Source organism: Barbatula barbatula, assembly GCF_947034865.1.
Source record: "Barbatula barbatula genome assembly, chromosome: 7".
Taxonomy (NCBI): Eukaryota; Metazoa; Chordata; class Actinopteri; order Cypriniformes; family Nemacheilidae; genus Barbatula; species Barbatula barbatula.
This window is the reverse complement of record NC_136770.1, coordinates 14,715,588-14,829,920: the sequence shown is the minus strand read 5'-3', so window position 1 is coordinate 14,829,920 and position 114,333 is coordinate 14,715,588. Positions and strand designations below refer to the sequence as shown.

At 39.2% G+C, this 114,333-nt stretch overlaps 8 protein-coding genes and 1 long non-coding RNA gene across 18 annotated transcripts; 4 read left to right on the top strand and 5 right to left on the bottom strand.

Moving 5' to 3' along the window:
• The first annotated feature begins 7,589 nt into the window (after window positions 1-7,589).
• ube3a (ubiquitin protein ligase E3A) lies at window positions 7,590-18,234 on the top strand. Of its 4 annotated transcripts, XR_013786867.1 has the most exons (12): window positions 7,590-7,747; window positions 8,644-8,726; window positions 9,649-9,962; window positions 10,596-11,842; window positions 11,923-12,067; window positions 13,041-13,246; window positions 13,824-13,988; window positions 14,072-14,227; window positions 14,305-14,378; window positions 14,492-14,635; window positions 16,875-17,067; window positions 17,940-18,234. XR_013786867.1 is itself a non-coding variant. In XM_079459751.1 (11 exons), coding segments are annotated over exons 2-11 (2,574 nt in total). In that variant the 5' UTR covers window positions 7,594-7,747; window positions 8,624-8,724; the 3' UTR covers window positions 16,996-18,234. The 4 variants fall into 4 exon arrangements, 3 of the variants coding, with proteins under 3 accessions (XP_079315877.1, XP_079315875.1, XP_079315876.1); XM_079459751.1 differs by having other exon boundaries at window positions 7,594-7,747; window positions 8,624-8,726; window positions 16,875-18,234; XM_079459749.1 differs by having other exon boundaries at window positions 7,597-7,747; window positions 16,875-18,234.
• A 629-nt stretch (window positions 18,235-18,863) lies between these two features.
• cnga3a (cyclic nucleotide gated channel subunit alpha 3a) lies at window positions 18,864-25,627 on the bottom strand. 3 transcript variants are annotated; one of them, XM_079460997.1, is made up of 9 exons: window positions 25,060-25,376; window positions 23,553-23,701; window positions 23,153-23,269; window positions 22,717-22,893; window positions 22,246-22,305; window positions 21,783-21,944; window positions 21,501-21,602; window positions 21,314-21,420; window positions 18,870-21,231 (listed from the first exon to the last, which is right to left on the bottom strand). In XM_079460997.1, exons 2-9 carry the CDS (start codon window positions 23,651-23,653, stop codon window positions 19,826-19,828), a joined length of 2,232 nt encoding a protein of 743 aa, XP_079317123.1. In that variant the 5' UTR covers window positions 23,654-23,701; window positions 25,060-25,376; the 3' UTR covers window positions 18,870-19,825. The 3 variants fall into 3 exon arrangements, with proteins under 3 accessions (XP_079317124.1, XP_079317123.1, XP_079317125.1); XM_079460998.1 differs by lacking the exon at window positions 22,717-22,893 and having other exon boundaries at window positions 18,864-21,231; window positions 25,060-25,627; XM_079460999.1 differs by lacking the exons at window positions 21,783-21,944; window positions 22,246-22,305 and having other exon boundaries at window positions 25,060-25,370.
• A 6,126-nt stretch (window positions 25,628-31,753) lies between these two features.
• stk35l (serine/threonine kinase 35, like) lies at window positions 31,754-39,583 on the top strand. The gene is made up of 3 exons (XM_079460827.1): window positions 31,754-32,475; window positions 34,369-35,116; window positions 37,073-39,583. Exons 1-2 carry the CDS (start codon window positions 32,013-32,015, stop codon window positions 35,091-35,093), a joined length of 1,188 nt encoding a protein of 395 aa, XP_079316953.1. The 5' UTR covers window positions 31,754-32,012; the 3' UTR covers window positions 35,094-35,116; window positions 37,073-39,583.
• Window positions 39,584-41,528: 1,945 nt separating this feature from the next.
• Window positions 41,529-54,806, top strand: bin2b (bridging integrator 2b). The gene is made up of 12 exons (XM_079460826.1): window positions 41,529-42,048; window positions 42,512-42,592; window positions 43,497-43,551; window positions 44,367-44,461; window positions 44,546-44,641; window positions 44,945-45,052; window positions 48,628-48,713; window positions 51,781-51,856; window positions 52,050-52,132; window positions 53,035-53,662; window positions 53,736-53,831; window positions 54,009-54,806. The coding sequence occupies exons 1-12, from the start codon at window positions 41,944-41,946 to the stop codon at window positions 54,123-54,125; spliced, it is 1,626 nt and encodes a 541-aa protein (XP_079316952.1). The 5' UTR covers window positions 41,529-41,943; the 3' UTR covers window positions 54,126-54,806.
• Window positions 54,807-55,444: 638 nt separating this feature from the next.
• Window positions 55,445-58,847, top strand: slc48a1b (solute carrier family 48 member 1b). Of its 2 annotated transcripts, XM_079460508.1 has the most exons (5): window positions 55,448-55,472; window positions 55,587-55,659; window positions 55,764-55,913; window positions 56,814-56,981; window positions 57,151-58,847. In XM_079460508.1, the coding sequence occupies exons 3-5, from the start codon at window positions 55,784-55,786 to the stop codon at window positions 57,285-57,287; spliced, it is 435 nt and encodes a 144-aa protein (XP_079316634.1). In that variant the 5' UTR covers window positions 55,448-55,472; window positions 55,587-55,659; window positions 55,764-55,783; the 3' UTR covers window positions 57,288-58,847. The 2 variants fall into 2 exon arrangements, with proteins under 2 accessions (XP_079316633.1, XP_079316634.1); XM_079460507.1 differs by having other exon boundaries at window positions 55,445-55,659.
• Window positions 58,837-74,608, bottom strand: hdac7b (histone deacetylase 7b). Of its 4 annotated transcripts, none has more exons than XM_079460492.1 (22): window positions 74,432-74,608; window positions 73,619-73,658; window positions 72,443-72,518; window positions 69,313-69,415; window positions 68,869-68,960; window positions 68,597-68,707; window positions 68,283-68,371; window positions 66,073-66,258; window positions 64,442-64,700; window positions 63,591-63,724; window positions 63,177-63,270; window positions 63,042-63,076; window positions 62,808-62,915; window positions 62,676-62,731; window positions 62,409-62,496; window positions 62,192-62,311; window positions 61,972-62,069; window positions 61,714-61,832; window positions 60,910-61,043; window positions 60,523-60,607; window positions 60,281-60,419; window positions 58,837-60,103 (listed from the first exon to the last, which is right to left on the bottom strand). In XM_079460492.1, the coding sequence occupies exons 3-22, from the start codon at window positions 72,516-72,518 to the stop codon at window positions 60,058-60,060; spliced, it is 2,172 nt and encodes a 723-aa protein (XP_079316618.1). In that variant the 5' UTR covers window positions 73,619-73,658; window positions 74,432-74,608; the 3' UTR covers window positions 58,837-60,057. The 4 variants fall into 4 exon arrangements, 3 of the variants coding, with proteins under 3 accessions (XP_079316618.1, XP_079316619.1, XP_079316620.1); XM_079460493.1 differs by lacking the exon at window positions 74,432-74,608 and adding an exon at window positions 73,943-74,007; XM_079460494.1 differs by lacking the exon at window positions 72,443-72,518 and having other exon boundaries at window positions 74,432-74,562.
• Window positions 74,609-81,879: 7,271 nt separating this feature from the next.
• Window positions 81,880-85,981, bottom strand: LOC306896011 (trypsin-like). The gene is made up of 8 exons (XM_079459653.1): window positions 85,795-85,981; window positions 85,071-85,091; window positions 84,784-84,952; window positions 84,065-84,333; window positions 83,823-83,968; window positions 83,401-83,614; window positions 83,197-83,310; window positions 81,880-82,825 (listed from the first exon to the last, which is right to left on the bottom strand). The coding sequence occupies exons 1-8, from the start codon at window positions 85,841-85,843 to the stop codon at window positions 82,821-82,823; spliced, it is 987 nt and encodes a 328-aa protein (XP_079315779.1). The 5' UTR covers window positions 85,844-85,981; the 3' UTR covers window positions 81,880-82,820.
• A 15,743-nt stretch (window positions 85,982-101,724) lies between these two features.
• LOC306896137 lies at window positions 101,725-103,827 on the bottom strand. The gene is made up of 2 exons (XR_013786875.1): window positions 103,175-103,827; window positions 101,725-103,097 (listed from the first exon to the last, which is right to left on the bottom strand). It is a non-coding gene; the product is annotated as an uncharacterized lncRNA (long non-coding RNA).
• Window positions 103,828-107,553: 3,726 nt separating this feature from the next.
• Window positions 107,554-110,497, bottom strand: LOC306896973 (uncharacterized protein; the record flags this gene model as incomplete). The annotated part of the gene is made up of 2 exons (XM_079461386.1): window positions 110,380-110,497; window positions 107,554-110,302 (listed from the first exon to the last, which is right to left on the bottom strand). Exon 2 carries the CDS (start codon window positions 108,634-108,636, stop codon window positions 107,554-107,556), a length of 1,083 nt encoding a protein of 360 aa, XP_079317512.1. The 5' UTR covers window positions 108,637-110,302; window positions 110,380-110,497.
• Window positions 110,498-114,333: the final 3,836 nt, after the last annotated feature.

The window sequence follows — 114,333 nt, the reverse complement described above, 5'->3', positions numbered from 1 at the left end:
GACACGACAACAGAGAAACATATACACGCGCAGTGGCCGTTATGGCAAAATATATGTATCAAGTTTTCTAGTTGTGTGAAAATGCAGTTATAAAATATCATCTCCCACTTCCTAAACATCCATCCTGGTAAATTCAGAGGAAAAATATCTAAAGAAAACAGAAAATGTGGTTCTTTTCTCCTAGAGGTGATAGTAAGGTTATTCTGTTGCTGTGAAATGTGAGGTTTAAATGCAGTTCCATTCATTATCCGTGTCTCTTACAGGTGTACATATTCAGTTCCTTATGCAGCCACGTGAAACAGGTTTCCCCATCAGTGTGACTTCCTCACACTTTCCCTTCAGGCTGCCTTTAGGAATTGCCCTCTTGGGAGCTCATGTAGGACTCAACCCGATTTCACAGTAAGAAATGACTGCCCTCACCTAAATTCATGCAGTTTGTTGAAGGGAAGTGTGCTATTACTTTGGATTGGATGTACCAGAATGGCAAAGACCTGTGGGTGCTATGGACCGGTACAGGCACGAACACACACATTCTTTTCTTTCACAAATATGATGATGACACAACGAAAATGTTCCATTCTTAATTTTTAAGGAATATTGCAGTTTTTATAATTCGATTTATCTGTGCACGTCTATGTTTCATACGTGTGCCCTCATAATCTTTCAGTCAATTGAAACTTTCACATATGAAAGTACTTTTTTTTCTTCAAGAATGGGAAATTTCTTGGATTCTGGTGAGTATTATTAAAATCAAAAGCGGAAAGTTAATCCGAAAGTTTAGTCCATTCCTAAGAACTCACAGTGAGTCTGTTTTTAAGCTAAGCGTGAGAGTGCAATGAGACAGGATACCCGCGGAGTGACAGCTTGCCACAGGAATATAAAAGGAAGGCCACGACACACACTGATGCTCACTTAATTGCCGCCTCTGTCCCTCACCACTCACACAAAAAGAGACGTTATTATTTTCCAAGCCTGTTTCCGCAACCTTCATTAATACTCCTGTACCGCATCCCACCCCTGGGGGGCGGAGCATGATGAACAGTCAAATGAATATTCATTAGAACCACGCAGGGATATTTGGCTCTTTGATGCATTAGAATGTTTCATGTGCACCTGAGCCTGGAAGGTTGATGCATCAGGTCGTGCGATAGCTGTTGGACATTCTCAGTAAATAAAACATGAAAGTAGCACTCTGGCGGGTGGGGGTTGTGCTATCTGTTACTGTAATTTGAAATCTGCCCTTGCACACTGACAATCAGACTGCCAGCTATCTGAAGATCAAACTTGACATTTGTTGTGTATCATTTATCGCAATGTGTCTCAACCGTGTTCCTGGAGGCACAGCAGCGCATTATATTCGATATGTTTCGCCAATCAAACACAACTCATCAGCTTGAAGACCTGATGCGGGTCGGATAAAAGTGATGATAGCATCACTGACAAAAAGTCCATTGCATAGTTTGGTATAAATATTGTTGGTTGCTAAAACCTATAAATATCGTTTTTTTATTTCATTTATTCTGGTTCTGGGGGGGCTATAGCTTACAAACAAATCTTCAAGTTTTCAGCACATGCTGAATAGGACTCACAGATGAGGAACATTACAAGCAGTTTCGAGTTTCAAGAAAATTATCTTCAATTTCTGTACTTTTCCCCATCTGTTTGGACCTTGATGGCTTTTGTTACCAAACATTCCTTATTTTGTAATACCACACATTCTGTACACTTGGCAATAAGTGCCACCCGCATTCTTCCCATGTTGGCGGAATCAATGTTTTGAAGGACAGACTATGTACTAACAGCATAAAATACCATCATATTTTGCCAAAAGTGTAACTTCAGGTTAACAACTGCTTCCACTTGCAAGTCCCATGTTTTTCTTTGCAAACGAAGCATGTATTTATTCACATATTAGGTTGATCATAATAAATAAACAACTTGTAATACCATCTGTTAATGACTTCTATAAAAAACATAGGTAGTTTAGTTCAATTTAAAGGGATAGCTCATTTAAATAATTTCCTCTCCAAATGTAAAAGTAAGAAGTTATTCCCATTGCAAGTTTAATAAAGAGAGATTTTAAAAAGCAAGAACAGCAATAAATTCTGATATTAAGCATTCTCTGAGTAAATGAAAGGAAGCATTAAAATGCATGAGTGAAATTACAGAGACTCCTTGTGTTCATGTGAGCAATAACAGAAACATCAACACCGAAGTTTGATCAAATATGCAAACGTATGACTTCTCTCTTTAATCTCATTGTGTTTCAGCTGTGTTCCATTCCATATTTGTCTGTCTATATACATCTATTTACACTCTAAAATCAGCCGTGTTGCATGTAATGTATACAGTATTTAATCTATTACGTATATTAATCTTTAATAATATGGGATTTATATCATGTTTTATTTATAAAAACTCAAATTCACATCATGTTTTATCCGTCTCTTGCGACTCAAAAATAATAATTATGTGTTTGATTTAGAAACCTGAGCATTTCAGCCACAAATACAAATGACAGCTGCCTTAGCTGAATGTCACAGAGAATGAACGACTTCATTTTCGATCCAATACAATTACAGAAAAGTAACGCACTCAGGTCTGTATGAGAACTGCGTACATCAGCAGATGAAAACATGCATTATTTACAAAAATCTATTTCAGAGTCAGACTCGAGCCAGTATGTTCCGCTCAATGTGCTTTCAGAGATGATAAACATAATTCAGGCTACAGAACCTTGGATGGATATGAATAATCTATGGCAGTGTACCGGTGGAGAGTTTGGATTCACAAATATATTCTTGAAAGGACCTCAATCATGCAGCATGTGACACGACATGCATTATCTTTGTGAAATGGCTAACCTACCCAAGTGCTTTAAACATAAATGCTCACCTGTTTGCAGTTGGCATACAACCATCGCATCGTAAATAAGGTTGTATATAATAACATCAATGTGTTCTGAAAATTTGAGTTAAAATATTTTAAACCTTATGAATATGGTTTTCTGATTTTCTAATTTATGCCGGACCACTATAGATGCTACTAAATTGGACCATTTAAACTGGACCATTAAGAATGGTTCTCGGACATTGCTTACTGCACCTTTACCTTTTTTCTGGTCTCAATGTGAATAATATACAGTAAATTACAAAATTTTTCATGTGATCTCAGAATTTTACACATAGCATACAGCATATGACCTTGAAAGAAATGTGGTTCTCGATCATCTTGCTCCGATGACAGCTGTACACTTCTACCTGTGAAAAGGACGATCTTAGCATGGTCGTTTGCCCATTAGGCCTCTAAGAAAGTGTCTTTGATGGCTTCCGTCCAAGATTAAAATGAATTGTTAAGACAGAAAGGCTCAGGGGCTGGCTGATTGATGAGCGCTTCTTCATCAGTGCCAGTTAAACAGATTCTAAAACTGATGAGAAGGAAAGCATTGAGCGATGAGCTGTCATGTGTACGGAAAACTTTGTCTGTAGGTTGGAGTCACTTCTCTGCTGAAGGTAAGTCACCAACTCGGATCATGAATTTACATCTGATTCTGATGATTCAAACTCGGCAGTGTGTATACAGAACTGCTGCGTTTACATTCACAAGATTATATATATGAACTAGAATTTGGTCATTTGTATACAGGTTTATGTAGTGGTAGTCAATAGGGACCAGTGTTGCTCGGTCTAAATATGTTCTTTTGTGTTCTGCCAAAGAAAGTCATACAGGTTTGTATTGACAAGAGGGTGAGTATTGATGAAAGAAGTTTCATTTTTGAGTGAACTATCAGCCTCAACCAGAACAGAGAATGAGACAATAAAGGTAGACATCAATTATACGTTCGAGCTTTGGGGTTTAGACTCCAAGAGGCGGGAATAGATGTTGCTTTAGAAGTAATGCACAATTTCTCATGTTCAGGCATCCAATGTCAATTAAGCCGTCCTTTCGACCGAGGATACTGTAAAGCACCTTTAAGTACCTCACAAAATGAATTACAAGGATGTCTACAAGCATATTCATTCTGAGGCTGGACAAATCGTCTTTACTTGAAATCACTGTGATCACTCAAGCAATTGCCTTGTACCATTTTAGTAGCAACATTTACAACCAAAACAAGAGGGTTTATTTATGGATTTCCTCTGGAGACAGAACCCATTTAGGTAATAAGAAAGGAACTGGGTGATTTGTAGTCAAAACACAGTAAACTTGCAGCAATGCCTTTTTTTCTTACAAAAGAGACGAACAGGATTTTTGTATGCTGTATACTGGCGTGAATGCCAATAAAACTTCTCCACTATATTTGAAAAAGACAAGCAGATCCTTCATCGTTGAATTTTGATTTGTTCGTTTTTTGCAAGATCAGACAGCGTTGTTGGTAAAGAAGAGTGTAAATGATCTGTGTCAATTTACAACGAACGTACAAGTGATAACATTTACACGCACTAAATGAAGGTTTGGGTGTCACACTGTGAAGATCATACAGCTTTTATTTGACCTCTCTTAATCATTTTTTAATGATTCCACGGCCACCAGTAATTCAAATTCTGCAGTTTATCATGCTATTAAACAGCCTGTTGAAAAGGTCATTGGGATAGGGGTGCTGAGGGGACGGCTATATTACAAATATAACCGGACCTTCTACTACTCAAAAGGTCAATGGCAACATCCTCTTGCATTTCAACATGGAAAGATTGGATTGAGTCCTAGAGGCATTTTCTAGAATGGTCAATGGGAGTGGGCTGTTTTGTCCTTGAAATTCATTACTCATTATTACAATCATTATTATTAACAGAAAATAGCAAACTTTTTTATATAAAAAAGGTGTTTTATACGGTATATGGTTTGACTTGCATTAAAAAAAAAGATGTCATCATTTTCTTACCCTTCAATTGTTCTGATGTACATAGAGAAAGATATTTGGAAGAATGCTTGTAACCAAACAGTTGTTGGCCACCATTGACTACCATAGTAGGAATACATTTGAATGCTAGTCAATGGTGACCAAGAGCTGTTTGGTTAAAAGCATTCTTCCAAATATATTTCACTGTGTTCATCAGAACAAAGAAAGATACAGATTTGGCACAACTCAAAGGTGAGTAAATGATGACAGAATTTTCATTTTTGGGTGTACTTTTATGCAACAGAATAAATAATGCAACTAAATATCAATTTCTAACAACTTTCAAATATAAATAGACGTGAACATGAATTAACAATCAAATGTTTATTTATAAATTAACATTAAATCATTTAAATACATTGTGTAAAAAATGTATCAGTTCACGATACCAAATGCACAGCATAATAAATACAATTCTCAAAGATTTATCCTTTGACATATACAGTATAGCAATATCCACCGTTACCACTTTATTTCATTTTTCTTCAGCCATCACTTGCTACAAATAAACTTTGGTCTCCGTATTGTTTATGAGTAGCTCAAGGGTAACGCCTGGAAAATTGATGGTGTCATTCTGTGTTTACACATAAAGAGATATAGGAAAGTACCCCTCGGATATAAAAATTCACTTACTGTTTGCCTTTTGGTTTGTGGGATCTTTAATGTTTTTCAAGGTATCTAGCCATTGTATGATGGCCGTAAGTCTACTGTACGTGCAATTCGCCATGAAATCCACTTTCTAAAAATTCAATTCTGCATTTCAGAATTTTTTCAGATATTTGAAAAGGCTGCAGGAATGAAAATCAATGGGTGAAGAACAGTGTTACATTAATAATGGATAGTTTCCCTTCAGTCTGATGCCTTCAGTCAGTCTGTTGATTTAAAAGCAAATGTACTTAAGTATTGGGGAAAATCTCCCATATTGTGACCTTCAGATCATAGTATAATTATTTTAATTTAAATATATCACATTTTTTATTGCTGTTTACTGTGTTTCAGTTTTGTCATTCTTATTATTCCTATACATCACTTCTACCCTAAGTCCGATCCATTTATCTAAGAAAAAAACACAGAATGACACAGCTGACATGTAAGTAAGCTCTGTAGTAAGGCAACATTTTAAAGATCCGAGTCCCAGCGTAGAACTGTGTGCTCACTTTCTGATGAATTAGACCCTTTGATAGACTTCGAGAGCATGTGAAGGTTATTTGTGTGTTACATGTCTCTTTTACTGGTTGGTTACAGTATGCTCTGCAGCGAGTGTCCCCAGACTCCTTATTTCTTTAGCAGTTTATAATCTCAAGAAGAGCCTGAGGTGTTCTGGGTTTGCCACTGTCTCCCACAGGCTTTAATTTTCCTGACAGCAGACTTGTGGTGGAAAAGCCTCGACAAAGCCTTATCCAGTTTATTTCCCAACCAATGGCCAAACAGGTCACATAAGCAATCTACCACTCAGAAAATGTTTGTAACCACATAGTAACATTCTATGTATAGCAACCAGGCAGCTTGGTAGACACACAGAAACATGCTAAAAATCTTTTTTTCGCCTTTTGTTTTTCAAAGAAATGCTGGCAACACAAAAGCATTTAAAGGCTGCAAAGCAGCTGCGCTCTTTGTGTTACTTACGTCTTTCCATCTAATAACGCTGCAGCAAATTTGTATGAGTGGGGTGGAATCTCAAACCCTGTTGACTCCGGGCTAAACAGCTGTCTATATTCATGAGCTCCTAATTCTCCGCAGCTGCATCATCGTAGGCACAGTCACCTTTTCCATCATTCAGCCCTACGAGAGCTTCCTCAATATTAACAAAATGTCTTTTTGTCTCTCACAGAATTTTTTTTCTTTTGCAAGTGTAAAGTAAGCAGAACAGACAAGTGGGGGTGTTATCTAACAGTGGGCTTTTATTGTGGGCTTTATTGACAATAATCAATTATAAACTTTTTTCCCCACATGTTTATTGTTCTTCCACAGTATCGGGATGGTTTCATATCATGGCAAACCCTTTACTGTACTGTATATAGGCTTCCATTACTGTATTGTACTGCATGAGGCAATCTCTGCAGTACGTTTGTAAGGATAATATGATAGTCTCTATATATATGATCATGTTATTGTGATTTCTATTCTTATTGTGTATACTTGCCACATTTCCACACTTGAAGTTGATGTATTACGGGACTGAAATGTTTTAAAATGTCAAGACCAAAAAAATCTGATAAACCAGTTTTTAGGTCAATGCTGTTCTCCCATGGTGTCTTGCAGTTGTGAAAGGATGGTGAATGGGATCTGTTGACATGAAACCAAAACATGGTTAGATATTCAGTTTGTGTTTTCATTATTTAAGAGTTATTTGGGGTTTCTTGCGTTGATTTTATTTCTCCATGTTTTCCTTTAGCATTGTGCCATCTGCCGACGAACCCCTAACATTGCAGTGGTTTCGATTTTACACAAGGATGCGCTTTTAGGGTCGCTCAGTGAAATTACTTGATGGCTTCCTGCCATATCATTTGAAAACACATTCGATTACTGCTGAATCATAAAATAATATGCAAACCACTTTTTGCAGCCTGCAAATGACGTCTCGGTTCTTATTTAAAACGTTTCTATATATTTCAGACACACGAGATAAACTGACAGCAGACTGCCAAAGCGCTGTGGTCGTTCTTTTATCCTCATGCTCGTCCTCGTTTCGCTTTGCATTGTGGGATCGCTCTCCATGTTTGCCTCAGTTGATCAAGATGGCCGCGAATATTTTGTGGAGGGGCTTTAGCTGAATTCGCGCCACACTCGGAGCGATTGTGATGTTGAGAGTCCAGATTTGTACGCCCGCGTCAAACACCTGCCGAAGTAAGCTGTCAAAACATTAAACTCGCTTCCCCCGGCCACATCGCTCGCTACCGCTGCCGAAACGAGGGCTACTAGGCCAGTTAGCCGCGCGGCTAACGCGGTCCGCGGAGGGACTGAGGGCTTTCTGGTAAACGAGTGAAATGTGTATAATGCCTATTGCGAGAGTACGTTACCGCGCTTCAGTCGTGCTCGGGTTTGCAACTAGACTGCTTAAATAAAACCATTTGGTGTCTTTGAAATGTCAGACGGCGATGGGTTACAGCTAGGCTAAGTAAACTAGTTAGTCAGCTTTTTCCTACCATTATTCTCCATGACAGTTACTGCTTTCAGTTTTCAATAGACGCACTGTTTACGGTTCACCTAGTTTATGCCTGACTGTTTCTTATGTGTATGTGTATTTTCTGTCGAGATTGACAGTGTGTGCACGGCTAAAGGCGTTTGTGCAGTGTCATACCCCCTGCCTGCCCCTCTGCGGCCTCTCCTTATACTCTTCGGTGTTAACGACTGTTTACCGGTGCAGCGGATGTTGCCATTGCCAAACCGTGACATGTGTTTTTAGTTCTGAGCCGTGTTTACGTTTATACTACTGTTGTAATTGCAGACACGTGGGTCTGAGATTCAAATCCATTGAGGCTGAGCTGTCTATCTAGACACCATTATTGGACGTCACTTGTGGCGGAACCCATCAATCGAAATGCTGTCTAGATAGGCAGCTCGCGAGGTTTTACGACGCAGTATGTTGACACGTTGCGCTTCTTACGCCCGTCAAGCACGTTGGGTTCGTGTTTACCAACAGTAGAGTCTTTCTCAATCGATCAGTTTTCATCTTGGTATTGTACAGCTGTTAAAAGTATTGATGTGTCACTGACAGCGAAGTGTTCTCTGTTCATTTGAAGGATTGCTACGTGACCATCTTTTGGTCTTCTTGAGTCCAGAGCTGTAGAAGAGTGTGATATTGGCCACCTCAAGCAAGTCTAATGTAAGTTATCTACCGGCCTGTGTTATTCAAGCAATACAATATTGAAGTCTTAATCATTTCGCCGGTATACAGCAAGGAAATAAATGTGCATTGAACGTTATCTTGTACTGCATGAGCATTTGTTGTTCATGTCCTAAGGCATTTTGCATGAGTCCACTGCATTATGGATCTACCTTTTAAAACACTTCTTTTATTAAATGTTTAGCTCGTTTTTTCTGATAATTCAACTGAGTTTGGTCCAATGCTCACGTTTAGACAGTGTTACTTTTGTTATAACACTTGTTAAAGGGATAGTTCACCCAAAAATGAAAATTATGAATTATTCACTCTCTAGTTGTTCCTAACCTGTATACATTTCTTTGGTTGGTTGAAAACACGAAAAGATATTTGGACGAATGCTTGTAACCAAACAGTCATTGACTTCCATAGTAGGAAAAAAACATTGTAGTCAAAAGTGCTCCAGAATTGTTTGTTGTGCTACATTCTTCAAAATATCTTCTTTTGTGTTCAACAGAACACAAAATTATTAAGTCATTTCCCTACTATGGTAGTCAACGGGGTCCAATAACTGTTTGGTTATAAGCATTCTTCCAAATATCTTTCTCTGCGTTCATCAGAACAAAGACATGTATACAGATTTGGAACAACTCGAAGGCGAGTAAATGATGAAATGATACATACTTTTGGGCGAACTGTCCCTTTAAATGATAATGCTTGATCCTTTATTAAGGTTTTATAACATAGAGTAGGTAACTATATTTTGTGTGCACATGCAACGGTCATGTTTTAATGAACTGAATTGGACAATGCTCGGTTTTACCATTGTTGTAATAAGTAGCTTTATTTGCTCTGTTGCTCTGAAGTCATTTTGTGATTCAACCATACTAATCCACCTGCCGTCCCGTCTGAATGTCCGATACAGGAAGCGAGCGGCTGCAAAGCATTTAATCGAGCGCTACTACCACCAGTTAACAGAGGGCTGTGGAAATGAGGCCTGCACGAATGAGGCTTGTGGCTCTTCACCGGGTTTCCAGCGCATGGATAACAATGCAGCGGCCATCAAGGCCCTGGAGTTGTATAAGAATAATGCCAAACTCTGTGATCCTCATCCCTCTAAGAAAGGAGCCAGTTCAGCCTTTCCAGAGAACAGTGCCAAAGGAGCGCACAACTTCTCTGCGTGCAGTAACGGGAAGATGAACCACAAGGACCTGCAACCCACACGGGAGGACTTTAGAGGTGAGCTTTACGAAATTTTAGTGCATTAGACGCTAGCCTGCTGCAAATGTTTATCCATCTATTTGCCTTCCTGTGATATTTAGTTTTTTTGACAGCTTAAAGGGATAGTTCACCCAAAAATCTAAATTCTGTCATCCTTCATTCACCAAACTATAAACAGTTTGTATTCTACTAAATACAAAGAGATCTCACCCTCCATTTACTGCCATAGTAGGGAAAATAAATACTATGAGAGGCAATGGAGGCTAAGATCTGTTTAATTCTGTCTTTATAAATGCATACATGTTTATTACTTTTTGAAAATATAAAAATGAATAAATGTTAAAAAGTTAAATAGAAACATTTAAATATGCACCTATTTATTAATTGCTAAATATGCAAATTTTCTAAATATTTACATGTGTGTGTGTGTACATGCACAGTGTACAGACATTATCACGTTAACACAAAATTGTATTTTGGATGTGATTATTCGCGATTAATTGTTGAAAAGCCATACACTAGAGTTTGGAATGACATGTTGGTTAATAAATGATGATGGAATTTCAGGGAAACACTTTCTTCTGTCTTTCAAACCATTCCTGAAAAGAAACTCATACATGTTTGTATCTGCTTTACCATGTTCTTTGGCAGATCTGAATTACTTGACGGAGGAGAAGGTGTATGAAATTCTGAGCCTGTGTAGTGAGAGTGGGGACTATTCTCCGTTAATCCGTGTCATCGGTAGGGTTTTCTCCAGTGCGGAGAGCCTGGTCAAGAGTTTCCGCAAGGCGAAGCAGCACACCAAGGAGGAACTCAAGTCCCTCCAGGCCAAAGATGAAGACAAGGATGAAGATGAAAAAGAGGCGGCTTCCGGTTCATCCGCTGCCATGGAGGTGGAAGCCGAGGCCTCAGCGTCAGCCGGGGACGGGTCGTCTCACGGGGAGAACAACGTGCAAAAGTTTGGCCCTGTAGAAGTTTCTGTGGACATCGAAGCGGTAAGAAGAGTGTATGACAGGCTGTTATCGAACGAAAAGATCGAAGCAGCATTCCTCAACGCATTAGTCTACTTGTCACCCAACGTAGAATGTGACCTCACCTATCACAATGTGTACGCAACCGACCCCAATTACCTGAACGTCTTCATCATCATCATGGAAAACGGTAACCTCCACAGTCCAGAGTATCTGGAGATCGCCCTGCCGCAGTTTTGCAAGGCCATGAGCAAGCTACCTCTTCCCGCTCTGGCCAAGCTGGCGCGGTTGTGGTCGCAGTATGGCGTCGACCAGATCCGACGACTGGTGGAGACCTTCCAGCAGCTAATAACATACACGGTCATCAGCAACGAGTTTAGCAGCGACAACCTGGTCAACGAGGACGATGGTGTGGTGGCGGCTAACAAGTGCTTGAAAATCGTCTACTATGCAAACGTTCTGGGCGGCGACCTGGACATGGATCACAATGAGGAGGAGGACGATGAACCCATCCCGGAGTCCAGCGAGCTGACTCTGCAAGAGCTGCTGGGGGAGGAAAGACGCAATAAGAAAGGCCCACGCGTGGACCCGCTGGAGACGGAACTGGGCATCCGTGCCACGGACTGTCGAAAACCCGTTATCCCCTATGAGGAGTTCATCAATGAACCACTTAATGATGTGTTGGAAATGGACAAAGATTACACCTTCTTCAAGGTGGAGACGGAAAGCAAATTCTCCTTTATGACCTGCCCGTTCATTCTTAACGCTGTGACAAAGAATCTAGGGCTGTACTATGACAACCGAATCCGCATGTACAGTGAGCGCAGGATTACTGCCCTCTACAGTTTGGTGCAGGGACAGCAACTCAACCCCTATCTGCGACTCAAAGTGCGCAGAGACCACATCATAGATGATGCTCTTGTTAGGGTAGGAGCTCAGAAAGATGGATATTGTGTTAAATGCTGTTTATTGTTTGTATTAATGACTTTTTGTGCATTGATTTTTAGCTGGAGATGATTGCCATGGAAAACCCAGCGGACTTGAAGAAGCAGCTGTATGTGGAGTTTGAAGGAGAGCAGGGAGTTGATGAAGGAGGAGTATCTAAAGAGTTCTTTCAACTGGTTGTAGAGGAGATCTTTAATCCAGATATAGGTAATTGACAATTGCTTCCTGTTTAAAGGGATAGTTTGCTCATAATTGAAAATTCTGTCATCATTTACTTAGGCTGTTGTCATTTCAAACCTGTATGACTTTCTTTCGTTTGCAGATTTTTTGAAGAAGGTTGGTAACCGAACAACGGCGGCAACCGTAGCGTTGCATTGGTTTTGTGTCCATACTATAGAAGTGAATGGGTACTGTCAATGTTCGGTTACCGATTTGAAAAAAAATCTTCTTTTGTGTTAGGTGGAAAAAAGAAATGTCTTACAGGTTTGAAATGACAAAAGGTTAATAAGTAAATGATGATCGATTTTTCATTATCCGGTTATCCCTTTAACTTATGCATTGTTCCTTTTGTATGCTGCAAGTTTAGTCTCTTCAATAAGGTCACTGATATTTTGCTTGTATGTGATTTTTTTTTATTGGTTTAGAACCATTGGCACATCAGCTATAGCATCAGTACGGCTGATATAACAAACCGATGGTTTAACTTTAACTAGGTAGTATAACTAAGTTAGAGTTCACCCAATAATAGTTTTGTCATTTATTCACCCTCATGTCATTCAAAACCTGTAAGACTGGCTTTCTTCTACTGAACACAAAAGCAGATATTTCGAGATATGTCTCAATGGTTTTGTATTCATACAGTGGAAGTCAACGGGCTTGTTTGGTTACCAACTTTCTTCAAAATATCTTCTTTTGTGTTCTGCAGAAGTCATACAGGTTTGGAATGACATGAGGGTGAGTAAATAATGACAGAGTTTTTATATTTGGGTGAACTATCCCTTTAATGCATGTGTTTTTGAACTTTGTTTTGATCAGGATTTCAGTGAACTGGTCTATTTTCATGACGAACGTTTAAATAAGTGACAATATCGTTATAATCGTTATTTGTTCATACCAGCTTCATTCAGTCATAGTGAGATGGTTCGAAATCATGCAATCTTATGCTTTCTGTTTCCTACAGGCATGTTTAACTATGATGAAAGCACAAAACATTTCTGGTTCAACCATTCATCTTTTGAAAATGAAGGCCAGTTCACCTTGATTGGCATTGTCTTGGGCCTAGCTATCTACAATAACTGCATTCTTGATGTGCACTTCCCTATGGTGGTTTACAGAAAACTGATGGGAAAGAAAGGAACGTTTCGAGACCTTGCAGACTCTCATCCGGTAAAACTTTATATTTTTTATAATCAATTTTTTCCACGCATCTTTCCAAAACTAGCTGTTTAGCAAATTCATTAAAACAACATATGCTGGCGCAAGAATTTGGAGCTAGTTGGTGCTTGCCCATTTCCACACAGCGATTATGATGGGTAGACCTAGCTAATTTCAACTGGTTTTGTGCCCTTCCAGCGGGAAAAAAAAACATTTCTCAGGTTAAAAAGATCATAAAAGTGAGTGGTGATGAGTGGTATCACTGCATATTTAGCGTAGACAATTACATGTAGCCATGAAATTTCTTTTCAGATGAACAAAAACTTTTAAAACAATTTTTGTTTGTGGATAAAAAGAACACAGGGATATTCTACTAAATGTCTCCTGTTGTGTTTTTCACAGAGAAAAAAATCTTATTTACATTTAGCAGACAGTTTTATCCAAAGCAACTAACAGAGAGATCAGGGAGCAATACAGCGATATGTCATACAGAGAACACAGGTCAAATAATGATTGAAATTTTATTGAACTATTTATTTAAAAAGCCCTTTTGTGATTGTACTAAATGATGTGAGGTCTGTTTCTGCAGGTTCTTTTTCACAGTCTGAAGGATCTCCAGGAGTATGAAGGTAATGTGGAGGAAGATATGATGATTACCTTCCAGATCTCACAGACAGACCTGTTTGGAAACCCACTAATGTATGATTTAAAGGAAGGTGGGGACAAAATCCCAGTTACCAATGAAAGCAGAAAGGTCCGTCCACTTTTAAAGTAACTATCATTACTTTTAAACTAGTTTCTTTTTGTGCCAATATAACATGTGCCGGCTATTTGCAGGAGTTTGTGGCCCTCTATGCAGATTACATGCTGAACAAAAGTGTAGAGAAGCAGTTCAAGGCCTTCAGAAGAGGATTCCACATGGTCACTAATGAATCCCCATTGAAGTATCTGTTTCGACCAGAAGAAATTGAGCTTCTTATATGTGGCAGCAGGGTGAGTCAAACGCCAATCCCGGGATATTATCACACGTGTGACGCGCACGTAACTGACATTTTGTACTTCCCATGCAGAATCTTGACTTTCAAGCACTTGAAGAGAGTTCAGAGTATGATGGTGGATACAACAAAGACTCCCACATTATCAAGTATGTGCATCCTTGCGTGCCTGTTCTTTTATTACTAACATAAGTTATTACAAACCTCATAGAAATAAATAATAGACTGATGCAAGGAGGCGTTATTTTTTGTCTGTTCTCAGAGATTTTTGGGAGACTGTGCACTCGTTTGGACAGGAACAGAAGAGGCTGTTTCTACAGTTCACCACTGGCACAGATAGAGCTCCAGTTGGAGGTTTGGGCAAACTCAAGATGATTATTGCCAAAAATGGCCCTGACTCAGACAGGTAAACATAAGAACTGCCTCTGTACGATTTCAATATGTCCCATCACTTGTTTGTAGCTCTGCAGAAACTCCTAGTGATTAGGGATGGGCGATATGGCCTAAAAAATGTATCCCGATAATTTCAGGTATTTATTGCGATAACTATAACAATGGCGATAATATATATATATTATTATAATAAATTATTTTCTTCTGTAAAATTGCAGATTATGTTATGTTTAAGTGTGTTCAGTGAATGTGCTAAAAAACATCAAACACAAAAAACTACACAATAATAATTCAAATCAATTACAAGTTTAAAATGTAAATAAAGTTTGTGTATTTCTTTATACTCTCATGGTGCAACAGCGGCAAAAATAGTGCAAACAGCAAAAGTAACAATCACCAACCATGTCTTGTGATTCAAATTTACAAGTACAACTAAAAAAAAAAACTGATAAAGTAACAAACATTTTAAAGTAACCTGATGAAGTAAATAAGTTTAGTGAGAACGACACACTCTTTGAATGTAAATCTTATACGTATGTGGAACATGCTACCACCAATTAGGTAGTTATTTGTAACACTCTAGTCCCATGGAACAAATTTTAAAACAAACAGTTATCAAAAAGAAACGATGTCTTCAGATAGTTTACAAAATAGTGCAAAACACAAGATGACAAATAAAAAAATCAAATCAATAAAATAAATTTGATGATGAAGTGAGGTAGGAGGGACGAGAGCCGGGATGCGAGGCCTCGTATCATGGATGAGATTGTGGACCAGGCCTTAGTTGCAGAGAGGACCAGGCCTGGCTTTTATTATGGTTTGTGTGTGTGTCTCGGCAGGCCGTCTATTAACGTTGCTTTTATTAATTAAAAGTCATTTTATGTTCGGCGGGTCCCGTCTCCTTCCTTCCTTTTATAGATTGAATTCATTCCATCGTTTACTTGGCTCATCATAAGATGATATTACGGTAGTTTGCTCCGCATCTGATTTTCTATAACCAGACCAGTTCCAAATTGTAGAGGAAGCTCTTCGCTTAACAACAAGCTCCTCCTCAACCTCACGTCTGCCTCCGCTATGCTTGTTTTCACTCCACACCTGAACAGTGAGTCAGTCACGCACGAAACTACGTCGTCAACTATACTTATTGTTATTATCACGATGAGACCAATTTTTCCCGCGATGAGACCAATTTTTCTACGGTATATCGCAAACAATAATTTATCGCCCATCCATACTAGTGATAGAATTAGAGAAAGCTGTCATGCCAAGTTACAGTTTAAATGAATATTCTGTGTTAAATTAAAGTTAAGCTCCATTAGAGCTTCTACACATAGGCAACTGCATTTGAAAAGACATTGCTTAAATGGTCTCAGTTATGTGAAGAGAAAACGCAGAATAAACTTGATTCCTTATGGCAAGAAAATATCTTTCTATGGAAATTTCTCAACAGGGGCTCTTGTGCAATCAATCGTTCAGTCAACCATTTTTCGACACCAATGTTGTCGGATCGAGATTAAAGGAATAGTTCACTGAAAAATGACAATTCTCATCATTTGCCGACCGGATGTAGAGTATAATACTTTCCTTTCGTCAGTCGAACAGAAATATAATTTTTTAGATATCAGATGTTCATGTCTCAACTTGTTGAAGCTCTAAAAAGCATATGCTTCCATCATGAAAGTAATGCATATGACTCCAGGGGGTTAATAAATACCTTCTGAAGCAAAACTTCAACTGATAAAAACAGATAAAAGTACAAATTTTAAGTAGCACGACGTGTAGATTAAAATCTCATTGGTTTTATGAGAAAACGCGGCTTTAGAAAACAAAGAGTCCACTTCATATTTGACCTCTTTTCTTGTATGGTGGTTATTCTGTACCAGTAAAGAGGTCTAATATCTCTTTGTTTTACAAAACTGTGTTTTGTCTTCAGACCAGTGTCTGTTGAATTTCAACATAAGCTAATCTCTTGAGTCACCCAACAGTGATGTGAAAGACAGCATGCCAAGTCAAAATGTGATAGAAATTTGGCATGTTCCATCAAATATTATTTTTAACTCTCCTTGCATACATGTAAAAACATTGCCTGAAGAAAGGAAGGCTGTGGGATGTCTGGCATAAGAGTAAATTGTGAGAGAATTTCTGGTGATTTCCAATGGGCATTTAACTTGCGTTTACATTTATACTCGCATGCTTTTAATCCACCATGACATAATTCATGCGTAACACTGCTTTTCTCTTCATCCGACCAGGTTACCCACCTCTCACACTTGCTTCAACGTGCTGCTCCTTCCTGAATACTCCACCAAGGAGAAACTTAGAGAGAGACTCCTTAAAGCCATCACTTACGCCAAAGGTTTCGGCATGCTCTGAGACACCAAGATCCGCGAAAGAACTCGCTCGTTTGTTCGTCAAAGGAGAAATCTTCTACATCAACAACTTAAAGTAAATATCAAGTTTAAACGTAAGGCAACGTGAAATGGGTTAAAATGAGAGCGTTCTGGTGACCGTGCGCCTGTGCCTAAAATAGTAGATAAAACAACACTGGACTCTTGGCTCTCTCCCTCTTATGTAAGTGTTATTGCTCTCTTTTTGTATGCACTGAGATATAGCATTATTTATTTTAAGGGATAAAATCCTTACGTCATGTCTGCCAGCAAATCTACTCATTTTTTGTTCATTAAGAGGTTAGAAGTTTTCCGTTCATTATGAGGTTGTTAGTTTTTCAACACCTGCAGGACTGATCACCATGTAAACTTAATAGAACAATGCGATCAAAGGGAGAAAGCGTAAGTTTATTGGTGTGTAATGGTTGAACTGTGAAAGTGCACTTAACTCAATATTCAGAATGTCTTGTAGGTTTTTTTTTTAGTTATTCTGCCCTTTTCTTTAATTATGGCTCATGTCTTCACAGTTTATTCATACTTACGGTAATGCTTTCAAAGGTACAGAGAAGCTCCAGTCTCAGTTTTGTCCAGGAACCTGTATTTATTGAAGGACTGCATTTGTAATGCTGCTTGGCGAATTGTGCTGCTTTTTTACGGCCAGTGTTCCACATTTCACTTCGGGGGCTAACTTTCTTACATTGTCTCTCCCAATTGATATCAATCTCACAGTGCACTCCTCACAACAAGTAGTGTTACAAGAGAAATCTAATCTTCCCATCTTTTGCGAAGCCTTTCTAAAACAGTTTTGTTTTTTTGTTTTCGGTCTTGTTTTAATTCAAGATGGTGGACTTTTTAGTATACTAATTGACACTGCCCCATTGAAGAAACTGTGTTTATATTTTAGTTGCTTTGTTTTTTTGCTCTGCACAGTGTCTGGCCCGATTTGCTATACTGTTGGATGAAAATGAGGGGAAAATGGCACAAAACTTACCACTGTCTCGTTGTGCCAAACATTTATGCTGAGAGGCGCCGCTCCGGTTTGTCCAGGCATAGCTGGAAACCCACTTTAGCAAATGTCCTTTTTTGTTTACCCTCTTGCATATTAAATGTGACTGTGGTTTGCTCCACTGCTGATGGCACTAACATAAAAGGGGGAAATAGAACTTGATATTGAGAATGAAAACATTTGATTGTTTCAGATTATTCTTAAATAAATTCAAAACTGAAAAACAAACGACTGTGTGGAAATGTGATGCAGACGTTGGATGTCTTTTGGTGTTATGAAATCCATGTATTTACAAAGGTGTCAAAATAATTACTGTCAAATGATGAAAAGTTTCGTTTCTCCAGATTCTCAAGCTATATTGAGCGTCCTCAGAACTACTATTATTTTTAAAACCACCTAAATCTTCAGTGTTGCATTTAGTAGAATAAAACACTTTATAAAGCACCAAAATTCCAATTATGAATTCCATATATTCGATATTAACACGTTTTCACATAGAAGAATTTCCTGTTTTCATAAATACATGCTGCAAGTTTCATATGATAAAATATCCTGCTCATCAATGAGACATTTTTTTATGTAGTCATTCTCTTGAACAATCCTAATGCACAATCTCTGGATATGTGACATCACATCATTTTCATATGACCTACCTACAGCAAAAGTAACAACGCTTACATCAACACTACTTTTACATCATTGGCTCAGCCCACTGGCGTTCAGTCTGAGCAGCAAGTGGATCGGAAGGAAGACTTCTTTACAAGCTTGTAATACGAGTAAGATTGCAATGTCACACAAACGTTGTGGTCTTCCTGACTGGAAAACAAGAATCCAAAGGATCCCCATGTCACAGAGAAATGGATTGTTTATTTTTAATCGACTTGCATGTTAATTGTTATGGGACAAGCTAGAATCCTGCAAACTGTAACGCATTTCATTTAAATTCTATTGGTAACTTTATTACAAAGTTTTTATTACATTGCAAAAAAAACAGCATCTGGTCAAAGACACTGGTTACACACACATTTGGTCCAAGTAATCCATTTAAGATACATATATTTTTATTACGGTTTCTAATAAATTAACTTTATATGTTGGCACAATTATATATTGTCTGCAAAAGTAATTTTAAACATTAAAACACAAAAGATTAAGATTTAATCATGAATCTCAGTAACAGAAATCATTGTAAAGTGACCTTAGTGTAAAAATGAATTTAGTTTTTGGGGGGGAAAATAATAATTATTGTTATTAAAAAAAATTAATGTCATGACCCCTTTAGATCTAAATTTGGATCCCTTGGGAAACACACCCCACAAAGCCCCAACAATTATTTTTAAATTCTACATTGTTTAAATTGTGTCATTCAAAAGCATTTTCATATACATCAGAACTATTTAACAAACATGGCACATTTGTTGGAATGTTTATTACAGAAGCATAAAATGTGGATGGCATGTGAACAAGAATTATCAAATTGTGTTCACTCTTTTTCAACCTTCCATCTAAAGTTTAGACTTAGTCATGTGTCAATAAAGAACACATTCTTCCTTCATGCACTGAATGATACTTTCTTTTTATGATAAAGAAGCATGAAAGATCCTGCATTGTATGTTAATAATTATCATCTGGGCTCTTCAACCTATCATATTGAATAATATACGGCATTCAAATTATGTTTTAACACATGTGGATATTAGTACGAAGTCATATGTAAAATGGATAAGTAAAAACTTTTTCAAAGTTGTGTGTTAAAAGAAATATGTACATGGACCCTAAAACCCCATTTACCCCAATGTCTGTTCTTGAACTATTTTGCCTTCTTGTCATCATCTTTCTTGTCCTCAACCACCTCAGACAGATCCTCAACTCGTAGTGTTTTAACTTTACTCTCCATGTTGGTGATCCTCTGCTTGATCTTGCTCTGGTAAGACGTGTACTCTGCCATCAGCTTGGCAAATTTGGAGGCCATGATATCAAGGCTTCCCTCTAGACGGTGAATCTTCTCTTCCAGATCTTTGGGATCAGCACCTGCGCTTGCCACAGCCTCATCGAGAAGGTTGTCCTTCCTCAGGATGGCCTTTCCTTTCTCCTCCAGGGCTTTTTTGGCATCAGGGTACTCGGTCAGCGCTTCCATCAGGTCGTCTTTCGAAAGGGCGAAAAGATCTGAATAGCCAACACTACGAATGTTTGCCGTTCTCCTGTTTCCGGCCTTACTGCCCTTAATTCCAAGAATGCTGATTTCTCCAAAGTACGCACCGTCGCTGAGCACCACAAATTGCGTGACGCCGTCATCAGCCACTACGGCAAGCTTCCCTTCCTTGATGATGTACATTTCTCGTCCGATGTCGCCCTTTTTACATATGTAATCTCCAGGACTGAAAACCTGTGGCTGCAATTTAAGCACCAACTCAATGAGCAGTCCGGCTTCGCAATCCTGGAAGATCCGAACTTTCTTCAACGTGTCCAGATGGACGTTGATGGCAATCTCCGCTTTGAGCTTATCCGGAAGGTTCTTCAAGACTTCCTTCTCATCGCACGTTTTCTTCTCCGTCCAGAGGTAGTCAAACCATTTAATGACCCGAGCCTCCAGATCTTTGCTGACTTTACGGAACTGCATGTATTGCTTGATGGAATCGATCTTGGCCTGGAACTCAGCACGAGAAGCGTTCATGTTGGAGATCATTGCACCTACGTTACCGACGATGGTAGCAAAAATCAACACTCCGATGAGAAAGTCGGCAACTACGAACAAATATTCAAAGTCTTTAACTGGTGGAGGAGTTTCTCCAATGGTGGTAAGAGTGAGAGTGGACCAATACAGACAGTAGATGTATTTTCTGGCTAAGCGTCCATATTCAGGGTGGCTTATGTTTGGATATACCCATGTGTCTGTCCCGAAGCCGATAGTTTTGGAAATGGCAAAGAAAATGCAAGCGTTCCAGTGAATAATGATGAGGATGTAGAGCACGAGGTTGCTGATACGGAAAATGTTCGGATAGTTTGTTCTGGTTTCCGTGCGGTCGAAGAACTCAAATAGACGTGCCATTTTGAAGAGACGGTTGAAGCGAAGTTCAGGATTGTTGAATCCCACTTTCAACATTATTAAATCCGTGGGGATCATTGAAATCATGTCGTATTTGAACTGTGGGATTGTTTTGTAATTGTCTCGCAGCTTCTTGCCATCTTTAACAAGAAGGCCCTGCTCCAAGAAACCTAAAACGAAAGTAGTTGTATTAGCATGACAGAAGGTTACCATTACTGTCACATTCATTTCAAGTGGTAAAAATGACCATACCTGTTCTTGATCTGACAAACGTGTCCATGTAGTAGATCACATCTGAGCTGTAGTCCAGGATGATCCAAAGAATCGTATAGGAGTTCTGAAGCTCATTGAAACAAGCCCTACAGAAATATAAACAATGCAGCTTTTTACCATATCTATGCACACAAACCTATTGATTGCAGAAGCTATGTAAACAAACCTTGTAACAAGCATAATGAGGTTGTAAAAAACTGGCGCGGCTATGATTGAGAGCCATCTGTAATATTTGTCTGAGGATGGATCCATGATCCAAACTTCTTTCCTAAAAAACACATACAATTATTTTCTCGCCTCTTTCAAAAAGAAACACATATATTAAATGACTGCATTTGTCTTCACATATTGTCTTCTAGATCATTCAGAAATAATAAAAGTTTTGATCTGATAAGTGTTACTAAAATTACAATTGCTACTGTTAAAACGTCATTTGTTTTATACTCACGGTGGGGGAGGAGCATCTTTCTTTTTATCATCTTTCTTTTCGTCTTTTTTCTCCTCCTTTTTCTCCTCTTTTTTCTCATCTTTATTCTCCTCTTTTTTCTCTTCCTTTTTCTCCTCCTTGTCTCCATCTTTTTTTATTTCCTCCTTTTTCTCTTCCTTTTTACTAAAGGTAATGTTCTTGATTGTTTTATATTTTTAAATGTATGTTTTAATACATTTTTAACAGCTAGTCTGGTTTCTATCAGGGTACTACTACTGGTCACTACTTTAAAACTCATCGTGCAGTAACATGTTTACCTGCAGATGGCAGCATTAACCTTATTGATAATGTCAAACAAACATCGTCTGATATTATAATCTTATAATATCTTTAAAAAAATTTGCTTAGGTTGGCTCTAAAACGTTCTGTTTTAGGGGTTTAGGGGTTACTATCTGTTGGGAAGATAACACTTGATTTTACTTACTCATCAGTATTGTTGCAGTTGTTCATGTTGTAAGCTGCCAAAGGCCAGTGTTTGGCTTTTCTTAAGAAGCAAATAACATTCACTTTAATGTTACTATTATATAATGCAGATGATTCTAGGACTATTGATGTACAATAGTTCTAGGACTATTGGACTATTGATTGATACTGTCACTACTGTTCTTTTATTTGATCTGTTGATATGGACTCTTTCTATATTAAAATCTATCTATTTATCTATAGGGAACATATATTTGTATTGGTTTCTACACTACACTACTAGGGGTTGCTATGTTGCCTAACCTAAAGGAGGACTACAGGTTTACCTACATACTGTACTGTTTTCCGATTTAATGTTCTGGCCGAACCTACTGCTTTGTATGAATCTTTTGTTGTTTGATATTGCAGGGCCTTTGCACTATGGCAGAACGCCTGCTGAAGGATTTGTGCTGAAATCTTTTTCTTTACTTACTTCCTCTTATGAGGCCTGTCAGGAAGACCTAGAGAGGAATGGGCATAACTTCCTCGGTTAGATAATTCTTTGAGGTCTGGTCCCCGGAAACGCTCCAAGAAGGAGTCAGGACGCTCAACCTCTCGGTGAAGTCTGTGAGATGCCCAGTTCCGCAGCATAACCAGGAAATGAGTGAGTCTGGAAAATCGTTGGGTATCAAGTAATACGCATACAAGCTCTTTGTGCAGTATGTAGCTTTGTGATCCAACCAAATCAAACGCATACTTAATATATTCATCCTTAAGTTCTTCCATAAAGCTTGTTTGAAACATCATGTTAATGTGTGATACATGTCTGCACTGGTCCGAACTGGACTGCTAAGCATGCATTTGGTTTAGGTTAGTTAAAGTAGGGGTCCATGGGCTCAACAATACACAAGGGATCACTAAAATGTTACCTTGCCATAGCCCCTGCACCTGTGAAAGAACTTCTCCTGGATTCCTGAAGCTGGCTTGTACCAGTAGAAACAATTCCCTGCATGTCAGAGGAGGTGTCCTCACAGAGGGAATGTGCCCTAACAAACATCAGGATTTTATTGGTTAATTTATAGTCACAATCTATTGACATGTTCAAGACTTTCGATGCAGATTAGATAAGTGAGAGTGATGTTTAATGTGGTTAAAAGGTCATATCATTGTCCTTTATCTTTCATTATTAAACATAGATCACTGATAGTCTTGAGTACTTTATAAGGCATTGACGTAAGTCATAATGTGCTCCCATTGGATAGAATCCAACCAAAGAAAATTGATATGATATGACCTCGATGTTGGTGTTTATAGTCTTGTTGCTCTAACCTGCTTGCTCCATTTTCAGTCAAGTTCAGTTCATCATCAGAAGCTCGAACCGAGAGCCGGTGCCGGGTTGGGTAGGAGTGCTCTGTACAAATCTTTGCCATTCTCTCTTGTCTTTAAGCCTATTCATCCAGTGCTTGATAGAGCAACAACTGTGACAAAATACAGGAATATTCTCTATGAATCGTTTCCTCAATGCAGTGTTTAATAGGTTACCATAAATGAAAATATTGCAGATAGCATTGTGTCTGATCCTTACAAAATACACTACTCCTTGCTCTTGCCTATTTACAAAGAGATTAATTTAGAAGAGCACTGAACAGTTTGAATGATTTTATCATCCCGACTGGTCTAATGTAAAGTGTGATGGTGTATGTTGTATTTAAACCTGAATATGTTGCATTTATCCTGTTGACTTGTTTGAACCAATTTCACATCAACATCATTGCCATTAAACACTGCGCCTAAAAATAAATCATACCCATGGGAAGATCACTACATATGTACTTGTAAGTCAAGCTGTATAGAAATCTTGGCGAGTAGTAACTGCTGATAGAATAAATTAATAATTATTATTTTTGATACTGTAAATCAGGGGTCTCCAACCTTTTTGTAAGCGAGGGCTACCAAAATATGTATAATCCTCTAGAGGGCTACTTGTTGATAACATACTTTCAAACTTTAAACATGTGATGCCTTATTTTTACGCTCACAGAACGAAATTCAGTTTTCTTTCAGATATTTTTGCACTTGAATATATTAAAGCTTATAACACTTGCTAATAATACACTTTCATGACGATGTAGCACTTCGCTGATCGGTATAGTCACAGATTTGTCAACTGCATTAATAGTGAGCCCTGTGTTTAGAGGGCAATCCCTTGAAAATCTGTCACTTCAAAGGGGCAAACAAATTGCTTTGACCATGTTTGGGATATGTTTGGTCATACTTAACACTACAACTCTTAGGAAAAATGAACCTTGTTTTTATTATAGTAAAAGTAGTTACCATGGTTTGGTTTTGTTTACCATTGTGTAACCACAGTTTTACTAGATGGTTAAACTATAATTTATGTGATGAGACCATAGAAAATCTGTGTTTTTTCTTCAAATATATATTTCCAGAAATACATAATAAACAAATGAATTTACTAAATCTGATGTTGAGGACACTTTTTTTTGTTACTGCAATAATGAAAGATGGGCATCTGTTTTCAGTGAATCCTTGGCCAATCGCTCTCTAAAGTGAAAATATAAGCTGGTTTATTATGTCACTAAACGGTTTAGTTGGAAAGCTAAGCACTGCTGCACTTGCACCAGAAACGCTCGATCGAGAGACTGAATCCTGTGAAATCATTTGCATGCAGTAATTTACAAGGTGTAATTTTCATTTTGTAAAAAATATATATTGAATTGACTAGAAATACAAGTGCAAACGGAAACCAAAAATGGCTTTATATAACACTTTTATACAAATTTTAACAAAATGAAATTATTTTTGTGAAACTTACCTTTGGAGCAACAAAAATGAGAAGTTGAACTGATTTAATGCAGCAGATTGTTATTTCAGCCAAATATCCCGTTCATTCAAGTTGCTATTTGATCGACGCAGTTGGTGATTCTACTCAATGTTATGTCGCAAATTCCCATCTTTAAGGAAAAAACTCGAGTTTTCATTTTTGGTCCTTAATTTCTTCCCACTTTTTAATGTGTTTTTATCTCCATTTGATTGACCATAGAAGTATAAATGTCCTGATTTAATGTATTTCCAAGGATGCGTAGAGGAGTCTTCAGCACCTCCGATGACGGACAGCTCCGTGCTAGAACTGTAGAGGTGGGCGGGGCTTAATGCTCGTCTTCTCATTAATATTCATTAAAGATGCTCAGTTCTTTGCCTTGTGCTTTTGACAGTTTGAAACATCGTATACGAGAAAATATTTGTATTTTGCATTTAATTACATATTTTTGCTGTGTGGAATAGTTCAGGCAGTGTTTTTGTCTTGAGAAACCAGCACTACAATACAAACCAGATTGAAGGAAAGCTGATGGCACCATACAGATATCACCAGCTCTGACATCAACACGGCATCCTAAAGAGACCTGAGAAATCCCTAAGGCAATCTGCGGAGTAGCACCGTTAATCCCAGATTAGGCCTGAGCACCTATCTGAGCCACCTAATACTCTTTCTTGGCCTCAGCCCTTAAAATACTGTGGGTGTACCAGTTAAACTAGGCTGACCTCACGTAGCAGATGCTCAGATCAAGGCTGTGCATATTTTTTAATCTGGGCTGTTACCAAATAAAACCGTGCACAAAATCAGCATTACATTTCAGTTCTGATCTTAAATGGAGCTCTGTGTCTGTAGTACCTTATGTGCAACAGGAAGCTTCTGTGGGTGTCAAACATTCTTTATAGAACCATAAAGCCTGACAAAGAACCCTTTACATTTAGTTTTTTGGGAGAGCGAGACTTTGTCTGTACACACACTTTAATAAACCATCTATTAGCCATTTGTTCTACATACAACAAAACAATCAAAGATACATGAAAAGGGGTAGAAGAGAAAGAAAATACAGAACCATTTACACACAATTTGAATTCATAGAGAGAGAGAGAGAGAGAGAGAGAGAGAGAGAGAGAGAGAGAGAGAGAGATTTACCATGCCCTCTGTTAAGGGGTGCATTTGATGGGCAGGAGCAGATCAACTTTTCACAGTTTCCACAATTAGCCGGCCATCTTTTCTGGTGATGCTTAAAGTAGACTCATCAGACCAGTGTACTGTTTGGGTGTAACTTTTCTGCTACCGCAGCCAAATATCGTAATAAGCTTTCCGTTTTCACTCACATTAAAACAATAATTTTATAAACCTATATCCAATTGATTTTTATTTTAATTTTAGATTAATTTAAAACAACTGTGGACCATGCATAACCACATATTTATACGGTCATTATCCTAAACAGAGACCATTTCAGCGGTAACAACATGAACAAATATTGCGTGGCCCAAACTTAACTTTTGGTAGAATATGTAATTGTGAAGCAGTTTTAAAGGAATGTATTACAATTAATATACATAGATAATATATAATATACATAAAATAAATAGAATATAATAAATAGAAAATAAAAAGTAATATAATATAACCAAATACAGATCGGAAGTTAACACCCTGGGCTGGCACGTGTCCGATGAAACCATCTATAGGACATAGGACACCAATTGAAGATGATGCGGACACTCTCACACAATCTAACACTGTTTGTTTGGAATCATGTCCAGAAACATTTGGATCAATTAAAAGCCTCTTAGCACAGGCAGCCAGAAGGTAAAGGTAGTCAGTATACAGTATCTAAACACTTAGCTCCCGCCTTCCAGCTCATTCTAGTGTCAAGAATGAAAACTTCACAAGTGTTTTGATCCTTGCTTTTCACTATTTCACAATTTTTGAAAACTGTTATTTAGAGTCTGCAATTTTTGATCTGAAACTACAACTGAACCTTAAATTTACATTAAGAATATTGCATCTGCCTTTTAAATGCACATCGTAGACCCTGTTCATCACCTACCTCAATGCTGCTGCTCCTTTGAAGAGCACAACTTTGACCCAAATCATTAAATGTTATAACATCATTTTGCTCTACATCGTTACATGTCATCTATCAGCCTGCTCTCAAATTCTTCTCAACCAGCCTCCAAGAAAGACTACAACCCAATCTAGGCCAATTTTCCATCATTTTCCATAATTTATGTACTTCTTGTTCATATTTGAAATTGAATATTGGCTTAACCAGGCAAATATGTTTATGTGATACACAAATAGACATGGTATGGAATTTGTTTTCTATGACACATGAAAAATGTATTAATTAATTTATTATTAATTATATAAAAACGTGTTAATTATATGAAAATGTAACTTATGTTGGTGATTTTATATGTTATGTCTTTCTTTAAATTTACATATTTTGTTTTCGAATTATGTAATAGTTTACATTGCAGAGCTATGTCTGATACAAATTGTAAATGTGTTTCACATGTTAACATGTAAAGGCTCCCCCCTTCAATAATCAGAACAGCATTATCAGGGTGAAGAGGTTGTCATGACAACTATAAGGATGTACACTCACCTGCCTTAGCCTTCACAGCAACAAAACTGAACCCATCACATTCATTTCAGCAGAATGGAAGAATACAGTCAAGGCTATGAAGACGTTGGGTTTCACAATATTGAGAATGAATGTTTAGATTATAATGAGAAAGCAGAAGATAGATCTGAGCATCAATAAACTGCAACATCTAAGGTGAACATTTTTTTCCATGAGAATCTTTATCTATTTATTTGCGTCCTGTTGAGAAAAAAGTTTGAAGAAAGTTTTGCTCTTTTTGTTTTCACTCAGTACATACACTAACACAATAATATATTATAAGACAGAGGATTAACAAATGATAAAGAGGTCATATAAACTTGAGTAGATCTCCACATTCTGACTTTGAACCTTCATGATTAGAAACCATCATGTGATAATTCCTCACAAAGAAGGTTCTTTAAAAGGGCTTCTAGAGACACAACTTTCCTTTTTGGACACCCATTAAAATGCCTTGTTTACACTTTTTGACACCACTCTGCGTCCCCTACACCTTCTGTAATAGTTTAAATAAAAAATGATGGAGAGATTTCTGTAATGACACAAATCACTTGGTGTTTCAAATTCAAGAAGATAGTCATTGCGGTAAAGTGATGTAGGTGTGGGTGTATAACCGTAATTTTGGCAATCACCGTTGGGAGATTGTCTCTTCTTGTGTCCTGATTACCCCTGGAGTGATTGGGTTTTTTGAAGAATCTCTCAGAGGACGACTGAAGTGGTACACAGAGGAGTCGGTCAGATCCTACACAGCCCCCTCATTCCCTTATGACTGTGAGTTTTTTACATCCTGAACCTTAAAAACAAATGCTGAAATGAGTGGGACAGAATGAAATATATTATTAAGATGTTAACTATACAATCGAGAAAACAGTCAACTAAACATAAGTGAAAAAAAGAAGCCCTTTGTAAATCAGTGTAGTATGTCCCATCTGTTAGAGTGGGCATCTCCTGATAACTACACCATCTGTACCCCATGTACTGTATCCACTGAGTCCAAACAATAGGTAAGTAGATAAGGGTAAGTACGGCCTTTCGACAACAACAATCATCCAAATTAAATCGAATGAGGTATTCCTGCAGCAGGACTTGGCCATAGATATATATTTAGAAAACACTTATGTTTGTTGTTTTATTAGATTTTACTCAAAAGATTAGTGTTCAAAAAAGATATACAGCTGGCCTTTATAATTGTGAGGTTGCCATGGCAGCCACACAAAAGCATAGAGCGCTGTGTCCCACTGCCTACTTCAGAGCGCATACACCAGCCTATTGTACCACACACTCATTTTCTATGCTACTTGTTCTTTGCGATCTCTGTCTTCACGCCGGCACTACAGATAATAGATGTTTCTACTGGCCCTGCATAATAACGACTCATACATTAATGTGTTACAAAATACCCCATAAATATGCTAACCAACTAGTTGTGGTCTGTTTTTTCTTAGTCGAACACTTTGCAAAAATTACATTTATATTAAAGGACAACCTTCTAAGAGGTTCAGCCACGGTACGGAAAAGTCTGCAACTTTATTCTACCAACATTTAAGTCTGCTCTGGTCTCCTCCTCTGTGTAGTTCTGCATCACCAAACAGCAATCTTTGATTCGGTGAAGATCAGTCCAGCAGGCTCCAACCAAAGGTTACAGGCGAAGTAGCATAACATGGTTAATTTGAGATTTAAGGTGTAGGTGAAGGGATGGGCTTTGTATGGTTGTGTGGCTCTGCAGATGGACATTATCTTTTAAATGGCATTTCTAAATAAACAACTATAAGCTGCCCCCTATAGGATACTCCACAAAATAAAAAATTGTAAAGATATTTTCGTGTGAAATGTAAAACCTTACTACAATATTATGATACATTTACATTTTTTATTATAGTTAACGTATTAAATTGTATCATATAATTATATAAAATATGTATTGTGGTTATTTTAAAAATGTATACACTAAAATATAATAGTAAACATGACAGCTGTAGTCCACGCAATTTGAATATCAAATGTATAATTTAGTGGAAATATAAATGTTAGATGCGAATAAAATATTTTAATAAAGAGCAAATGTCAATTGCTTAAAATTGTTCATCACTGTTTGCCACTACTAAAGTATTAAAGCCATACCGTTAGGTGGAGCAAGAGATTGGTAATATGACTGTGCTTCACTCAAAAATGAAAATTCTGTCATCATTTATTCACCTTCGAGTTGTTCCAAATGTGTATACATTTCTTTGTTCTGAAGTCAATGGGGTTTGAGATCTGTTATAAGAGATAGTTATAAGCATTATTCCAAATATATTTCTCTATGTTCCTCCGATCACAGAGATGTATACACATTTGGAACAACTCGAAGGTGAATAAATGATGACAACAGTTTATTTTTTGATTGAAGTATCCTTTTAACGGGACTGACGAGGAAACTCTTCAACCAGTCTTCGAAACTGTATATTTCAAGCAAGCTAGAAGAACCACCATACTAATGCAACTTTTAAGATGTTAACTTTTTTAATTCAAGCCAGCCGCCACTTCGAAAACGACAGTCAAACTCGCCCACACGCTGTCTTTTATTCGCGCATATACTGCGCTGTACGGTAAACGCGTCTTTTTGGATTTCAGAACAAAAGCGACAAGCGCTCTGGGCATACTGTTTAACAGTCAGTAAATATTATATATGGTTTAAATTTATTAACTAACATCTTTGGATGACTGTACTTTAATAATACCACATTGAAAAGTCTTGACACTCTATAAGTGACACAGTGAGGTGATGTAGCCTACTGTCATTTAAAAGTGGAATGAGTCTATGCCAACAGATAGATTTCTCTTAATAGTCATCTGAATTATAGAAATAATAATACTTATAGGCATCTTTGGATGACTGTACTTTAATGATTTCACATTGAAAAGTCTTGATACTGTACAGGTGACACACAGAGGTGATATACTGTCATTCAAAAGTGGAATGAGTCTGTGCAAACAGATAGTTTTCTCTTAATAGTCATCTGAAATTAAAGAATTCGTAGTCCTTGTTTAATCCCTTTTTCTGTGATCTTTCATTAGGGAAATATGCCCTAGCAACCATCTGGAAAACCTCAGTTTCTGCCTTTAAAACAACAAGAAAGTTAATCAATTTAAACCATATATAATATTTACTGACTGTTAAACAGTATGCCCAGAGCGCTTGTCGATTTTGTTCTGAAATCCAAAAAGACGCGTTTACCGTAAAGCGCAGTATATGCGCGAATAAAAGACAGCGTGTGGGGGCGAGTTTGACTGTCGTTTTCGAAGTGGCGGCTGGCTTGACCGCAGTAAGCTACTGCTAACGTTGGCTGCGATTTTAGACATTCGTGTGCCTGAATGCGAATGATGACATTTTATTTCCACCTTTAATCTTGTTTTTTAGCGTTACAATGAAATAGTACATATAGCAAACGGCGGATAAATTATTTAAGTAAAATATAAAAACACGTGAAAATATTTATAACTTAATTAATGTATGATGCGCACACTGGCATAACCCGGCGACTTCCACCTTCAGCGTGTAAGAAAACGTGCGTGATGTGAGCTGCGTGGAGCACATGCACACTCATGCTGGAAACTCAGACGAAACCAATTGAGACCACAACATGGGTGACACGTGTGTTGTTCTTTGTGACATGGTCTGATCCTTTCTGATCCACATTCGTGTCAAGGAGTTGTCCATTATGGTGGTGGAAAAATTGAAGTATATTTGTGCAGACCCCAAAGCGTCAGTGCATTCAAGCAACGCAAACGTAAACAACACGGAAGTACTTCCTGTTTTAAATGTTGTATGTTGCCTTCGATTTACCTGTCCTAATAAAACACCCGACTTTAACGTTAATAACGCAATGCCTTATTGAGGCAACTAATATTGTTGTATGTCCAAATCCCTAACGTTAAACATACGGTAGATCAATAAAATAAACTACGCAATAATAAACATAAACGTTTTGGCTTGCCACGCCATTTTATTTATTTATTGTCATTTTAATAGACCGACTTCCCAAATTTCATACGTAGGAGGCGTTTACGTTCTTCATGCCCTCATAGGTCAGAATCCCCCCTGCACATGGAAGTGGGACGTTCCGTTCAAGTACTCAGTTCATTCAAGGTTTGTTCGGCACAGACTAGAAGCTTCGCGGTGATTGAATCACTGTGCGCTAATATATGGAAACTAATAAAGATGCCCGCTAATATTTGAGAATAGGCTTCAACTTCCTTATACTGTAACCCGTGACGCAGAAAGATGAACGCGGAAGATATTACCAATTGCCCGCACAAAACGTGAGGAGACGCGATGGACAGAGAGCGGCACCGGACACGGAGCGCTTGCAAGAGAACCGGTGCGCAAAGTGAAAGCCTCAATGTCCTGCGCTCGCTCAGCGTAGCCAACATTGACGATGAGACAATGGTGGACGATTTGGACAATGTAAAACATGGCACTCTTGAACAGCGGTTAATGGCACCGCGGTACAGCTTACTTCGCGAAGTTGGTAGGGGCAGCTATGGCGTCGTCTATGAGGCCATTGCCCGCAAATCTGGAGCGAAAGTGGCGGTAAAGAAGCTGCGCTGCGACGCGCCTGAGAATGTGGAGTTGGCGCTGGCGGAGTTTTGGGCTCTCACCAGTTTGGAGAAACGCCATGAGAATGTGGTGCAACTGGAGGAGTGTGTGCTCCAAAGAAACGGGATGGCCCAGAAAATGAGCCATGGCAATAAGCGATCCAAGCAGTATTTGAGATTGGTGGAGACGTCTTTAAAAGGTAATGTGTAATCCAAGCACTTTCATTTTATGCTTTACCCGTATGAATTGTTTTATGCATGGCTAGGGGGTTTAGGCTGCAAACAAATTATTTTGTTTGAATGAAGTTGTTTTTGTTGTGTGACAGTGCACTCATTTAGCAAGTTAGCTTAGATGTAACTCCCAAAATCCAAACGACCTTCGGTGTTTCATTGCATTCTGGAGAAAATGACAGAACGACCGTTGTTTGTCATTAAATTGTATGCGTCACGTTTCATAGAGGACACTAGACTGTGCCTTCTTATTGCGCATGTCTGTGTGCTACATTAAGATTGTTTACATTTTATATAAGGAAGTGGCCAATGTCGGTCAGATTTGCCATCCCCCACCTTTCTTTTTCGGTTATGAAACTCTTGACGTTGGGGGTGGGAAGGGTCAGAGCCTCTGGACACCATATTTGTGCGACGAAGGTGCAAATCTCGTTTCTACTCTCATTTGACAAAAAGTGAGACTTCTAGCACAGATAAGTGAGGCTGATTCGATGACACAAAACGTGCTTGTTGTGGTGTCTCCTTTCTTTGATTGTTTTCGGATGCAGTTCTTGTAGGTTGTCTCACTGTATGATATGCAAAGTATTGCTAAAGGACAAAGCACTGTATTCATCCTCTTGATATTTAACAGTGAACATGGCAGTTTAAGCAGGAATAGGTGGGATCTTTATCATATGCACTGAAAAATATTATGGAATCATATATAATGACCTAATATGCGTATAGGACCAAGACAAAGCTTTACTTTTAAAGGGCAGACGTTTCCTTTCATTCAAGATAAAAGGGTACTTACTAAAAAGAGGTGTTCAAGTTGTACAGGTTTTCTGTGATTGAGGGTTTAGGTTTAAACCCCTTAAGTGACACTGTGAAGTGAAAATGCATTTGCTTACGTGACAGTAAAAGTCATTCAGATTTGCTATAACTCTTCAATGGAGGAGTGAACCTCTCGACAAATAGGTTTAACCTTTTAAATGAAAAGCACTTTAAAGTGTAGACTAGAATAACAGGTGTTGCGTTTGGTGTCTGTAAAAAAGGGAACTGCTGTAGGGTGTATTTAAATGGTTTCCTACAGGTTGTCTTTACTTTGTGGCCAGTACAATTCGAGAACATCAACAAATGCCAAGTCACTTTAATAAATGATAGTGGGATCTTTCATTCACATTAGAAAATTCTTTCATAATTTACTCACCCTTATGTCATTCAAAGTGTATGACTTGCATTATTGTGCGGAACGCAAAAATAATATATTTTAAAGAACGTTGTTAGCCAAACAACATTGGACACCATTATCGTCTGCAGTGTGGACACCAAACCACCAAGACATTTCTCAAAATATCTTCTTTTGTGTTCCACCCATATGCATGTTTTGAATGACATAAAGGGAGAATAAATGATGACAGAATTAAAATTTGTGTCTGAACTATTCTCTTTACATCCTTCTGTACCGGAGTTATACATAATGTTTCTGACATGTTTTTGCCAATATGAATGCTAGTCCAGTGAACTAAGAAGAAACATAAACTGTTCCAAACTGGTTAAGCAGCAATCCAGCTTCTAATTCTGATGACAAAGCAATTCTTGCCTTAACCAACCCTGAAAATCAATAACCGGCTATTGCTTGTATAAACAATGTGTACTTTTGGGAGATTTTGATGTTCAAGAAAGTTTTTGCATTGAGTGTCATGATTTTCACCTTTTAATGATCAGAAGTCTCCAGTAAAAACTAAAAATGTAAAACAAAAATTGTCAAAATGATTGTAACACTGCAGATCATAATCACTGCCTATACAAAAGCCATCACTACAGAAATGGACGTATCTTTTTTTTGCAACTTTATATCTCTAATGTTTATTGTACACTTTTAGGTGAACGTGTATTGTCGTGTCCAGACGAACCCTGCTACCTGTGGTTTGTTATGGAGTTCTGCGAGGGAGGGGACCTAAATCAATTTATCCTGTCCCGTCGGCCCGATCCACACACCAATTCTAGCTTCATGATGCAGTTGAGCAGTGCTGTGGCGTTCCTGCATGAGAATAACATCGTCCACAGAGACCTTAAACCGGATAACATCCTAATCTCGGAGCGGTCTGGTACACCCGTGTTAAAAGTGGCTGACTTCGGCCTGAGCAAAGTGTGCGCGGGTCTGACCGCAGGGGTACGGGACTCCTTGGAGGGCCGGGACAAAAATAAGAACACTGTTAACATTAACAAATTCTGGCTGTCGTCTGCATGTGGTTCAGACTTCTACATGGCACCGGAGGTCTGGGAAGGACACTACACAGCCAAAGCGGACATTTTCGCTCTCGGGATTATCATCTGGGCCATGATAGAAAGGATCACGTTCATTGATGCAGAGTCGAAGCGGGAGCTGCTCGGGACCTACGTGCGACAGGGTACTGATATTGTGCCTGTTGGAGAGGCGCTGTTGGAGAACCCAAAGATGGTGTTGAGTATTCCTCAGCGCAGGCGCTCTCATATGTCGGATGCTCTTCGGAAACTTTTGCAGGACATGTTGGCTGTAAATCCTCAGGACCGACCGGACGCGTTGGAGCTGCACAGCCGGATGGGGCAGGTCACCTGTGCTGCGTGAACTTTGACCTCACACACATACAGGTGCGCTATTGCCATTGAAAACTATTTTCGCAAACAGAAACGGCTGCTGTTTTTTCAAATTTTTATGAGTTAAAACATTTCCAAAGTGTGACCAGTTTTAATCCAAAATGGTTTTACCTGTTGAGCCACAAGAAACAAATAGTTAATGTTTGATGAGGATATTGATGATTAAATGATCTTTGGAACTCCTAGACCATTTCTCAAGACGTAAGCAACACTGGACCAGAAGCACTTCCAGAAACACAACACAAATGTTAAATCATGATACAACTAGCAGAACATTTAAATGGTTAGACCAGGCATGTCAAAATTAAAAATTGGGCAATTCCAGAGTTATGGATGTGACATCTTCAGTCAAAACTTTGAATATAAATTCTCAGAGAATGTATTTATTACCAATATTTTGAATCAACTGGCTTTATTTTACTAAACCCCTGTTGATAGTCCAGACCTCAGAAAGTCTATCTATGGACAAGAGAAAAATGTATGCATTGTGGATGTGACAAAAAGGGAGCCTTTACATACTTTGTAGGATTTCTGTGAATAAAATGACTCATTTTACCACATAACTTTTTAATGAGAAATCCTGCTCACCTGCTCTTAAGAGCCTCTCTTGTTTTTGTAAGTGCATGCTGGGATAGCTGTTACACAACTGCACCCGTTCACCACTACCCAACACTCCACATACACTCCCTTGGGCTCTTTCTCGCTCTCTTTCCTTTGGCCTTTGCCCTAAGGGACACTTCCCATCCGGCAGACCAGGGGAATGAGAATTTCTCCTAGTCCTAAAGTGGAAACCTGCGTTGACATGCCACACATAACTGACAGTTAACTCTTCAGTTCCTTGCAAAGACCAGAATTCTGTCTAATCTTTCACTTCTTATATAGGGGAAAAATACTTTAAGATCCAAAACGAAGTGATTTTCAAGTTGGACTGGTTTGTCACACAGTGGTTTCTAAGACAATATAGATTATTTTGTATTTGAACAGCTATACTGGTTGCATATTAAGTATTTGTGTAGAAGGCATGTAAGCTTTGTTTTTGAGGGTCTAACGTATGTAACGGGGGGGGTGTTATCAATTAGATGCGGGTGCTGTGTTTCAGGCATTATGAGGACATTATAGCTGTCTGCTACTCTAGTCTTTTGTTCACCATCCCCCTCTCCTAACATTGCTGCGCTCAGACAGGGAAAGAATACCGCAAGGATAATTTGCTCTCAGACTGTATGTGCGGGACGTGAGAGAGAGGGTGGGTTCAATTCCGAAACGGCGCATGTTTGTAGAGTGACTGCAGCGGGGCATTCAGTAGCTATTTCTGAGTCAGCACATTGTTTGAGCTGCAGGATACATGGAGGGGGACGGGCGGGGGGGATGTGCTGTACTGTATGAGAGGCTTAAAGATCAAGCGGTAGTTTTTCCAGTGCTGAGTAATGGAAGATCACATGTAGAAATATTGGGATTTGTGAAATGCTTTTTAAATGCGGGCAAATCCGTTTACTCGATCAGCAAATCTGATGGGATTCTGACCCATTTGAGAGCATTACGCAACACTCCGCCAGCCGACATCACATCATCACTGTGCACGCTTTTAGCAGGAGCCCTCACAATGCTAGAAATGGTGTTTTTCCTTTTTTTCACTATTTTCTCTGTTTATTCTCTGTTCTTTTATTTTAGTTGTGTTTCACTTTTAGCTCGTAATGCAAAGCCAGTGATTCTCAAACTTTTTCACATCACTTTGTAGCCCCCCAAATAAAGACTTGTAATCTTAAACTTCGAATTTTAAAGAAACCAAAAATCATATTCAGTTACACAATGCTGGAAAATCATTTATTTTGGTTCGTGAGTATTTTATGTTCGATTGCATAAATTTGTGATCATTTTCTGAGTAATTATTTAAAGGACAGTTTTGTCAAAATTGATATGTGAAATGTGATCTATTTTCATTTTTTTTTGTAGGCTTTCCCCTGAACAGAACAGAAGGGACCGTGATGCTTGGGAAAACTGTGAACTTTCCATCGCTGGTTAAATGTGAAGAGTAAAAAGTGCTCAACTTCAACACCAATTTTAACACATTTCGCAACAAATAGATTTTTCAACTGACCGTTGATTTTTGTTTTGTTTACAGTAGTGATTTAGGTGGAATCGTAAGTAATGTCACAAAGAGTCGTGTAAAACTATGTTGTGATACAGTGATTACAATCAAACTAAATTTGATTTAGTTTTTTTATTAGTCTTACTAAAACTTCAAACTTCTCTATTTGGAGATTTCCTAGTTGCACATTCTCAACACATCTTTTGTCACAAAAATAGACGTATTTCAGTTATTTAGTAAAGTTACTGCAGAATGCTTTTTTCATAAGAAAATAACATTTTGATTTAATCAGAAGTCATTCACTTCTTTGTAACCTTTTATTAATGTTTGACAAATACTTCAGCTCGGTTTCTAAAACAAAGAATATTGACAGTACACAAACAAGGCACTTGACTACATCTTTGCTATATTTATGCATGCTTATCAAATGGTACAGTCAATGTCTTCTGTGTCAACATGCTCACGGTCTTATACTTAGCTTACTACTTACCATTTAGTTGCCTTTACTTGAGTAAATCTACAAAACTTGAAAATCTTTAGCTACCTTCTGTTATACCCCATAGCTGAAATTGTAACTTTTAAGCCTTGTTTATTAATGGGCTATAAAAATTCCCATGATCTTGAAAGAAGCCCAATATTGAGATTTTTGTTCATGATTGCAGATTGAAGCTGGTGCCTTGAAGTTTAATCCTATAACAGAGATTTAACCTGAGATTTCTTTTTTTAATTTACAGCTTTTACTTTTTAACATGCAGTACATTCTTTAAGGTTTTAATAGTGGAACACTTGTGTGCAGTTGAACGCTTTCAGGACCAGTTTTACATTGTGTGTGATTACTTGCTTAAAAAGATTATGTTGAATTTACAAACCCACTGGCATTCATGAACAAGCAGCGTAAAAATCCCTTCTACACAGACACACCCAATTGTACAGTTTTGTTTAGGAAGTTATGGATTAAGATGTTTTTTTCCACAAGAATGAATTATGGAACCATTTAGAAGTGGGCGTTATTATTTTTGAAAACATTTCCAATATTGAACAGTGTTTTATATTGTTTGATTTAAGTTTAACGATATCTTTTTTTGTTAGATTTTTACTTAATGCTCAAGTTGGTATTGTTCCCTGAAGGATGGGAGCAATTAGCTTTTATTTTTATAATATCCTGACCTAAACTAAATATCACAGAGAATAAATTGGAATGTGTTTGACTGTTTATGGGTTGGTTTTTGCCTGATAGTGCTAGTTCTACCTCAGCACGCTTGTGTTTTAGTAACTAATTCACTAAATTAACTAGCAGTGCTTTTGTATGTGTTGTTTTCAAGAGAGACAATTAGTTCATGTTTTTATTTATTCTATATATTTTGTTTTTGAATAAGTCTAGTTTCAAACTATTTGACTAGTATTTTAAACTTTATTTCCCTGAATCATTGTCTGCTGTGAAAGAAATACTAATTCTAATTTTTTATTCACTCTCAAGTTCAATGTTTTAAGTCAGAACTTTTTGGACTCGACTGCATTGTTCTTCATTTAGGGACAAAATGTGTTGGCGTTTGACAGCGCTATCATTCTGTCAGGAAATGTTTGTTTTACAAATGACTCTGGTTCATTGTCTGTATTTCTTTTAATCCACGTCTGTTATATATTTTCCTGAAAGGCATTTTAAACGATTGTATCTTTTATGAGGATCAAATACAGTGTGGTATTTAAGAACTGCAGAGATTCTCAGTCCTAAAAACTATGTTGGTGAATGTTCTGCCATTTGTTTTAGTTTTTTTGGCTGTTTAAAGGTTTTGGAAAGCTTAAATGGTATTTTTGTCACCACCGTCAAAAGAACCACAGTATTAGACTGCTCTTGCACTGCGTCTCTCTCTCTCTTAAAGTAAACAAAGAATAATACAAGCTCACGCCTTTTACCCATTTCAATGTTTTTCTTTGTATTTCTGGTTGTTTGACAGCAAACGTGTCTATGCAACCTCTTTTTCCCTGACTCTGTGATGCTGCTCTGCTAATCTAGCCTCCTCAGAATATTGTCTTTCCTTGTCTAAGTTTTTGATCATTGGGTCATATTATGACCGCTTTTTGTGGGGCACTTTGTGCATTTAGTTTTATTCAATTTGACAGTTTTTGTAAGACTTTTTTTTGGTAAGCACACTAAAACTGTGGGAAGCTTTGGTGTCACAATCCCTTTTGTTTATTGCTGTTTTTGTTTAATAAACCATGTAAATGTGTAGAATGACTCTGTGTTTTAAAGTTTTTACAGAACACTTCCATAGTGCAAGAATGAAGAAAGGTGCTGTGTGTATGTTATGTCTGTGCCACTAGTGGCTTCAAATGGAATTACAAAAATAAAGATGTTTCCTAAACATCCTTATTACAGCATTAGTTCAGTCAATGATCCCAAGCTGAGACCTTTTTAAAAGTTATATATTGAAAGTCGATTAGTAAGCTTATAAGCACTCAACTTGAAAGGTTTTGTGCAATACTGCATATAGTGTAATATGTATGCTTCCGCCCTATGCCAAAACAGCAACAGGAAAGTTATCACAGTCTGACCACTATGTAAGCAAGTACGCGTAAAGGACATTTTAAACTAATCAGGTCAGACAAGATAAATCCCCTCTTAAAACAAAGTGACCACCCCTGTAGACTACCGTTATCCATTCTATCAGCCAGTCATGTGTAAGGGAACATTTTGTTCTCATTCACAGCCCACAAACACCTGCTTGTGTCCAAAGACCAACAATGTAAACTCTTGTTTTATGGCCTTAACCAATTGTTAGTTTCACACCACTGGTGTCCAAATATTTATTAGATAAATATTCTGTGTAAAGTAAAGCTAACAGGTCTATGGCTTCATGATTGCTGCATACTTGAGCTCAGAATGAGATGACAGACAAACAGTCTTGAAAAACGCAAGGAGACACTGGGGGTTTGGTAACGTTCCGTCTATAGAAGTGGTATGTACTGGGGGAGGGCCTTGGTTTGTGTGTAAGTGGGATGGTAATGTGTGGGGGAGTCTTTGTACTCCATGACCCAGAGGAAAAGAGCTTTACAAGGGAGGTCATTACATAACTGTATGCGTGTGTATTACAGACTGATGGTTGCCGATGCACAAATCCAAATGTATTTCTAAATATAATTTCAACATTGAAAGGGTAACATTGTTTAATAAAGAAGAGACTGATATGTATTTGTATCATCACATTTAAACTATTTAATGGATGTAATTAACAGTGATATATTTAATAGTGGCTATACTGTTTTGTAATTAAAATAATATTGTTAACCGACAGTGTCTATTTTTTGAGTGAACTATCCCTTTAACTGTTTTGTCAAAACATGTATGTTGAATGATTTATATTTAAAGGACAATAACAATGAAAAACATTGTATCAGTGTGCAGGAAGTGGCAATGCAGGCTTTCTCCGCCCAGAGGTTAACACCTCATTAAACATTCCAGACTGTTCAGGTAGAGAGTCCAATTCATTAGTTTTAGCACTTTTTATAAATTGGTACTTTTATCCAAAGTGACTTAAAGTGCATTCTGGCGATACATTATACATTCTGGACATACACTTTTGCCTGGCATCAATCCTATGGTTTTGGCTAGTGCCACATAAGCAACAGGAAAGATGCATTAACTATCAGCGGGTGACATGGGATACACAGCACAACTTATTTTTTTCAGGATGTTTTGGGTCATATCTGTCCAAAATATTTCTAGAAGCTTGCACAAACAAAAATGCATTGTTTTGCTCAATGAGGTACTAAAAAATTCTAATTTATATAATTGTTATATATATATATATATACTGAATTTATTCTTACTTGGGGAAATTTTGAATTGTGATTCACTGCTTGAGAATGATATAAAGTCGAAATATTTGGTTTTCCCTTGCCATCTCTGCATCACATTGAACGTTTCTAAATATTGCAGACGAACTATCTGATTAAAATGGAACTTTAAACCGATTCTACAAATATGATTTGATCTGTACTGTAACTGTATGCCGATAAATGAACTGAACACGCAGCCAGTGAATCATTAACAAGAGTTGTGATCCAAGAATGAAAACTGAACGAAACAATGTTCAACACAGTGATTATAAATAAATTGTTCAATAAAATCTAACCGGTACTGCCCCTTGTGGTGATGTCGGAACTGCATTTGTCAATGTGGGGCAAATTATCTTTTTAGGAGCCTTGTAAAGTAAATAAAGTGTAATAAATACGCACAGAATCACTATGCTGTGTATCTGAGCTGTTGAAATTGAAATTTCTTTTTAAATATATAAATACATATATTTTTTTGTGACTAAAACGCAAACCTTTACTTACAAATCAAGCGTTTGATGACATTCAGACAGTGGTGTCCAACAGATCATCATAACGTCGGTTTACAAACGATCCAGCAACTTTAAACTTACCAACAACATTTATTTACTTCAATGAGCATTTTAAAAAGGCAAAAGTAAAGCACTTAAGTACCTAGTTGACTGGTTGACACGTCACATGTCTATATCAGCAGAATTCCAAACACGTTTGGGCAAGACGGGAATGCCTCGTAAACTAATACGCGACTTCTGATCGCAGTGGAAACGCGCATGTGTCACGTTTTGCCATCACACACCTCTATCTGCTCACTCACTCCGCCCAGGAACCGTCAGTTTATAGAAGGAAGCGTAGAGACATTTAAGAGAAACGCGCTTGTGTGTGCCAGCCGATCTGAGTGAAGATGGCAGAAGCAAAACAGGGTGCAAACATTGGGGGTAACATCGGCGCGGGTGCTGGCATCCTGGCCAAACGCTTTCAGAAATCAATGAACCGCGCTCAGGAGAAGGTAGGTGTGGCAATAAAGTTCAGCATGCTGTGTAAGTTATGTGTTTGTGCGTGCATATTGATGCTTGAATATATAGTTAAGTCCCAAAGCAAAACGTCGCTTGGCACGCAGGGTTTTCTATGGTTGAGTTTCAGTTGGGTAAAACAGTTTGAAATGCAGTTATGAGAGCACACAGACTGCCACTTCCTGCCCTCAATAACTTCCTCCCTTGCCTCTTCCCTCTCATCTTGATTTTAATGTTTAGTCGTAGTAGTCTACAGTTTATAAACGTGCACGAACAATGTCCTTGTGTTTTTTGTTGTTGAGAATTCAGTGGAACATTCCACCGCAAACAATCCTGTCATGAGGAATTGCTGCAATGCTTGAATATGCAGCAAACCTGAAACCGCATGTTGGGTCATATTTTAGGCTCCTCATCATCTGAAATCATTTCATCGGGGTGTGTTACTGTGTTTGCCTTCAGGTCCTGCAGAAGTTAGGGAAAACCATTGAGACGAAAGATGAGCAGTTTGAAGAGTGCGCTACCAATCTGTGCAAACAGCAGGTATTTGTTTTGATGGTGTCATTAAAGAGATGTTGTTATTTGACCTTAAGCAAGTAACAGATGGCTGTGCACGACAAGTCTGTATAATGACACTGTTGTCGTCTTAAGGGACTGTATTGGGTTAGGTGTATTGTATGTACACCGATTGAATCATTATTGGACTTGCCGTATCACAGGAAACTCCACCTTAAGAAAACGTGTAAATGTGACGTGAGACTTTCAGTGTTGCTTTAGTCTACTCTATTGTTTAAGCTTGGATTGTCAACATTTTCTTTCCAGGGACCCCCTCTCGGCCAACCCAGGGATACCCCTAGTATTAAAAGTTAAATTTTATTAGTAACACTGTATAATCATTTCCTGAAATAACATTATTATGGTAAAAATGGGTTGACATATGACGATGAAAATATCTGGTTCATGGACCCCTGGTGCTACAGCATTATTAAAATCCTTAGGGCCGGTTTCACAGACAAGGCCTATCTTATGCCAGGACTATGCATTAGTTAAATTAGAATATTTAAGTTGCTTTTTATAAAAATGCCTTGGAAAAAAGATTATCGCTGTAAATCTTAAGACAAAACAATGGCTGTTTGAGGTCAATTCATTTTCAGTTAAGATAGCTCAAGTGTTCAGTTTAGTCTAGGACTACTGTATCCTTGCGCCTTGTCTGTGAAACTGAGCATTAGTGTTTGTAAGCACACAAGGAAACCGCTATCATTTACTTCCCTGCCCATTTTCTATTTTAAAACCGATGATGAAAACTGAAAGTTTTCCATTTCCTATAAGATACCCATTGAAGCAGATTAGAAGGAACATTCTTTCTCAACATTTTTCAAAATGCCCTTGAGTCTAAAGGCTTCAAGGAAACCCTTTTTTTACGTGGTTGTTTTCTTTTTCTAAACAGGCAGATGGAATCAAGCTCCATAAGGATGTTAAGGCTTACTACATTGCGGTTAAAGGTATAGTTTTAATATAAGTATGTTATAGCTATTATTATATGTGTATATATATATATATATATATATATAAACGTTGAACTTCATGTCTTTGCAGCAATTAAAAAAAAGGTTGTTCATTTCAAAATGTTCATTTATTATACTTTATTCAGTATAATAAAGAATATTTTATATGTTTGAAAAACTGAAAATAACGCAAATACAAGTTGTCAGATGTCGAGAGGAAATTACAGTTTTTAACCCTTTACCAGTAGTTAGTCTGTAGGCTGCAAGGTCAGAGTGAGTGGGTTGCTGTGACCATGAGATGAGATCAAACAGATGGTCCTCCCCGTGTTTCTCTGATTCAGGTTTTGGGGAACTGAATGTGTGTTTTTAATGGAAGTGAAAATGCTCATTGTGTAATAGTCAATAAATGTATTCAACCTTCCCTCTTAAGGGGTGGGCGTACTACCCCTATGAACAATTTTGATGGAAACACAATTTACCAGACTTATTTGTGTTTTGGTCGTCTCACCCGTATTCAGTATTCAAATAGGATTTAATAATTAATTAATCTGTATCCACACTACATCTCACTTTTCGACTGTCTCATAATTTTTGAGGTTTACAGACTATTTATTTTTGTGATCAGTTTCTGATCTAAAATGATAAATTTTTATTGCTTTTTGTGGCTACCGTAATACTCCACAATGCTCAGAATATTTTCCGTGAAATTACTTGTCAGGAATATATATAGACATTTGGGACTATTGCCATATTGAATATTGATTTCAAAAGAATACACAGTCACCACCATGATGTTTGTCTTTGCTTTTCAGCGATGCATGAGTCGTCCAAACGCCTGTCCCAGACACTTAAAGATATATATGAATCAGACTGGGATGGCGTAGAAAACCTGACTTCCATTATGCAGGTAAGATTTCTTTAAATGGTAGATTTCCTAGATATAGTCCCTCTTCTTTTCCTGTGATCAGCTTGTATCTGGGTTATATTACAGTGTGAGGATCTTCTTTGGAATGACTTTGAGGAAAAGATGAGCGATCAAGTTGTTAGGACAATGGAAAATTACACCGGGCAGTTCCAAGAAGTCAAAGTTTGTACATTAAAACAACTAAATTCCCAGATTGCAAATCATAACATTACAACATTACACAAACTACATATCCTTATCACAAGCATTCCTGTAACTTGCAGTTATTTATTCAATAGCCTATTATAAAACATGTTGCATAAAGTGTTATCATACGATGATCTCATTGATTCAAAAAAGGCTACTTGCTAGCTTGCATAGCAAACATGGTGGTGGGAGTTTTGCTAAAATATTGTTTGTTGAAAATGTATGTTTTTGTTGAAGCATGTTTTTTCGAAAGTGTTTAAGCATGTTAGGCTCTTGCAGGAAAGAGTAGCCAAACGAGGAAGGAAGCTGGTGGATTATGATTCAGCTCGCCATCATCTGGAAGCCCAACAGAACACAAAGAAGAAAGACGAGGCCAAAGTAGTCAAGGTCAGCTAACATTTGGGTTTTCTGTTTCTCCAACTTCTTAGACATATTACTGGTTACACTCTTTAAAAAAAGTGCTTTAAAGGTTCTTCACAGCGATGCCATTAAAGAACTGTTTTTGGTTCCACAAAGAACAATTCAGTTAAATCTCTTATATTTTTATATTTAGTCATTTAGCAGACTAGAATCCGAATAACCCTTTGTTCACAACAAAGAACCTTTCTGTTTCACAAAAGGTGCTTCAGATGTTAAAGGTATAGTTCTGTTTGAGTTATTCCAAATCTATAGATTTCTTTGTTCTGATTAACTCCCAGAAAGGTATTCGCAGGGATGCCAACTTGTCACTTTCATTGCACAGTTTTGTATTCAAAATGTGTAATTATTGCAATCCGTGTAGATCCAATGAGTTTCTGAAAATGGGGGTGAGGGGGGTCTGTGAGTCTTTGGACGGGTCGCAGTGAATGAAATTATGAGAATCATGTCCAGATGTTGTGGTAATAAATTACAAGTGGCCAGTTTGTGGGCTGTGTTTTGAATGCTGCGCAGATTCAGTGCACATACTCTATTCATGCATCAATAGATGTAATGTTAGTCGAATGTCGCAGCAATTCAACTGGACATTTCTGACTTACTTCAACACAACCATCACTAAGCAAGAGGTAAAGGCGCGCTGTTTTGTTTGCCTTGAAAGGAACGGAGCAGACCCCAGAAACATAATATGGGGTAAGTGCAGTGGTGTAGTTGAGGGTATGCAGACTATGCACTGGCATACGGCGTGTTCCCCATTCACAACTTTTATGACACTCCATGGAAAAATTACAATAACAGGACAAACTGAATGATCTCCTGCCATATTTTAGAAAGCGCCTATGGCTGATCTCAGATCTGTTCTACCTCCGCGTTCTAGAAGTGGTCATCAATCTTATTGAGATGGCCGATCAAATGAAGGAAGCCGAGCATTTCTGTCAAATCAAATGAAAGAAGGTAGGAGTTGCTTTTGACAGAAGCCCAGCCGAGGTCACTTTAACTGTGAAAGAGAGCAATATAAGTATCTATATGTTTTAGCATAGAAATGTCAGGGTTAGATCATCTGTCTAATCTAAAAACAGGTGCAAAATGGTTGCTGCGTCGCTTTCTTCCACTTTCCACAGCTCTCGGGAGTTTGCGCACCCGTGGTCATTAAGGAGCAGGTATACTTGACTTTCTGCATCCGCGTCCATCTCGAGCACAAATATTCTTCACGGATAAAGCGTTGACATCATGCAAACTAAAAATTAGTGCACGGTTCATGCACGGTTTTCGCGCTGAAATACAGCCAAAAGCATTACGAGTCTGTAAACAGAGTTGTGCGAGCAAAACAATGGTGTTATGAACTGCAAAACGTATTCACTGGTCAGAACTTGTCTTTGTGTATGTAACATAAATAAGTTGAATAAAACGCTGCAATGCGGCAAAACTTATGTTCTTTAGCTTGCCGCTTAATACTTTACCTTTACAAAACTTTTTTGTGCATGCAAATTAATTTGGTGCTTGCCATCTCATGTACACTTTCACAAATTGAATCCTGCACATGCAAATCATTTTACCTCCATAATTTACACGTTTTAGGTAATGTCAGTGTGACAAGACAAAACATGACCAGACCTTCACTAGTTCATACTAAAGCACATGCCTTACTCGGGTGTGTTTTGGTTGTGGTTAAAACGACTATAGCCTGATGTTACAAATATTTCAAATGAATAACTTCTAAATGAATTCTCGTTCTATATTCTTAAATTTTTTAGATATTCTATATTCTTAGCTGTTTTAATTATAAAAAAACGAGTATCTGCAACTTTTGTAATTTGATGTCTGTTATTACTCAAAAAGTTAAAGGGATAGTTCACTCAAAACTGGACATTTTGTAATCACTTGTTGACCATGAGTCTACTTTTTTACTGATACTTATAATCATGAAAAGACAGACATGGTTGTACATTAGCTATTGTTATCTCATTTGCACTCTAAAAGTCTTAAAATGCACATATCAAGGAAGTCAACATTTTTTTGAAGAATCTGCACCTCTTCTGTGGCCATCACTCATTTCTGATACGAAACTTCAAAATGTGCATAAAACGAGCGTGGAAACCTGTCTACATTATAACACAGAGGCGGTCATCCTTAGACCTGCTGTGTCGCTTTAAAAATGGTAGCATAAATGAAGGGTACACCCACTTCTCCAGGCACCACTACACCACTGGGTAAGTGCGTTAACATACTGTGACCGCTATCACCACATTTACGGAGAAGCCCTGATGTGTAAAAGGAATCGTACTGGACAACTAGTTGTCTGTTATCTCAACCATCACTCCCCGTAACGTTAAATGTGCTAATGAGTGAACGGATCTGATGGCAATCTGCTTTTGCGCAGTCGATCTATAGCTTTCATAGATGCCACAATGCAACGGCAGATTTCTTGTACAACATACTGTATGCATGCAAGTGTTGCGTTTAGTTTTTAGTTCAACATTGTGGATAGTATCACACCTGATGTTGTTACAACGCAACATCTTGCGTAAAAATAAAATGGAGATCTGTCACTATGGTTACAGTTATGCTGTACAAATAGTTTTACGAGTTTGACAGTTCATACATGTTTAGACTAGAGCTGTGACTCTAAGCTGTTGTGTGAACAGAGCACCTTAAATGATATGTAAAGAGTATATCCATTTGCAAAAGCAGATAACTCAAGTTTGTTTTTATTGTGCATTTCAAGTAATATAATTTAAACCGTTGTGTTGTTTTGATTAAGTAATAATAACTAAAATAAATACGGATAAGTAACACAGTAGAACACGATAACACAAAAATATATGATTTATTAAAATGAATAAAAACAGAGTTATCTGTTTTCTAAATGAACTCCTCATGTGGTTGTCTATCCTACACACTTTTATCAGACAATGGATTATTCTGATTTTGTGATCAGAATAATATGAAATACTGTATTACAATAATTGTTACAATTTGTATCTCACAGAAGTACACCCCTCACATTTGTACTCACTTCTGTTGCCAGCGGTTTAAACATTAACGGCTGCATGTTGAGGTTTTTGAGGGTTTAGCAAATGTACACTTTTATACCAGCTGTAAACTCACTACTTTGAAGAAATGACACTCTGCTACACTGTAGTGTTGTAACATGAAAAGATATAAGATATTTACAAAAATGTGATGGTTGTACTAACTTCTGTGAATATAAATATATAAACAGTATATGGCGTTCGGGGGTCTTGCATCGTTGTCACCGTTTTTCACCCCAGATGAGTTTGCATCCCTGTATTTGGAAGAATGCTTAACCAAACAGTTCCACATTGATACATTTTTGTTCTGTTGAACACAAAATAAGATATTTTGAAGAATGAACAGCATACTGTTTTGGGGCACTTTTGACCTTTGACCATTGTACCTTTTCCTATTATGTTAGTCAATGGGTTCCTATAACTGTTTGGTTACAAGCATTCGTCCAAATATCTTTACAGTTTACAGTTGTAGTTCAACTAATTTGGTGTTGATATTTGTGTTTTTGGTCCACTCAGGCTGAGGAGGAGTTCTATAAAGCACAGGAGGTATTTGAAGACATTAACAAAGAGTTGAGAGAGGAACTGCCTGATCTCCATCAAAGGTGGGTACAATATAAGGAAAAAGTCCCAGTTTAGAAAATGCTAGATTCTAACTTTTCACAATTTAATAAAAGCCACAAGTTAAGATCCAGTCCTAGAAGTTTTTCAACCAAAATATATTTACATTTAGTAATTTAGCATACGCTTTTATCCTAAGCGACTTACAGAGAGTTCAGGGAGCATTAAGCGATATTTCATACAGGAGCAATAATACAATAGGTGCTCTTTCAAGGTTACTAGTTTCAACAAAAGCCAGAACAATACCTTTTTAGAGAAAGGACTAAAAGGAGATTATGAGCGCAGGACCATAAGCTTCTAGTGGGGGTATACAAGTTCAACAGCTCTGACAGATATCTAGGGGCTTGGTTGTGTAAAGACTTGTAAACCAATAAAAGCATTTAAAAAACAATTCTGGATTGAATGGTCAGGCAGTGGAGGGCCTGCAGAATAAGGGTGATGTGGTCATATTTGCGGCTATTTGTAATTAATCTCGCAGCAGCATTCTGAACCAGTTGTTAGCGGATGGTATGTGATTTCGCAATATCACAATACAATGAGTTGCATTAGTCCATGTGCGAAGTGATCAATGCGTGGACGGCCATCTTTAACATTGTAATTTTTTTTGGATTTTAGACAGCAAGCGGAGTTGGTAGAAGCTGGAGATATGCTTGTCTAATTTTGATGACTAATCAAAGTGGACACCCAAATTGCACACATGAGAAGATCTACATTTACATTTATTCATTTGGCAGACGCTTTTATCCAAAGCGACTTACAAGTAGTTTTTTACTGTGGCACATTACTGCAGAGCAATCAGGGGTAAGGTGCCTTGCTCAAGGGCCCTTCAGTCATGACCTGCTGGCTTCTTTTCACAAGCCCAACGCTCTAACCACAAGGCCACAGCTGACCCACAGATCTGAAGAATGATAAGCTGCCCAGATCTCGGATGGAATACTGAGAATGAGCAGACGTCCCTTTTATGCCCACATCAGACTCTAGTCGAGATATTAAAATAGAGTGTCACAAAATCATCAGAATCTGAAGCTATAAGAATATAATTTAATACTCTGAGAAGGGCTGTTTCCGTACTATGAGCAGGCTTAAAACCAGACTGAAAAATGTCCGTAATACAGGTATGTTTTAGAAAGAACTGCAGTTGGTCAAACACAATTTTGTCTAAACACTTTGAAATGAAAGGCAGGACAGAAATTGAACAAAGGTTGTTCAGAATAGAAGGGTCTAGTGTTGGCGCTCGTTTGCTGAACGCAGGGTTCTTGATAGGGTGTATGAGGGTGTGCAATTATGCCGGTGCAAATCCAGTGATAGTCCTGTAGGCAAGCATTGGTGACTTGAATCCAGTGGAGAGAGATGAAAAGGGGCGTCACCTTCTGAGCCAGCTAGTCTGGTTTGTTAGCATTTGCAGGAAGACCAGCAAGGAGAGGATTGCAGTAGTCCAACTTTGAGATTACCAGGGCCTGGACAAAGGGTTGTGCCGTATGCTCCGTTAGATGGGGTCTTACCTTTCTAATGTTGAATAAGGCATATCAGCATCACCACGTTGACTTTGCAGTTTGATCATTGAAGGACAGCTGTTCATCAAAACTTGTTTTTTGTGGAAGGAGTGATTGTAGTATCGCCAAGTAGGATGGTGAGATCATGTTGCACTGTGGGGTGTGCCAGAAATACGAATAGTTCTGTCTTGGCACTGTTCAGCTGGAGGTGATGCTCTTTCATCCAAGCTAAGATGTCTTCTAAGCAGGCTGTATGGCGAGCTGCTACAGTGGTATCGTCTGGGTTAAACAAGATGTAAATCTGGGTGTCGTCAGCATAATAGTGATAGGAGAGGCCGTGTGCTTGTATGATGGGTCCCAAGGGTTTCGTGTAGATGTGATTCCTAGAGATGAAAGGGTTGCTAGCAGTGGCTGGTGATCAAAAGTGTCGAATGCTGAAGATAAGTCTAGCAGAATCAGGAACGAGGATTTCGATTCCACCTTGGCTAGCCACATTGGTTCTGTGACCGATAGCAGTGCAGTCTCAGTGGAGTGGTTTTTTTTAAGCCAGATTGCTTGTCATCCAGTAGTTTATTTTGGGACAGGTAGGAAGATACCGGGTTGAATACCTGCCCTTTCAAGTGTTTTTGCAATAAATGGGAGGAGAGAGACAGGTCTGTAACTGTCAGTAGTATGGGGTCCAATGTGGGTTTCTTAAGTAGGGGTGTGACCTGAGCCTGTTTGAATGTGGATGAAAAAGTGCCGGCGAGCAGGGAGGTGTGTGTGTAAGTGCAGGTGTGAGTATGCTGGATATGGCCTGGAGGAGATGGGAGGGGATTGGGTCACGGGGACAGGTGGTGGGGTGGCTGGGGCAAAAGAGGATAGTAAAAAGATTCAAGTGAGGGTAGTGTGTACCGAAGTGTGAGGTGCTGAGAATGGTTTGCTGATAGATGATGTTTTGTCAGTGACTGCGGAGGAAGTCGCTGTATTTTTCACAGCTGAAGTGGGTGGGGGAGGAGGGGGCAAAGAAGAGAGTTAAATGTCTTTAAAAGCTGCCGAGTGTTAGGTGCATTGCTCACCTTGGTGGTATAGAAAGATGTTTTCGTTGTGGAAACACTAGCAGAAAAAAAGGAGAGTAGTGACTGGTAGTCCCGTTGTCTCAGCAGGATTCTTGGTCTTGCACTATTTCCTTTCAGTAGCCCCGAGTGTTCTACGTTGTTCACAGAGGATGTCAGACAGCCAAGGGCAGGAGGGGGTGTCACGAGCTGGTCTGGAGTACAGAGGACAGAGGTTATCTAGACAGGATATAAGTGTCGAGCATAAGGTGTCTGTGACAGTGTCAACATCTAGAGATGCAAAGAGAGGATGTCACTTTAGCAAAGAGGGTGCTAGGGGAGAGAGTCTAAATACAATATAGCTGACTGCTCTCTATACTCAAATACGTTCATCAAGTATATCAGAAAATTGTGTGGCATTACAATAATAGATATTTAAAATATATGTTTTCTGTACATGTGTAAAATGTACCTTTTTGTGATGGTGGTTCCTTCTAATAATTTAAAGTTTTTGCTGCTTTTAGCCGTATAAGCTGTTATGTCACCGTGTTCCAGAACATCTCAAACCTGCGGGATGTCTTTTATAAGGAAATGAGTTCGGTAAGAATGCCTTTTCTATTTTGGTAAATTATGAATATTTTGGGTGTGCCTTGCGGTTATGAATATATAGTATGTGCATTGTTTCTCTTCCGTTCGAAAACTAATACATATATTGTATATGTACTAATAGACATATATTGAGTAGATAAGAGGTGAATGTAGCTGATTGATTGATTTCAGATTTATGTTTTAGTTGAATCATGACATTTATGATATAATGAAGAAGCTTGAGAATCAGCACTCAACAAAGCCCTTCATCATGAAAGACCTTAACAGGTAAAATCTACATTTATACATTTTCAGATTTCTGCAGATGCACACATATCTATACATTCAGTACATTTACTGAGTAGCCCCCCAAAAATATTTGGACACTTAGACCACACTTATGTTAAAACGCCACTAATTTAGTTATTCATTTAATATTTTATATTATTATAAAATAATATTTGTAATGGAAACTAATGTTAAAGCTACACACTGAAGTATTTGCTCACGGGTTCCCCCTTGTGTTTGATAAGCACAGTTGTCTGTTATTAGTGTTGTAAATACGGTTGCAGTGCAATACACGTGAATTTGTTGACTGAGCTGATAGAACAGAAAAGATGGAAAGAATGCCGAAATGTCGTTTGAAAACTCTTCCGCAGCCAGGGGATGGGCGGGGCTGTGTGTAGCGACCCGAACACAGAACTTACAGAGTGTGGTTGAAGCCGCTATGAGGCTGTTCAGGTAGCAGCGGGAGTATAATTTGTCCGGTTAAGAGCATTTCAGTGTCAGAAGAAAATTAAAGATACATTCTTTTAAGGTTGAAAAACTACAAAAAAGCGTTTTTCAAAAAAGTGTTGCTTAACTGTTAACTAAATGCGGTGAAATACATATGTGGTTTCTCTGTTAGGGCACCTGTGTGAACTTTATATAGAATTTATACTTTCACAAAAAATAACCCCAAGTCCAACATACGACCAGGTGTTTAGCAGTAATTGAAAAATAGCCAAAATAAGTTTCTGTAAATTCTGTAAAAGGATCCATCATTATGCAGATTCCACATCGTTGGGGATTTTTATGTGTGGTTAACTGCCCAAATACCTTTTGTGGCCACTATATATTTCACTGCCCAGTTCTTAAAACAGGAAGATGTTATTTTTCATTTGCTTTGTTTTTCTTTCTCTTGTGACTAGCTCGAAATCTAAAAAGAGAAAATCTGTTACTATTTCTGCTCCAATCCCATGTAACACTGCCTTCCCTTCCGATCACCCGGCCACGAGCAAGCTCAGCATGCCTGACACTCTCACGCACATGGACACTCGTCCAAACACCCTCTCAAAGAGCACAGGGAGCACAACATCTGAAATATCAGACTCTGAGTCTAACTCATTTGACAGCGAAACTAACACACCCAACCGGCTATCATTGTGCTCGGAGGGGGAAGGGGTCAAATCTGAGGCATCCGCTGACCACTCAATGACAACTTCCACTGAGGAGATTATGCATGTGAACGGTCAGGAGCATTCAATTCAGAGTTTGTCCAGTGAGCAAGGTGAAGAGGAAGAATCTGCAGCATCTTCTGAGGATCCATATGTGCCAGAAGACACCCAACACAAATCTACTGTTGCAGACAGTGAGTTTAAGATCTCATTGGGCGAAGATGATGAATCTGTTCCTGTTGCTACTCCTCGACAATCCACCTCCAAGAAAACTGAGGGAGACGAGAATCAAAATATTGGAGGGAGCGAATCAATGGGGGAAGAGGACGTTGTGAAAGGCCAAAAGGCAGATTATGAAAACCCACCTGGCTTTCTCTACAAGGTTAAGCTTCTACTATTGAAAGTTCACTGTCATTTCCTTTTATTTGGATATTAATGTATTGCTTTTGTATTAGGCTGTAGCGCTTGAGAGTCAGGACTCTGATGAAGGAATGCTTCTGCAGTTTGAAAAGGGAGATGTGATCCTTGCGTTTATTGACGATGAAGAAAAGGTGAGACATGTTTCCTAAAGTGTAACTCATTTCTATGAGCTCATGAGCAGCTAAACAATCTAAACACTGTAGGCGTTGTTTGTTCGTGTTTCAATTTATTATGAATGATTTGTTTTATGAATTGTTTATAGTTATAGACAGGAGAAAAATGAATTCTAGTACATTTTTGTATTGCAGCCAGAGGGCACCATCTGGGGTGTGAGAGAGCAGGACTGGATTCAGTACAAGGACCTTACACTTCTATCAGGCACTGTCAAGGAGACTATGATCCGGCAAATCTCCTCTGACTATTGATGACATGCGTCCTAAGCGGCATGAAGCGACTTCAAGATTGCATTATGTTGACCAAAGGTCCCTAGACTGCCTGTCTGGGTGCCCAAGATGTTGTAATATGAACTCTGTCTGCCCTTTGTTCTAGACATCCAAGCAGATTTGATTTCTGTAGTATACATGTTCTAACAGCTTCCTTTTGTCTCAGGACTACGCATAGCTGCACATTTAGAATATCTTCTTATTGGCTTTTATGAATTCTTAAACTGAATACTGCATTCGTGCTTTGTGTGGTTAAAAAACTTCATGTGCAAGAATGTATCAGGAGAAAAATAACTTTGCAAAAAATATTTTAAAATGAAAATGTTTTCTATTGAAATAAGTATTAATATTGTCTGTTGTGTATTGGATGATTAGTTGGAGCCATTTCAATAGTTTCAACTCATGTATCATGGTGTGTATGTTGTGTGTGGCACTCTTTACAGTGTTAATGTTTTATGCACAGCAAGTGATTACCAAGCTTTGTAGAATGTTTACAGGATAAAAAAATTCTAATGTGAGCATAAGCATTTCATGACTGTGAAGTTTTCATATATGAACAAATTAATAAAAATGTCTTGTTTTTTTCTACAATAAAGTTGATACTTAACTAAACTGGTAACCGTTGTTATAAAGTATTATGTCAGATGTTTCTAACACATAACTACAGGTTTACAGCATTTTATAGGGTAATCTGGTTAAACGAACGTAGGCCTAATGGAACGGTAAGGGGTAAAGTGAACCATAAACTTCTATATTTTGTGGAATGTTGCTAACTGGCCCCCTTTAGTTGCATTGGTTTTGTGTCGCTACATTAGAAGTGAATGGTGCTGTGCTGTGCTGTTCTGTTCGGTAACCAACTTTGAACAAAATGTAGTTTGTGTTCTCCGGAAGAAAGTCTTAAATTACATATTAGGCTAACTGAGACTATTGTTTGGACTTGTGCATTGTTGTCCTTTTGTTATTCCAGTAATATTGTTTACCTCCTTTGTATGTCGATTTGGCGTTTTCTAAATGAAGGTTTGAAATGACAAGAGTGTGAGTAAATTATGACCGCACTTTCATTTTTGGATGAACTTTAATATGGTGGTGACATCCAGTGGAGTTTCACACAAATGCACGGCACCCAATGTCGAATCGCTGTTTAAAATATCACTATTACACAATTTATCACTTATAGCGTTTAATCTGAAGAAAATAAAAACAATGACAGTGGTTTAACAGTTACTAGCTCAAATAAATACATTCAATTTTTGAACTTATTTGTGTCTCATATCACCTTTAAATTCGTTTTCTTCCGAACCGATAGAGGTCGCTGTTCTTTGTTAAAAGGTCGCATACTTTCCTTTTGCTCTTGTGCCCCTGTCCCTTAACGGAAAGCAACAATAACCAATAAAACCCATCGGGGGAAATGATGCTGTAAATGACTGTAAATGTGTATTGCAGGTGCTGTTGTAATCGGTGAATGACATTTAATCACTAGTGCTGTGCACTGCGGCTGGACCAGCGCTGTCTCCAGGTCAGAGCTTCCGATCCTCCATAGGAACTATTTTTAGTACCTGTCAACTGGTTGGTTCTTTGTTGTTGTGGGATTTCCCACGAATACTTTTCTTGTTCATGCAGGTGTAGATTTGACGGCAGTGATGGCGATCAATAAGATCTTCATAAGACTGGGTTACGCGTTTGTTGGGGTGCTTGTGGGATTTTCGGCGTTTCTCGTGTGGAACATCGCCTACAAACAGCCGTGGACAGCAGCGATGGGTGGATTATCAGGTACAGATTTGGTCAAGGCTGTGATTAAAATTCGAGTAAACTATTTACAAGGCGTTTTAGACATTATATACTTACTCGGAACCCGTACATGATGCCTAAAGTGCTTTTTAGGTGGAACGCTCACTGGGGCTGGAGCCTTTATCATTTTGTCGTCTCTCGACTTGGTGCAAGTATTTATACTTAAAATCGATTAGCTTTTAGACAAAACAAGCTGTATTAAAGATGTATCTCAGGTAAAGCATTTAAAGTCGTTTTTACCAAGTCATAATACACTTCAAACTCTTTATTCACACGGGTGCATCTGTACTCCGAGTGTGTTTTAACACTTTTGCTCAGTGACCTTTGCCCTTTGAATGAGTTCCAAGAAAGATTTTTAGTTTAAGGTATTTTGTGGTAGACAAATAACCGTGAAGGATGTTCATGTCAAAAGTTGAGTGAAATATTTCATATACAGTAACGTTACCTGGCCACCATTTTTAACCTTTCTTAACATGGAACCACTGCTTATCATTTTCAAGTTTATTTACATGGTTCAGAATTATTGTATAAATATTTAACATAACCTCTATTGCAATCATTATCCGTATTTAAACATTTTCAATTTGTTCATTAGCACAACAAAAACTGCATACACCATACATAATTTCTTAAGATAGAAATGTGGTGGCAGGTTTTCTGCTTTATTGTTTAACAGCTTAAATATCTCTTCTGCAATTCTTAGAGCACATGTACTGTCATCAGTCAAACAGGAAAACGGCAAGTTTACAAGCACGTGAGAATGACAATGCAATAAAGATTGCTGAGCCCTACAGATAAAGTCACTGATGTCTTGCACATTGAAAAAATGTTGTTAACTTGAGTCAATAATCTTCATGTTTATGTATATGTTTAAATCTACAGGCGTTCTGGCACTATGGGCTTTTATCACGCACATCATGTACCTCCAGGACTATTGGAGAACGTGGCTGAAAGGGCTGAAGTTCTTCCTATTCATAGGTGTTTTCTTCTCAGTGCTATCAATCATAGCATTCATCGGCTTCCTGGGTGTTGGCATCTCCCGCAAAGAATGTGAGTAGAGATCATCTATTCTAAAACGTACTGTCTAGAATAGTTGACTTTCAACCATTGATAGTTTTAGTTATAGAGTGAGGTATGAACTAAAAGATACATTTGGATTTGTTTCAAATAAAAATTGGCCTCCAGGACTGACTGGAATTCAATTTGTGTGTGTTTACAGCTCTCTCAGATCCTAGCAGTCTGTTCCTGTCATGTGTTTGGAGCTTCATCAGTTTAAAATGGGCATCTTTGCTCGCCCTCTATTCTTATCGATATCGAGAAGAATTTGCCGACATCTCCATCCTCAGTGACTTTTAAATATACATCAACGATAACACGCTCATGCTCACAGACAAGGAAAAGTACAAACTTGGAACATGCTTGGCTATTTTAAATAAAACAGGAGCACTTTCAGGAAAGCTTTCGGTTGCTTTAGTTTAAAATAAATTACATTAGTGGATCTCTTTTCTTTCCCTTGGTCTGTGGGAATATCAGGTAATGGGTTTTAACATTACAGTGAGAGGCTGCACTGTTTGTGGGTGTACGTAAGGATGTCATCTGTGATGTTATATACTTTGAACTCTCTTTAATATTCTTATTGCAAGCATACGATCATAATCACTGTTTCTGAGCCTTTTCACTTTGTGTGTAGCACATACTTATTAAGAGGATAGAGGAACCTTCTGTCTTTCTCTTTGCTGCTGCTGTTGTCGTCTTGAATGTTTTCATGCAATCTTACAATGGGAGAGATGAATGGCAGATGTCTCAGAGTGTCTACTAGGTCAGGTATCACTAAATAAACTATTGTCTTTGTTATAAATAGTGTTGGGCAAGTCTGAATAAGTAATTAATTACTAGTTACTAATTACATATTCAATAGCGTAATTAGATAACTGAACAAATTAGTCTCTCCAAAAAGTATTTTATTACTTATTAGTGGTTACTCATTCATTTCTATGACCTATATCAACCTTGATTAGTTAAGTGATTCAAGGATAGACATGAAACAGCTCTTTTAATTCTTTAAATAAGTAATATAAAACTACATAAATTAGTATTATTAACTGATCAAAGTATTGCAAATGTTATATTTGAATTATACATTAAAGCAAGTGCAAGTTATTTTCGGTCAAGACACCTCTAAAATTTTAAAATAAGTTAGTCTGGGACTAGGCTTAAACCCTGTCTTGGAAACTGCCAAAAAGTATTTAGTTTAATTAGATCACAAGTAACTGTAATTAAATTTCTTTTTCAAAGGAAAATTTATTCAATTACAGTATCTAATTACTTAGTAACTAGTAACACCCAACACTGGTTATAAACTACATGTTACAGACTGTATGAGGTAGGGTGGGTTGCTATTGATTTTGTAATAAGCACTTTATTAACTTGTTTAAATGGCTTCTTTACAAGCAATGGTTTAAGCAACTGCAGACTGGTGAAGGACACAGTATAACATTTTAAAAGTTTTGTTCATCTGTTTATTGTTTATGACCCCAGAGCATTAGTAAGGGAGCAACATAAAAATTTCAATGGCACACTGTAAATTAAATAATCTAATCCCAATTTTGTAGCATTTTTTTATAGTTTTGGTATGTAAAGTTTTTAGCCTTTTGATGGTTTAATGTCAGTGTGTTATTTCTATCATATGTCTTGCAGTTATCTATTAGAGGGCTTAGTGTAATTTACTGCAGTATAGAATGCATTTTTGTTGTTATAAAATGCTTTTTTCTTTTTATACACATACTGTACATCATAATAGCTTTTCAGGTAACCATTATATCATATTATTATGAATTGATAATGTTCATGTATGTATGACTAAGCAGGTCATTGATAAAAAATATTATATGGACTCAGGTTTTCTGTGTGGTACACTGATAAGAGTTTATTTTGATAAAACCCTGCAATAGACATTTATTTTTCCGATATTATTTCCCAAGTTAATCATTTGTAAGACAATTCAGTGACCTGAGATAAGAATTTTACAGCTTACAAAAGTACAATTACTTTTATTCCTTAAAATTGTCATTTAAATACAGTTTTAATCAAAATGTAAAAAACAACTTGACCACAACGTTACATATTTTCCACATTTGTACTGAATAATGTAACACATTTTTAAAATGATTAAGAATTTGAAAAAAATATCAAAATTCATGTTTTCAGGTCAGGAATTAAATATAAATTTGAGCGGAGTTCACATGAATGCAAGCAGAATGTCATGCATACTATAGACATAGATGGATGCAGCACTGAATGTTTTGGCCTGATACTGTGATGCTTTAATAAGTCTGCCATATGCGAATATCATAAATGATGATTTAAAAAACCTCCAAACTTGTAAATACGAATTTCCCAAGAGACACCAAAAAACTACATGACCAACAATTTAAAGTTCTGTCATAATTTTCTCGCCCTGTTGTCATTTCAAATTTGTATAACTTTTTTCCTTCAGCAGAACACAAAAGAAGAGATATTTTGAAGAAAGTCGGTAACCAAACAGCACTTACCGGACCCCCTTCACTTCTATTGTATGGACACAAAAACAATGCAAGTGAATGGGGTCCAGGTAACAAAATTGTTCAAAATATCTACCTTTGTGTTATGTGGAAGGAAGAAAGAAAGAAAGTCCTACAGGTTTGAAATGTCAAGAGGGTCTGAAAATTATAACAGTTTTTGTAATAAACCGCATTGCTTTGCATATTAAGATCTGTGCGGGACAAACATTTTACTCAATGTTTCACAAGCTTTCACTTCCTCTCCGTCCTTGTGTGACATTCTCCAAGGGCATCATTTACAAGCTATTATTACAAATCCTCTCAGTTTAGACAAAAATGACTCTGCATTCTCAATTTCTCACTAGATTAGATTTTACAGCATGTAACATGACAGTGAAATAAAAACTTGTCTTGTTGTTCAGAGAAGCTTCATTAAAATTCTCAGGGAAAGCTTATTATTATTTGTGTTCGGTCTCCAACAACACTGCCACAGTCCTACAAGGTTCAGTATGAATTGATGCTATGTCTCCAGCTTCTACTGACAGAGATAAATAGTCTTTTCCATGCAGTAATAAAAGACCGGCTGATTACATTGAATCAGCTTCATCGTGTTCCGTTGGCTCATTTGGGTAACTATAACAGAAAAAGTCAATAAGCAGTGAATAATACAATAAAGCACACATGCAGTATCTAACACACTATATTAAATATACATTATAGACCTTGTGTGATATTTTAACAATCAACATTGTAATAACCTCTCAATCAATGCAAACTGTTGAAAGTAGTGGTTATATATTGTTGTCTTACCATCTTCTTCTTGGAACAGTCATAGTGAGACCACCCATAGCAGAAGCGGCATCACTGTCTGCCGAGAATCTCCGCTCTGCTTTAACGTATGGCAGGGCTACAGTCTCTAACATAGATCTGACTAAACCCCAGTATTGGCCTAAAAGAGACAGAATTATATAAAAACTGGCTGACTGTACGAATATGCACCAAAATGACCTCAAGGTCATTGTTAATAACACTCATAACTGAATAGTTCTCACTCTGTACATGCAGTAACTCCTCCAGAGACCTGACTGCATTATCACAAGGCCTTCTCAATAACTCTTCCTCAGCTAAAGGCTCAGGCTGTAAAACAATTTAAACATAAATATCGTCGCTGTCCTTCCAACACCTTGTATGTCCAATTGAGCTCTTTTTCAGTAAATGGAAAAACACAGCACTTTTAAAATTATTAAATACAGTGTTGTCAAAGGTGACAATCACTTTTTAGTACTTTTTTATTGGTTAAATATTAACAAAATCCAGTGACAAATATAAAGGGTGACTAATAATGTTTAATGGCAAAAAATCACGAAATATAAAGGTGCATGGTTTTAGAAAGACAGCAGCGATATTCAGACAAGAGGTTGGGATCTTTACAGACGCACCTCATTTCCCACAAGAGCACTGATGCAGGCCTGTGACGCATCACAGAGAGTTGTGAGGTCATAACCTCCCTCTAAGGCCAATACAACACGACCTTCAGCCAGCTCCATTAACTTTCTGGTCAGGAATCCAAAACCTTGTATTTTAAAACACACTTGTATTTTAGTTACAAACAGAATAACATATTCAGTGGCACACTGCTGATATTATATGTAATATAATAAAGGAAAAAATTAAGAGACCTTTCCAAATCTTTATTTCAAATCAGCATTTCTAGATGTATCGTGGCCATTTCAGTCCAGTGTTTGTTGAATTCTACCGAAATTAACGTCAGGAGTGACAAAGTCATCCAACAGCAATGTGAAAGACACTGACAGCATGACAAGACAAATGAAAACTGTGATAACATTATTTGTCTTCTGAATCTCTCTGCTGCCTGCCCTGACCATTGACTGTGATTTCGTCTGTGAATGTTTGCAGCCTGCCATGATCTTTGCCTGTTTCTTGAATTTTTGTCTATTAAAGTTAGACCTCCAAAACCCTGCAAGTCTCTGAGCAATTCGCAACAAACACATAGGCTACATATAAATAGTACATTTAAAAAAACGGTCTCTGAAATGGTCTCTTAATTTTTTCTGCGGCTGTATGCCAAATGCCTAAATGTAAATGTATTTATGTAACATAGTATGTGTTCATGTTAGCTAGTGTATTAACTTGTCTCAACAAATACAACCATTTTGTAAACTGTTACCATATAATCTCACAACTGTACACACCTTCTTTCAGAACAATCTGCACATACATACATTTTGCTGACACTTTGTATCCGCCCAGAGCAGGGGAATGACCGTCAGCAGCATCAAAACCAGCTGAAACCAGGACCACATTAGGAGAAAACTCACGGGCAATTGGCATAACTATTGTTCTATAAAGACAGAGAGAGGTTTAGTGCATTAGTTTGTTTACAATACGCATGAAGGAGCATCATTTCTACTGCGCTAAAAAATACAATGATATTGGAAAATAATTCAAGAAAATGTGAAAGGTGCCAAATACGTTTGTACCTGAATGCAGCTAAATATTCTGCATCTCCCATTGGAGGATTTAGCCCTCCAGACCAAGCCACATTTACATTATAGCCTTTGCCTTCCCCTTCTCCTGCCTGCAACACATACACACAGCTTACATGCCAAAACACATCAGGCACGAAAACCAATCGACTCTAATATCGAGCACTAACATATTTTATATTGTGAGCACACTTAATATTTTAGCAAAACTTACCATTTTAGGTCCTCCAGTACCAGGGAAGAAAGTACCGTAGTCATAGCGATGCAGAGAAATATAGAGAACACTAGGATCTGTGTAAAATATTGCCTCAGTTCCACAACCATGATGGATATCCTTATAAAAGTGCGAATTGAGAATCAGGGTTCTTCAAAACATCTTTTGGACATTTATTTCATAGACTAGTACCATCACATTTTTGTGTGTTTCTTACCCAATCCACTATAAGAATCTTTTTCATATTTAATCTCTGCTGAAGTTGTTTAGCGGCAATAGCAACGGAGTTAAAAATACTGAAGCCTCTATAACAAAGAACAAGAGACATTAGTTAATAAAGTGCTATTAAAAGTTAAAAGTGACCCGATTTCCATCATGACATTCCATAGCCCTTCATTTTTTGTCATTTGTTTTTGTCATTTCACTATTCACTTAATGGTAAACAAAATATTGATGTTTGTGTGTGCACTTGTGTGCAACTCACCCTGTAAGAGATTGTGCTGCATGGAGTCCTGGAGGTCTGACCACAGCAAACCCGTTCTGGGGAAAGTCACGGAGAGATTATGACATTTCGGTCACTGTTTTGTGGGAGAAATCCATACTATTGGAGTCTCACCCTCAGCTCTCCTTGAGCCACACGCAAGGCCAGCTCAATCACACTGCCGGCTGCCATTCTAAGTGCAGCTGAACTGGACAAGCTGTTCCATACCATATCATGACGAATCTGTCAATCATGTGCAAACAACCAAGCGCATTATCATGCAACAATTAAAAAGATTACAGAAGACACAGTGTCTAAAAAACATACAGTAGTAAAACAATGGTATTTTTTACAAGTGTTCACACTTACCCCATGTCCTCCACATGGTTGTGTCAGAAACATCTCTTGATGTGGGGCAACACATTGGCGAAGTGTAAAAAAACATTAAAATGCATTTACACACACAATGTTATATCGGTGCATGTGCAAGTATCTACTACATACCAATATGGTTTGAGAGCTCCGTGAACAGAATAACGTGATCCTTTGAATGGACTGACTGTAGTTCCTCAAAAGAAGCCATCCTCCCCCTGACCAACTAAAACAAAACAAAACATAACAGATAACTGATGTATGTTCATTCGACAATAACAACAGCTATGGCTATAGATCATTTTGTCTCTTTGCAGTCACATACAACTACAGTATCGTGAGTAAGACGTTTCAGCAGCAACGACATAAACAAATGTTATGTTGCCCAAACTTAACATCCGGTAGACCTCCGCAAAGAATCAATAACTGTCGAGTAGTTTTAATGTCATTTAATAATACATACAATACAATATATTATATATTTTGGGCCAGCATGTGCGTCTGATGAAACCGTTTATATTTCATGTGTTCAGTGTTGGTCTTTACCTCACATTGTTTCTGAAGGCCACACTCATGCAGTCTTGACCAGATACTCTTAATTCTGCCAGCGTGCTCAGGGTGCTTGCTATTATCCCCACAGTCACACTCGTGTTTCAGCATCAGAGAGTCATACACCAAGCCTACACACACACACACACAGATTTGTATTTAAATATTTACGTAAACCTTATAGAATTGAATCCGGAATTTTTTTTAATATATGATAATGTCCGTTTATAATTTTATTATCTATAATTTTATTAATTTGTTGGATTTTTCTGTAAAAGCTATTTTACATTACATAGTCACTTATAGTCCAAAACAGACTTATAACTGAATTTCAAAAAAGTTTATCTTGTCGATGTTTCATGCATGATCAAAGGAAAAGTAATGTTTGATATATGGGATCAGAAAGACTCCGACTTGATCGGAAGAGGTCAAATATATTTTGGTAATGGCACCACACGGGAGAATAAAAAGGTGCATAAAGTCATAAGATTTGAGCTGGGCCACGCCCCCTAATTGTTGGAAGGTGCAAACCCTGAACCTTTGTGTCTTTTAGCACGAGTGTTACCGTTGGGTGAACTATCCCTTTAAGAATCTTTTGAACTTATTTTTGTAAATCAATTATTATTATTTGTTAGTTGTTTAATAACATAACAGCTGTCTAAAAACATTTTTACTGTGTGTTGTGAAAAATACATAAAAATGTTGTGAATGTGAAATGGTTTGTTCAGAGCTATAATGATTATAATCATAATTCCTCTTATTTTATCAACATTTTTCGGATTCTGCAAGACTCTTGTAAACATACGACCCCATGGAATCATATCTTATTGTGATCTCTTAATTCTTACCTGTGGTGAAGTTTGGTTTGTTCATGATACTCTGGGATAGGTTTGTGACAGTTGTTTGACATCTTAAGCGTGGGGGCAAAGATCTGTTAAGGTGCCGTTGAGGCCATCTGATTGGTAGGTTATTATAATATTCTTCAGCTTCAGGTCCCAGATTGTGCTCTCCATCTTTTGCTCTCTCTCTGTAACTCTCACTTCCCAGTGGTCTCACTTTGTCATAAAGCTCTTCTGAACAACTGTGCCACATTTTGTGTAGTGGTAACTTTCAAAAGAGAAAGACAGCAAATGTGTAAAATATGTAAATGTATACAGAATTGCTTTTGGTTAAAGTGATTTATAATAAAGTCTCTGGCAAAGGTGTGAATTTAAATTATTAGATCACATGTGATGAGCCAAGACACATTACATTTCAAACTTAGAATTAAAGAAACACTGAAAAAATTTAATTTCTTCTAACACTTAGAATCTGCTATAACAATCGGTCCACCTGTTACACAGCTATTTAACTCTAAATTATTGAACATAAAATATTGATTCAAAGTATTTTATAAGCTCACTTTGTTAGCTAACTGCAGATTTAAACTTATCCCATAAGAAATCACAGATGTGTTTAGGTAAAATTATTATTTTTGTTTTATTCTGTGAACAATTATCCATATTTCTCCCGAATTTAAAATAAAAATATTGTTTCTATTTGCATTAAAACATTAAGTTCATATTTACTTTTTAACAATACAACAGTAATATTAGTGTTAAGGAAAAGTTTAAACATATTTTTATCAATGTGATAACCTGGATTTTTGTTTTCATGTGTCTTGTCATTCTGTCTGTCTTTCACAATGCTGTTGTCACTCCTGAGGTTTGATTTTGTTTAAATTTAACAGACACTGGACTAAAATGGCCACGATACATCTAGTAATGCTTATTGAATGAAAATCTCAAATGGTCTTTACATTTTTTTCCACGGCTGCATGTTGTTATTTAGGCATAGTTATGTTTAAGTAACATGTAATATTAAACTTAATCTGTCGATATGACTTAAAGTACTCAGATGACCATGTGTTATTAGTTTTGAACAGTTAATATGTAAGGGATAATGTACAGGCACCCGGTTGTTATCGCAGAAACAAGGCTTATTTTGCGATAACAGCCAGCTGCTTGTACATTATCCCGTTTATTACACGGCTACTTGTCACATGAGAAAAAAACTGGAAATCAAATGTGAATTTGAAATATTTCAGTAGCTCATTTTTACCGAATGCAGACCTTCCACAAGGAAAAGCTGTTGACTTTCGGTTTTAAGGTAAGAAACGACGTTCAAATGATACGAACAGGCAATTGGGTTTAAAAATTTGTTAATAAAATGTTAGATGTTTTATGAAAAGCCACATTTATATTTAATTTGTCCAAATAAAAATTGCTGCATCTGGGTTACCATGTGTTATTAGTTTTGAGAGGTTATTATCTGGGAATAACAAACCAGCAAATGTTGCCAATCAGAATCAAGCATTCCAACATAGTCAGAGTTCTGTAATAACAGAGAATAACTTTGTAATGTCACGACTGGCCAACAGAATCTGTAAGTATTCCAGATCGCAGTGTAAAAAAAAGAAAGTTTCTTTCATTTGTCTCACCTTATTAGAAACAGTGTGCTGGATTCTGTCCTGTAGACACAAGGTGGGGTGCTGGTCACTTATGGGGTGTGTAACTGCAATTGTGTATGTGTATGAAATGTAAGAAGGCGCCGACTTGGTTTTACACAATATCCTATGAGACATCAAATTGGGGTTCTGAACGGCAATGTGCGGCGGAGGTTCTGCCTGGTGTAATGGAACAAAGAAAAAGCTGAAGAATGAACAGAATCCACACATCACTGCTGTCCTCACAGATCACTAACTACCAACGCACAAAAGTTAGCACACGAAGATGCATGCAAAGCTTTGAGAGGTTGCTAGTGATATATAGCTCAGATTTTATGGAGTTTTCAGTTTAATTTAAAGGGATAGTTTACCTTTCACACAAAAGAGGATGTTTTAAAGAATGTTGGGAACTGAACAACCGCCGTACCCACTCACTTGCATTGGTTTTGTGTACATACAATAAGCGAATGGGTACCGCCGTTGTTTCATGAACATTCTTTGAAATATCTTCTTTTGTGTTCTGCAAAAGAAATAAACGTCATACAGGTTTAAAATGACAATAGGGTAAATGATTACAGAATTTTCATTATCCCTGTAAGTATCTGTTTAATCTAAGACATTTCTTCTAAGAAAAAAGCTTGAGAGAAATTAAAACAGAAACAAATGCTACCAACCTGTCCTCCAACCATATGACAAGCATGGGCAGTATTTTAATTAAATGTATTTAAAGAGAATTTTGTAATTTATACTTTACTTAACAAGAAAAAGTCAAACGTAATTTGTAATTAAATACCCTAAGAGACTGTATTTTAAAAGACTTATTCAAGTATGTTGTTTTATTCTTGAGCATAATAACTTTCATCACCAGGCAGGGGTGGTACCACTGATCAGAAATTGGTGGAAATCTACGAGACAATATTATAATACATATTTAAGTATAGCTTTTATACCTTTAAATGACAGATTTAAATAAATTGCATGTATACCATATGCAATATTATGGTAAACAAAACTAACATTGCAAAACCTCCCTAAAAACATGTAGGATGCTTAACTAAATACTGAATTAGGCTATTACAACAATTGCATTCATTTTGATGTAATTTCAAGCAATGCACAGATTTTAAGTAATTGATGTGCTTCAGGAAAACAGATTCTTCATTGAAGTAGTGACCTATTTCTATTTTAGATTAAGTGAATTTGTTTTTTTCCAATGCCGATTTACGTTTATGGATAAAAAATGTCTAATTTATAATAATTTACCATATACCATTAAATTCTACATTATTATAAAAAAATAAGACATATTTTTGTTAATATGATTTTTTTTCTTTAGACATTTTACTCTTGTATTTTTTTCTTCTTGTAGCAGCGGGCAGATCATTCCACAAATGTGGAGTGATTTTTTCCCTTTTTGGGATGGCACTACAAGACGGCGTTCATTTGCAGAGCGTAGGGATCTAGCGGGTGCATAAGTCTGCATTAGTGAGTGAAGATATAGCCGAACCAGTGGTGGTCTTGTAGGCCAAGAGCAGAGCTTTGAATTTGATGCGAGCTACTATAGGGAGCCATTGTAACTAAATGAAGAGAGGAGTGACGTATGCTCTCTTCGGTTCATTGAAGACCACTCTTGCCGATGCATTCTGGATCATCATTACAGGTTGGGTTGTGCAAGCTGGGAGTCCAGCTAGTAGCGCATTTCAATGATCCAGTTTGGACAGAACAAGATCCTGGCTTTTCATGACTACATGAAACTACATAATGTTTACATAAGGTCACAGTATACATTCGATTGATTAAGCAGTTAACAAACAAAATATGATGAAAGAAAAGGATTTATTTCAGCTTTATTTCATGAACTTGTTAATTATATGTCCTGTTAAAAAAATGCATCATCTTCTATACTAAAAAACAAAGTTAATAAAAAGTAAAACAGCTTTCTGAGATTGCCAAGTTACCAACACTATACATTTTGAATTGTAAAATGTGTGTAGTATTAATATAGATTCAGTGTTGGAAAAAATAATTTTGACGAGTTTTATCCAGCAGATGTCAACCATTCGGTGGAATCAATCATACTGGTTTACACTTAGTTCTCTCATTAAAAAAATTATGAACAAAAAAGTTTTCTACATGAATCCGAAAAGTTGGGAAAGAGGTGCTAAATGTGTGAGAATCTGAGAAAAATCTGTTTAATAACAAACCTCACGTGACTGTGGCGGGCCATAGTTCTGTGGTTCTTTATCTTCTGCCGAACTCCTCTTAGGTACTGAAGAAGAACTGGGTCCTGCACCTAAAAAACATAAACACAATCTTTTGATCATAAAGCGCAATCATTTTTATATTATTATAGGCTTAAAATAGTTTTAAGAATAATGTAAAGCACAATTTAAAGGAATTATCTGTGACTTTGTTAAGTAAAAACTGTAAATTTGGCCATAAGCTTATATTTAAAGGTGTCTTAATTAAAGGTGAAACTGAATAATATTAAATGAATAAACAGGGAATCATCACACACCCATAGTGTCAGTTGCTCTGACAGCAGGGGGCGCACTGATCTTACGCCGCAGTGGATTCTGTCTGCCGGTTAAACTCCTCTTTCGTCTCACTTTCAGAATTGGCTCAGAGACTTTTTACAGACACACACACACACACACAAATTTGAGCTTAACATATAAAGCTTTCATTTAGAGAGTCTGAAAACAATATAGTACAGAGACAACCACAGTCAAACAAAACTCTTGTTTTCTTTTCTAATGAAGCACTTGTGTGTTTGTATATGTATGCCACCTGTTCTTCTTAATGGATTGTCCTCCCCAAAACAATCAGAATAATATGTGTTGGATATAGAGTTGGATTGATTCAAATCCAGTTTTGGTTTCCTGAAAAAAAATGAAAAAGAAAAATTCTGTCATCATTTACTCACCCTCAAATTATTCCAAACCTGTACACGTTTCTTTGTTTTGTTGAACACACAGGATGACATTAGTTAAAAGTACAAAAGAATTTGTAAAAACTACCCCCATTGAATCCCAAAGTAGGGAAAATAAATATATAGGAGTCAATGGGGGGGGCGAGTTTTGGCATTCTTCTAAACATCTTCCTGTGTGTTTAGAAAAACAGAAATGTATACAGGTTTTGAACAATCTGAGGGTGAGTAGGTGATAACAGAATTTTCTTTTTGGGTGAAGTATCCCTTTTTATTGATTAATAATGAGGTTTACTGTATCTAACCTGGGAAATGCGGACAGCACAATGTCTGGAGCTGCAAACTGGTCCTGTCTATTTAGAATAAACTGCTGTAGCCTTTGTTTCACCCAGGGACTGGCAATAGCACCTGTCAATTACAACAACAAATAAATCAGACCTGGACAGAACATGTTGTCAAGAAGAGTAGGGCCAAAAAGCATTTGGACACTTAAAAATTACATCAAACAACCAATCAACACGTTTTAAAAAAGATCATTGTTAAATTTCAGTAATAGTTATATGCCCTTTTCATACAGAGATCCTCGAAAATATACGGAAAACGTGTTCTGGAATTTGTTTCATATTTCATATTTTGTTCATTATTCACACTGCCAGTGATTTTCTAGAATCTGAGCATGCATTCACACACATCCTGTGAAGATCCCGTATAAAGACGCTTGACGTAGTGTACTGTAATGCATGTTATGTGCATTATTTTGTTAAGTAAATTAAGGCTGTTCACGGTGAAAGATATTTCGTTGCTGTGTTTTTACAATGACACCTACAGCATGATCCAGTATATATTTTTATGTCACTATCTATTGACACATGCCAATGAAAATCGGATGTGCCACCGGATCTACCAAGCATGAGGTATATTCAGCTGCAGGCCTGCAGCCACTCATTTTAAGACACAAGATCCAGACCACCAGTCTCAAGGGGCCAGTTTTTTGTACAGTATTTGTTTATGTTTTGAAAAATGTACGTATATATTAAATTATGTGGTTATCGCAACTATTATGTGCTCGTCTTTGTTGTGTTTTATTTCTGTGGACACTCTGCTTCCTTTTTAGATAGGTTGCTGTAAAGGGGCTTTGCTGCGAAGAAGCAATGTCTATCCTTATTATTGGTTATTATTTCTTGATTATTTTTATTTATTTATTGCATAGCTCATTTATTTAGGATTTGTGTGTTTGTGGCACGTTACTTTAAAGCACTTAACTGTTAGTTACTTTGTCAGTTTAGACAGTGAGTACGTGTGTTGTGTATTTTTTATTTCATTCATTGTAGAGCCATACGACAATTCTAAGAGAGAAGAAAATACCTCAGCTGCAACTGTGTACAAACTGTTGCAGCCTTTGCAACAGTACCCCTTTTGCACAGCATTGGCAGTGGACGCAAGAGGACAAGGAAATGGTCCTCATTGTCTCATGGAACTTTTTTGTTTTTTCATTCAAGGAAGACATTATTACATAATTATTTTTAATAGTCTTAATTTCTAAGTGTTTATTATTTCTGTTGCAATTATTCATATTCTATACATCTATTAAGATGTTACAAATGTGTTCTGTTTGAGTGTGTTGTGTTGAAATGTTTGTTCATATAAGAAATGCATGACTTTATTTACATTATTTGAATTCTGGAAAATAATGTATATTTGACATTGAAGTCTACACTTTCTCCCTAAGCGTTTGTTTACAAACTGAACAGATATTGATTAGTTAGATATTAATTATGAACATCAAGTAATCATTTTAATTCTGAAAAATTATTTATATTTGACATTGAAAGTCTAAACTTTGTCCCAAAGTGTTTGTTTCAAAATGAACAGATATTGATTATGTAGATATTATGAACTAAGTTAATATTGTCTATCTGGTAAAATAGTAAGCACTATGCAAATAATTAAAAATAATGTAGGTTATGCATTTTCTAGCATTTTCAGATATTGTACATATCACCAAAATCTATGCCAAAATTAGAACATGAGCTAAAAAATGAGTTGGTAGTACTGTCTGGGCTAAATAATTTATGGTTCCGGCCTGAGACTGGTTGTCTCGATCGTGTGTCTTAAAATGTGTGGCTGCAGGCCTGCAGCTGGATGGCTAAGCATAGTGATGCGGTGGGCGGAATGACCAAAACTCTATTTCACGGAATGAGTCATTTTGTTTCATGGTAACGATATATTTCACGGTAGCAATTATAAATCTGTATAAACCTGTTTTTTCTTAAATTGACTTAATTGTTTTATTTACTAAAGTACATTTGAATGCTCGCCATAGTTATAATGTAGGTTATGAAAATATAATAAATATATCCAATTAAGTTCTGATAATGAGATTTATCATTTATATATCTTCAGGCTATATCATATGCATACATTAGAAATATAGACTAGTAGGCCTACAACAATAAAGTATGAATATATGCACAAACAATGAGATATAATATGTGCCGTACATGTATATAAAGCTCCGGACTGGAGCGAATCATCAAATGTGCATTAATTGCATTAATTCATCATAACTGCCAATTTGCAGAGTGCTGAGTTTACCACGCCTACTTATTTACATTCAGCAGAATACACAGACTAGAACAATCTCCTATTGACCTTTTATTCCGCTCTAACGGCAAATTCCCATTACAGTTTGCGCAAAATTTGAGCGATGTTTTCTAAATGTCGATTAAAACAATATCGCTGTTTTTCGATTAAATTATGTGATTAAAGTGTATTTTGATTCTTCTCCCGATAAGTCATTCTGACCGTACTTCTTCTTTGTAACGGTTACGTTCTGTGACAGGTTGCAAACTTTAGTGCACAGTGCTACCTGTGATGAAAGAGTGACGAGAATATTTTCGTATTACCTCACTATTCCTAATAAATCTCCATACTGCACTCACTCGTTTCCTGCATTTGGGCCATCATATAATATTACTTTATGGGAATTCCTTACATCCTATCTTTCCAAATGTTCTGCCAAAACATATCGCGATTGGACGCAATATTAGATTGATGTGACTTGTAAATACGACAAAACGTGTTTCCATTGCAGTTTTGCGAAATATGCCTTTGTTGTAGGCCTATTACTTGAAAAAAAACTTTTTTGCGATAAATGTGTTTTTGCCAAATTGACGTGTTTCCATTGGGCATATTTTCAATGCGCTATTTGAATTTGCGCATTCTGAACGGTAATGGAAACCTGGCTATAGTGGATTCTGTGCGTCAGATGCCGTCACGTAGGTCTACATGTTAAAACCGCCTGTCGACTTCATTGCATTTGGATGCTTGGAAGTTTTATGGTCAGTGTGTGTACAGAAGACCATCTGAAAGTTACCCTTAGTTTTAAGTGTCCAAAAATGTAGGCAACCCAACTGTGTGAAAACAAAAAAGTACCCTGTTCACTTTTCTTTTTATTTAAAGGTTTGCTCTCCCTCCCTCTCTCCAGTCTCCCGTGTTGATGTTGAGACATCTAAATAAAGACAGAGTAAGAAGCCAGTAAGAGGCACAGTTTGTTAGTTATGCTAAAACAAAATTGTAGTTCCATAATATCTATGACAGCAGCATGCAAGCAAGTGTTCTTGAAGTCTGAACAATGCATCCCTGCTAGGAAATAAATCATAATAAGTATTTTTTATAAGTAGCCTATCAGCCATTTCCAGCAAATGGGGATGCTAAATACATTCTAATTAGGACATATTAAAAACATGTAACTTCCAACCAAAATGCTAAACACAGCAATGTTATGCAATGGAAAATATAATGTAGATCCAAGTTCAAACCATGGTTCACGAGTGTGAAAACTAATAAACCAGGGCCATGTTTTCACAACAGTCGCTCTAGAAGCATTTTTTCACTTTCTGTAATGTGTGCATCTCTGAACTTTTACTAGCGAAACATCATCAACGTTGCTATACCGCAGAAACCTTGTTGCACTCAATATGGGCTGAATCGCTATGGTAACTCTCCAGCTGACGAGGAAGTGCTGTTTTAATACACGCATTGAAGAAACTCATTCACTTCCTGCAGCTAAAATTAGAATTTGTTCGTCTGATTTAGGTGTGATTATTGTAAGAATTAAACCGTATTCTCATCCAACATTTGCCCAAACTACTGACTTGTTTTGCGGACTAAGACGACATGATCAAGACATAACCAAAATGATCAAGACCCACCCCAAAGCAGAACAAACTCAAAACATCAAGGAAGGAAAAGTGAAAGCTTTTGCCATCGCTAAAAGGTGAATGATAAAAAATCTGGTCAAAACAAAGTAGGCTAAAAAAATGCAAAAGAGTAAAGATGCCGTGTGTTGTCTGAATACAAACAACATCATCATTTAAACTACTAACAATTCATGGCTAATGTAATATAATCTGTAATCTATTTATGGAATAAAAACTTACACAAATCATGGTTTAAATCGCGTGTAGGATAACAAAACCCTTACAAAACATGCAGATTTAGTTTGGCTTCATGATTGTCTCGATGCTTAAATAAATAAAAACAAAACTTAGTCTACAGCTCTTCTAACCGTACTTATATCGACTCAAACAAAGTTTGTAGATCTCTTACCTGACACGTCTACATTGCTTTTCCAAGTCGTTCCAACCACCTAAACAAAAACAACACGCATTTGCACTCTCTGTTAGCCTACATCACTGCAGATGCACAGCAATCTTTGTATTCAAAGCACCAGTTGATAACACTTGCGGCCAGTGTCACAAGCTCTTAATGCGATTAATAAAAGCATCTAACTGTTTTCTAACTATTTGAAATGGAAGATGACATCTGGAAGTAGTGAAACCCGTATAATAACCAAAAAAAAGACTTGCGCGCGTGTTTTGTTAAACCTTAAAAGTCGTAAGTTACATTATTCTATTTATTTATAGCACTAACCTCCATGTGCAAATCGTCTTTCCTTAAATGTGTGATTTCGTTAAGTGGCATCAAATGCCCACACCGACGTGTCTTGCTCCTGTCATCTCAACACATCAACAAGTTTGCTTTGCGCTGAAAAAATATCTAATGATTTCACTTAAACCTTCTTGTTGCGATTTGTGCAAATTTGCTCGCACAGGCACAGGTACGTGAAACAAGCACACGTGTTTGAAAGATATAGGAGGGCATATTATAACCGGTGTCAGCCTTGATGTATATATTTACAAAAAATATTTATACTGGAGTTTGAAAACATTAAAATGATGTAAGAATGACATTTTGTTGGTACATCACTGAATTTGACAGTGTTCTGTAAGTCTGGAAGTATGTTCTGATGACTAGGCTACTGTACAATATGGCTATACTGAAAAAAGTTTACTTTAATGTTTAAGTTAAAAGAGAATCACGGTGTAGGCCTATGCTATATCCTGAAATCTGATTTCTTACCTGCTTGTCTTTACTCCCTTAAACTCGTCGTCCAAGTCTGGTTGTGAATATACATTTAAACACTGAGCAAAACCTAAAATCAGAGCGCAAGAATCAAACAACTTGCTGCTTGGTAGCTCATATCATGACTCTCTCTCTCTCTCTCTCTCTCTCTCTCTCTCTCTCTCTCTCTCTCTCTCTCTCTCTCTCTGTCTCTCTCTAGGTTAAGGGCCAGAATATTAGCAGAATATAAACTGCCCATTGCCTTAGATGCACATAGTGTTTATTAAATGATAATGAATGATAAAAATGAATGCATTTTATGAACTATTTGTCTACCATGAGGACTTTATATCAAAACATTCAATGGCCCATATTTATACTTTGATACAGGCATAGCGTTACTTTGTAAGGGTGCATTTATATTTGGTTTTGCACCTGCTTTACAGGAAACAAACAGTCGCCTTCCTTTCTGCCCATGTTGGCTTAGACAGCAGCGAGGACAATGTGGTTTTACTCAGAAACACACGAGCGGGTTACCCCACATAACCATCCCAGGCCGCTCGCACAGCCACCTGCAACCTCCATCCTCCAAGTAGCTAAGGTCATATGCTAAGGAAAGTAATATATTTTATCCTTTGTAAAATTACATGCTAAACTTGAATTCCATTCCCTTTGCCCATATATGTGCAGATGTGTCTGTGATTGTGTGTAAATGACATTTCACTGACACAGTGACATTCTGAGCAAGGGCCATGGTGTGGGTCCACAGAGCAGTTGGGGTTTTCCGCTTGACTAATGCGTGGGAAGATTCAGTGACTATATTTTACAACAATATTTTAAATAGTTTTAGATACCTTTTTCTATACAGTTGACAGTGTATACATTGGGACAGCCATGCTGAAATAAGTCCTTCTTATCATTGAAAGCACGGTATACACGTCAAGTTTGCCTAAAAATAGGATTAAATGATTTAAGGACTTTGCAGCTCTGACTCTGAGAACTGAAATCAGGTATTCAACAAAACATCTTAAGTAGCTCCTAACTGATTTAGGAGGAAATAAAAACAATGGGTGTCTCTGTCCTAACTTTAGGATACATTTTTATGCCAAGCCTGTTTCAAAAAGTGTTTTAGCTCTAAAACTCACAACAATCCTATTGCTGTAACATCGGCAGTCTACCTTGAAACGTAGCATTTTAGAAAGATTTCATGACAATGAGCTTAACCATATTGTTTATGAGACAAGCAAAAAGCGTAAAATTAGCTGAACATATACTTAACAGTTTATTTGCGAAAGAAAACTCCTTTTTTTAAATGACTCAAAAATCATGTTGTTTATTGTGTTATCATGTGTTTCTTATGTTTTATTGTATTTGTTAGCTGTATTATATTTTAATGTTAGCTGTCAATTTATCGTTACTTAATAAAACACAATCAAAAACAAACAGTTTGATAGATTGAAAAAAGAGTTGTCTGTTTTTGTAAATGAACTCTTCACTTTTTGAATTAGTAACCTTTATAAATATTATATCAATATATAAACTATTATTTTTGATCTGAATTTGAATACACTAAGAATTATATATTCAACTATTTTATTTGAATGTGACTACATTTTTATTTTAAGATCTTAAATTAAATATGTAAGCATGAGACCTCATTCTATAATATTTCTATGATTCAATGACTGACAGAGACCCATCCTCTATCAGCCAATCTCTGTGGTCATAGTAAGTAAGTTTGCTGACATCATCCATAGCAACCATAGTGAAAACTCGGTCATCAAAGCTGTACAAATAGAGTAAATGGACAAATTACTTTTTCTTTGGAATTTTATTTCTATCATAATTTACTCAGATTTGATTTGTTCCAAATTTTCATTAATTTCTTTGTTCCGATGAACACAGAGAACGATATTTGGAAGAATGCTTGTCACCAAACAGTTCTTAGCCATCACTGACTACCGTAGTAGGAAAAATGACAATGGTAGTCAAAAGTGCCAAAGAACCTTTTGCTTTTCTTCAAAATATCAAAATATACGATAGAACAAAGACATTTACAAAGAAATGAGTGACCAAGAACTGGTTGGTTACAAGCATTCTTCTTTCTCTGTATTCATCAGAACAAAGAAATGTAAAACAAATTGGAACAACTCAATGGTGTCTAAACCATGACATAATTTGCATAAAATGGCAATTGGGTGAACTGTACCTTTAAGATCATAGATGCAGGAGAAGATTAAAAACATACGTCAAGTATAAAGAAGCCATCATCAAGTTAGGAGCCTCCAACTCTGGCCAAAACGGTGCCATTTTAAGGCCTAAAATGTGACAGCCAGAACTGGAGAGATATAGATTTTGGATATAAACCGTTTGAAAAAGTTTACTGTGCACAAAGCTGCCAGTCATCACATAGCTTCAGCGACCTGGGGTAACTGATGATCATCTTCTTTGTGACACAGTACCTCTTATCTCCTCTTGCCTGCGTGGCAATGACAGTAAAATTACACCGTACTAATGTTCTCTCTGTGACTGTGCAACCTGATAATCTCAATATTTTCACACTTTGATACTCAAAAAGAACAGATGCAACAGGAAAAAATGTCTGTTGTCGATATCTGGGAGGAGTCACTATGCGCACTACACTCAAAACAAATAGTGCTATACAGTTGCACTAAAATGGTTTCTTTGCTCGTAATCATAGGGGGACCATTTTAAATGCTATATAGAACCATATATTGGTGCTTCAGTCGCTCTTTGGGTTGACTGAGGTGCTATATAGAACCTCTGAAGAACCACACAGGGGCTTAACAGGTTCTTTATACGGAAGCGGTGCTATGTAGCACCTTAGTCATCCCAAAGAACCACTGAAGCACCAATATATGTTTCTATATAGCCCGAACCGAACACAGAACTTACGGAGCTTATTGCGGCTATGAGGCTGCTCAGGTAGCAGCGGAAGTTGAATTTGTCCTGTAAAGAGTTGTTCTAAAACTGTAAAATGTTTTGAGACATTATTTTAATGTCGAAGAACTACAAAGTGTTGCTTTAAGAGAAAATAACAGTTCTTGAACAAGTAATGTAGGCAGAATATGTTCCATCCATCCATTTTCTACCGCTTATCCGGGGCCGGGTCGCGGGGGCAGCAGTCCAAGCAGAGATGCCCAGACATCCCTCACCCCAGACACTTCCTCCAGCTCTTCCGGGGGGACACCGAGGCGTTCCCAGGCCAGCCGGGAGACATAGTCCCACCAGCGTGTCCTAGGTCTTCCCCGGGGTCTCCTCCCGGTCGGACGGGCCCGGAGCACCTTCCGGGGAAGGCGTCCAGTAGGCATCCGTAACAGATGCCCAAGCCACCTCAGCTGACCCCTCTCGATGTGGAGGAGCAGCGGCTCTACTCCGAGCTCCTCCCGGGTGACCGAGCTTCTCACCCTATCTCTAAGGGATCGCCCAGCCACCCTGCGGAGGAAGCTCATTTCAGCCGCCTGTATCCGGGATCTTGTCCTTTCGGTCATGACCCAAAGCTCATGACCATAGGTGAGAGTAGGAACGTAGATTGACCGGTAAATTGAGAGCTTCGCCTTGCGGCTCAGCTCTTTCTTCACCACGACGGACCGGTACATCGACCGCATTACTGCAGAAGCTGCACCGATCCGTCTGTCAATCTCCCGTTCCATCCTTCCCTCACTCGTGAACAAGACCCCGAGATACTTAAACTCCTCCACTTGAGGAAGGAACTCTCCACCAACCTGAAGTGGGCAAGCCACCCTTTTCCGACTGAGGACCATGGCCTCGGATTTGGAGGTACTGATTTTCATTCCAGCCGCTTCACACTCTGCTGTAAACCGTCCCAGTGCATGCTGAAGGTCCTGGTTTGAAGGGGCCAACACGACAACATCATCCGCAAATAGCAGAGATGAGATCGTGTCGTCCCCAAACCTGACACCCTCCGGCCCCTGGCTGCGCCTAGAAATTCTGTCCATAAAAACTACGAACAGAACCGGTGACAAAGGGCAGCCCTGCCGGAGTCCGACATGCACTGGGAACAAGTCCGACTTACTGCCGGCAATGCGAACCAAGCTCCTGCTTCGGCCGTACAGGGACCTGACAGCCCTTAGCAAAGGACCACAGACCCCATACTCCCGAAGCACCCTCCACAGGATGCCACGAGGGACACAGTCGAATGCCTTCTCCAAATCCACAAAACACATGTGGATTGGTTGAGCAAACTCCCATGAACCCTCCAGCACCCTGTAGAGGGTGTAGAGCTGGTCCAGCGTTCCACGGCCTGGACGAAAACCACACTGTTCCTCCTGAATCCGAGGTTCTACTATCGGGCGTATTCTCCTCTCCAGTACCCTGGCATAGACTTTCCCGGGAAGGCTGAGAAGTGTGATCCCCCTGTAGTTGGAACACACCCTCCGGTCCCCCTTCTTAAAAAGAGGGACCACCACCCCGGTCTGCCATCCCAGAGGCACTGTCCCCGACCGCCACGCGATGCTGCAGAGGCGTGTCAGCCAAGACAGCCCCACAACATCCAGAGACTTGAGGTACTCAGGGCGAATCTCATCCACCCCCGGTGCCTTGCCACTGAGGAGTTTCTTGACTACCTCAGTGACTTCGGCTTGGGTGATGGACGAGTCCACCTCTGAGCCCTCAGCTTCTGCTTCCTCAATGGAGGACGTGACGGTGGGATTGAGGAGATCCTCGAAGTACTCCTTCCACCGTCCGACGACATCCCCAGTTGAGGTCAACAGCCTCCCACCTCCACTGTAAACAGCATTGGTAGGGCACTGTTTCCCTCTCCTGAGGCGCCGGACGGTTTGCCAGAATCTCTTCGAGGCCAGTCGATAGTCCTTCTCCATGGCCTCACCAAACTCCTCCCAGGCCCGAGTTTTTGCCTCCACAACCGCCCGGGCAGCAGTCCGCTTGGCTTGTCGGTACCGGTCAGCTGCCTCAGGAGTCCCACAAGCCAACCAGGCCCGATAAGACTCCTTCTTCAGCTTGACGGTTTCCCTTACTTCCGGTGTCCACCACCGGGTTCGGGGATTCCCGCCTCGACAGGCACCGGAGACTTTACGGCCACAGCTCCGAGTGGCTGCTTCGACAATGGAGGCGGAGAACATGGTCCACTCGGACTCAATGTCTCCAGCCTCCCTCGGGATCTGGTTGAAGCTCTGCCGGAGGTGGGAGTTAAAGATCTCTCTGACAGGAGACTCGGCCAGGCGTTCCCAGCAGACCCTTACAGTACGTTTGGGTCTGCCGAGTCTGTCCAGCTTCCTCTCCTGCCATCGGATCCAACTCACCACCAGGTGGTGATCAGTTGACAGCTCCGCCCCTCTCTTAACCCGAGTGTCCAAAACATATGGTCGCAGGTCAGATGAAACGACCACAAAGTCGATCATCGACCTGCGGCCTAGGGTGTCCTGGTGCCACGTGCACTGATGGACACCCTTATGCTTGAACATGGTGTTCGTTATAGACAAACTGTGACTAGCACAGAAGTCCAATAACTGAACACCGCTCGGGTTCAGATCAGGGGGGCCGTTCCTCCCAATCACGCCCCTCCAGGTGTCACTGTTGTTGCCGACATGGGCGTTGAAGTCCCCCAGTAGGACGACGGAGTCCCCAGTCGGAGTACTTTCCAGCACCCCTCCCAGAGACTCCAAGAAGGTCGGGTACTCTGCACTGCCGTTCGGCCCGTAGGCACAAACAACAGTGAGAGACCTAACCCCGACCCGTAGGCGCAGGGAAACGACCCTCTCGTTCACCGGGGTAAACTCCAACACATGGCGGGAAAGCTGGGGGGCTATAATCAGACCCACACCAGCCCGCCGCCTCTCCCCATGGGCAACTCCAGAGTGATGAAGTGTCCATCCTCTCTCGAGGAGTGTGGTTCCAGAGCCCAAGCCATGCGTAGAGGTGATCCCGACTATCTCTAGTCGGAACCTCTCAACCTCACGCACCATCTCAGGCTCCTTCCCCGCCAGCGAGGTGACGTTCCACGTCCCTAGAGCTAGCTTCCGTGTCCAGGGATCGGGCTGTCGAGGCACTCTCCTCCGACTGCCGCCCGATCCACTACGCACCGACCCCCTATGGTCCCTCCCGCACGTGGTGAGCCCACGGGAAGGCGGCCCCACGTCGCTCCTTCGGGCTGAGCCCGGCCGGACCCCGTGGGGAAAGGCCCGACCACCAGGCGCTCACATACGAGCACCGACCCCGGGCCTGGCTCCAGGGTGGTGCCCCGGTTGCGCCATACCGGGCGACGTCACGGTCCTTGTTATATTCAACATCATAAAGGGTTTTTGAACCACTCTTAGTCTGACCCGTCGCCTAGGACCTGTTTGCCTTGGGAGACCCTACCAGGGGCATATGGCCCCCGACAACATAGCTCCTAGGGTCACTCGGGTACTCAAACCCCTCCACCACGTTAAGGTGGCGGTTCAAGGAAGGGGGCAGAATATGTTGATATTCATAAAGAAAACTATTTCAGCTCGAATGACCAATGTTAATACATATCACCCAGAAAGAAATAGAGAAAGGAGACAGAAGCTGATGAGACAGAAGCCCTTTAGACCGGTTGCATTTAAAAGCATTCAAATTTAAATGTAAAACAACGCCATCTAGTCACCACAGACAAGAAGCGCAAGTGCACTAGTTAATTTAAAATAAAACTTTTCTGTTAATTTATTCACCCCCACTTAATCCAAGATGTCTATGTCTTTTTTTCTTGAGTCACATAAAAAAGAGCTTTGAAGGAAAACATTCAATATTTTTTCTCCATATAATGCAATTTAAGTCAAACCATTGGATTGAAGGTCAAAATTACAGTTTCAGTGCTGCTTCAAGTGACACTGTATGACTTATGTGATAATATCAACATGTTGTGAGTGTGCGAGGGTTTGAATGTGCAGTTTGTGAGGACACAAATTTACATGGGTATTATTATTTATAAAAATATAAACATGGTTTATGAGGACAATTTCTGTTTTCTGTTTGTGGTGGGGATAGCGGAGAGAAAATGTTATTAGCTCTGCCATGATCCTTGTCTTGGTTTTCGAGTCTTGTGGCAGGATCATGTCAGTCCCATGTGTTTTGTGTGGAGAAAGAGCATTGTCCTGCTGAACCTGTCTCGTTTGGATTACCCGGTTTCCTGTTCTTGAGTTTGGTGATTATAGTTTATTTGAGATTCTAAGGACATTGTTTGTTTTGTCCCCCTTGGGGTAAGTTTTCCTTTGCACCTTTGTCTTTTGTTCTTGTTTTCCCCATCGAGGGTTTTTGGTTTGAATAAAGCCTTGTTGTTGAACACACGCCTGCCTGCGCTTGGGTTCTGTCCATAACTGTGACAAGCTCAGTATTACCATGCAAGTTCCTGTATACAACATGCCAATGTTATTTTCCAGCAGAGTAATCAATAATTTGTCTTTTAGACCATAAAACAAATCTTGAATTTGACAAATTATGTATTTATATAAACATTTTTTAATGCTTTTAATGGCATTTTTAGACTACAGATATATCGAAATGACGTATGATCAAATATCTCGGTTCAAACGATAAAATAAGCACAGTAAATTAGATGTTTTTGTATGCATTGCATTACCCATTGTTACTTTTTTTCCATTTGTGCATGTACAGAAAACCCAAGACCGGGATGTCTTACTAGACTTATGTTTCTTTAGTATAAGTCATGCAGACTGTCATCTCATAGGATAAATCTTAATTCAAAAACAATCAATTATTTGTAGAACTGAAAAGAATTTCATACAAAGTGACATTGTGTTATATATTTATAATAAAATTGTTTAAATGTACTCAAAAAAAAAATCCTTTATAAAACATGTGCTGATATGGAGCATGTATAAATTATTGAATTTTTCCACTGTAAATTGATCTTGAAATGTTAACATTTTACCCATGGAACTCCCGGCAAGGGAAAGGATTAACGGATGTTCTCACCAAGCCTTCAAACTAATCTGACATTTCAAGGCAGAAGAACATTTTTAGATATTGATTAAAGATTACGGGATTTCATTTCTGGCATGTACAGATGAATTGTTCACCACAAAGCTGGTAATGCGCACTAACAAATGAAATATTGTCATTTTTTATTGCATTGGAACTTTAAGAAATATGCTACATTTTCATATGTCATGCAACATAAAACAAAGTATGTGACTGAGAAACGAAGCATACAATCACTAGCATCTATAGGTGTTAAGCAAAAAAAGAGAAGATAGTCTATACTAAAAGTGAGGTATGTGTTGTTGTGAAACTGACAACAGACTTTGCAACTGTTTTGCTGCAAACTTCACCGCACGTTTCTGATTCAAAAGTAGAAATTCCAGGAGAACTGGTATGACCAAGCACTTGAAAGTTCCAGATGCCATCCTCAGAGTTACTACATTCCTCAAACTGCACAGAAAGAAAAAGAAAGTTTACATAATGTCAATTATATACACGCGGTGTACCGTATACACACTACTTAAAAGTTTGTTTCACGTTGCTGAAATGTTCTTCATGATCTTAAATGGCATATGCCTAGATATCTAAAATTAGTTATGTAGAGGTAAATATAATTTTGCAATATTACGTTTTCTTTCATTGCAAATCAAATTACCATTGTTTCTAGTTACATTGGTGTTTCCCTAAACAGCTTTGAATTCACAAAAAATAAAAAATGAACATAACCTTAAATTCAAACTGTAGTGTGTTGAGAGTATTTGTGTGATTTTGTGTTTGAGTGCATGTACTGGGGGGGGGGGGGCGTGTGTGTTTGGCCTTACATCCGCATCGCTGTCTGAAATCTTTGCAGCAGTTGAAAAAGCATCCAGGGTTGCAGTTACAGCGATTTAGTAAACCGAACTTCTCATTGCATCTCCCATAACAAGAGGTTGAGACTAAACCGAAAACACAAATAAAGACCATAAGCCAAACAAGTTTTGTTAAGGATGTTTAAATGTGTATGGCTGTATCTTTGAGATTTTTACTTCGGCTGGAAGAAGAGCAGTAGCTTGGGGGATTGAAGAAGACGAATCCTGGCAAATTCTGTGCAACATTGTTGGTGATCCAGCTCTGGTATTGTGAAACGCGGGTGTACACACCAGGTGAATTTCGATCAGCACAGCCATAACCCCAGCTAGTGATACCAGACTGAACCCACGTTGAACACAACTGGCTTACCATTGGACCTCCAGAGTCCCCCTACAGAAAGAGTAACAAAATGAAAAAGACAGAGGAAATACATGTTTCAGTTACAATTTATGGGCCTCCCAAACATCTTTATTATTTTAAATGAAAGATAATTGTATAATTATGATATATTATATACAAAATAGTGTTTCTTTTCAACTTTGAAGAAAGTTTATGAAGGCACATGAATATAAAAAATTCTAGTGCATTGTTGATGTACCTGACAGGTATCTTTGCCACCCTGCATGAAACCAGCACACATCATGTTATTGGTAACAGATCCAGAAACCAGTAGATTATTGCATTGAATATTTGGCACCACAGGAACCACAGTTTCTTGAAGAGCTACAGGATCTGGTAAACTCACTATACATGTGCAGAAACACACACAATCATTTATCTGTATTGTTACAACTAGAAGTCTTCATGGGAATGGATAAATATTTTTGTAAACGTTCGTACCTCCGTTTAAAATATTTCCCCAGCCTGTGATCCAGCTGCTGGTGTCAGAAGCAAAGACACTTTTCTGGGATGCCAGACACACAGGTCTGATATAGTCAGTAAAGGTGACTGGAGAGGACAGACACAGGAGAGCAATGTCATTGTCATTGGTGTTTATGTCGTAGGCAGTGTGAATGATGAGCCTACTGACGGTTCTAGAGACTTCATGGACATTAACTCCCTGCTGTGTTTTTCTTCCCAAGTAAACACGCATACTGGATGTGGTGAGACTGGATACAAGCAGAGAAAATACAAAAACAATAGATATAAACTTCTAACACACACACACACACACGTGTGCTTCAAAAGGTTCTTTGATGCCATAGAAGAACATTTTGTTCCATAAATAACATCTGAAGAACCTTTCTGTTTAACAAAAGGTTCTTTGTGGTGAAAAAAGGTTCTTCAGATCATAAAAAAGTAGGAAAGAGATGCTTCTTTAAAGAACCTTTGACTGAATGGTTCTTTGTGGAACCAAAAATGGTTATTCTATGGCATTGCTGTGAAGAACGTAAAAAAGTATATCCATAGTTGAACTTTGCATAAAAATATACACAAAATGCATGTATCTAAATGGATGTATATACAGCATGTTCTTGCAGGGCATCAGGGGTAACCATAGCCACAATTTAGTACAAATAACCATTGCTTCAAGTTTGCAGATATTATGTGTTTCTTACCCAGATAAACAGTGAGCTGCAGTCAACACCCATTCACTGTTGATGAGTGAGCCACCACAAAAATGACCTCCGTACGTGGAGCTGTGCAGACTGACCTGCCACGGCCATGCCCCATAAGTGGCATCTACACCACCCACAATACGGGTGTTTAAAGGGGCACGGCCACAAACTGTTGAAAGATATTGAGAGATCACAATGAAACAAATGATGGAAACATTTCTGTTTGAAAATAATTTAAGATAAGAATAAGAACTTAATAACATCAAATGATAGAGAGAGCATCTTACCATTCAATTGAGACTGTGAACCTGCATTGGAAAAGACAGAATAGTAAACATTATTTGGTGTCGTTACATTAAAAAAGCGGCAAGGAAGAAAAGGAATAACTGCAGGCATTGTGTTTCTTTAGATGATCCTGCCGCGAACCATTGCATTTGTGAAAGAGAACAAGCTAGAGATTTCAGGATAAACCGGTTTCCTTTAAAGCATACATAGCCTCCAATCGTTCAAATAGCTTTGACCCTTACATTCTTCGTTCCATTGCACTGTGATTACCCTGCAGCATCAAATGTATTGTCAATGCCCCAAATAAAGTTTTTTGAGGAATGATTTAATCTACGTGTTATCTTACAAGATCTTAGCAATAAAAAAAGACCTTGTGGATTTTGTCACCAGCTCTCAGGAAAACTTCATTCCGATTGGCCTAACCTGTACATGTATTTATTTACATGTATTTACTTTTTATACTTTTAACTTTGACATTTTGTTATTATGACTGCCCATATCAATGATTCCTTATAATTGCAACTGTTTTGAAAACTTGTGTAACCTACTGATTATATGGAGATGTGCTATTTTCACATAGAGATATTATAAATTGCCTTTAAGAACACAGTGTTTTACACTAAAGAAAACACTTTCAACATTAGGTTTATGGTTTTGATATTCTTAATCCCATTCAGACACATGCAGCCTGTCTATAGTAAACAGTGACAAATAATAAAAGCTTACCTTTGACACATATGAGCAGGAATAAAGTCGTAGACGTGAACCTCCACATATTCACTGAAACTCTCTTTTCATTAGCAGAATAAGTGTTAATAACTTGGTACTCTTGACTGCACTCTTACTGTGCCTTTTATATTTTCGTTCTTCTCCATATCACGTCACATCACTAATCCGTCCCATTGTTTGCCATGCGCCTCCTCCACTTTCATACATCATTCTCTACATTCTTCTTAACTGCACAGGTGACAAAATAAATCAATCACTTTTTACAATACCTGTTTTTTTGTCTTTTGTTTTTTTCTTGTGCTGTATGCAGAACTATCAACACTGGAGAGGTTGCAGAGGTTTCATTTTAAAAAGCAAGTAAAGTTACAGTGTTTTAATACATTTTATTTCATATATTTACATTTATTTAAACATGCTAAGACAAATTAAAGAAAAAATAAGAGGAAAGAAAAACAAGAAAATTAAGAGAAATTGTTGTTAGTGACTCTCAATATCAAATCTAAATAAACAAAACTTTCTTTCAACTTCCTGCAACTTTCCTCTTTTCTTTTTTTTACAATGAAGGAAACAACTCTGGTTGAAGGACAATTATAGTTAAAGAAAAATTCGAAATAATAACCATTATATATACACAAAGGGGTGATTATTTAATAAATCATAGCACAAATGGTGCTGGCAGGCAAGGAAAAATATTTCACATGAACAGTAACGTCTGCATTTGTACTGAAAGAGACATGCTGTTAGTTTCACTGTGAATGAATCACAAATGAATACCAAACATTTCATTCAACTGAGTGTGTATTGCATAATTCATCTGTATGGTAGAGTTGTTTGCGAAAAAAAATTATATTACACTTTTGACTGTATTATTTTACGATTTCAAAGTCAGCCTAAGATATAAATAAAACAATATTGTAAAGATTGTATAAGATATGCTTTAAATACGAGTGTATGAAAATTGATGTTGTGTTTATTTAGCTTATGTTTGTTTTACATTGTCCAGAATGTATTTGATGCTTTAGGTGATTGTCTGATTCAGATGTGATCAGTCTGGCTCCTACACGTCTCTCATCTTCCAAGGTCAAGGTTAAAGATGACGTTACAATGTCTCAAGATCCGGCATGATGAAGAATACAGAATCCTGAAAGTCAGCTTTGGAATAAGTCTTATGTCATCTTAAGATCAATTTTTTAAATGTTCTCATTATTCAAAAACAAAGCGGATTATAAAATAATGGAAAACAAACAAAATGTGACCAAGAATCGCTTTTAAGTTTGTAAATCGTATCAAGTTGTAATTATGTGCTTTGTGCAAGGATGATGTCAAAACAGGACTGCATAACCTTTACCCCTCCCCACTGTGTAATACTTTAATATTGTGCAATTTTCTTTTCAAACAATTGCTTGCTTTTCTTAACACAAGCGGTTTCTTATAACGGCTAAACACAGTGTCAGGGTTTAGGACAGAACCCAAGCACAGGCAGACGTGTTTTAAATAAAACTATTCAAACCAAAAACAAGAACAAAAGACAAAGGTGCAAAGGAAAACTTCCCACAAGGGGGACAAAACAAACGATGTCCTTTGAAAAACAAATAAACTATAATCCACAAAATTGGGAACAGGAAACAGGAACACAGGTAATCCAACAAGGTGATACTCAACGCAAATAATGACAAAGGTGGTAATGGTAATGACAATGAACCGACAAGGGACAGAGGGAAACTGGGACTAGATAAAGGGAAACTCTAACGAGGACCGATAACACAGGGAGAGTGGCAGCCGGTGACAGGAATTGAGCACGGAAAGCTAACAGGAGGATTGCACGGGGCAGGTAAAGGGAATGAATCACTAGGGAGAATATGGTTCAGGGATGGTGACAGGACTAAACACTAATGCGCCACTAACAGAGAAACAAGAGGGCGGGGCTAAAGGACGTGACACCGGAGAGAGAGTATGGGATGATAAACCAAAACAATGCTCTTTCTCCACACAAAACACATTGGAACTGACATGAACCTGCCACTCCTTGTCTTGGTTTTCGAGTCTTGTGGCAGGATCATGTCAGTCCCATGTGTGGAGAAAGAGAATTGTTTTGGTTTATCACGCCATGCTCTCTATGACACACACAAACTAGTCCTATTAAAAATACATTAATAGTTCATATATTCAAAGTCATATGACGAGTTGAGCGAATCAAATAGCAATAACAAAAACAGATGTATCTACACATACTGCATGGAATGTTTAATGTAGAACAATTTGTACGTCTAGTGCAGTTAACTGTAAACTGCAGAAACATGTATTGCAAGAACAACAAGACAATGGACTATACAAGGAAGTAAAGATAAATGAATTAAGTTTTTTTTACAGTGTGGATGTTTAAAAAGATGAGAAGGAGTGTTTAGGTATTAATATATAATATTAAATAATTATAATATATTACATAAGGGACATCTCCAAAGTTATTGAGCTAGATAATCAAGCCAAATAACTACTTGACAAGCCTGAGTTGTCAACATTATCAATGAATAACTGATTGTAAGTAATTTGAGACAGGAAACAAAACATTTCTGTGTCACATTTAGATCGTAACCATTGAAAGTAGTTTCAAGTCTAAGTCTAAATTCTATTTTATTCAGAAAACCACAGGCCCCTGTTCACTTGTTTGTTAGGCAGGCTTGTCAATCCCAGTATAGCGGTTGGGATTGCCATTGTTTTACAGCAACAAATTTGCAAGTCTATATTCCTATGTTTGGTCCAAACAGACTCTTTACTTCAGTGAGTTTTGACCAGAATCCTATTGTTTGTATAGCATAGAGGTAATTTCCTGGTAATGTTACAACTTCGCTGTACGATTATTTCTGAAAACATGCAACGCGTTTGGGGGTAGGTGGAACTAAAGCACCTGCGCACACAATGCCAACAAAATACAGATAACATTTTCACTTACCATGTGAGGTTTGTGTCCGGGATCTTTTAGCACTGGGACCGCCACTCCATCTATCAGTTTCAAACGATCTCCAAATCAGTGTTGTGTCCACTGTTTATATAACATTCATCACCCAAATAGAGTGCACAAACAAACACAGCTGAAATTTGAAAGTGACGTGTGGGCATGCTCCTTCTCTCAATCTCCTTGGTTGATCCTTTCTCGGCTTCCTCCTACGCCTCAGCTCACCACTCAAATCCAGAGATCAAAAAGTGGACCGTCCTTAGCCTATGAGTGGCTTTAGAAAACGCCAGCATCCTCTTCTCACGGAAGTCAACCAAAGCCGAGCTGTACAGCTTGTACACCTCCAGCCAGCAAGGAGTAACTCTAACCACATCCACTTGTCGCACCATACCGCGCCATACCATGCCCAGATCACGCAGACGTCAGCCACCAACTATCTCCCGGATCATCAGAGCCCAACACCTCTCCCGGCTCTACACCGGTCCACAGCCACCAAGGCAGTGTGACATTGCCCACCCTACCCACTGCCTATCATCCTTTAAATTTCCTGCTTGGTCGCAGGCCTGCAGCACCACTGCAAAACGATAGTGTGAGGCTGCATCCACTACCGGCACAGGCGCAGGCCCAGACACTTCCTTATTATCCTTTCCCCAATAATATTAGCTCTCGTTCCGACTTCACCCTTTTCTCATGCCCTGGAACCTCCTCCCGTAGCCTGGAGCATCAGGGACCAGATCCTTGCAGGTGCGGATATCAACCTTTTTCCCTCCTGTCTCCTATTGCTTTGCCAAATTTAATTCAGACATCGCAATAGTCGCTGAGCTCGTGCTGTCTTACGGAAGCACTCACTTTGACACATATCACATGCTATTTTCATCTAAATGTGCAATCAGGGTCGCCCAGTGGAACCAATTTCCCTACTGGGGGAGCCCTAGACACTGAGCTCTACAACAGGATATTCCTAGGCTGTCACAACAACTCTTGTGCAGTCTGCAGATCCCTCACTCACTCCACCACAGCATGTACTTTAATTAACCCCTCCATTCCTCCCTGTCTAGAGCCGGAGCAGCAAAAATCCACCTGCTACGTCCTAAGCACAACTACTACCCATCCTGCACCACCAGCCAACCACTGTCATTACACCAATAACCAGATTTGATAAGCTTCAACCACAGCAGGTGCACCAGGCAGCTATGCCGCCTCATGCATATTTGTGATTTTTGTGGTGGCGCTCACGCCTGCTATATATGCCCTGTTAAAAAATCTGCAAATAAAAGGGCTAGATATTACCCATCGACTCGATGACACCAACTTCACAGAGTTTCTATTGTCCCGGTCACACACTACTTTAATCCCAGTGTTGAAAGTCCCATCAGAGAGCATCATCTGCGCTAATCTCCAGTCCGCCCTCGCCAAACCAGAAACAGTCGAACAGTCGACTAATCAAAGTGAAATCGAAAATTTCATGATAGGCCCATTTTCTGAACCCCCCTTTTGGCATTTCCCGTATCAGTCCCATAGCCATCGCAACCAGAAAATTTTCCAGTTAAAAACGCTGTGATGAAGTTCGTTAGAAGGGAAGGAAGGAGACGAGAACCGGCGAACATAAACTAACATAAACTAACCCAGCAGGGGCATTTACCCACATTTTCCACAGTCGCAGCGGTGTCACTGCAGCAGGAGACTTTCTCTGTATTTCCTACTGCCGCAGCACTAGTGTCACCCCTGCAGGGGCCTTTGCTCATATTTTCCACCGCTCCAGCAGGAGCCTTACCTATATTTCCGACTGCCACAGCAGTGTCGCTCCAGCTGGAGCCTCATTTATTCATTTCATTGAGTCATTTAGCAGACGCTTTTATCCAAAGCGACTTACAAAGAGTTCAGGGAGCAATAAGCGATATGTCATAAAAGAGCAATAGTACGATAGGGGCTAATACAAAGTTACTAGTTTCAACAAAAAAGGTAGACCACTACCTGTTGAGAAGAGAGAGGGTTAGTTTTAAGGAGCCTTTACCTATATTTCCCACTGCCGCAGCAGTGTGACCCCTGCAGGGGCCTTTACCTGTATTGCCCACCGCCCCAGTGGTGTCGCTCCAGCAGGAGCCTTTCTATGTATGTCCCACTGCCACAGCAGGGCTGCCCCAGCAGGGGCCTTTACCTTTATTTTGCTCCAGCAGGAGCCTTTACCTGTATTTCCCACCGCTGCAGCAGTGTTGCTCCAGAAGGAGCCTTGACCTATATTTTCCACTTTCCATTTTTCCAATAATTTCACGACTTGGTGTGCCTGAAATGTAACGTGGAAAAAACTGTTTTGGCATGCTGTCCGCCAGAGGGGCTCGGAGAGGATACTTTACTCAAGCTCCAAACTCCCCTTCCCTTGCTAGAAGAGAAGCAGAAGAGGTGGAATGCTGAAAGAATGTACACAGAGAAGATGCTGCTTTATTTAAGACCATGGGCAAACTGGGTCATTGATATCAAATAGCTGAATGACTGCCCATTTTCCCACTCTAATTATTTCCTTATACAGTATTTATCTGTTTGGAAATTTGAACTGGTTTTGGTGCCTTTCAACACAGCCCTAAGGTAAAACTGGTTATATAGACCCAATAAAAGCATAACAGGCTCTTTAGGTTTGGTAGGCTGTTCCTCTTTATGAATCATGTCAGTCTTTAGTTTGTTTATAGCCTGTGTTTTTTTGAGGTGGGAAGATGTTGTGTGCATTAAATGTGTAATTATGCTTTTCTATCTCGTTAGTTTACATGTTATATTATTTGTTAATATATAAAGAAATGGTTTTGGTTCCTCTGATGGGACTTTTTACTGCTTAATGAGGGAATTCTTGATTATTTGGTGGTATGTAAACACAATGGTCTAAGAAGATAACTTACTGTTAATTCAGGGGAATAATATAAAAATAATAATTATGAGCGGATCATTGTCAGTTTCATGCCTTGCCCTCCTTTGTGTCTTCATATTGGATAACCTTCCTTTTAGCTGTGCCCTGTTGTTTTGTGGAGTTATTAGGGTTTCGAGCACGAAGTGCTGAAAACCTATTGTTTTTGTAAGGATTTTTATTCTTCTTCTTATTATTATTATTTTTCCGCCTTAAAACGCGTCGCCCAGCCCAAACCGTACATCGTAGAAACTCGAAACTTTGTCAATTGGTTGTATATGTGCAGGTTACTCAGATACAGTGAACCAGCCAAATCGGCCCATAGGTGGCGCTATAGCGATGGCCAATGCGTTTGGGCTCAATGCTCGTAAACCGGATGTCGCACAACAAAGTGTTTGGTGTCATTGGAATCCTTGGCTCCAAACTTAAAAAATGGCTCTCTGATTTCATTTCCGGTATGCAAATTTTTAGTCCCTGGATTTTTGCCCGATCGGAACCAAACCAACGCTGATGAATTCTGTGGAAGAAGTTGAAATTTCGATTCAGGGTTGCTAGGGGGCATCAAAACGTCTGAACCGGAAGTAGCCTATTTCACTTAAATGACCATAACTCGTGAACCGTTTGAACTATCTTCACGGGGCTTAGACCGTTTGTGTAGACCCTTAGTCCGGGGTCACAATAAAAAAGACTCGGTGTTTGGCCACTAGGTGGCGCTATAATAGCAAAGAACTCGAAAAGGGCTATAACTACGCAACCGTTTGCCTGATCGACTTATTATTTGGTTTGATGTGTCTTTGTGTTATGCACCATGACTGTATAAAATGACTTTGACGTTTCTCAAAAAACATGGCCGCTATCGGCCAAATGAATTTTGAGCACTCATTAGACAGGGTTAACGGAGGCCGAAGGAAAACGACACTCGCTGGGCTTGTTCGACTCGTGGTCCTGAAGGTCTGTAAGAAATATGAACTCATTCGGCCACCGGGGGGCGAAGTAACGGTTTTAGAGTGCATAAACAATTGTTTATCACGTGACATTTGACATATACTCAAACTATTTACATCATATGATAGCTCTTCTCATTCTGAACAACTTTGCCTCTGGACACGCTTCTTTCGATCGAACGGTTCATGAGTTATCGCTGATGATGTAAAAACCTACTTTCGCGAACTAGTCCTTGGTTTTTCAACCGATCGGAACTAAACCAATGCAGATGACTTCTGTGGAGTGTGAATGTAAATAATCATTGAAGAAAAGTTGAAATTTGTATTCATACACGGTAGGGGGGCCAACAACTCAACTGGGAGGAGCCTATCACATTAAAATGGCCATAAATCCAGAAGGGATTAACACATCATCATGGGGCTTGGAACATATGTGTAGACCATCACTCTGAGGTCACCTACAAAAGAAGGTGGCGTTTGGACACTAGGTGGCGCTAGACCAGTAGAAATGGCTAAATTGACGCGTATTTCATTAAACAATTGTGTATCACGTGACATTTGACAAACACACAAACTATTGATATCATATGATAGCTCTTCTCATTCTGAACAAATTTGCCTCTTAATTCATTGATGTCAATCAAACGGTTCAGGAGTTATTGCTGATGATGTTAATAACGTACTTTTGCAAACTAGTTCTTTGATTTTCAAGCAATTTCAAAATTTCCACCATAGTACAATTCTCTGGACTCTCTAGGTCAATAATGATCAAAAATATGTTGAGTTTTTTTGTTGTGTGACCATTACAGGGTCCTTTATTATATTAACGTGAAAAATGTACGTTTAAGGTTGCTACTCCTTAATAAATAATCCAACTGATTTGCAATTAAGTAGTATAATACATATGAAGAACCCTGAAGGAATGTTTGAGACCCCACACTTCTGAGCTACGCGTGATTCCCGTCTCATCTACCCGAGGATTGCTGCTTAATCCTGTCATTTTTCTGTGCGTGCAGGACTTTGATCTGTCGTGGTTGTGTTGGGGAGTGCCCCCTGAGCCTGTTCAATGATGTCACAGTGCATTGGATGGCTCAGATGACGAGAAACCCGTTATTAGGGTTTCGAGCACGAAGTGCTGAAAACCTATTGTTTTTGTAAGGATTTTTTTATTCTTCTTATTTATTATTATTCCGCCATAAAACACGTAGCCCAGCCCAAACCGTAAGTCGTAGAAACTCGAGACTTGGTCAGATGGTAGTAGTCTCGCTCGCTACTCAGATACTCGGAGTCAGCCATGTCGGTCCATAGGGGGCGCTTCAGCGATCCTGAGCGCGTTTGCATTCGTAACTCCTAAAATGTTTGTCGCACACCCAAGTGTTTTATATCATTGTAATAATTGCCTCAAAACTTAAAAAACGTATATCTCCGATTTCATTTCCGGTATGCAAATTATTTCGCTAATTTGCATTTTATGAAAAAAAAAAATGAACTAGTCCATGGATTTTTGCCCGATCGCAACCAAACCAACGCTGATGAATTCTGTGGAGTGTGAATGTAAATATTCATTGAAAAAAAATTGAAATTTCGATTCAGCGTCGCTAGGGGGCATCAAAACTTCAAAACCGGAAGTAGCCAGTTTCACTAAAATGACCATAACTCGTGAACCGTTTGAGCTATCTTCACGGGGCTTAGACCGTATGTGTAGACCCTCAGTCCGGGGTCACAATAAAAAAGACTCGGTGTTTGGCCACTAGGTGGCGCTATAATAGCAAAGAACTCGAAAAGGGCTATAACTATGCAACCGTTTGCCCGATCGACTTATTATTTGGTATGGTGTGTCTTTGTGTCATGCACCGTGACTGTATAAAAGGACTTTGGCGTTTCTCAAAAAACATGGCCGCCATCGGCCAATGAATTTTGAGCACTCATTAGACAGGGTTAACGGAGGCCGAAGGAAAACGACACTCGCTGGGCTTGTTCGACTCGTAGTCCTGAAGGTCTGTAAGAAATATGAACTCATTCGGCCACCGGGGGGCGAAAGAACGTTTTTGCAGTGCATAAACAATTGTGTATCACGTGACATTTGACATATACTCAAACTATTTACATCATATGATAGCTCTTCTCATTCTGAACAACTTTGCCTCTGGAAATGCTTCTGTCGATCAAACGGTTCGTGAGTTATCGCTGATGATGTAAAAAACCTACTTTCGCGAACTAGTCCCTGGTTTTTCAACCGATCGGAACCAAACCAATACAGACGACTTCTGTGGAGTGTGAATGTATATAATCATTGAAAAGAAATTGAAATTTGTATTCATACACGGTAGGGGGGGGGCAAAACTGAACTGGGCGGAGCCTAAGACACTTAAACAAAAGTTGTTAGAGAAGGGTTTGAGATAGCTTCACGGGGCTTAAAACATATGTGTAAACCTTCGCTCTGAGCTCACTGTAAAAATAACACGGTGATTGGACACTAGGTGGCGCTATAACATGAACAATGGCACTAAATACTGTAAATATGCAACGGTTATACAGCTACAGGCTCTGATACGCTTTGAAAACAAACGTCTCGGCCCAGGAACTTCAGACTTCTTGAGTTTGAAAGCACCTTCTCTTCAATTTAAAGGCCAACAACAATGAAAATCGGATACTCATTAACGAATTGTCCAAATGATTTGACAGTCAGAAAAATAACATTCTTGTAGTATACGTGCATGTTTCTGTAAGCATGCATAGTTTCTATGAGTTCATACCTGTCATTTTTCTGTGCGTGTGTGTGTGTTGGACTTTGATCCTTAATGCGTGTTTTGAGGTGTGACCCCCTAACCTGTTCATGAATGCACAACTGCTTTTGACTGCCTTTAACCTCGAAACCCGATAATTGCTGCTTGCAGCTATATTTACTGCTTGCAGTTATATTTATTTATTGTTCTTGGACTTTATTTACAAACAACGATCATGCGCTGGCATACAAAACACTTGGGACTGTCATGACCCTACCACAAGACTAGAAAAAAGTGACTATGAGAGGCATGATCATGACAAAGCCCTAAAATGTCAAACATTAAACATTTAGCTACTTTCATCACGCTGGCTCCTTCACCGTTAAAGCGGACCAAAACCTCAGCTTCTGTCCGTAGCAAATCCTGCCTTCTTTCATTTGTTTGACCTCAATTAGATTGATATTGAAGGGCTCATACATATTAAACTTCATTCCCACCTCCTTGCTGACAAAACATACCAATGAGATCGTAGGAAATAGGAATTCACAGGAATGAACCACCTTGTAAAATAAATACGAATACCCATCAGATTGTGTTAATATATATTTATAAATATGAAAGATCCTGCGTATTAAACACGGGACAGCTGATTTACTTCAAGATTTGGCATGTGAATTTTTTTATTATTTATTGTGACAATTGTATATCGTTGAAGAGGTCTAAGTCTCTAGAATACATATTTCATCACCTTTTTATAGAATAATGTATGTAGGAAGAGTAATTGATTGATAAATTACAAGAGTTTTAGCACTTCTTAAAATTAGGTTCTTGGTATAAATGCCTGAAATAGCATCAGACTTTCTATTTTTGTCAAGTGAATTATGTTTTTGGGTCTATGGGCAGCCGCACATCCTGGTTGCTACATGGTCACAATTCCAAATATATGAGGAGATTCAACACCAGAGTATTTCTTTTTCAGAAACATGTTTGTAATAAAGTTTGAAAGAGATGTTTGGACACTTTTTGGAAGGGTTTAACAAGAATGTCCGCAAATGTTAACTTAAGTATGCTGAATAACCAGCTTTCCTAAAATGTTGTAGTTACACTTTATATTACGGTTCCCTTGTTACACATGTTACATGTATTTACTATAAATGATGCAAAATTACTTTACATGATCTTTTTTTATTTAAATTGAAAATTTGAGTTGTACTATATGCATTGTTTTGTCAGTGCCCCTCTTTTTGAGAGACTCTGTCGATGATCTAAACAAGCACATGCTAACATCGCCCCCTGTTGGCGTCGACTACTACAAACAGAGTTCTTTCTTGCCAGGTGATGCCATAAAGTATTTAATGCTCATTGTTAATATTTATATAGGAAAGAGCTGGTGATAGACATCTTATGCTAAAGCAATTCCCAAGAAAGTCAAGAAAAGTGAGAGAAACAAGAAAACTGTAGGCTTTGTTATTTAACACTAGTCCTGTTTGCAGACTGGTAATCCTGATTTTGACATTGAGGGTGAGTTAACTTTTCAGGTTAGTCGCAACTGTCGTTGTCCGAGGTTTGGTTCACTTGCTTTCAGTTGGTTTTTGTGTGTTTTGGTGCTTTTGTTATTTTGTTCATATCCAAATCCATTATAAACTTCACGGCATGTGGATCCGCTTCTCTGCCTGGTTACTCTTGTTACACCAATAATAGGAAATGCATAGTTTTGAAGTATGTTTATATACTGTTTGTATTATTACTACTACTGTGTGTTTAGACTTACAGACGCATCGTTTTTTAGTCTCTGCAGCAGTTGATGCGGCTGCCAGTATTGCAGTGGTGTTGCGCTTGTCTGGCTCCTCTCCACATCTTCGAAGACACGAGAACAGATCTACACAAAACACATATAATGGGGGTTTCATTTGGATATACATTTGAGATTTGGAGGATTATGCTAGCAATGTCAAATTATTTCTTTGTTTCCCTTCCAAAGAATGCACATCTTCACTTCTGTTTAAAATGTAGAAACTTTTGACTATGTTTTTCATGGTGTTAAAAATCTTTTAATCTGAACCTGTATGTTTAAATGTTTAAATTGTTTTGTAGATTTCATGCATTCTGACTTCTTTACCCTAAACGTGCTGGACTCTCAAGCTAAACATGGTCAACTTGTCAAAAAACGAGTTGTACGTATGGCGTAGTATTCCTGTGCTCGGTTGACTCCGCCAGGGTTCAGAAAGTTTCTTGATAAGGGTTCTTATTTCCTTATTGGACAATTCTCCCATAAAAGCACGCCCACATGTCTTCCAGCAGCGAAAGAGCATGCCCACGCGTCAACCAGCCAGTGTGAGGAAGAGCACGCCCATCAATGCTGTTTCACTGCAGGTTTAGCTGTGTTTGTTTGCTCTCTGCCTGTCGGTGATAAATGTTATATAAATGGTGGATATAACAATGGATTTGGCCCGGTTCCAGCGCTAAAAGATGCCGGACATGTATCGGACAAGGTCAATTAAGTCATATGTTTGTGTTTTGTTAGCAATCGACACGTATGTGCATAATGTAAACAACAAGAAAGAATAATCCCATGATGTATTGTGTGCTTGTGCTGTAGTCCCCCCCTCCCTGCAGGCCTCCAGCAGCTCTTTTTTCCCCGAAAATAATAGTACAGCTGTAGCTCTCTTTTATATATTTGACCAAACTAAATACTCTTCGAAGATACAAAGGTTGTAATTCTACTGTATAGGTATTCAAGATTAATATGAGATTGACAGAAACTGCGTTTGTTCAAATTGCATTAAATGTATGAAATATAGCAAAATATGAATTGCTTAAAGAGTGAATAAAAAATACCTTAAAGATTTGTAAAATAATATGCTTAGACAATATTCAAGAATCTGTTTTTGCAATGTTCATTTATGATTTTATTTTTCTAATTATAGGTGTTCTGTGTGCATTATGGTTGGCCAGACTGGAATCACACTTAGTGAGCCTGGAATGCATTACGTTTATGCATTTAGCACTCAAATCCAAAGTATAATAATTTAACTTGTTATATAAACACCATGTACTGTGTTTTACCTTTCTTGTGTTTTTCTTATTTTCCCCTGTAAAGCTGCTTTGGAACAATTCACATTGTGAAAAGCGCTATATAAATAAAATAGAATTGAACTGAATTTATTCAACTGACCTTTTTATTTTTTTCATACAGAATGGCTCCCAGCTTGTATTAAAGTCCTGAACATTTCAAACACCCATGTATCTGGCTTGTAAATAAAAGTACGAAAGAAAAGCAGCCACATCGTCTGGTTTTGCAGGTGGAAGATCTGTCTGTGAATGTACCGCTCACTGTTAAAAACTGTATAATTCATTGTTATATTAATCCATACATATACTGGCAAAAGGAACAGAATGCACATGCAAACAACCAAATAATGTTGGGTGCACAGCCAAACATTTTATTAGGTGCATTAGAAGGTGCATAAGCATTGCTTCTGTACTATAATGTTAAAAGCAGTTAAATATTTAATTGGTCGCCTTGCATTACTACATAAAACGTATAAGTGGTTAATCTGAAATATTTTGTTGAAAAATTGTAACTGTGTTGTTTTATTAGTTTATTAATTTTATAACGGCTCCTGAATGTTTTCTCCTTGAGCAGAAAAACCACGCTTCAACTGATGCCTTCTGTATTTGAATGTCTTCCTTTCTTGCATGCGAACAATCAACATCACAAACATCAAATGTACACCGTGAAAAAACTGAAAATAAACCAAAATTACAATCAAATTCGTGATGAAGTGATTTTGCCATGACGTCGTTCAATATATATCTTATTAAACTTAAATCAAAATACACATTAAATTATAAATAAAACATAACCAACATATATGCAAGCCTACCGTGTGCTTTCCTATCAGGATTCAGGAGACACTAGGAGACATTTTTTGATCAACAATCTTCTAATCTTTACACCTCTCAATTCGTGTGTGACACCTCGTGTTTCACTGTTTTTTGGTGTTCACGCAAAAATCAAATCACAAAAAAAAAAAAAAATCAAATCACATGACCAGTACGTCTTGTTACTCATTTTCTCCAGTAGGTGTCACTATTGCCAAACTATCATCCAAATCAAATATACAATTCCCAAATAAGTATTCATGTAATACATAAAACAAACAACAACAAAACCTTACAGAATGTGACAAATATTCAGCAACAAACTACACTGTCTGCGACAGCTACAAATTTGTTTTATTAATTTGAATATTTGTTTAATTTTATAATTCTCAAAATGTTTATTTTGTATTAAGGTAACGGGATATTTTGCCCACGAATACATTTATTGTGTAAAATAAAATATAATCGATTTCAGAATGCACGCAGAACATCAATTTCAAAGAGATTTTTCCTTTATACAATAACATACACTCACCTAAATGATTATTAGGAACACCATACTAATACTATGTTTGACCCCCTTTCGCCTTCAGAACTGCCTTAATCCTTCGTGGCATAGATTCCACAAGGTACTGCAAACATTCCTGTTTTTTTGGTCCATATTGACATGATAGCATCATGCAGTTGCTGCAGATTTGTCGGCTGCGCATCCATGATAGAAATCTCCCGTTCCACCACATCCCAAAGTTGCTCTTTTGGATTGAGATCTGGTGACTGTGGAGTCCATAAGAGTACAGTGAACTCATTGTCATGTTCAAGAAACCAGTCTGAGATGATTCGCGCTTTATGACATGACGCATTAACCTGCTGGAAGTAGCCTTCAGAAGATGGGAACACTATGGTTATAAAGGGATGGACATGGTCAGTATCAATACTCAGGTAGGCTGTGGCGTTGACACGATGCTCAATTCGTACTAATGGGCCCAAAGTGTGCCAAGAAAATATCCCCCACACCATTACACCACCACCACCAGCCTGAACCGTTGATACAAGGCAGGATGGATCCATGCTTTCATGTTGTTGACGCCATACGAATGTCGCAGCAGAAATCGAGACTCATCAGACCAGGCAACGTTTTTCCAATCTTCTATTGTCCAATTTTGGAGAGCCTGTGCGAATTGTAGCCTCAGTTTCCTGTTCTTAGCTGTCAGGAGTGGCACCCGGTGTGGTCTTCTGCTGCTGTAGCCCATCCGCCTCAAGGATCGATGTGTTGTGCGTTCAGAGATGCTCTTCTGCATACCTCGGTTGTAAATAGTGGTTATTTCAGTTACTGTTGCCTTTCTATCAGCTCGAACCAGTCTGGCCATTCTCCTCTGACCTCTGGCATCAACAAGGCATTTGCGCCCACAGAACTGCCGCTCACTGGTTATTTTCTGGACCATTCTCTGTAAACGCTAGAGATGGTTGTGCTTGAAAATCCCAGTAGTCCAGCAGTTTCTGAAATACTCAGACCAGTCCGTCTCGCACCAACAACCATTCCATCTTCAAAGTCACTTAAATCACATTTCTTCCTCATTCTGACGTTCGGTTTGAACTGCAGCAGACCGTATTGACCATGTCTACATGCCTAAATGAATTGAGTTGCTGCCATGTGATTGGCTGATTAGAAATTTGCGTTAACGACCAGTTGGACAGGTGTACCTAATAAAGTGGCCAGCGAGTGTATATGTGCAGGAGTGGGCAGGAATAATTGCAACATTAGAGTGGTAAAAGAAACAAGTGTGAATGAGTAATTGTTATTTGTGTTAATGTAACTGCCGCGAAAGTTCAAATTCTCACTTTGCACGTTGGCAGGCAGATTTTTTTGTGCACGCTCTCCGAGACGGAGTGTCACACGTGATGCGGCAAGTGTTGGAATAAGCGCACAGTTGCCGCTTTCTCTTGTAGCTTTGTGCAGTTGAAGCCTTGTTTATACTTTCGCAATTCGCATGGATACGCCGCAAACCTGATTACTGCGCGCACTCCTCATTAAACCGATGAGGCTTTTATGCTTGACATGCTCTCCGTTGTATAAATCTGTACACCACCTGGAGAAGTACACCATCAGTTATTTAAAATATAATTGACTGTGTTATTGAGTTTCTGTTACTGAGTTCGAGGTAATGATGGTGATAAAACATAATAAATTAAGATTTTTTTGTAGTTGTGTATTTCCTACCGGGTAGGGGAAGGGAAGATGTAAATAAAATGAAAACGAAAGTTTCTAAGCAGTTAAACACCTCATGCTTTTTGGCATTCAGAATAGGCCCAGATAGATTTCAGCCTAATAAGGGTACCTGCACTGAATCACCAATTTCACATGTATTTTGTGTATTTTCAATGTGGCGATGGCATACGGTGAAAGGAGATTAATCAAAGCATGAGCCGACTACGCCACCCCGGATAGGGCCAGGGACCCAAAATTAAGTAAATCACCAAAAGCTCACAGGTTCGTTATTGGCTGAGACAGGTAGCAGACAAAAGGGAAGCTGGTAAACAATTTATTTCACACACACCATCTAAAATACAAAATCACATTTAATTAAAGTCATTAAAAGAAACAGGCCATCATCTTCGTACAAAGCATACACACACTTAAAACGTCCAACCCAGAATTGGGGAAAGTCGTCTGATTGATCCGACAACCGTTGTGCTCACTCACGTCACCACACGCCAAATGTTTCGATATTGTGGACACTACAAACAAGTCAACCACAGCACCACATACAGAGGATCTCGACCGCGACTAATTCCCCCTAATTCTGGAACGAAAAGAAAATTAATAAACTCAATCCCAAAATCACTTACACAAAACAAATTAAACCAAATCACTTAAACAAAACAAATTAAACCAAATCACTTAAACAAAACAAACGAAGTAAACAAAATCACTTAAGCAAAACGAAGTAAACAAAATCACTTAAGCAAAACGAAGTAAACCAAATCACTTACACAAAACAAATTAAACCAAATCACTTAAGCAAAACAAATTAAACCAAATCACTTAAGCAAAACGAAGTAAACAAAATCACTTAAACAAAACCAAATCACTTAGGCAAAACGAAGTAAACAAAATCACTTAAACAAAACGAATTAAACAAAATAAATTTTAAACAAAACGAATTAAACAAAATCAATTTAAACAAAACAAGTTACGCCCAAAATGACATCGATAATAATAGCTAGTCCGGTAATCACCAGTCCTCCGAGAAAGAGAGCCAAATGTCGTGCCTATAGACACGCAGAACGCGATATCGAAGCACGTCAACAGACACTAAATGGTTATTATACACTGGAAATAACTGCCAGCTAAATGGGAATAGATCCTCCACACCAACCGGGACAAAGACGCTGTCCCAGGCACGGCAACGAGTGAAAGAGCAAAAACGGAAATAAACACGACTCTACGGACTGTCCACTTCGGTCCGGAACAGTCAGCTTCATGCATCCGCTACGCAGTGAAATGAAAGTGGAAGGTAAATTAAGCGTCGCAGTAAAAGTAACGGGTCTGGAAACAACCCGGTTCAGGAATCCACTAGGCAGTCAGGTAGGAGAAATGGTAAGTTGGACGAATCAGTGCGAACAATAGTGGCACTGTCTATCTCGGAAAACACTCCAGTTCAAGCAGTCGTTATACATGCAGGTACGATAGCGCTAGTCCATAAGGGAGAATCACAGCCCCAAATAGCGCCGGTATCAGCCTGCGAACTGGCGTCGGTTCAGCCTGCTGCAACACCTCCAACACCCAAAGTCACTGCAGCTAATGACCCGTAATGCACCACGCACTTGACGCGGACTTCACTAATGGCTCTCGAAAATACATGGCCATTCACAAATGCCCGCAGTACTCCTCAACCACACTGTAATTTAAATGCATCTCCATTTACCCTGTTTGACATTAAATATCAACACTTTAACTGCCACTGGTAGCTCTTACCTCTTGGACGTGTAGCCCAACCCACCGGAAATAAAGGTACTCCCGGAAGCCCTATAGGACACACCTGTGTGACATGCCAGTCCTATCTACCTTTATACCCCCGGACCGTACCATTTCCTCAAACATAGGTGGGTCAGGCAATCGCATCACCACAATCTACCCCCCCCACAAGTCATCGTAGTCCCGACGATGAACAACGTAGCCTCAAGGTCTGAAAGCCATAGCACGATTTAGCCCTGAAGTAGACCCAGCAGAAATCTGATGAGCCTCAGCCCCTACGGTCCGTGGTAAATGGTACAAATTCGTATGCTGCCCGGCCCTAGCACGTCTAGGTCTAACGATCCTTTCGGAGATACTAGACGGTCCGATAGAATCTGGTACTACGTCTAATGGTACACTTACACTCCTCTCGCTCCCCCCAACTGCACCCCCAGGTACCGCAGGACTCGCCCTTACCTCTGGCGATGCTCTATTCACCCCAATGCTCTCTGGAATTTCTGATGGGGCCTGGGTCACCACCAAGGCTAAATCCCCATCCTCAAATTCCTCAAAGCCTTCCTCTCTTACTGAAGGTACTGGCAACTCCGGCCAATCCTTAAAGGACTCGGTCGGCATGGGATCCCTTTGAACTCTGGGTTTTAGGGACACTCTATGCACGTTACGGACTTTAGTGAGATCCTGCACTGGTGCTACAGAGTACACCGATCCCCCATCCCGTGGCACTCGAACTACCTGATAGATGATCGAGCTCCACAGATCCTGGATCTTATGGCGCCCGGAGAACCCACGTTCTCGCAGATAGACCCTTTGGCCCTCTTCTAGCGGTTGCTCTTTTACCCGTTGATCATGCTTCGCCTTGCGATGCTGAGCTGCGGCCTGCAACCGCTCACGGGCACCTTCGAAGGCCACTTTAAGGCAAGCCTGATGCTCTTCCATCCAATGATGGACTCCACCAGCCACTGGTTCTTGCACCCGACCAAGCAAGAAATCCACAGGCAGTCTAGGCTCTTGCCCGAACATCAAAAAATAAGGACTCTCACCGGTGGCTTGATGGGGAGTGGTATTATAGCAAAATACCACCTGGGACAAACAAGAGGCCCAATCCCTCTTCCTTCCAGTGGGCAAGGTCCGCAACAAATTGTGCAGGGTACGGTTAAACCGTTCACACTGGCCATTACCAGCTGGATGGTATGCGGTAGTACGAGACTTACCCACCTGGTAAAGGGTGCACAACTGCTGGATAAGATGCGATTCGAAGTTACGTCCCTGGTCCGAATGGATACGGCCTGGGACCCCAAACTTAAAGAACCATTCGTCAACCAGGACGCGAGCCACAGTCGCCGCCTGTTGGTCCCGAGTAGGGATTGCCACTGTGAATTTACTAAAAATGTCTGTCATTATTAACACGTTTTCATGCCCCGAACGAGAAGGTTCTAGGACCGTAAAATCAATGGCCACTATCTCATTTGGACGGGAAGCTAACAGATGGGCCATGTAGCTTCTGGGGACTGGGGCAGCCTCTTTGGCTTGCTGGCACCGCTCACATTGCTGTATCCAACGGGCTACATCGGCCGACATCCCAGGCCAGTAGCACCGCTGTCGCACCAGTTCCAAAGTGCGCTCGGTGCCTTGGTGCCCATGACACTGATGCAGTTGGGTCAACACTTCAGTCTGTAACACAACAGGCAGCACCAGCTGCAACACCTTTGCACCACCATCAGGACTGCAAACCCGTCGATATAATAGGCCCCCCAGTTCCTCCAACCGCTCCCATTGCCGGAGTAACACCAACACTAGCTTGGGTAACTGTCGTCGTTCTTGGGGCCCTGGGCCTTGCCCTTGGCGCCAAAATTTAAAAGCTGAACTGATAATGGGATCCTCCTCCTGTAATCGAGCCAACTCTGGTCTAGATCGATTTGGCATCACCTGCATGGCCCTCACAGTGGTGGAGTCTGCCCGATCCACCACTCCAGCACGCCTAAGCAGTTCAGGAACTAATGTTCCCAACGAGCCTTCCCTTTCCAGGTACCGTTCCTTAGGAGTCATGCGTGATAGCGCATCCGCATTCTGGTTAGATCTCCCGGATCGGTACTGCACTTCGAAATCAAAGGCCGCTAGTTCAGCTGCCCATCGCTGTTCGGTGGCACCTAACTTAGCAGTCGCCAAATGACTAAGGGGGTTATTGTCTGTACGAACGATACAACGATGGCCCAATAAGTACTCACGAAACTTTTCAGCCATGGCCCATTTTAGAGCCAAAAACTCAAGCCGCATAGAACTATAGGTAGCAGTGTTACGCTCTGCAGGACGCAGGCTACGGCTGGCATAGGCCACTGGTCTCACCTTGCCCCCAATCTCTTGAGACAGTACAGCACCTAACCCTACATAGCTGGCATCGACTTCCAAGATAAACGGTAACTTAAAATCAGCATATGCCAGGACTGGTGTGGTGGCAAGCTTAGCTTTCAGGGTCCGGAATGCTTGTTCACACTGTTCGGACCATAACGCATCCAACTCCTGTATCTTAGTTCTCCCCTTCCCTTGTCCTACCTCCCCTACCAGCCGATGCAACGGTGCTGCTATCTGAGCAAACCCTTCCACAAATCGCCGATAGTAACTACCAAATCCCAGAAAGGTACGTAGCTCTGACACAGTCTTGGGGCGTGGCCACTGCGCCACAACCTCAACCTTTGCCGGGTCTGTGGCCACTCCTTGGGGGGATATTACGTGTCCTAAGTACTGCACCTTTTCTCTAAAAAATGCACACTTGGCCAAGTTTACCTTAAGATCAGCAGCCCGCAACCGTTCCAGCACCATCCTCAACCTCTGTAAATGATGTTGCACAGAGGAGGAATAGACAATAATATCGTCTAGATACAGCAGGAGAGACTGATGTTGCTGGTCGCCAAACAGCCGTTGCATCAACCGCTGGAAGGTGCCTGGTGCGTTACACAAACCAAAAGGCATACGGTTCCATTCATATAAACCAAAAGGTGTACAAAAAGCTGTTTTGTAGCGATCAGCCTCTGCAACCGGGACTTGATTATATCCGCTGGCCAGATCTAGCGTAGTGAACCAGCGAGCCCCTGTCAATGAATCCAATGTCTCATCGATTCGAGGCAGTGGAAACGAATCTTTCCGAGTTTTAGCATTGAGTTGGCGGTAGTCTACGCACATGCGTAGGCCACCGTCCTTCTTCTTAACCAATACTAATGGGGAGGCGTACGGGCTACAACTTTCCCGGATCACTTGGGTGTCTAAAAGCTGGCCAATATGAGTCTTAACTAACTCATATTCAGATGGAGGAATCCGTCTATAGCGTTGTCGAACAGGCGTCTCGTCGATTAAAGGAATTTCATGGGACAGGAGGTCGGTACAACCCAAGTCTCCCTCCCCAGCAGAGAACACCGCCTGGAATTCCTGAAGGAGAGCCCTAACCTTGCCCTGTTCCTCATCCGACAGCCCTGACAGTTCTATGTTCTCGACCTGTGCTGCCTCAGGGGCTGCCATCATATCACAAGTCACTGTGATAGCAGGAACCGCAGATACCTCAGTCAGTCCGGCAGGTGAATCCACCAGATACACTTCCCGCAACTTCCCGAGGATGGTTTTCGGGTATAAAACAGCGTCGAGAACACCCACATTGACAACAGGCACCCAAACCAAACCACCGTCGACATACACTAACGACGGAGAGGCCAATAAGCCAGCAGGCAGACCAGTGTCAAGGGGCTCGAATAACACGATCTTATCTCTAAACATGGACGAACATGTTGCTGTTACAAACTTCATAGTGCCCCCTGGAACGCGACAAACCCGATGCCCACGGACTCTTACATTGCCCCCGTATGCCAGAACGCCATCTACTTTCTGACAGGCTTGGAAGGCCCGAGATATTCCCACGTCTTGGGTCACTAATGGTAGCTCAAATAGGGTCGGTCCGTACTGCCCGAAAAGCTCACGATAACAGCGACCAAGAACATTCATTCCCAAAATCCCAGGAACACTAGAATTACCCCCAGGTGGATCACGCACAACCAATATGCCACACCCTGATACCACACGATCACACAGTTCAACGTCCAATTCCATATACCCTATATAAGGGATTTCCAGTCCATTGGCTGCTCTAAGCTGTAACCAATGACAGTTTTGTAATCGACGCTGGCCCCATGGTTCGAATCCAGACCGAAAACAACTCTCTGTAATGGTCGATACCATGGAACCAGTGTCTATCAAACAGGGTATGGGCACACCGCCAATATTTGCAACTAAATGTGGGCATGAGGAGACTAAACGAGGCACAGAACCGCTGGCACGAAAATCACAAGAGCCATTCTTACCTCCAACCGAACTGAGACTCTGCAGTCCGGTGGGTACTAGTTTTCCGGCTGGTTAGGGACACTTGACCTAGCATCACGAGATATCAGGTTACTCCGGGAATGGTTTTGAGGGCCAGACGAATGGGGCTGCCACTGACAGTCTCGAGCAAAATGGCCAGGCTGTTGACACCGTCTGCAAATCACGTAACTAGAACGCAGTGGCTGACCACGAGACTGGGGACTATGGTTACGGGCTAAAGTCTGAGAAAGCTGATCAATTTGCTGTTGCTGTCGAATCAGCATGTCCTTCAACTCCCTAAATTCCTGTGAATGATGTCCCTGCTCAGGATTTACCCCAGAATCATCTTTAACGCCACATTGATGTCCCTGCACCAAAGGAACAGACTGACTGCGCCCCCGTACACCGCCTGGCACTCCCTCTCTCTCCCAGCGAATTGCTTCCCCTCGGACATCTAACAGTGTTGCAGCAGGCTGACGCCTTACCAATTGTTTCAATTCTCTGCGCAAGGCATTATCCAACACACATTCAATAAACTGATCCCTAACTACCACCTGCGCATCTAAAATGGCATGCGGAGACTGTTGTTTAAGCTTATCAAATAAACTCAAGAGCGCCAGGGAGAACTCTTGTAACGTTTCTCCCTCCAACTGTCGCCGTGAGTAAAAGGCTTCTTGAAGCGTAATATAGGACTCGAGACAGCCATACACTTCACGCAACGCAGAAATAATCTTCTCAGGATTATCTTTATCAGGGCTCGGCCGATATTTAATCTCATCCCGAGCCTCTCCCTCAAGATGATCAAACAAAAAGAAAGCCTGCTCGACAGCCGTCATCGTCCGCATGCGCATGCACGCCTGAGCTTCTTCGACCCACTCGTCAATGCCTACACCAGACCTACCATTAAATTTGGGACAGCGCCGTTCACGAGGAACAAAAACAAAGCGCTCAACGGTGTTAACATTGGATCCTACAGATATAGGCGTTAATGGCCGTGACGCACTACTAGAGCCTGCGCCAGGATCAAGCAACTCAACCGGTGTCTGCTCCTGTCGCAGTCGATCGTTATCGGCCTTCAACTGAGCCACAAGGTCTCTCATTTCCTGTAATTCAGCCTCCATCTCTACACAATATAAGGGGTAATCACCAGACGCGTCTCCACCATATGGTCAAGTAGAAGAAAGAAAATATATATATGTGTGAAAAAAAAATACAAATCCCTACGTCTGTACCCGTACAACAGCCAAGACCCTGCCGACTACGCCAAATGTGGCGATGGCATACGGTGAAAGGAGATTAATCAAAGCATGAGCCGACTACGCCACCCCGGATAGGGCCAGGGACCCAAAATTAAGTAAATCACCAAAAGCTCACAGGTTCGTTATTGGCTGAGACAGGTAGCAGACAAAAGGGAAGCTGGTAAACAATTTATTTCACACACACCATCTAAAATACAAAATCACATTTAATTAAAGTCATTAAAAGAAACAGGCCATCATCTTCGTACAAAGCATACACACACTTAAAACGTCCAACCCAGAATTGGGGAAAGTCGTCTGATTGATCCGACAACCGTTGTGCTCACTCACGTCACCACACGCCAAATGTTTCGATATTGTGGACACTACAAACAAGTCAACCACAGCACCACATACAGAGGATCTCGACCGCGACTAATTCCCCCTAATTCTGGAACGAAAAGAAAATTAATAAACTCAATCCCAAAATCACTTACACAAAACAAATTAAACCAAATCACTTAAACAAAACAAATTAAACCAAATCACTTAAACAAAACAAACGAAGTAAACAAAATCACTTAAGCAAAACGAAGTAAACAAAATCACTTAAGCAAAACGAAGTAAACCAAATCACTTACACAAAACAAATTAAACCAAATCACTTAAGCAAAACAAATTAAACCAAATCACTTAAGCAAAACGAAGTAAACAAAATCACTTAAACAAAACCAAATCACTTAGGCAAAACGAAGTAAACAAAATCACTTAAACAAAACGAATTAAACAAAATAAATTTTAAACAAAACGAATTAAACAAAATCAATTTAAACAAAACAAGTTACGCCCAAAATGACATCGATAATAATAGCTAGTCCGGTAATCACCAGTCCTCCGAGAAAGAGAGCCAAATGTCGTGCCTATAGACACGCAGAACGCGATATCGAAGCACGTCAACAGACACTAAATGGTTATTATACACTGGAAATAACTGCCAGCTAAATGGGAATAGATCCTCCACACCAACCGGGACAAAGACGCTGTCCCAGGCACGGCAACGAGTGAAAGAGCAAAAACGGAAATAAACACGACTCTACGGACTGTCCACTTCGGTCCGGAACAGTCAGCTTCATGCATCCGCTACGCAGTGAAATGAAAGTGGAAGGTAAATTAAGCGTCGCAGTAAAAGTAACGGGTCTGGAAACAACCCGGTTCAGGAATCCACTAGGCAGTCAGGTAGGAGAAATGGTAAGTTGGACGAATCAGTGCGAACAATAGTGGCACTGTCTATCTCGGAAAACACTCCAGTTCAAGCAGTCGTTATACATGCAGGTACGATAGCGCTAGTCCATAAGGGAGAATCACAGCCCCAAATAGCGCCGGTATCAGCCTGCGAACTGGCGTCGGTTCAGCCTGCTGCAACACCTCCAACACCCAAAGTCACTGCAGCTAATGACCCGTAATGCACCACGCACTTGACGCGGACTTCACTAATGGCTCTCGAAAATACATGGCCATTCACAAATGCCCGCAGTACTCCTCAACCACACTGTAATTTAAATGCATCTCCATTTACCCTGTTTGACATTAAATATCAACACTTTAACTGCCACTGGTAGCTCTTACCTCTTGGACGTGTAGCCCAACCCACCGGAAATAAAGGTACTCCCGGAAGCCCTATAGGACACACCTGTGTGACATGCCAGTCCTATCTACCTTTATACCCCCGGACCGTACCATTTCCTCAAACATAGGTGGGTCAGGCAATCGCATCACCACATCAAAATACAAAATACTGTATTTGTATTTAAATAAATTTTTCCACACAGTATTTTGTATTTGTATTTAAATACACTTTTCCACACAGTATTTTGTATTTTAAATACATTTCCATGTATTTATGCCCATCCCTGTCAGGTAGGCCGTGGCATTTAAACGATGCCCAATTGGCACTAAGGTGCCTAAAGTGTGACAAGAAAACATCCCTCACACCATTACACCACCACCAGCCTGCACTGGTGTTTGTAAACCCTAGAAATGGTTGTGCGTGAAAATCCCAGTAACTGAGCAGATTGTGAAATACTCATACCGGCCCGTCTGGCGCCAACAACCATGCCACGCTCAATTGTTTAAATCACCTTTTTTTCCCACTCTGACATTCAGTTTGGAGTTCAGTAGTTTGTTTTGACCAGGACCACACCCCTAAATGCATTGAAGCAACTGCCATGCTATTGGTTGATTAGATAATCATATTAATGAGAAATTGAACAGGTGTTGCTAATAATCCTTTAGGTGAGTGTATGTAGATTTAATAATAGCGGATAAAAGCGCTTGCAACATGTGTAAATGTAAAAAATATTCACCTTTTCGTGAAGAACAAAATTCAAGAAAATGTTTCGCTAGGAATTACATCACTGTAAGGAATTACACTCTTTTGTAAGTGAGATTGTGTTGGACCGTGGGGTGTGCCGGAAACACGAGTAATTCTGTCTTGGCCGGGTTCAGCTGCAGGTGATGCTCTTTCATCCAAGCTGAGATTTCATCTAGTCAGGCTGTTATGCGAGCTGCTACAGTGGTATCGTCTGGGTGAAACGAGATGTAGATCTGGGTGTCATCAGCATAACAGTGATACGAGAAGCTGTGTGCCTGTATGATGTGCTTGAAAAAGAAGCAACTGCCATGCTATTGGTTGATTAGATAATCATATTAATGAGAAATTGAACAGGTGTTCCTAATAATCCTTTAGGTGAGTGTATGTATTTTAATAATAGCGGATAAAAGCGCTTGCAACATGTGTAAATGTAAAAAATATTAACCTTTTCGTGAAGAACAAAATTCAAGAATATGTTTCGCTAGGAATTACATCACTGCCTTTTCTTAAAAAAGTACTGGATTTCTTCAGCTTTATTTGCAAGAAAAGCTGTTGAGATGTTGATTATGTCAGTTAATGTGAAGAAAAGGAGCCTGCCATGCAGAACACTTTTTTTATTTGTACATTAGTCCCAGGAACAAAGAGACTTCTTAAACGGTATTGAGACATGGTTCTCCTTGATGCCACACACATAACAACAAAATACGCCTTGCCACTTCTTTGGATAAAAGCATTTGCTAAATGACTAATGCCAAGTTTCATAGACAAGGCTTAAGGCTAGTCACAGACTAAAATGAATGTTTGAACAGTATTTCCTGAAAATAACTTGCCCTTTCATATCTTAAAATATAACAGTGCCATTGTTTTGTCTCAAGATGCATACCAGTAATGTGTTTTTCTAAGTTATTTTTATAAAAGGTTATTAAATATATATCCTAATTTAACAAAGGTCCTGGCTTAAGCTAAGCCCTGTCTGTGAAACCTGGCCACAATGTATAACTAGTAACACAACAATACAATGAGAATCCATGAGAAGTTTGGGGAGCAGTACGCGATATGTCATACAAAGAACAATAGTACAACAGGTGCTTATACAAAGTTACTAGTTTCAACAAAAGCTAGACCACTACCTGTTGAGAGAAGGGGTCGAGGGTTAGTGTACGTTTTTTCTTTCATAGGTTTGTCAAGTATTCGCCGAAGAGGTGTGTTTTAAGTAGTTTTTTGAAGGTTGTGAGAGATCCGGACCGCATTGGGAAGAATGTTTCACCAGGAAGGAGTAGTGAAGGAGAATGAGCGGGAAAGGAATTTAGTGTAGGAGGGTGTGAAAGTGTGCCGCCGCAGATCCAGTAATAGTCCTGTATTGAATATGATCCGGGCTTCAACCGGTAGCCAGTGGAGAGAGATGAAAAGGGGTGTCACATGAGCCCTTTTGGGCTGTTGGAAGATGAGGCTTGCTGCTGCGTTTTGAACCAGCTGAAGTGGTTTGATAGCCTTTGCAGGAAGACCAGCAAGGAGAGCATTGCAGTAGTCCAACCTTGAGATTACCAGTGCCTGGACAAAGAGTTGTGCCGCATGTTCAGTGAGGTAGGGTCTAGCCTTGCGAATGTTAAATAAGCCAAATCGGCATGATCACGTTGTCTTTGTAAGTGAGATTGTGTTGGACCGTGGGGTGTGCCAGAAACACGAGTAATTCTGTCTTGGCCGGGTTCAGTGGCAGGTGATGCTCTTTCATCCAAGCTGAGATTTCATCTAGTCAGGCTGTTATGCGAGCTGCTACAGTGGTATCGTCTGGGTGAAACGAGATGTAGATCTGGGTGTCATCAGCATAACAGTGATACGAGAAGCTGTGTGCCTGTATGATGGGTCCTAAGGATGTCATGTAGATGGAAAAAAGCAGCGGTCCAAGCACCGATCCCTGAGGGACCCCAGTGATCATATGGTGAGCGGTGGAGAGCGAGCCCCTCCATGACACCTTGAATGATCTGCCAGTAGAGGTTCGATTGGAACCAGTGGAGAGGGGAGCCAGAGATTCCTAAGGATGACAGGGTTGCTACCAGTATCTGTTGATTGACAGTGTCAAACGCTGCAGATAGGTCTAGCAGAATCAGGACCAAGGATTTGGATTCCGCCTTGGCTAGCCGCAGTGATTCTGTGACCGATAGCAGTGAAGTCTCTGTGGATTGGTTTGTTTTGAAGCCAGACTGCTTGTCATCCAGTAGATTGTTCTGGGATAGGTATGAGGAAACTTGGTTGACAACTGCCCTTTCAAGAGTTTTCGCAATAAAAGGGAGGAGAGAGACAGGTCTGTAACTGTCTGTAATAGTAGGGTACTATTTTGTGGGTTTCTTGAGTAGGGGCGTGACCTGGGCCTGTTTGAATGTGGATGGGAAAGTGCCGGTGAGCAGGCAGGTGTTGATGATGTGTGTGAGTGCAGGTGTGAGTGTGGTCTGAAGGAGATAGGCGGGGATTGGGTCAAGCAGACAGGTGGTGGGGTGGCGAGAGAGAAGTCGGGTGACTTCATTGTCAGACAGTGGGGTGAAAGAGGAGAGTTCGGTGTTAGAAGTGAGGGTAGTGTGTACGGAGGTCTGCGGTGCTGAGAATTGTTTGCTGATGGCTGATGTTTTCTCAGTGAAAAATACCGCAAAGTCCTCAGCAGTCAAAGAGGTAGTGGGCAGAGGAGGGGGGGGCAAAGAAGAGAGTTAAAGGTCTTAAAAAGCTGCCGAGTGTTAGGTGCATTGCTAACCTTGGTGGTATAAAAAGATGTTTTCGCCATGGTAACACTAGCAGAGAAAGAGGAGAGTAGTGATTGGTAGTCCCCTAGATCAGCAAGACTCTTGGTCTTGTGCCATCTCCTTTCAGCAGCCCTAAGTGTACTCCGTTGTTCACGGAGGATGTCAGAAAGCCAAGGGCAGGAGAAGGTGGCACGAGCTGGTCTGGAGGACAAAGGACAGAGATTATCAAGATATCAAATATCAATTACGTTATGTTACAGTAAACGGCTCGTTTTTTGAAAAGAAAATCAGATGTCGGAGACAGTCCTGTGCAAGCAAAAGCCTCGAAGTGTGCAGTGAGAAAAGCCTTCGGCAGCCGTGACAACCGTACCACCGCGGTGGTAAAGTGCCATGACGGTGGTGAGCTGTCGGTAGTGCTTGTCACTGTGACAAATTAAATAAATAAGTGTATTAAAAATTATAGTTGTGTTCAAGATT

What these genes read in the sequence shown, in the direction of transcription:
- ube3a (XM_079459751.1), top strand. An exon ending in GATCTTTAATCCAGATATAG is followed by an intron (nt 12,068 to 13,040) that starts GTAATTGACAAT and finishes TGTTTCCTACAG; the next exon opens with GCATGTTTAACTATGATGAA. An exon ending in AAAGACTCCCACATTATCAA is followed by an intron (nt 14,379 to 14,491) that starts GTATGTGCATCC and finishes GTCTGTTCTCAG; the next exon opens with AGATTTTTGGGAGACTGTGC.
- cnga3a (XM_079460997.1), bottom strand. Translation starts at nt 23,653, where the DNA reads ATGGCAAAGATTTGTACAGAGCACTCCTACCCAACCCGGCACCGGCTC. An exon ending in ACTGAAAATGGAGCAAGCAG is followed by an intron (nt 23,270 to 23,552) that starts GTTAGAGCAACA and finishes GATGTTTGTTAG; the next exon opens with GGCACATTCCCTCTGTGAGG. An exon ending in GACAGGCCTCATAAGAGGAA is followed by an intron (nt 22,306 to 22,716) that starts GTAAGTAAAGAA and finishes TTGCTTCTTAAG; the next exon opens with AAAAGCCAAACACTGGCCTT.
- stk35l (XM_079460827.1), top strand. Translation starts at nt 32,013, where the DNA reads ATGGACAGAGAGCGGCACCGGACACGGAGCGCTTGCAAGAGAACCGGT. An exon ending in GGTGGAGACGTCTTTAAAAG is followed by an intron (nt 32,476 to 34,368) that starts GTAATGTGTAAT and finishes GTACACTTTTAG; the next exon opens with GTGAACGTGTATTGTCGTGT.
- bin2b (XM_079460826.1), top strand. Translation starts at nt 41,944, where the DNA reads ATGGCAGAAGCAAAACAGGGTGCAAACATTGGGGGTAACATCGGCGCG. An exon ending in ACCTGACTTCCATTATGCAG is followed by an intron (nt 44,462 to 44,545) that starts GTAAGATTTCTT and finishes GTTATATTACAG; the next exon opens with TGTGAGGATCTTCTTTGGAA. An exon ending in CTGCCTGATCTCCATCAAAG is followed by an intron (nt 48,714 to 51,780) that starts GTGGGTACAATA and finishes TGCTGCTTTTAG; the next exon opens with CCGTATAAGCTGTTATGTCA.
- slc48a1b (XM_079460507.1), top strand. Translation starts at nt 55,784, where the DNA reads ATGGCGATCAATAAGATCTTCATAAGACTGGGTTACGCGTTTGTTGGG. An exon ending in AGCGATGGGTGGATTATCAG is followed by an intron (nt 55,914 to 56,813) that starts GTACAGATTTGG and finishes TTAAATCTACAG; the next exon opens with GCGTTCTGGCACTATGGGCT. An exon ending in TGGCATCTCCCGCAAAGAAT is followed by an intron (nt 56,982 to 57,150) that starts GTGAGTAGAGAT and finishes GTGTGTTTACAG; the next exon opens with CTCTCTCAGATCCTAGCAGT.
- hdac7b (XM_079460492.1), bottom strand. Translation starts at nt 72,518, where the DNA reads ATGTCTCAACATCAACACGGGAGACTGGAGAGAGGGAGGGAGAGCAAA. An exon ending in CAATCCATTAAGAAGAACAG is followed by an intron (nt 68,708 to 68,868) that starts GTGGCATACATA and finishes GTCTGTAAAAAG; the next exon opens with TCTCTGAGCCAATTCTGAAA. An exon ending in GGAGCTCTCAAACCATATTG is followed by an intron (nt 63,077 to 63,176) that starts GTATGTAGTAGA and finishes CCCCACATCAAG; the next exon opens with AGATGTTTCTGACACAACCA.
- LOC306896011 (XM_079459653.1), bottom strand. Translation starts at nt 85,843, where the DNA reads ATGTGGAGGTTCACGTCTACGACTTTATTCCTGCTCATATGTGTCAAA. An exon ending in CCTGCTCATATGTGTCAAAG is followed by an intron (nt 85,092 to 85,794) that starts GTAAGCTTTTAT and finishes TTTCCAATGCAG; the next exon opens with GTTCACAGTCTCAATTGAAT. An exon ending in TTCACAGTCTCAATTGAATG is followed by an intron (nt 84,953 to 85,070) that starts GTAAGATGCTCT and finishes ATCTTTCAACAG; the next exon opens with TTTGTGGCCGTGCCCCTTTA.